General features: G+C 48.9%; 3 protein-coding genes across 6 annotated transcripts in view; 1 reads left to right on the top strand and 2 right to left on the bottom strand.

The window, feature by feature from the left end:
* Positions 1 to 36,114, bottom strand: part of ZCCHC14 (zinc finger CCHC-type containing 14) — a 50,511-nt gene extending 14,397 nt beyond the window's left edge. For both annotated transcript variants that reach the window (XM_083870102.1, XM_083870103.1), the window contains exons 1-5: positions 35,532 to 36,114; positions 23,013 to 23,136; positions 2,891 to 2,964; positions 216 to 287; position 1 (exon numbers count right to left, since the gene is read on the bottom strand). The exon at position 1 is cut by the window's left edge and continues 109 nt beyond it. In XM_083870102.1, the coding sequence (XP_083726228.1) occupies position 1; positions 216 to 287; positions 2,891 to 2,964; positions 23,013 to 23,136; positions 35,532 to 36,095 (835 nt within the window). In that variant the 5' untranslated portion in view covers positions 36,096 to 36,114. The remainder of the gene's footprint in view (positions 2 to 215; positions 288 to 2,890; positions 2,965 to 23,012; positions 23,137 to 35,531) is intronic.
* Positions 36,115 to 59,877: 23,763 nt separating this feature from the next.
* Positions 59,878 to 116,427, top strand: JPH3 (junctophilin 3). The gene is made up of 5 exons (XM_083870451.1): positions 59,878 to 61,264; positions 75,971 to 76,748; positions 98,783 to 98,907; positions 102,935 to 103,854; positions 114,943 to 116,427. Exons 1-5 carry the CDS (start codon positions 60,883 to 60,885, stop codon positions 115,021 to 115,023), a joined length of 2,286 nt encoding a protein of 761 aa, XP_083726577.1. The 5' UTR covers positions 59,878 to 60,882; the 3' UTR covers positions 115,024 to 116,427.
* A 3,258-nt stretch (positions 116,428 to 119,685) lies between these two features.
* On the bottom strand, positions 119,686 to 139,380 carry KLHDC4 (kelch domain containing 4). Of its 3 annotated transcripts, XM_083870010.1 has the most exons (12): positions 138,870 to 139,380; positions 137,775 to 137,866; positions 136,929 to 137,007; positions 136,028 to 136,126; positions 133,730 to 133,866; positions 128,849 to 128,941; positions 128,323 to 128,482; positions 123,877 to 123,958; positions 122,471 to 122,679; positions 120,958 to 121,378; positions 120,414 to 120,536; positions 119,686 to 120,191 (listed from the first exon to the last, which is right to left on the bottom strand). In XM_083870010.1, the coding sequence occupies exons 1-12, from the start codon at positions 138,966 to 138,968 to the stop codon at positions 120,007 to 120,009; spliced, it is 1,779 nt and encodes a 592-aa protein (XP_083726136.1). In that variant the 5' UTR covers positions 138,969 to 139,380; the 3' UTR covers positions 119,686 to 120,006. The 3 variants fall into 3 exon arrangements, with proteins under 3 accessions (XP_083726136.1, XP_083726137.1, XP_083726138.1); XM_083870011.1 differs by lacking the exons at positions 136,028 to 136,126; positions 136,929 to 137,007; positions 137,775 to 137,866; positions 138,870 to 139,380 and adding an exon at positions 135,341 to 135,441; XM_083870012.1 differs by lacking the exons at positions 133,730 to 133,866; positions 136,028 to 136,126; positions 136,929 to 137,007; positions 137,775 to 137,866; positions 138,870 to 139,380 and adding an exon at positions 132,460 to 132,554.
* Positions 139,381 to 141,590: the final 2,210 nt, after the last annotated feature.

The following is a 141,590-nucleotide window of genomic DNA, read 5'->3' as shown; positions in this document are numbered from 1 at the left end:
GCTGAAGGGGGAGGATATGACAAATTAAAAGTGAAAAGGAATCTTGTTATTTCTATGAGATTCAAGCCACTGCCAGTTACAAAAATAAATATTTTACGAAATTCAATCTGAATTACCTTGGCACATTTTGAAAAGTATCATTGGAACAAAATTAAGAGAGAAGGACAAAATATATTTTTATTTTATTTTTAAAGTGTTTTTCTTATTGTCTTTACCTTTGCAATAAATTCAGTCACTTCAGCAGAAGATTTGGTTACCAACGTCACCGAAGAATCAGACCACAGGACCTTGGGGAGGAGCAAGAAGGATTTGCTTTAGTAATTAATTTAATTTAGTTCCTCAAAATCCAGTAATTGGTATCAACTGCCCCTCACAGATGTTGTGATGGGTGACATCAATAAGGAAACACTTTTTTTATTTATTTTTTTGTGCACAAGGACAAAACTGCTGCCCAGTTCTTGCTGTTTTTACATTTAACAACTCCTCTGGATGCTTGGAAAAGCCCCTCAGAGTTTACACACTGCAGACATCCAGAGTTAAGCAACCAACCATGGACTAATGGAATTTTTTTTCCCCTCATTATTGTTAAAGAAAACAGCTGGTTTGTGGGATCTGCTTTCCAACAAGAACTGCTCCCCTCACACAAGGCTGCCTATTGCTAATTAATCAACTCCATATGCCACGAGAAATTCGGGATGGCAGCAAAAAAACCCCAAAAAAACAGGCAAAACCTTCCCAATGAAACCTGCAGCTCCTGCTCCAGACTCCATCTTATCCATGCCCTAAAAAAAACAGGAGAATATTCAACATCTCTTCCCACACAAACAAGTCACAACATCCTTGGATATTGAGGCATTTATTGCTGGGGAGATGAAGTTTAACCGAGCCAAAAAAAATCAGGATTTCTTGGCTTGAGGAGAATCACCACGAGACAGGACAGGGATGATGAATCCCTGTGGATCCAAAATATTCATTGGAGGAGTCTGGAGGCATCTGGATCTGTAGGGGAAGGAGTTGGGTGGATGTTTCGGGATCACAGAGCAGCCTCTCGCATGACATTAGTTCCAATGACAACTCCAAACACACACAAAGTTTTTCCAGCCATCCCAAAGCTGCCAAAAAGAGTGGGGAGAGGATTTCAAAATATATTACATAAGGGAGGAATTTCCTCTCAGCAGAGCTGTTACACAAAAAAAAAAAAAAAAAAAAAAAGGGGGGGGGAAGGAAAGAAGACAGAAAAACTTGAGCTGTTTTACCAAGTTTTGGGTTGCTTTTGGGTTTTTTTTTAAAGTTTGTGGTAAATAAGTATTTTTTAAAATTCACAAGGAATTTCAGAAAGCACAGGAAATACTCTCTTTTTTTTCTAGTTCTGTAATAACCCAGCAATTGTCATGACTTCTGTTTTAACTTGAATTTTCAATACTTATAAAACAATAATGTGAACTGTAAATGGGGGGAAAAATAGCACTGCAAACACTAAACTGCTCCATCCATTGACCTGCTATTCCCAAGCTCCTGAACAGAACAAAACCATGCCATAATTGGGTTTTTAACCCAGCAAACAGCAATTTATCAGCTCAGCTGAAGTCTCTGCTCTTCCTTCAGTTCAAGCTGTTGAGGCAAACACTGGGTACAGTAATTTCTGTTATTTATAGAAAAATTTGTAATAGGAAAAGAAGTTTCACGAGATCTTAATTGGAGTGGAGACAACTGCAGGCTTCATACAGAGTTTGAAAAGCCCTTGGAAAAATCCTGTCTGTGATTGATGACATTTGGAACAATTGGGGATTCAGGAAATTTGGGACATTCTCCATGAATCCGATCCTGCCGAGGTTAACGCTGCCAACAATCCCAACAGATGCTGAGCTGATGCTCTGCCTTGGCTGGGAGTTTTAAGGAATAACTTGGTGAAATTGTGGATAATTTGGATTCTCCCACCTGGTTCCTTCTGGGTTCTCCTTTTCCCACCCCCTACTTTGGCTCATTAAACAACCCAAAGATGATTTTTGGGCTGCGCGTCCCGAACTTCGCAATCCTTCATTACAGCTGGGAGAAAAGCAGTTTGTTTTACTCCTCAGCAGCACCCAGCTCCATCCCTGCCCTCCACCAGAGGTTTCATGGGATGAACTCATCCCTGCAGAGGAATTGGGAGCAGCCCCAGGCCCCAGAGGCTGCGCCAGGCCGGGGGGAAGGCGTGCGGTGAACCGCGCTCATTCCACAGCTCTGCTCTCACTTCCACTCCCAGTCAGGCTGCTCCAGTTCACAGACAGCAGTTCCTGCTCTGCCCTTCCTGCTGGATTAACAACCCCCCCTTTGCTGGGAAGGATTTTTATTCCTTTTTAGATCATTGTGAAAATCCCCTTCCAGTCAATTCCCCCTCAGCTCTTGCTCCACTGAGTTTTCCTCAATCCCTGAAGAATTTCCCAAGTTTTTCTGTATTCTCCAAACTTTTGGAGCCACATCCCACCACAGGCTCCCTCTCCCTGTCCCTGCCTCTTTCCAGCAGCTGTGCCCTCAGAGCCCACACTGTTCTTTGTCCAGATTAAGACTTAAATTCTCTCTGGTTTCTGCATTCCAGCAGAAGAATGGATATTGGATATAGATATGGATAACCATCCTCTAAAGTGTGGCATCATATTTCCCCCTAAATAAACACTGCCAAAATTTCCTGCAGTAAAATGACTTTTTTATTTTCTTTGCCAATCCCAACCTCTGCATCGTCCACAGCCATTTCTGACTTTCAAATCATTGATTCAAAATTATCAGTCCCAAAGGAGCTCTGCTTTCCACAAAGGATTTTTGGGATCCAACAATAAAGTCTGAAAATTTCCTTAATTCCTCCTTAAGTGTTATCCTCCCTTCTTTCATAGGAAAGGAAACCCAAACTTACCTCAAAGGAATACTCAACATTTCTTTCATTCTTCTTGTGTGCCAGCCCCTTTAATTCCACTTTTTCAACACTCACTATGGAAAAAAACAAAGAGAGAAGAGAGAATGAGGAGGATATTCCTAAATACGGGCAGAAGTGATGACTTTGGGAAGTGCCAGGCCTTGCTCTGAGAGCATCCCACGACCTGTGGAGGTGTTCCAGGTGCCCAGTTCCAACTTCCTTCCTCCCTGCTTCATGTTATTTTCACTGCCAGCCTTGGGAAAGCTTCATTCAAAGCACTTTTAACCCAAATAATCCACTCTCATCACCCCACTCATCGCTGTAAATAACACACTACACACAAATGGGATTATCTTAATAACATCAAGGAATAAATAAACTATCCCTCTCAGGGAAACTGTGATGAGGAAAAGATCTCCATGGTTTTACAAGTTCAGTGTGGTTTCATGGCTCTGTTAACATCTTGACTCCTCCTTTCCTGCATTTTCACAGAAAATTTCAGCCTCCATCAGAGTAAGGTGTAAGTAAAATCAGGATTTGAGTGTGGAAAGGATGGAATGCCAGGACAGGTCACTGCCCCTAAAACCACTATCTCACATATCAGATATTTGATGTGCTGAGTTCTTGGAGACTCCCACTTCCCAAGACACCCAGATCAAGAATTCACCATGAAAAATCTTTATTTCTTTGACTTTTTATTCTCTCATAAATTCTTCCTGCCTTCTGACTGCCCTCATGGGGATACACGCATGGATTTTTTCTTACAAAAAGCCAATTTACACTAGCTTTAAACTACAAAAGCACAATTATCCCAACCCAGAGTCACTGAAATTTTCCCTGTGAGTGACAGGTGCCTGAAGGGACACGTGCTGTGTGTCCCTGAGCAGTCCCAAAAAGCAAAGCCCAGAATTTTGTCACTTTATTTCCACAGAATCACCACATTCAAGTTGTTTACCTGCTTTCAGGACTATTTATTATTAACTTTTTGTTATCAGTAAGACTCAAACCAATATTTATCACATGGAACTTCCTCCTAAGTGTCCAACAAAACACTGCAATGAAGTCAGAGAGTGACAGCAGCAGTGACCTGGCCTGTGTCACCTCCCGTGTCCCTGTCCCAAGGGAGGCTCCACCCAAGGCCACCCTCTTGCCCATCTGGAGCTTGAGTTCTCTCCTTTTCCCAACAGTTTGTGGCCTGAAGGTTTTGTTGTGGCCTTTTCAGAGTTTTATTGTGGGAAAAATCCTGTCTGTGGGATCCTCAGAGAATCCCACAATGGTTTGGGTGGGGAAAGGACCTTAAAGCCCATCCAGTTCCAACCCCAACACCTTCCACCATCCCAGGCTGCTCCAAGCCCTGTCCAGCCTGGTCTTGGACATTCCAGGGATCCAGGAGCAGCCACAGCTTCTCTGGGCACCTGTGCCAGGACCTCCTACCCTCAGAGGGAATAATCTCTGCTCAAAATCCCATCTAAATCCACTCTCTGGCAGTGGGAAGCCATCCCCTGTGTCCTGTCCCTCCATCCCTTGTCCCCAGTCCCTCTCCAGCTCTCCTGGAGCTCCTTTAGGCTCTGGAAGGGGCTCTGAGCTCTCCTTGGAGCTTCTCCTCTCCTTGTGAACACCTCCAGCTCTCCCAGCCTGGCTCCAGCCCTTGGAGCAGCTCCGTGGCCTCCTCTGGACTCATTCCAGCAATTTCTCCCACTGGGAATCCCAGAGTTGGATGCAGCTCTGCAGCTCTCAGGGGAGCACAGCAGGTCCTGCTCATTTATAAATGTTGTCACCTGGCTCTTGGCTGCTTAAAAATCTCTTATTTGACTCATATTTGCAGTGAAAATTTGAAGAGCCCCCAAATTCAGCTCTACAGATGTTTGTGCCTGTCTCCACATGGAGAAAATGAACATTCCTGTTGTGATCCTCACAACTGTTCCTCCTCCATGTAATTCCCAATTACAATCACATCAATCCCTGAGCTTTATGAATAATGTCGATTCATTAGTTACTGCTTTCTCCTGCACATTCTGCTTTTTGGAGAGGTTTGTTCCTTTCAAAAGATTTCACTGGGTTTCTCTCACGCTTCTGAAACGATTTTTGTGCCACATGCTGAGCACCACAGGGATCAATCTGCTCACCAGACATGGCTGAGCCATCCAGACAATATTCAGTGCAATGAAGGTTTGAACATGAAGATTTGAACATGCAGAAGGTTAATTTTTTTAAAAAAATCTACTTCAGAACATTTATTTAAGAGAATTCAGAGCCCCCTGAGTTGTGATCACAGCTAAAATAAACTGAATATTGATTGGAACTGTGAGTACTACAGGATTGTAATGTGTAAAATGGGTATTGAGAGGGGAGAATGTGGTGAAGTAGCTGAAGGATGAGCAAATAAGTTGCAGAAATCCTGGTGTCAACTGCTGCAACATCTGGTTTTGAAAAACACAGCCAGTGTTACGCAACGTTTGTTGTTTATAGCGAACCCAGCATCGCTTTTCTGCAACTCTTCTTATCGTTTGGCATTTCTAAAGGATTCAAATCTCATCTCTCCCAGTCATTCATTTTTCATCTCCAGCAATTCCAGCAGAATTGGATTACCCAGAGACATAAAATCGAGCCATTTTTGTCTCGCTCTGTGGGTTAATAACAAACCTTAAATCACCCCTGGATTTTGTGGTGCTGACAGTGCCACAACCTTTTCCTGCTCAACGTCTGGGCTGAACTTGCCCAGTGAATAAAACCCCTGCAGTGAATTTAACCATGGAAAAAGACTGTAATTAGAAAAATAGACCTTTAGGTAAAGGTTTTTTGCACTGATTTTGTAAGATTAGGTCTGTTCTAGAGCAGGAAATGCAGTTTAGTGTCCTGCAGGACAAACTTTAGGAACAACCAACTGGATTAATTCCTGATATTACACAAAGAGCTCCAGGAATTTTCTCCCAGCCAGCTAAAATACCATGAAAAATATCACCTGCCTGAAGAAATCTTGTTTAATTTATCAAGTTGTATGTTTGTGTTCTGTGGCCTCTCACCTACTCTGTGTGTTGTTTAACTTCTGGTTGGTTTTATTAAAAGAACCTTCCTAAACCTACCCTGAAGCTTAACTTTATTCAATCAGTGATACAGAACTCCAGAAGAAAAGGTGACATCCAGCAAGTACAAAGAGAAAAAAAAAAAAAAAAAAAAAAAAAAAAAAAAAAAGGGATTTTTTTATTTACAGCTTTTACTCTCAAAAGCTCAAAGAGCTGACTCTACTCAGTACCTCAATAAATGAGTCCAGGAGCAGAAAAACCTTTGTACAGAATTAAGGAAACATGATACTGATGGCTTTTCAGGATGCTGAATTCAGCAAAACTCCCAACTTCCCAACCCAGGGGATACCAAAAAGTTAAAGTTTCTAATTCAGGACATTCCCAGAGTATATTTGCACTGGCAAAGGGGCACAGAAGGCTTTTTGCTGCGGAGATTTATCCATAAATAGCTGGGAAATTCCAGCAGGTGAGTGGAACAGCTGGATGAGATCCCCAGAAAGGGGGAGAGGAAAACAAAGGGGGTTGGAGAAGCTCAGGGCTGTAGGAGAAGCTCCCAGTACCTTCTGGCATCATCCCTTCAGGAATTTTTTTTATTTTAATTATTATTTGCTGCTTTCTTTAAACACAAGAGCAGCATTTTCCATGTAGTTTTGAAGTATATTTCACTGTATCCAGCATGGAATAGTCCAGCACTGAGGCACAGCCAGGAATCACAGCCAGGACAGGAGCGACGTCATCTCAGCTGCTTTTCCAAGGCTGCCTCCCACCCCCTGCCCCAACATCCAGGGAAAACACAAGCCAGGGAGCTTGAAGACATTTTATTCAGGTCTGTTTTCCTATTCCAGCTGGGGATTTTCACCCCAGAGCATTTCTCATCCGCTCAGTTTGGTGCTTCTGTTAAAGGACAACACAATTCCCTCCCTCTGCTCACGACCAGGTGTTAAATCCTCTGCATTTCTGGCTTCCTCCTCCTCTAAAAAAGCAGAAGCTTGGATCTCCTCCTTTTCCCAAAATGGCAGCAGCTACACAAAGGAAAAGGCCAATTCCAACCCCTCAGGATCTGCCATTCCTGACTGGTCAAGGTCAGGGTAAAACCTGCACAGGATGTGGCCAAGGGCAGAAGAGATTTTGGGAAGCCACTTCAATATCCCAACAGATATCGATGTTTTTATAATTCCCTCTTTACAACTTCTGGATACACCCTAATAAAAGGATTAGATGGATCAGTGCCTCAATCCAAACTGAGAATTTTGTGCTGCTTTTACTGAACAAGTAAAGTAATTCAAGATAAATCAGGAGTGTTGATTGTGGCTCGGCCCTTTTCCATCAAATCCAGTATTTCACCACTCCATAACTGGTGGATTTCCTTTGATTAAATCCCTGGATGCAGGATCAGTTTGTGTGGGATGTAGCATGGAAATGCCACTCTCCAGGTGGCAAAATCTGAGTCTCCTAAAAACTGGGTTGAACATCTTGGTTTGTGGTACTTGATCAAAAACAGGAGAAAGGCTGCAAGTTATTTTTAAGCTGGAAAAAAACCCCTAAGTAAAATCCTTTCTATAGGAGGCCATAAATGAGGCCTCCGGACTAAAAGATTTATTACATTTTCATTCATGGAAAGAGGCATCAAACCCCATGAACAAGCAACTGAGTTTGTGCTGAAAAAGTAGAACAAAAGGGAACTCATAAAACCCTTTCCACATCCCTGTTTACACAGAAGGGGAGAAATGCAGCAGCACCACTTTCACACGGCGTCTCCTCTTTGTGATCAAAAAATGCTTCCAAAGCAGCATTACCCAATTCCTGCTGCCCTTCAAATGCCAAAATCTGGGAATAAAATCCCACAGAGGCTCCCCACAACCCCACCAGGATTTTTATTCCTCATATATACAGGCGGGAGGGAAGGAAAACAGAGAAAAGAGTTTATTTGCTACGGGCAAAGCACATTCATGGCAACAAAACATCAGAAATTAAAGGGGTTTGTGGGGTTTTTGTTTGGGTTTTTTGACTGTTTGTAAGTTTCAGATTAAAAGAGAGGGGTTTTTGGCTCTTTTTTTCCCCAGAAAACTTCCTGCTTTCACTTTTTAAATCTAATATTTTTATCCAGGCTATGATAGGGAAAGAAAAAATTCAGGATATCCTCTTGTTCCCAGCACACACACTGATCCTCTTCTGCACAAACACACAAGGGCTACATTTTCTCATCACTAAATTTCATTTCCCTGTCTCCTACTTCTCAAAACTCAAATTATTCTTTTACTGCAATAATGGAGGCCTGATGAAAACCTGCAGAATTAAGTATTAAGGGTCTGAGTCAGTAGGATGAGAACTGAGATCTGAATATGATCAGCATTTTTAGGGTGCCAAGAATTTGGTGTTGGTGCTATCCCGGAATCATTTTGGCTGGAAAAGAGCTCCAAGGTCATCAAATCCAACCTGTGACCAGCCCAGAGTGACACCTCCAGGGATGGGGACCGTGTCCCAGGAGCTCAGATCAGGTCACACTCATGTTTATTTACTACAACTCTGTTAACAAATCACAGAATGACAAAATTATCTTCCAAAAGCTCTGCCACTAAAGCCAAGAAAGAGCTGGCACTGCTGAGATGATTCCAGAGGAAGATTTCCCTGGAAGAGCATCACCTCAAACTTCCCACCTTGCACCCAGCAGGCTCTGAACCCTCCAAACCTGGAGAGAGGATGGCACTGCAACCCTTCAGCTTGAACTCTGCTCTACTCCACAGGCAGCAAAAACACACCTTGGCGTGTTCCATGACACATTAACTCCTGCACAAACCATTCTTTCCCCCAGAGAGATCTAATTTGCATCAGCTGATGGGCCAGAGTCCAGCTGCAGGGGAACAGGAGGTGCTCTTTCAGCACCTACAGAAATTGCAAAAAAGCCCATCAAATACACCCTTAAGTGTAACTGCAGCAAATAATTAAAAGGTATAATTAACTTAATTGACGAGCCATGAGCTTGTCTGTAGAGATACCAGAGGGGAAAATGCTCCCACTCAACAGCACCCAGAAGTGTTTCAAATATTCTCTTAAAAGAGAGGGAAAACAGGCAAAGAAACAAATGGGGGTTTTTTGAAAATCACCTTATTTAGCAAAATAAGAATCTTTGCTTCTAGAAAAGTCAAATGTAGGAATAGATGGAGCAATTCTCTCTGCAGGTCGTTGCATTGAGTTGCCATGTGAAAATGACCTTTTGTTGTTATATTAGTGAGAAGTGACATCTCAGACCTCTCCAGAAGGATAATTTATAAAGATTATAAAGATATTAACCTGTTTTCACATCTTGCAGGGGTTATGGGTGGAGAAAACACCGTGTGAAGAAGCTTAATTTGGACACTGAAGTGATCCCAGATACTTCCTGCAAATATAAAGCTGCTGCTGGCCAAGAAATGCTTAAATTGAATGTTTAGATTGAAAAAAAATATATTTAAAACTAAAATTATTGAAATTCTACAGACAAAGGAAGATGCAATTTGAGTTGGACTCATCTGGATTCTGCTCAGCCTCATAACAACATCCACCATCCAGTTTTCTGCTGGTGTCCCTTAAAACTAAGAGTGGATGAGCAGACAACAGTTTTTCCATGGAAAAGGAAAGTGCAGCTGGGGAAAAAACCTGTAAGCAAACAGAACAGTTTTACCAGTTAGCAAGAAACTCTTCTGGCTGGCTGCTCCTCAACAGGAAAACCCTGGAAATTAAAGTTTCACGGATATAATGAAAAAAAATAAAAAAAGCTCTCAGATCTGGCATTTTCCTGGGTGAAAAATGAGGGTTCTTCCAACATACAGAGTATTTAAGATCCAAACCAACACAACCCTCCACCAGGAGTTCAGGTGTCAAATCAATCCTGCTTTAATTGAAGAGCAAGGCTGGAGCCTATGAAGTGCAATATTCCACAGGAAATAATTAAAGAGCTTTTTCTTAAAAAAACCAAGGCCATGAGCTGAGTTTTGGCAGCCCAGAGGAAGCAATAACACACTGGGATTGTATCATTCACCCCAATCAAACCTGGACTTTTCATGTCCCTGCTATTTCCTCACTTTTGGCTGATTTAAGCTGCCAACTAAGTGACCTTCTTATGTTTCTCCAAAACAGATATTAAAAGGAAATAAAAAAATGCCTGTACAGCTCAGCTTTTAACTGAATTCATGCATTTTTGGATTAATCCTGAATGATCCTGTCAGCACTTCAGCCAACCACAAAAGTCAATCAAACCTAAAGATGGGTTGTGCAACTTCCCTGGATTCAAAAGCTTCCTTAAACCCCAAAGTGCCTGTGCTGGAGGCTGGAGAAAACTCCCATCTGGACAGGAAAATGTAAAACCCTGAAGAACCACTCAGCTGCTCTGAAAAAAAAAAAAATCAAGATATGGCTTCAAACAGTGTTTTGAAGGGTTTTCTTCTCAAATCCTTGAGACCAGGAGCACTTTGCATCTCTGCTCCCTCCTGCCACGGCCACTAAGCACACAACTGCCTGATGAATTGCCTTTTTTTCTTTTTATTTCTCTTTTCTGAGGCCAGAAAAAGCTTTCTGCGGAATAAAATACCCAGAAAGGGCTGGTGGATTGGCTGGATTTGTGAAAACAGCTCCTAAATTCGAGCACCACCACATGGCACTGGGCAGGTGCTGGGCCTGGGAACATCCTCCAGCAGGATCTGCTGCTGAAATGTGGAATGGTGCTCTGGGTGGAAGATTTTGTGGTACAGAGCCAGGAAAGGCTGCAAGAGTCTGACATCAGGGACATCCCAGCAATATATTCCTTAATTCCAACAGCTCTAACCAAGCACAGATGCAGCTCTTTGGAGGATCAGGGAAAAAAGAAATCCTGAAGGATGGGGTTTGATACCACGGCATTTTCAGGAATGATTTTAGGTAAATATGTGCAGCACTGAATGTTTAAACGTTTATCCTGCAACAAATTCAGAGATCTCAGTCACAGTGAGGTCCAGCAGTGCTCGGGTTTTGTGCCTTGTGGGCTGAATTTTAAAGGACTCCAGAATTCCATTTGCACACTGTATTTTCTACTCAGAACTGCTGCTAATCAACCATTAGCACACAAGTGAGAAGTGTTCAATTCTGAATGCAGCTCTGGACCTCATTTGCTCAGTGACTCATTTTTCCTTCTCGCAGTTAGCTCAGAAACATGGAAAAGAATTCCTGCAAAAGTGACCAAACCCCCAAACTCTGGGGTGAAGGGCAGCTTCAGTAACCATTAACATCCAGCCTTGTACAGGCAATTTAAATAAGCAAGCTGCCTGTGTTGAATTTATCTAACAAAAACATCTCCAAAATCAAGAGAAATGTTCGACTTTAGATATAAATAATTTTACTTTCTGGGTAAGCAAGATGTGGTTGTATATTTAGTCTGGTTTTATCTGATGGAGTGCTTATTTTATTTACTATTCTTAGAGCACTTTTAAACAAAACGTTGGCTTTGTTTCTCATTCTTAAGAAGAGCTTTGCTCATGATAGAGAAATCTCCTCCTTCTCCCCAGAAAGGATTTTCTCTGGCACATAAAATTCCCTGAGCCTCCTCAAACCCAAGGTGAGCCTCATGATTAATTCTGATCTGAAAGTCGCATTCACTTATAAAATTACACATGCAAAGTCAGTTTACCATGGAAAACTTGAGGTTTTTTTGCTGAAGTGCAGCAAAGCCCAGAAACCCAGACTTCCCTAAATCCCAGATATCACTGAGGAAACCGACCCAGTTCAGCTGAAGGCTTTGAAGTCTGAGGTCTGCACAGAGCGGCCGCTTGCCCTGAGCTCAGAGAGAGGATTCAAACCTCAGAAAGGAAAAAGTGACACATTCAGGTGGTCACCACAGCTGGGGACTTGAGCTGGGTTTGCTTTGAAGTTTGGAGCAGTGTCCTAAATACCAATGGACAAATCAAGTCTCATGGCAACTACCAGTGAAATAATGCACCAAAGCACCTTTGGGTGCAGCCTGAATTAACCACAAACCACCTTTGCTGGAGGTGAGGAAATAAAGCTGCTACTGCCCATCAGTTTTCCTTCATCATCCAATCTTTTATTCACTTAATGACTGAATAAATCTGCTTTAAGACCACTCAGCTCATCACAACCCACTGCTGCTCCATTAAAACACCCCAGCCCTCACTGCACAAACTCAATCCCGACCGCACTCGACGAGGATTTGCCCGGCGCGATTTAAACTTTAGAGCTGAGTGCTCCATATATAAATATACATTTCTCCCAGCACTGGGGGGTGTTTGTTTTGCAGCCTGAGGGTGCAGTTTGTAACTGAACTGGGTTTGCTTTGAAGTTTGGAGCAGTGTCCTAAATACCAATGGACAAATCAAGTCTCATGGCAACACCCAGTGAAATAATGCACCAAAGCACCTTTGGGTGCAGCCTGAATTAACTACAAACCGCCTTTGATGGAGGTGAGGAAATAAAGCTGCTACTGCCCATCAGTTTTCCCTTCATCATCCAAGATTTTATTCACTTAATGACTGAATAAATCTGCTTTAAGACCACTCAGCTCATCACAACCCACTGCTGCTCCATTAAAACACCCCAGCCCTCACTGCACAAACTCAATCCCGACCGCACTCGACGAGGATTTGCCCGGCGCGATTTAAACTTTAGAGCTGAGTGCTCCATATATAAATATACATTTCTCCCAGCACCGGGGGGTGTTTGTTTTGCAGCCTGAGGGTGCAGTTTGTAACCATATATCGGCATGGCTGCAGCCCAGAGGGAGGAGATGAGGCTGCAGCTGCTCAGCCAACGTGCCCCGGCTCCAAGGGCAGCTGGTGTTAAAACACCAGGATCAGATGGCTCCAAGGATTCCTGCCCCTACCCAAAAGGAGTTAAAGAGGTTTTAACTGCAGAGAAAAATGCAGCATTTCAGTCTCCAAAAGCAGATGAAGAGAGCAGCTTGCCTGGTTTGGAAGGGCTGCTCCAGGCCAGCAGGGTTTAATGCTCCTGGAAATAAGCACGTGCTGTTTGCGGCATTTTTGAGATCAGGCTCAGCACTGGAAACTCATGACTAAGGCTGCAATAACAGGCAGGAGCAGCAAGGACAAAGTCGTTTTATAGCGGCTTCAATTTTTTATTTTCTAAGGAATTATAGCCTTGTTAACAACAACAACAAAATTCTCTTAGCACGCTATGTAAAAACACCAGACGAAGGGACTCATGTGGAATAGAAAAATCCTTGAGTACAGACAGTCTTGCCAAGAGCCACAAATGCATTCAAGGGCTCAGTTCAGTGAGGAACAAACATCCCTGCACAGCCACTTCTGTGAGGTTTTCCCCTTTTGTGGCAATTTTCGTGTCTCTGTTCTCAGGCTTTAATATTCTTGTTCCCTTTTCTACTTCTGTACAACTCATTGTTCCTTCTTTCTGGAGCCCAGACAAGATTTGACCAGTGATTCATAAAGAGACAGAAGAGAAGTTCTAATTCAGCAGTTAAACTGATCTGGAGACACTGCACAACCTCAGGACAACTGTAACACATCTATGAAGCAAACACAGGAGGGGAAAAGCCCAAAGTGGATTTTATGAATATTTGCCAGGGCAATGAGAATGCCCAGAAATTCAGCTAAAAAGAATGGAAAAAACACCAGACCCCATCCACTAAAAATCTCCAAACTCTGAATCTCCATTCTCACCAGCAGATCCTTTAGCAGGGCCTAGAGAATGAAACAAATCCCACTTCTAGCAAAAATAAATGTTTAAAGCTCTGGGTCCCCACCTTTTCTTGCGAGAGTTGGATATCCAGCAAATCCCTGAACTCTTTAATGACAGGGACAGGAAGGAATACAAACTAGGAGCTCTCCAAGCCTCTCAGAGCTATTTCATACCTGCTGTTTTTGCAGACAAATTCACTTATTACACTTTTCCTCGGGCATGTTCACAAGGAGCTGACTGTAAACAACTCTGTTGGAATGATACACCTGGAATAAATTCACCCCCAGGAGTGGAAAACACAATAGGGAGAAACTCCAAAAGCCCTGTTGTGTTTTCTGCCATTTCCTTTCAGCTGGGGATATTAATGATGTAATTTTAGCAGGGCTGCCCCTCTGAGTGATGGTTAAAAATAGCACCCACACCCTCCACTGATGAAATGCATCCACTCCATGCAGGGAAGTCGTGCAGCACAGCAAGTCCTCTCCTTCTTTTTTCCAGGGAGAGATAAAAGAACAAGCCAGAAAGCAAATGAAACATTTAACCTTTTAGCTTAGCATTTCTGTGCGCCCAAGAAAGAAAATTTTCTTTAATCAAAAGCATTGTCTTGCATAATTACAGCCTGCGACTCCCCAGCTTAAAAGAACAAGAGAAAATGAAATTAGAAATGAAAATTCAAAGCACCTAAACAATGCCAAAGTTGACTATTTGTCTCCTCTGCTTGTGTGGCACAAAGGAACAGATCAAGCCTATGGATCAGATCCACAATTCCATGGAAAGCTGCAGGGAAGGACAAAGGACCACGTTCATACAGGTTTAGGGCAGAATCACTCCTCAAACTTCTCCCAGTTCCCACTGTCTGCAATCCTCAAATGGGATTTTAGTCTCAATTTACTCCCTAAAACCAATCCAAGAACAGCTCCAGATGCTTCCCTTCCCCAACAGCTTTCCAATCTCTCCAGCCAGGTCCCAGGATCAGGCTCTGCCCTGGCATTTTCCAACAGACACCATTTATCAAAACTACATTAAGCTGTCATTAAACACGAGAACACAACTTCCTTTAAACAACCCCAAAATAACTGAATTAATGGACAGAATTCCACTGCTTTGACTCTTCTCAGATTTTTTTTTTCTTCCGTATGATGGAATCATGGAATGGTTTGTGTGGGAAAGGATCTTAAAGCACATCCAGGGCCAGCCCTGCCATGGGTGCTCCACCTTTCACTGTCCCAGGGTGCTCCAAGCTCCATCCAACCTGGCCTTGGATATTCCAGGGATCCAGGGGCAGCCACAGCTTCTCTGGGCACCTGTGCCAGGGTCTCACCACCCTCACAGCCAAGAATTCCTCCCTAATATCCATTCCAAACCAACTCTCCCTTCAGTTTGAAGCCATTCCTCCTTTTCCCATCACTCCAGTTCCTCATGAAGAGCTCCTTCCCATCTTCATTTCAGCCTGAACAGCCCCAATTTCATTTATTTATTATTTCCAATTCCCAAGATCATCCATTTCTCCAGTCTTATTCTATTTGGTAGCTTTTTTCCCTGCTGAGGTCTGATTCTTTCCAAAATCACAGCCTCCCATGTCTACAGAGACAAGCCCCCAGTGAGAATTCTAATGCTGACATCAAAGGGAAACAAGAAAACCTCAGATTTATTTTAAATACCCAGAAATTTGCAGGTCTGGACCCAAAAAATCTCTGAGAGATGATACCATTTTTCACTTGTATATTCAAATACCTCTAAAAACTCCAGCTACCTATTGAGAAAATTATTATACTTTAAGCCTATTATCCTCAGCTTTTGGAGGCAAGAATTCATCTAAATGGAAAGGTAGATGGAAATGAAAAATGTGCTTTGGAAAATGGGGGGGATTTAGGAATAAACTGTTAAGGGAAGGAACATATACCAAGCTAACAACTGGTAGAATGTTGTATAAAGCTGTAAAAGCTTCCTGAGCATGACATGCACCAGAAAATTGTCATTTAGTCATTAGTAGAGTGGTGACAGTATTTAAAATGGACAGGGATGGGCTGGATTTCTAGGAATACACGTGAATCACTCCTATTTTCTCTTCTCTAAAGTGCCAATTTTTTAAAATCCAATTTCATTTAAGGGCTATGTGGGCCTAGATAGGGATAAGCAAGCCATTTATTTTAAATTCTTTCCTAAATTCTTGCATGCCCCTGTTTAAGATGGCAGCAAAATGGGCTATTTCAGAAATTCCCAGATGTTCCAGGGGGCTGAATTCTGCAGGCACGAGGAACAGCTGAGCATTTCTGCACATTTCTCACATCCCCCTCTCTGGACACAGGAATGTCCAGCCCCACTGAGCCATTCCCCTTCAGGTTGCAGCAGGAATTTGCCAGGAGGCAAAAATTAGCAGTTAAAATGCACCTTCTTGGGATTTTTTTTTCAGTCTTAAATTACATACTTGTTACCCTTCAGTAATTTCTTAAATTTCAAATTTCATCTCCTTGCCTTTTAATTAAGGATTTTCAGTAAAAATGCAGGTTTTAAGCATTAGTTCCACCACAGGAAAAGCTCTCCCAACACCTTTTTTCTGCCTCAGAAGATGAGGCTGTATGAAGCCATTACCATTAAGATCTGAGGAAAAAACAGTTTTTCACCATTTAATGCGATTTTAATTAAAAGCTGAAGTTGCTTTGTTGTTTTCATTACGGGGAGAAGGTCATGCTGCTGCTTCCAGAGCTGTTGAGGTAATGACCATTAATTTCACCTTCATTAACAACTCCTGTGCCACTGGAGGCACCTCCAGGACTCCAAAGACATGGAAATGGGAGAATCCTTCTAGGAATGCACATCTTATGTGGGGCCTCCTGAGAGAGCCACAAAAAAAGGCAAATAATATAAAATATGAGCTGAAATCTCACAGTAGATATTGAAGTCTACACTGTCCTTATGCAAAATCAGGAATGTGCCTGAGGATTGCATTTATAGAGAGGTAAAAAATCCTTGGCACAGCTGGATTTACCAGCATCCTATTCTTAGAATTTCAGATTTTCTGAGTAGCTTGAATAAATTAATTTTAAACAAAAGTGTCATCCTAACTCCCACTGAAGCCAAACTGAATGGACTACTCCAAATTAAGTGTTCTTTGTCAAATCCTATTGTAGCAGAAAACTGCTCATTTCCTAATGTTTAATCAGGAAATTGTATTGCCCAGCACACAAATCTTTATTTAACACAAGGATAAATAAAAGCAAGATGAATGATGGGGCTCTGGGCTAGTGGAAGGTGGTAAAAGGAGAATGAGATGAGCTTTAAGGTCTCCTCCAACCCAAATTCTGGGATTTTATGGATCACCAAGGAGCAAAACAAAGCCTTATTTCCCAGAGATCCAGGCTGTACCTCAGCTGTTCTCACTTCTCCTGGAGGAAACATGAATGAGTCTCTTCTGTGCACACACCACTGTAAATAAAATCTCTAAACAGCTTTGTCAAATTTGAATGAAGTTAATCAACAGGCTCAGCAGAGTTAATTAGGCAGAGACCAAGCAAAGTGATTCCACCTCCTCACTGAGGAAAAACAGGCAGGAAATCCAAACAAGACCAAAGTTAGGGAATCACTCAGCAGCTCCAGGATAAGGCCCTCAGGTTAAATGCTTGATATCCATCATTTTAGGGGAAGATGGGATCAAGGCAGATGGTGCAGACACAACCAAAACTGCTCAGAGGAAATCAAAGAATGCTCTGTGGTAAGAATTCAAAACCAGCATCACTTTCCACTGCAGCTCCTGGCCAAGGGGTGACCTGGGAGTCCTCCCTGAGGAGCACAAAGGGAAGGAAAGGGAGCCACGGATTCCAAACCTCAGCCAGGAGCATTTTCAGATTTGCACAAAAGGTTGTGACAGTCGTTGCAGGAGCCACCTTCCCATCCAGTCAGGAGTGTCCCTGCCCTCTCCCCTCCCTTTCTATCCTACCAGAGCCATCCCAGATCTCTCCTGACAAGGCTCATTACAAGGAAATGAGGGTGATAAAGAAATTCTGATTCCAACCTAGAGAGAAGATAAAAGTTAACTTATTAACAGCTGACAACATCAATTTGTCCCAGCAGAGAGGAGCTCCACTGCCAGCTCTACAACAACCAACTCACCCTGGCTTTGGAGACTGTAAGCAGAGGACAAATGAATTACCAATAAAAACTTGAGGTGAAATGCAACGTTTCTGACGTTTTTGTAAACTCTAAACTTGAGTATTGCTTTTATTGCAAAATCAAACCTCCAGCCTCAACTGAACTCCCAACTCCAGATTGAGCAACATGATTTATGCATCATCAAAAAATTCCTTAACATACAATAATCTCCTAGCACAGGGAGGGGGGAAATAAACAACATCAAAACACATTTCTTTTGGAGCACACTAATCCTCGGGTTTGACTTCTAGAATTCACTCTAAATACTTGATACTCCTCAAAGAACTCGTGTGGCAGAGACAGAAGGTCAGGAACGCAGTGCCTGCTGTGTGATCTCAACCTACATTGCTCAAGTTTAGAAGCAGAGCTCTCCCTTGCAGAGGGGAAAATGAACAAGGACATACACAAACAGCTGAAAAATTATATACAGTTGGGAGAGAGAGATTTTTCCTGCAGGATTATCATAGCCTAAATATTTCTTTAAGCCCTACCACCCTACCAGTAGCTGACCCAATATTGGTGGAGATGATGCAGTTACTTAAAAATAGAATAATCCAGCTGCACAACTGATGCAGAACAAGGCAGTCTCAAGTCTGGACCTGAACAAAATAGATTTTTTTTTCCTGCCTTCATCAGACTGGTGTCAAACATTGCAAGAGGAAAAGGAAAAGAGGAAAATGTTGATGGTCATTAAACTGGGAGAGCTCCTGCAGCCTGGTTTCTTATGGAAAAAGAAGGAGTCAAGGAAGTGGGAGAGAGAGAAAAAAAAAAAAGGTGCAAGACCGTAGAAACACATTTTGCCAAGGAAAACAGAGCGGCAAAAATAGTGGCGAGAAGTTCTGGGAGGTGACATCACACATTGCTGCTCACCATTGTCATGAAATAATTCAGATACCAACGTTTGCTGCACAGGACAACCACCAAAACCCACCTCCAACCCATCCCACCTGGAAAACTGGGGACAGATTTACATCCTAATATTGATTGAAAACTAAAGCAATGTATTTCTGAGGTGCATTTAGAGCTTGTTTTCCTTCACATCCATAGATTTTTACCCAGCCAGCCATGTGCTGTTCCATGTGTTTATCCAAGTCTGGGACACATCAAGGCTTTGCAGGACTTTGTGTGTGGACTCAGAGAATCCCCCTCAATTAGAAAATTGGTTTTTCCTGTGCTCAGCAGAGCTAAATGGAGAGGAGATTGTAGAATAAAGGCTCCTGCCCCCATTTTCCATCTCCAAGCTTTACTCCTCGCTCTCCAGAAGCAGTTTGTGCCTATCCTTAGATCTTGTGTTGCAAGAATTATGATTCAGCTTCACTCTAGAAGGATCAGATTTCAACAGTTGCCTCATTTGAAATCAGGCTGGCGTGGAGACAATTTGGAGGGTTTTGTGTGGCGACAGAGGAAAGGCAAGATAAATACACAGGAAACACAAAAATAGGGAGAGTTTCTGTCACTTTGCAGAAAATGAGACTTGTTCAGTTGAGGAAATCATAGTCCAGGCTGCCCTGGGGAGGGACAGGGGAAGTGGCACCTGAAAAAGGTCAGAGCAGGGATGAGCAACTTCTAAACCTCCAGAGCAGAGAACTTCACCCTGAGGCCGTGACAAATCAGGATTTTACTCAGCACTCAGGATTAAACCTGCACAGTCTCTGTCCTGGGATGTTTGTAACTTATCTTGTCTTTATAATAAAGATGCTTTTGTTCTGCGCTTCCAACATCTGGTCTAATGCACTTCATTCCCCTGTGCTTTTGGAAAATATGTTGTGGTCACTGAGCATTTTTAATACATTGCTAAAATATGTCACATGCAGAGAGAGCAGGGCTGGCCTCCACTGCTATCCACCTCATGGCCAAATCCTCGCAATCTTACAGTAAAACAGTAATTAACAACATCTCTGGAGCATGGAAAATTCCTGTTGCTTTTTTTTTATTTTTAACAAATAAAAATAAGCTGATTTTTTTTCAGTCAGCTGTGATAACCAATAACTACTCTCTTTTGGGAATTACCCCAACTCTACATCCAGAGGCTTGTTAAAAATTAGCTTTGTGCACGGGGCTTCCCATGGGTCACACACAGCTCCTTCTGAACTTTGGAATAAAAATGGAATTTCCTGAGTTTCCCTTTGCTACCAGCAGAGGATTGCCTGCAAAACAAAACAGCGAAAAGCAATTTTAACTCGTGACTTTTTTTATCCACCTTCCTACTGGGAAAGGCTCAAAGGAGACAAAAAAATGCCCAACTTTTATTTGAATTTGTTTTGTTCTAATGGTGTTAAAACCATGATTAAAACCTGACTACATTCTAGGAACAGTGGGAAGAAGGACAGAAAGTAACACATCCCTCTTGGAATTTTAATTGTATGTAACCCAAGAATCTCTGTGTTTATCTCTGTTCTGCTTGAGCAGTGAGATCTGTCAGTGCCTCAATACCTGTGAACAAGCCCTGAGAGCAGCTTCCAGCACAACAACAGCCACATCCTGAGAGCAGGGAAAGCCTCCACTTCCCAAAGTCACCTCCAGTTAAAACAATCCCACATCTGTGGAAACAGCTTGTAACAGCCCTAAATCACTGGTTAAAATAGGAATAAAAAAGCACAATTCACAGGGCATGTTACAGTTGCTGGATTTCACAAGAGCTCCACATCTTGCTGTCAGAACCAATCTGTATTTTTTTTTTTCTTAACTTGCACAGGGCAGATTTTTAAACTTTATTTTATAAAAGAAAAGCCCAGATAGAGCACAGATCCCCAAAATATTTATATCAGCAGGCACAGAACTTCTCAGTGCCTCAACTTTCACTTTGAAGCAACGTCCACCTGGTTTATCCCATTTTACCACTGATACGTACACAGGGACAAAGGGAAAAATGGCAGGAAAAAATGGAGGAATTTTGACAAAAACCAAGAGTTTGCTGGTCATTTGGGTATTGTAGCATGGATCCAGCACCTGGGCTAGTGGAAGGTGTCCCTCCTCATGGAATTAAACAATCTTTAAAGTCCTTTCCAATCCAAATCATTCCATAATTTATGATTTAATGCCTGACAGTGCTCCCACAGCGAGCTGGGCCTCTGAGGTAAAAGCAAAGGTCTGTGCACTGCTCAGGCTGACAACTCCTGCTATAAATTCATTTCCTGAGGCAGCACAATCCTGCTGAAATTATTCCCAGGTATCTGACAAGTCTCTGCATGAAGCTGTAGGAAGATTCCCAGCCACCACTTCCAAGAGCACACAGACGGTGCCACTGAGAGCATCCAGCAAAATAAAATGCTCCTCTCTTCCCGCCTCCTTCCCGTGGAGAAACTCAAATATTTGATGCCAAAAAGTGGTGGATTAAGGAAAACACAGTCACTGAGAGCTTTCAGGTCCAAGCTACTACAACCCCAGTCGCTGTTCAGCTGTGGAGAGTAAATTAAATTACTGACATTTCTCCAAATCGGGATTAAAACATTCCCCGGGTTAATACAAACTGTGTCTAATCCAGCTCAGCACAACAAATACAGCACCTTTCTCATTTTTCTTCTCTTTCTCATGTTTCAGCTCCAGCCTTTTTAGCTGAGACACTTCCAGCTCCAGGGCTTTGCCAGGAGAGGAATGATGACCTTGGGCAGCTCATTGCTTCTGGGGAGAAAATCCTGTCCTGTCTGAAACCAGGCTCACTAAAAAAATAACAACATGAAAATCAAGGATCTCGTGCTTTTCATGACAATTTTAGTGCTCCAGGTTCAAAAGTTGGTGGGTCCTGCTAAATTAAGAGCTGTGTTTGCTATGAAAATGAGGAATGTAAGTCAGGAACAGGTGGCAAATAATCCTAAATTGCACTCCAAGATGAAGAACCAGAACCTCAAGACTGATCATCAAATATCAAGGAGAATTCAACACTGCTGGTGAAGCAGAAAGCAGATTATCATTATTTCTTCCACACCCCCTTTTTCCCAACCATCACTGAGGCAGCCTGTAAATTAAACTGAACACGAGGCAGGTATTCTATAAGAGAAAAACAGATCAGAGCAAAACCTAATTAATTTTCACAGCGTACCATGACTAATCTTAGCATATATGGTACTGGAATAGCAATCACTGAGTACAAATGAAAACAGTGTTTGAACCCTGTCCTATTTTTAATCAGATGAAAGCCACAAACCCAGCCATGCTTCTGCTTAGTGCTGCTGTTTTCTCCTACCCTGATGGTTTTTACAGCTGGAGAAATGGCTACTTCCAGCATTACTGTGCTGTAAAAAATGACTGCTCCTTACACTTCTGGGATTACAGTGGAGTGTGTCACTGGAAAGGAGGGCTGGTGGAGGCAAGGCAACGTTTCTTGGGATATTTAAACCTTTCCTGAGTTGTATCAGATCCTCTCAGTGAAGATGTGCTTGGAAATTCTTGAATTTCTCTGGTATCAAACTGTATTTGCAAAGTTCTGTAGGAAGCCGGTGGCAGGGAAGAAAACAGAATAAATTCCAAATTAAAACGATTTAGATGGTGCCTCACAATATTTTTATTATTTGAAGGCAAAATATGAGGAGAGGTATTTCCCCTGATTAATTTTGCCCTACAGGGCTCAAAAAAGCTGTTCTGTACAAAGAGCAGCTCTCAGTTCAAAGACTTTCCTCATTTACCAGTGGGTGTTTTTTTTTTTTTAATGCATTAAATAAAAACACTGTTAGTCATATTTTAACCTGGACATTTTCATATTTGCAATGAGAGTCTGGAGTGTGGAAATGGAATAATTTACCCTGATTTGCTAAGCCCAGTTTTTAGCCAGGTCAGCATGCAATACAGCATTACAAAAACCAGATTTATTTTGTAACAGAGAAAGGTGCAAGATCTCTCTCCTATCTTCCACTTCTTTTCACTCAGTTTCCCACTTGGGAAAGCAAGAAAAAGGTGGAAGTGGCAGTCAAAGCATTTAAATGCCTTTTCCCTTTCAGAAATACTCAACACCATATGCTTTATCCAAGAAATAACCTGCTGAGAGGTGCAATGCCCAAGATACCCACTCTTGGAGAATATTTCTTGAGAGCAGAGCTGGTATTTTAAAAGAAGGTTATCTCAAAGCACCTTCTTGCTTATTTCCTAATGAAAAAAAATCAGGATACTCCTCTCTTCCTGGCCACACTTCCTACAAAACCCTCTTTGCCCAAGCCAAACCAGAAGTAAAGCAGCAAAACTCCATCCTCCAAAGAAAATAAAGCTGAGCAGCACCAAGGATCCCAGTTGGCTCCCCACTGGAATCAGGCACGAGGAGAAGGAGGAGAAGGACACACCTTTGGAGTGTTTCCCTGAAGGCCTCTTGGGTATTGACTCCTCCATGGAATGTGTGGATGTGTGGAGCACGTTTTCCAAACTGTTACTGACACTGTTGATGGGAGTCTCCGACCTTGGAGTGACCTGGAATGAAAAAATACAAAAATCCATTAAAATAAAGAAATGATGGGAACACACACACAAACCATCACACCTTCTCTGAGTGAGGGATCCCCTGGGAAGAAACTCAGGAGAAGTTGGTTTCTCTTAAAACTGAAGGTGTTACTCTTGATACTCCCCAAGTAACAGTTCAGGGAAGTGGTTTCAGTCAGCAGCTATTCAAAAACTGAGATTATCTTGGCTAATCTAAAAAGCTACTTACAGCATAATTCTTTTTTGAAACAATAGTCACCCAGCAGTCAATTGGAGAGAGATTGCAAGACCTTTAACCTCTGCACACCACAGATTTTTTAACTTTTCCACAAGAAAACTGGGGAAAAGGGCTCTTGGATGGAAAAAATGTCATTTTTATGTTATGTCACTGTGCTGGTTTTTGGGGTGGGGTAGAGTTAATTTTCTTCACAGTAGCTGGTGTGAGGCTGGTTTGGATTTGTGCTGGGAGCTGTGGATAACTTAGGGATGTTTTGGAAACTGCTGAGCAGGGCTGACATCTTTTTGGGTGCTCATTCCACCCCATCAGCACAGGGGATGGGGGGCAACAGGGATTTGGGGCTGGGACACTGAGATTTTTGGACACCAGGGTTTGGGATGGCACAACAGGACTTGGGACTGAGACACCAGGATTTTGGGACACCAGGGTTTGGGATGGGACACAGGCAGCAGGCTGATCCAAGGGATATTATTCCAGGCCTGTGGTATCATGCTCAGTATGGAAAACTGAGGGAAGAAGGAAGCAGGGGACGTTCAGTGACCCCAAAAGTCTTCTCCAGTCACTACAATCCACGAGGTTCCCTGGGATGGTCAAACTCTGCCCATCCATGGGAAAAGGGGAATTGATTCCTTTGCTCTGACTGCATGTGTGGCTTTTGTTTTCCCTGTTAAAGTGTCTTGATCCTAAGCCAGGAGTTCCCTGTGTTTCACTCTTCCCACTCTCTCCCCAATCCAAGCAGGAAGTGGCTCCATGGGGCTCCATTACCTCTCCAGGGATGACACTCAAGGCATTCCCAAGCATTTCCACAACACTCTGCAATGAAAAATTCTTAGCAAAACCCTGATTTTCTTGTCTTTGCCATTTAATAACCTGTCACGATCATATTTCAATAGAAACTTCTAAACTAGCAATGCCCAAGCAGAAAACTGAAGCATCAAAACAAAAAAAAAAGGGTTTAAGAAGAGGAAAAGATGCTTTAAAGAGGGAGTTCAGACCAACAAAAAGACTCCCAGTAACTACTCAGAGTAACTGTGTGACTTGAAATTCAATTGTTACATCTGAAATCAACCTGAACTGCTGGTAAGGAGAGCTGTAATTAGAATTCCACATGGATTTCAGCCTGGCACAAATCGCAGGAGAAAAACGTGTATCTTGCCATAACAAAATTAGTTCTCCTTCACTCAGGGAAACTGAAAACCAGGGAAAAGGCTCCCTCAGACCCTGCTAACCTGACACAGTGCCCTGAGCTGGGACAATTTCTGCTGAAAACAATACTTTGCACACCCTCCCATTCCACGTTGCCGTCAGTCAGTGCACACACAATGCGAGTCAGAAATAGCACAGCCCCACTCCATACAATTACCTATTGTAAGCTCCATTTTAAGACTGACATTTATGGATTTATACACACTTTAAGGCAGCAGAACAAGTGAAAGGCTCTGTATACTTGACATCCATAAAAAAAAAAAAAAAAAAAAGCTTCTATGTGTAAAGAAATCAATCCAGAATGGCAGATGGGTGTCAGGAAAAAAAAAAAAAAAAGAGGATTACAGGTAGCTGCTTTTCTTTACAGCACTATTTCTTGACAAAAAAAAAAAAAAAAAAAAAAAAAAAAAAAGAAGAAGGTTATTAGTTTATTTTATATATATAAATGCAAAAGAATTCTATTTATCTAATTATACACTATTTCCTCAGCACAGCTTCCCACCAACAACAAAACTTAACACCAAGCTTTCCCTTAAACTCCCAGCTTGGCGCGAAGGTGGGGAAGAGCTGAAATTTCCTTTGCCAAAGTCGGTTTTTAGCTGAGCTTATCTCACACAGCCTCTCTCCTGGAGCTCATTAAACTCTCCCTCCAGCCCAGGGCTGCTGGGAGGAAGTTCCAGAGGGCTGAGCACCATCCTCCTGGCAAAGGGACAGAGCAGAGGAGCGAGATGGGAAAGGAGCTCCGGCAGGGCCGCGTTATCCCCGACAACCAGGTCCCAAATATTCGGAATAATCAGAAATATAAACACTCAGAATGATTGAAGCTGAGTAAAGAGCAGCCTCACAGCTCCAGAAAAACCTCTGAACAAGCAGTTTGTTACAATTTATTGCCTCTTATCTTGTATTCCCTCCTCTCCACTCTCCTTACAACGAGCATCGCGTGCAGCTTATAATTTGCATTTTGTTTATACATAACCTCCATTTTTTTTTTCCATAAAGATTTAATTTTCCTCGACTTGCTAAGGATTAATTTAGCCCATATGTCTTGTCTGCCTGAGCTCATACTATCTGATCCCGTCGCACATCAAAGCGGTTCCAAATTGGCCTAGAAAAATCACAAAGCTCTGATTAGTTCCAAATGGAGCACTTTGTTAGAGAGCTGAATGGTGTTAGAACCACTGAATCCCACTGCTTGAAGCTCCCAGTCCAAATTTTGAAATAATTTTTTCCACTGACTTAAACATCACGATACAGCAACGGCTTGGATTTGTTTAGGGAAAGTGAAATGATGAAAAGCCGTTTGCAAATCAAAGTTTTAGTTCCAAAATAGTAACAACATTTTTTTTTTATCCTTTTTTTTTTTTTAAACTTGATTCAAAGCCAAACGGAGGAACAATAACCCATCAGCTCAGAACTGCAGGAGATCTTGTCCTGGGAGAAACACTGGGAAAAGCTTTGCAGGAAGGACCTGTCCGAATTCAGCTGCAGAAATTCAGCATCAAGTAAATTCAGGAAGGAGAATTTTCCTGAAATCCCTGGTTTGAGCTCAGCACAAACAGCTGCTCAGGAGAAACTGGATTTGGAATAAAGAGCAAAGCATTCCAAGGAGATAAAGGTTTGGAGGAGCAGAGAGCAAATTGTTTTGGACCTTTTAGGAGCTGTAACATCTCTGAGAAAGCCAAGGTGCCATTAAGGAATAAACATCTGCAGCTCCAGAACTGGGCAAGGCTTGTTTTCTGAGGCAGTAACAGCCCACAGTGAAGATGGATAAGTTGGCAGCACAGGAACCAGGAATGTTGAGGCCATAGATCATAACAAACCACAGGAGTGACATTTTATAAAGGCAGGAAAAAAATCCCATGAATCATTCAAGGTCCAAGAAAAAAACAGCAATAGACCTTTGAATAAAAGACTGGATTTTTCTACAGAAATTACTCGAGAACATCAGCAGAAACAGTCCATAAAGGGCAATCAAAACTAGCAGCAGAGTTAAATATTCTGCCTGATTTTACCCTCAGCACAGCATTTCCTGGAAGGAGAAGGAAAACCCTCTGATGCACCTCTCCATAGTCCCACTGCATTGTTCAGGAATTCCTTCCACACCACAGTGGCCTGAAGGCTCTTCAGTGCCTCTAAAACCTGCAAGTGGGTGGAGGAAAGATCCTTAAAACTATTTTTACTCCATTTTAATGTTTCATCTTTGATTGGAGCAAGCTGGTCTAGAGGAAGGTGTTCCTGCCCAGGGCAGGGGGTTGGAATGAGATGAGTTTTAAGGTCTCTCCCAACCTTGGTGATCCTGGGATCCTTTGATGTGCTCCCTGCACAGCAAAGCATCTGGCTCACAGATGGACTTGTGATTTTCCAGATGCAAACCCTGCTGCCTCCTGCATTTCAGCTTAAAGCCAGAATGGAAAGTAACAAAGAAAATTGATCGGTGCTTAGTGACTGAGGCTCAGAGAGAATTCTTCTCTGCCTCGTTCTCCATTGTAACGATGACAGGATCAAAACTGGGATCAGCTACTGGAAAGTGGATCCTTCCCAACACAGATTATTCAGAAGGATCACTGAATGCTGCCCTTGGCTCCTCCACCCCCAGGAGTTACCAGGAAAAGAAACAATTGCTTTGACCCAGGGGTTGATGGCAAATGTGCCAAAGGAACAGAATTCATTGCTAGAATTTTGCCATTATCACGTTTTTCCCATTTTCACCTGTCAGCATCCAAACCCAACCTTTTTTTCCCTGCAGAGTTCAGGGATAGGTTGGCATTGATGGTTAATTCTAGTTAATTCTGTGATTTCCTTCCCAGCACCAGAGAGCTCCTAACAGGCTCAGATCTCCTTGGGACAGCAAAAGCAGCTCTAGAAACTCCTCCTAAACTCTCAATCAAATAAAGAGCACCCAGGAAAATAAACACAAGCACTTCCCAAAGGTGGTGCTGCTCTTTCAGCCGCTGCTGCCTGATGTGGCTCTGTCCCAGCCAGTGGGAGTCTCTATGGAAAATGGGAAATCTGGGAAACTGGGTAACTGTTAGCTTTGCTAACACTGAACACAGCAAAGCCTTTCATAAAAAATAACAGGACTGATAGGAGTCAAACTTAATGTGGTCAGAGTTTTACCAAAACAGTAATTATCTGTTCCTTTGAAAAATAAACAGAGCATAGAAAATACATGGTTTAATAGCAAAGTATTTGCTGACTTAGTTTGAAGTGGAGCCAAAAATACTGAAAAAAATAAATAAAAAAAAAAAATCAACACAGCCACCATGGACACATGGAACAATGATCTGAGGATCTGAAGGAGCAAAATATGGATTTCTGTACCTGGTTAGGTAAGAAATTTAGGTCATGTTTTACACAGGAAAAGCAAACAATATAGAGGAGCAATGAGTGAATTAAGTGAGGTCCTGGAGCTCCAAACCACACAAACACATTCTCTCATTGACCACACAGGAAAACTCTTCCATGTTTTCAACAATGGCCGATGATAAATTGAGAGTCCCACAGAGAAATGTTTCTGTCCATCCTGGCTTTGAATTCTCCTTTAAAATAGATGTTTTCAGACATAAACTGCCCTCCAGGAGCAGGTAACATGTATGAGTGAGCTCAGGAATTGCAACTCCAGAGGGTAAAAAAACCACTCAACTCCTGTCCTGCCAGGTTCATATTACTGAGTATTAACAGCAGCTTCTTTGAGGTTAACACCAAGGTCTTTAACATGGTGCTATGCTGTTGGCAACAATGCTCCAGGAGAATTTTCATGGCCCCTGCAAGCTCAGGCTGATTCCCACCAAAGGGGCAAACTCAGGTTTTGAAATCATTTGAATAAAAATGCATTGCTAACACTCAGCCTGACACCACAGGATTGTTCATCAGCCTAAATCCAAGTCAGAGACAAGAGAAATTAATGCAAGGATGTGGAATTCCAAATCCACTGAGACAAGCCCAGGAGGGGCAGGACTGAGCAAACACCTTCCTCTTGGTAGTAACAATCTTGTGAAACCTCTGCCTCGGGCATCAGTTCTGCATTTCCTCATCTATCCAAACACCTCATTGTTCTCCCAGCAGAAGAAGAAAATTCCAGGATTCAGGCTCTTCCATGGGGATGGAAAACACCCCACACACACTTTCCCCATACCCAGTGAAGTGCTCACCACTTAAATTTACACATATTTATTTGCTTTGTTGGACTGGGATGTGGATGCAGCTGGAAGTGTTTGGTTTGTGTTAAAATTCAGTGGGTTCCAACAGTCAAAAAGGCTGTAAGAGCCAGGTGCCTTCTATGTTTCAACAGCTACAAAAAAATCCACCTTTTCTCCTAGAGGAGGAACACAAAGGGTGAAGAGGCAATTCACAGGGAAATGGGATAATGGATAATAGATCAGATGGTTCTGTCCTGGGAGACTCTCTGGAATGAAATGAGGCGTGTGGTACTTAAACACTGCGGGACAATCACGCACCTGCTCCGGGGCTCCTCATGAATTCAGGAGAACAGATGGACCAAAATGAGGGGCTGGATTTTATAGACTCATTCCCACTAAAAGCCCTTTGCTTAAAGAATTGTGAGCACTGTTAATAATAGGAACATCAATCTATCATAGAGGTGCTGGACTCATCAAATCTGAATTTTACAAAGCAATCATTCAAACCACCTCAAAATCCAAACACAGACACTGCTGCTCTACTCCCCAGCACTGATGTACAAACGTGACCCTGTTTCTTCACCTGATGCCACCAAAAGCCAACCACTCCTGTCTCTTCTGAAAAAAATCACAGAGAAATGATCTCACAGGTCACAAATCCACTGAATTCTATTTCTCCCTCCTTCCCCTCCTCAATATTCACTCAGGTAATGGTTTCAGTGTAATAAAACTGCTCAGAATCGTGGAATCCCAGAGCCATTAAGGTTGGAAAGGACCTCTGAGACACCAAGTCCAACCATCATCACCATTAACCACATCCCCAAGTGCCACATTCACACGTTTTTTGAGCACTTCCTCAGATGGTGATTCCACCACTTCCCTGGGCAGCCCCTTCCAATGCCTCAACACCCTTTCAGTGAATTAAATTTTCCTAATATCCAGCCTAAACCTCTCCAGGAGCAGCTTGAGGTTGTTCCCTCTCCTCCTGTCCCTGTTCCCTGGGAGCAAAGCCCGACCCCCCTGGCTGTCCCCTCCTGTCAGGGAGTTGTGCAGAGCCAGGAGGTCCCTCCTGAGCCTCCTTTTCTCCAGGCTCAGCCCCTTCCCAGCTCCCTCAGGATTCTCCAGCCCCTTTCCAGTTCCCTCAGGATTCTCCAGCCCTTTCCCAGCTCCCTCAGCCTCTCCTGGTGCTCCAGACCCTTCCCCAGCTCCATTCCTTTCCCTGGACACCCTCCAGTCTCTCAATGTCCTTCTTTCTTCCACTTATGGTGATAAAAGAAGACAACATTGCAGAAGAATTCATAATACACCTGAAAAGTGTTCACTTTCACTATTTATCATCAGGATTTGGCAGGTCTGTAATTAAAATTAAGATCTTGCTCTTAAGTAACTGATCTGATTATTTCTGGATCACTTCAGGTATTCACAAAATCTCTGAAACTCTGTATTAGCCCGAGCACCTGTTAAAATGTTTATTCCTCCCAATGCTGATTATTGGATAATTATCCCAATGGAATCAATGGAAAAATTCTAGTTCAGCATGAGGCAAGAGCAAGGAATTCAGAAGTTTGTGCATTACAAACCCCACGCAAAGAAACACAGACCTGAACCACACCAACATCCTTTTGCTTGAATTAATACCCATTTCAAACCTCAGGAGGGAACAGCTTTGATTCAGCCGGCTCCAAGACTGAACTCAAATTCAAGTGGAAGTGTGACAAAGGTTCTTGTCTCCACAGAAAAAATTAGATCCAGCAATTCTATAATAAAATTCCATCAGGAATCTTCACCCCACAGGAACAAGGTTCACTTCAGTGCTGCTTCACTGATAATAATGAGGTAATTAGTAGAAAAAAAAGAGTAAATTTAAAAAGTGAGGAGGAATGCACTCTTTAAAACAAATACTTCATTCAGCCCGTGCAAAAATAAATGGGAAAACAGTTCATGGAAAAAATATCATCATTATAAGCTCAACACACATTTTTTTTGGCTGCTCTGTCCCTGATGTTTGGGTGCATTTCCGAAGCAAACTCATTTAGGTTCTTAAATTCAACTTCATCATGTAACATATGATCAGGCAAAGTGAATTTGGTGCTAATTAATCTTGTTCCTACCCAAGACCATTGTTTTCCAAGGATTCCATTGTATGTAAAGCTCGTTTCTGAAAATATTACAGGTTTGAGAATGAACCATTTTATCACATTTGAAACCATGAGTAAGAAAAGAGCCAGAAGGGGAAGCCTCACATTTTTTAAGTGGAATATCAAGAGGTGTGTGCAATCCAAGTTGCCTGCAGTACCCAAAAATTCTCAAAGGATGTGGAAAAGACACACAGGGCTTGGCAATGCCACCAGCTGGAAGCTACAAGACTTGTCCCCCAAGCTCCTGAGGTTGGATTCGTGTGGTTTGGAAAGTGAGATCATTCTGAGATAGCAATTCCTGACACAGTGAGTAAACACCTCTAATCCCAGCCAGCAACTGCTCTCAACGTGGTCATCTGCTGAATCCACCAAATACCCTCAAAGAGGCTAAAAATTAAGTTTGTCATGATTTACTCTACCCTTACAAAGCTCAAAAAAAAAAGCCCTAAAGGCAGCTGACATAGATCATTTAATAGCTGCATTGCTGTCTCTGTGAGGGCTTGACAACTCAGTCTCAACCCAGCAAGTAAGTGATGGTTTTTTATAACTCATCACTCCATTGGTGAAATAAAAATATCGGGATATTTCTCAATGGAGTTATGTCCATTCATGCTCCCGAGGCAAAGAGTGCAGACAGGTGAAGGTGTTTGAAATGGATCCCTCAGAGCAACTCCCAATATACAGCCCTGAGTTCTTGGGAAGTTTTGGAGGGGCCTGTGGAATTAACATGAGTGAAAAATAGCACCTTACGCTATAAACCTGAAATAGCCATTGGTGCAGGATTTGGAAGCTGACTGGGTAAGGACCCTCCTTCCCATTCACAAGATTCCAGCCCAAAACAGCCACATAACCGGGGTGTCACTGCCCTGATTTCCCTTCAGCTGCAAACAACAAACTGCACTCAGGGTGATTATTTCTGACCCTGGCCCTGCAGCTGAGCCCACAGACAGATCAGAGTCACCATCACAGGACCATGGAATGGTTTAGGTGGAAAAGGACCTTATTATCTCATTCCAGCCCCTGCCATGGGTGCTCCAAGCCCTGTCCAACCTGGGTTTGGACATTCCAGGGAACCAGGGGCAGCCACAGCTTCCCTGTGCCAAAGCCTCCTCACCCTCACAGCCAAGAATTCCTTCCTAATATCTGAATTAAACCTACAGCTCATCACCCTGGCTGCACTGAAGAGCTCTTGTCACAGCAGAGCAGGTGCTGACTCCCAAAGCATTCTCTCATTTCCCTGGTTTTACAGCACCATCTCAGTGAGGAGATGAAACAACTCCAGGAAACGGAGTGACAGATTCATGAATAACTTCCCCAGCTCTGAGGTTCTGTCCTTAGAGTTACTGCCAGCAGAGCTCTTGAGAGGGAAAGTCCATGCAGAGATTCATGTTATGATGAATCCATGTAGGTCACAGAATCCAAGTTCAGATTTGTGTTTCCATCTGCCACCCACTCCAGCAGGGAATCACACAATCACTGAGGCTGGAAAAGACCTCCAAGGTCATTGAGTCCAACCTGTGACCCATCTCCACCTTGTCCCCAGCCAAGAGCCCAGGAATTCCTGGGACACCTCCAGGGATGGGGATCCAAACCTCTCTGGGCAGTTCTAATTCCTGGGCACCTTTTCCATGGGGAAATTCCTGCTGTGCCCACCCTGAGCCCAGCCTGAGGCCATTCCCTCTCCTCCTTCCCTGGGAGCAGAGCCCAAAGGCCCAGGGGATTCCTGGGCAGGACCAGGAGCTGCACTCAATGATCTTTGTGTGTCCCTTCCACCTCAGGATATTCCATGATTCCATCCTCACAGAGTCCAAGGCAATGTAGAGAGGGCAGCATTTTCCCTCCTTTTCAGAAAATGTTCATTTTATACCATCAGGTAGAAACCATCAATCTAATAATTACTGACCTACTGAAAGGCAGCCACAGCCACCTCTTCCTGCAAAGTTAAGATGCAGGTAAGACAAGAAGCATCTGAAAAAGCACTAAAAAAATACATGGGCAGCTGTTTTAAGCCTCCTCATAGTCAGCAACTGTAGGCAGTAAAAGGAAACAGCAAAAAGCAATTTGCATCACTGACCACCTTCAGCTGTGTTCATCTACCCCAAAACAACTTGAGGAATCATGAAATATTTCCAGTAAATTTGTATCAACTGCTTAGTCTCTTCACTGTTAAACACAAATTGAATTTGAGATATTTCACTGTTAGATGTGAAAGAGAAGATGGAAAAAAAGGATTGCTAGGTCAAATCCTCTGGAAAAAAGTTATAGCCAATATCAGGTTGGGACATATTTTAATTTAAGCAGAAGCAGCACATTCCCATTTGGTTCTGCAAGGAGAACAAAGAGCACTGCCCAGACTCCTGTCGCATCTCCCGGCTAAACAAGTTAACCATAACTCAGAAATTGTAACAGTAGGGCAGGTACAGTTACACCAGAGTTACACCCCATTCCCACTCTCCCCAGGGAAAAGCTGGAGGATAACTCAGCCAGCTCCTATCCCATCTCACATCCACACCATCCCAGCTCCCCAAAGTTTTTCAGGACCTCAAACGCTGAGCATTTCTCCAGTTCTTTAAGGAGCTCAGAGAGGAGCAGAATTCCCCCATTTAACACTCACTTCCAGCACCAGCTCACGCTGGAGTAAAAGCAACAGGAGCCATGAGAAAGTGTTGGCACCAGGGAGGGAATTCTCCTCCAGCTCCAAGGGGGAAGAGCAGCAGCCCAGGGCACTGACTTTCCCTCCACATCCACATTGTTTCTTTTCTAGGTGATGTTACAGCACAAGGATTGTCACAACATCGCTTGGTAACACCACGAGGACTCGGTGCTGGAATTTATTTGTGCATATTTAATCGGGGCTGAATGGAGAAAGACATTGTTTTTTCCACTTGCTTCATCCAACTCCTGGTTTCAGCCAACTACTCTAAAAGTAGCAGAATTACCCAGTTAAGAACAACAACAAAAACAAAAAACCTTAAGGAAATTTGCATCACTTCAGACAAAATGCACATTCAGAGACTGTGAAGGCAAAGTCACCTTTGTGTCCCCTCTCACTACTCTGTACTTAGCAACCGAGATTCTTCAAGGCAGATTTCTGTAAAAATGTGCTTTTTTAAAGAGACGAGCCTTCAGTGAGCTCAGAAGAAAAGAAAAAAAATCAGACGATCCTGGCTGCCTCATTCCTGGCAGGAAAAATGGCAGGATGGATCCTCCGTCCATCTTAGATTGACATAAATAGTGCCGGAGTTTCTCAGCTCCATAAATCCTGCAGCTCAGAAGGAACACTCTCAAAAACCTTCCTGTCTGCCTGATTTTATCTCCTTTTTTTTTTTTGCTTGTCTTATTTCGGGGGGAACTTGGATATGATTTACAGTGTTTCCTTTCCAACCCATCGTTAGAATAACGGAAGCTGCAAGAAGTTAAGTATCTGAAAAGAAGCTTTTATTTTTTTTTCCTGATTTTAATTATACCCTTCTACATCCTGTGTGCAATATTCTCTCCAGCTATATTTTATCCACATGGAGGTTCCAGCTGAATGAAGAGGCTCTTCCCATACCTTGTTCTATTCCCTTACTAAAGGAGGTTATGAACAGGCACAAGACAGGAAGGGAAGAATAAGAAAAAATACCAAGTTGAACACATCTCAATTTGACAAAGCAGAGGTGTTTAAATTAAACATGACATTGGAAGGGAATTTGTATTCAGGGGAAGGCTGTGCCCAGATTTCTGTCTCAGGCTGGAATTCAACGCTCAACTTAAGAGTGAAATCTCTACTGAGCCCTCAGAAACAGCTTTTTTCAGGCTATGACTCCAATCCTGGGGTTTTCACGGCTTTTAGGTATTCCCCACCTTTCCCGAGAGCAGGATAACACATCATCCACTCATCCCCAAAGGCTGCAGCCTGGTAACTTCTCACAAGCACCCTCTAAGCCGGTGCTCAGACTGAACTTTCAGGCGGGTTAAAATCAGGCAGAAAGACACTTGGACTCGCTAATTTGCAGCGGGCTGAGAGCAATCGAGCAGTCACAAATCCAATGACTTAAATGACACCTTTAAACGCTCCTGTCTGGCCTAACTGCTGACAACTGAATGAAAGAACAGCAAGTTAATGACGGTGAACCCAACCAACCTCCAGGACCGACACCCGAGGGATGCAGAGTGACAGAAAACGACAACATTTCTTTCAGCTTAAACACCAGCAGCTCCAAATGTTTGCCATCACATCCGTCTAAACAAAAACCAGCCGCACAAAAGATGCTCTGCCACTGGACAGCTACTCCTCCTCTCCAACTTTTTTTTTTTTTCCAAGGGGAACTTTCAAACAGATGATTTTATCTAGAGATGCGTTTATTTCCCTCCCTAAATCACCGGTTTTCTGTGCAGCTGGCAGGATTGTTCCTCCTTGAGAAGCAATCAGGGCAGGCTTACATCGCTGCTGTCGTGAAGCCCTTCTCATTTAAATGTCACAACCTCGTAAAAAAAACTCCATCCATCCTCTCTCCCTGTGCCCTCAGCTGACCAACCCCATCATCAAAAAAAAAATGAAAAAAAAAAAAAAGCTGCCATTTACCGCACGATTTAAAACGACCGGTGCCATTCCAGCGTTGCCAAAAATAATAATAATAATAATAATAATAATAATAATAATAATAATCAAGGATAACCCACCTTATGGCAGCCAGGATAGGTTGCCATGGTGTTGAGGGTAGAGGTGCTGGGATTCTTTCCTGTGCTGGCCATGAGACTCTGGATCTGGGTGAGCTCCTGCCTCAGCACCTGCTTCTGGTGGAAGCTGAACGCCGGGTGGTTGGATGCCATGGTGAAGAGCAACAGGAACTCATCCCCCGTGCGGCCCTCGTTGAGCTGCAGCCCGTAGTTGTTGATGACCGAGTCGATGTGAGTGAGGGTGCGGAACAGGACCCCGGCGGCCTCGCGGTGGGCAGAGCCCAGCAGGGCCAGGGACACCAGGAGTTTGCTGCGCACCACCTCGTCCGTCAGGTTGGTGAGGCTGCCCAGGTCGGCGGGGTTGTTGGCCTTGATCTCGGAGTCGCGCAGGGAGTGATAATCCTTGCGGGCCAGGTCCTCCAGGCAGGCGCCCAGGAAGCGCAGCTCCAGCGGGATGCACAGGTCCAGGAGGCCGCAGAGGAACTCCACGCGCTGCGGGGAGGGCAGCTCGGAGAACCAGCGGTACACGCCGTCCCGCTGCAGCCGCGGGCACCGCTTCTCCACCATGGTGCCCCGCGCCGAGCACGCCCCGGCCGGGGCTCGCACACCCGGCCTGGGACAACCCCGGGCGGGCAGGGCCGGGCCGGGCCCCGCTGAGGGCGGCGCAGGCCCGAGCGCTGAGGCGCGGCCTGGCCGCGGGGTCCCCGCCCGCCGGCGGCCCCGAGGAGGCCGCTGCGCTCCCGTTCCTCCCTCACGGGGCGGCTCCTCCGTCCCTCCGGCGGGCGCCCGGTGCCTCCATCCCCCGGCCCCGCCGGGGCCGCCCCGCCGCCGCGACCGCGGGAAATAATCCCTCCCGGGCGGAGGGGCACGGAGCCGAGCGCGCACCCCGCCGGCCGCTGCGCGCAGGCGGAGGGATCCCGCGGTGAGCAGGCTCGGCCGCGAGCGGAGCGGGAGGAACAGGGAGCGACGGGCGCCTTCGCTCCCGGCCTGACCCCGCGGCGGGACACGCCCCCCCGCCGCGCTGATTGGTCGAAACGCCCGTTTACCCGCGGCGATTGGCTGCGGCCGCGCTTTTCCCCGCCCTCTCCCGCGCTCCCGGGAGCGGGGTCTGGGGGGCTTGTCAATCCTCCAGGTTGAGCCCCGCCCTTGGCGCTGATTGGTGGAGGAGTCCTTAAATAGGAGAGGGGCGGGAAGAGGCGCCTTTTGTGTGTGGCCGCCCGCGGGTGCGGAGGGGTCTTGGCCGCGGCCGGCGCTGCCCTGGGGGGCTCTGAGGGGCGAAGACCCCCTTCAGGGCACAGCTGTGCCTTGCCCTGCTCCTCCTGACCCCTCAGAGCTGACAGCTTCCATCTGCGGCTCCTCTCCTCCCCTGCAGGCTGGAGAGGAGCCTCAGGGAGCATCTTTACATCCCAAACCGTGTGTGAGCACCTTCTGTCCTTCATGGCCGGTGCATTTTAAGTCTGCCGCCGGCTCAGAGTGCTGCATGTGCTCTTTGCTGCTTCCAGCGTGGGCAGTAAGTGCCTTTTCCCTGCCTTTTCAGTCAAAACGCCTCATTCCAGCCACGAGGAGTAGAAGAGGGAATGGCTACGATGCTCTTGTTCCTCAGGCGCTGTTTTAGGATGACAAAGAGCCTGAGGGATGCAGCCTGAGCTGCTGGTGATGCCAAAACCCCAATAAAGCTTTTGGCTCGCCCGAGCCGCCACCAGGCCCAACCCGCAGCCAGTTTGGCACCCGACTCCAAATCATCTTTAAATACAGTGTGGAAACAAAAGACACACCAAAGGCCTCTCAAATTGATCATTTTTTTCGGCCCTCACGTTCCCGCTCTCCATTCCAAACTGCAGTTCTGGCTGACAGAGCTGTAGCAATGCAATTTTCCAGCAGGGCTGCAGATTCGCATGGGCAGCCAAGAGAGAGACACAATTTCTGTTTTTTGTGGTGTTTTTCCATGGGACTCGGCTGTTTGGCTGCGGTGGCCCAGTAGCCAGACTGCCCATCAGCTGGGTAAATGACACGGGTGAAGATCTTTAACTGGGACAAGCCAGGAATAACAATTTTAAATGCAGCCTCGGGCAGGCAGCGGATGAACACGGGTTTGGTTTTTATAGGATGGTGATCTTGGAAGATGGACCGTTGTTACTCCTGCCCTTAGAGGGGTAACAAGTTCTAATGTGGATGTGGACCCTCACAGAGGACAGCAGCAGCAGCAGGGGTCAAACATGGAAAGCTCTTTATTATCTGACTCCAATTTACTTATATACATTTTGTACAGAGGGCCCAGATTGGCCCAAGGAGGTTACAACCTCCTGACTCCATTGGTGACTATGACCATCAGTCAAATTCTTTTTCCGAGAATAACTATGCAAAACATACTGATAAATTCTAAGAATACACATTGTTTACATGAAGCAGCGTGAGAATCAGGCTGCAAAGGTTCAAACGCTCGAAAGCAAGAAAGTCAGGAGTGACAGACCGTGTGTTTTATTCTCACAAGTGCAACATTGCTGCTCCACAGATAAACAAAAGGCCCAACATTGATGTTTTTAAAGGCAAAATCGCATTTTGTCTCCAGTTGATGTTTATGGGATGTGCAAATGTGGGCTCTCACATGAGTTGTGTGACCACTTGTGCTGGTATCGCAGAAGAGAAAGAGGCTCATTCCTCTGGGTGATGGTTTATTGGAAATCTCATTATGCACCTTGCTAAGATGAACTTGCTGCCCCACAAACATCCCAAATGCTGGTAGTTTATCCTTTTTTATTTCCCTGTGGAACACTGCGGGCCATCGACTGCCTTTATTGGAGCCCCACTGAAATGCAGGAGTCAGCAGGCAGAGGACTCTGGCTGGGGCTGCATAATGTCAGATATTGTAAAGACACACAACCCTGCCTCTGTTGCAGACTCCTGCTGTGAGAGGGTCCTTGACAGCCCCACAGCCTCTCTGTGTCCTTTCCTTGCAGAGATCTGTCGTGGAGTGCAAACCATATGTGCTTCCTTTTCCTGCCGTGCCCGGCATTGTCCGTGAGAGGAAAGGATGTGTGGAAAACAGAGGAAGTGCTCTCAGTCCCTTAGGAAAGCTCTGCATTGAGTTCTAGCCTGGGCCAGGCTGTTGGCATGGGCATGATGAGCTCTTTGGTGGCCTTTCTGCTTATATTGATGTCTTTATCCATCCTCAAAGCACGTCCTTTATCCCCTAATCCATCCTGAAAGCACCACGCTGTGCTCAAAGTCAGGTTTCTGTAGCAAGGTGAAGAAAGTTGAAACTTTCTGCTTGGGAACGAGGTCTAAAACTGAGTCTAAATAAATGTTTGAATGAGAATTTTGTTGCAAAAGAGTGATTCTGGGGTTTACAGCCAGAAATTTTTTTGTCTTTGATGCCAGACAGCAAAACAAACCCTAATCCGAAGTGTAATAGATGAACTGGGAGCCTTTTCTCTGATTAAAAGTGACTTTGGGTGAAGCTTGAGGAAACCAAAGGGGGTGTGACGCATAATTCTGTCACCAAGAATTCCTGGCTGTCCAGGGGCAGAGCCAGGAGCCGCTTTCAGGGAGATAAATCAACTGAGTCAGAGCTCATGTTACCACTTGTCCAGGCAGTGGGTTGGGAGTGAAGGTCATTCTGGAGTGCCTGTTCCTCCTACCAGCACAGGACACCAAACTGGCTCCTCATTTCATTCCCAGATCATCCCATCTCCTGCCTGAAAATTCTCTTTGTGCGTGCTTGACACAACTGGGGAAGATTCCTTGCTGGAGTAATCAGTAAGCAATAACTAATTTTCCTTATTTTTGTATTTTCAGAGCTTGCAGAGGCTGTTGTTGGATGTTGCAGTTGGCTGAGGACTGAGAGAAGGTCCAGTCCTTCAACACCTCAGTTTTAGCAGCTGTTATAAGGGTCTGAATTCTCCTGTTTGGATTTCCTCAGCCCTGTTAAACCAAGGAGCTTGGCTGAAGTGCTTCTTTCCCTTCAAGCAGCACCTCAGAGCCATTGTAGCCAAATCCTTCATCACAGGATTGATTTATCCTAATTATTTGTCCTGATTGAATATCCTAATTATCACAGATAATTCCTTCCTGTGAGTTTGACTCCATGCAGCACGGAATGGCCAAAAGCCTATAAAAATTAAGTGAAATAACTCAGTGACCGAGTCCAGTGTGAAAGGAGGTTGTTCACTTGTGTCTCCATCCACAGAGACAATGGAAATGAGAATCTCTGCCACGGAAAAGGAGGAGATTTATTTGGGAGGCTGCTGGATAAAAGACCAGTTGAGTTACCCAGATCCATCAAGTGGCCAGTGCTCCCAGCCCACAGAACTCCACAGGGACCTTCTCAGAGCTTTTCCCCATCACATTTAGGAGCCTTTAGGAGGCTGATCAACGCTTGCAAAATCTTCTGCCCATTTAATGACAGGGTTGACATTCCAAACCTCCTAAATGTGGGTTAAATCTTAGCACTTCTGCCAGAAATCCAGCCTGGAAATCCCAAACTTTTACCAAAATGACTGGCAAAGGCAGAGATGAACTCACTATCATCCTGGGTATGAGTCACTGTGATGGGCAGCCTTCCCTCGGGTGGGTTCTGTGCCAAAACAGCTTTCCCTCTTTTTGGGATTGATTGATCTGAAAGCCCACGGGTGAATATAAAACCCGACAGACCAACTGGGTGTTTAAAGTGGGATTTCTGTGCTTTTTTCACCCCAGAGCTGCCGCCTCCTTTGGAGATACTCCTCTCTCTCTCTCTCCCCTCTCCTGGATTTCCCGATGCTGCTCATCCCCTGCCTCTCCCCTCATCCCTTCCTGCCTGCCTTGTTCCCAAACCTTCCTCCTCATCTCCGTCCTGCCCAGCTCTCCCCAATCCCCACCGAAATCCTGCGGCTCCACCCTGTCCTTTCCTGCCGGGATGCGGTGAGTGAGTGGCAGGAGCTTTGCGTGTCTCCTCCACTCCCATCGCACGGAAGGGAAAGATAAATATTGCCTTTGCTTGTTCTCTCAACTACTTCTGAGCACACGGGGCTCTATTTCCTGCCGCCTTTCGCGCAGATGCTGCAATTGGAGCTCTCGGGCTTGAAAAAACAAACCAAGCCTAGCTTTGAAGCGCGCAGGAAAATATCCAAAGCTGGGCTTTGGGAAGAGGGAAAAAAAAAAAAAAAAAAAAAAAAAAAAAAAGGCAATACAACCCAAACCAAAAAGCGGCCAGATGTCGAGTCTGCAGCATCCCTTGCAGTTTGATTTTCAAGGATTAAAGCGGGGTGGGTTTGGGCAGGGTGGGGAAGGTGTCCTTGCTGTGACAGCAGCAGGAGCGGGATGGATTTATGGATTGAAGGCTCCAGGGATGAGCCTGTGCTTGCGAGTGTCACTGCCCTCTGCCGATAGACTCCGGCACGCTCTCAAGTGTCGCTAAATACGCATTTTCCAGGAGTTTTTTCCAGCTGGAGCCATAAGAGAGAGGCTCACCTCTCCCTCAGTGAAGATTCCCCTTCAATCAAGCTCTGGTTCATCTGTCACCTTTCAAAATTCCAAGCGAGAGCAGCCCTGGACATCCCTTGGCCCGTGTGTCCCATGTGTCCCTTTCCAGCAGTGCTGGCACATCCCTCCTTGGCCCCAGGTTCCTTCTGGTTCCCTGTGGGACTTATTTCAGAGCGAAAATCCACAGTGCCTGGCTGCCAAAAACACTGCCCAGCTCCCTCCCCTTGCTCCTTGCATCCATCTCGGGAATTGCTGCAAAAAAAAGTTGATTTCTTGCGTTTTTTCTGTTTTTCCCTGCCTGTCCAGGTTGTAGGGACAGGGATGTCTCAGCCTGGCCTCCTGCCCCATCACTGCCAGCCATTCCCTTTGCACTCCTGTTTGGAATATTCCCTTTGCTCCAATCTTGCCCCGCCAAAGTCACATTTTGGGTGACTTGACCAAATTAGGGCTGTGCAGCAGCCCAGCCTGGAGTTGTCCTCTGTGATCCACAGGCTGATTCCAGCCCCCATCCATTACACAATGTTAATTTAGTCCTTGCTGAAGCCAAAACACTTCAGAGCTGGAAAGGAAAATCTGGAAGTATTTACTTGATTATTCCAGTGAAATTCCTTGGGGTGTTTTCACATCATATCCCTCCTCTCGCTGCCTTGGGTCAGTATTCCAATAACCAGTTTAAAGTGCTGGAGGAGAAAGGACGAGGAGGAAAAGGAAAGTGCCCAAGTATGTGCTGAATGTGGGTGTAAAGTTCAGTGTTTCTTTGCAACATTTGAAAGTCTTGCTGCAGTTGGTGATAGAAAATCAGCTTGGGCAAAAATTAAACTGTGGTTTGGGTTGGAAGGGACCTTAAAATTCATTCCATTCCACCCCCTGCCATGGGCAGAGACACCTTCCACTAGCCCAGGGTGCTCCAACCTGCCCTTGGACACTTCCAGGGATCCAGGGGCAGCCACAGCTGCTCTGGGCACCCTCACAGGAAGAATTCCTTCCCAATATCCCACCCAACCCTGCCCTCTGGCAGTGGGAAGCCATTCCCCCATTCCATGTCCCCATCCAAAATCCCTCCTGGACTTTCTGCTCCTCCTGGAGCCCCTTTGGCACTGGAAGGGGCTCTGAGCTCTCCCTGGATCCTTTTCCTCTCCTGGCTGAGCAGCACCAGCTCTCCCAGCCCACCTTTAGAGAGCTGATGTCACCTGTCCCACCTGCAGGTCCCACAATTCAACCCTTCTGTGCAAATTCCCAATATTTACACATTGGGATGCACGCTGGAATCACACACTGGGGATGATTTCCTGAAGAAACCCACAAATAGCTTCTGAATGATGACCAAAATGAGAAAATATGGGATTGGTTCACGGGCAAGTCATGAATAGAAAAGGAGATGAAATTAGCTGAATGAACTGTTCATTATGCATTATTCAGCCAGCTGTACTAATTAGTGCCTTAAGGACTGTTCCTGTTCCCACTGCAGCCAACTCTAAAACTCCTTTTGATTTCAGTGGGAGCAGGACAGAGCCCTCAGAGAATGGGCCTGGTGCCTGCTCCCTCTGCAATGCCTCATGTTTTCTTTTCCTTTTACTATTTCTTACTGATTCCAAGCTTTTGTGTCTCCTATTAAAAAAGCTTCTGAAATGTCCTGCGTGGTGATCAGTTAATCACAGGGACAGAAATGTTCCCTCAGTCCCACAGTGTGTCCTGTGCCTGATGTGTTCTCTGAAGGGAAAGGTGTTTCATGTCTCCTCTTGCTTTGCTTTTATCCAGAGGAGGAGAGAGGCTTGAAAACCTTTTAGAGAACACAATCCATCCAGAAATGTCACTGGGCCAGGAGGTGCTGAATTAAATGTTTGCACTCTGAGCTCAGAAATTGCAGTTGGACATTTAATTTTTTTTTTTTATTTTTTTTTTTTATTTTTTTTTTTTTTTCTGTATATGGATAACATTTGTGCTGGCTTTTTCCCACCAAAAATTCCTACAGTTCCCAGTGTGTCAATGTTAGGAAAAGACACCAAACTGGTGCCTGTGTCACCTCAACAGCAGATCTCCACCAGACCACTTGCTGGGAGCCAGAATAACGTGGTTTATATCTCACTTTTCTCCCCACGGATGAACCAACACCTTCAGGAGAAACAAACCCTGATTTTGGTGTGGCTCATGGGAGACTCCAGTGTCATTCTGCTCCCTCCTTTATCCTGGGCTGCAAAACCAATTCCTTTGCAGAGGCACCTCTGCAGATCTTCATCCACAGGATTTTTCCAGCTGGTGGTGAGGGCAGAGAGGACCCTGATGGATGCTCAGAGCCCAGCTTGGACTTGAAAAGATCACATTTAAATGAATTATTCCCCTCTTGTTGCACAGTCCTCAGTCTCCCCAGCCCAAAGCAAAGATGTCTCCACTCAGGGCTGTGTAGGGAATGTCTGGCCAGAGAAGAGTTTCCCATTTTCCCTGTCCATGTTGTACCAGCCACCTTTTTCCTCCCAGTTTTGGGGGTCCCCTGGGAAGGAGCAGCAGCAATGCAGTGGGATATTGGGAATGAGATATTGGGAATCCCACGGTGCTGCTGGTGGGTTCCTGCCCCAGCCTGCCCTGAGCTGGAGCTGCTGTGGGATTCCTTCCCAGCAATTCCCTAAAATTCCCTCCTGGAGAGAGAGAGCAGCAGCTCAGCCTGGAGGAATCTCCACAACCCCACTCTTCAGGCTCCTCTCCACAAACTGCCTAAAATGGGTATAAAGGAGCCTCGGCGTGGAATTTATTTTCTTCCTCAGACCCATCCTTAAAATAACAAACAGCAGCAAACTGGTGACACGCGGGTGCATCTGCTTGAATAACACGGACCTTCTGTTTGTAAGAGAGGAAACTCCAAATAACTCTTTGATTTGTGTTTCCTTTCTTCTCCTTCCTCATCTCCTCCTCCTCCTCACTACTGTATATACAAATCTGTTCTGCCAGCTCCAAGCCACCGGTTCCCCCCCTCCCTCCTCCTCTGACGAGCCGGTTTTTACGCCCATGCGATGGTTATTTAATTTCCTCTTTTGCCTTCCAATATTTCTCTTCTCCCCCATGGGATGGTGCCTTTGTTTACACGCTGATGTCAAGGGGGAAGGCGAGCACTTCCACTGAATTCCTGCCCTCTGACTGCATCCCGAGGAATAGCAGCTTCCCTCCCGGAGCAGGGGAGCAATCAGGATTAAAGGATGTGTTTAAAGTTAGTACTTTTTAAAGGAGACATCCTTTCCCCAAAGAGGGATGATGGAGTGGCTGCTGTGGCAGGCAGGGCTTGGGCTGTGCTAAAACCTGGCTCAGTGTCACCTTCTAATCGAGCGAGGCTGGGAAAGCAACACCTAATTGACTTTTTTTTTTTCCTTCTTTTTTAAAGATAGCGCAGCGTTTTGTCACAGGTAAAAGGCAGATTGTAAAGCAGCACTCCCAAAAATCCGACTGAAATCAATCTGGCTCTCAGAAAAAGCAGGATCTGACCAGGAGCAGCTTTTTCTTTGTTCAAAACTGTGCCCTAAACCGAGTCAGGAACCATCTTTTCCTCATTAAATTTGTTTCCTTTCAGCGCTGAGCCTTTCCCTTCATTACCACATGCAATTTTTTTAAATTTTTTTTTTAAACCCTCATAGCTAATATCACAACTATAGATCTTGGGGTTATTTATAGCCCTAAACTCCGCAGAGAGCTGTGTGTCTTGTTGCTGTGGAAACTGGGATTCTAAAAGTAAAAGGGTTTTGAAGGGATTTGAGAGGAGACCTGCTGAATTTCGGGATTGGCTTTCACATCCAGAGGTCTGTGTTCAACCATGCCTTAAACTCACAGGTAAAATTCACCTGAGGGGCTCAGGTAACTCTCAGGGGATAGTGGGGAATACTTCTCCTCTGGTTTTTATGGTCTGGCACGTCACAGCCTGGTTTTTTTGCTCTCTGTTGTGAGACAAAAGATGCACTGGTAGCTGTGGGAGTGTCAAACTCTTGGTGCCACCAATGGCACATTTGTCAGGCTCTGGGCAGTTTGGTTTTTTTTCTTTAGATTTGTTGGGATTTGGCAGCTTTTTCCTTAAGGGTGATGCCACCTGATGTGCTGGAACCTCCTGCCCATTGCAGCCAATCCTTGAATCATGGAATGGTTTGAGTGAGAAAGGACCTTGAAATTCATCTCATCCCACCCCTGCCACGAGCAGGGACACCTTCCACCATCCCAGGTTACTCCAAGCCCTGTCCAGCCTGGCCTTGGACATTTCCAGGGATCCAGGGGCAGCCACAGCTGCTCTGGGCACCTGTGCCAAGGCCTCAACACCCTCACAGGCAGGAATTTCTTCCCAATATCCCATCCATCTCTGCCCTCTCTCATTTTGAAGCCATTCCCTTGTCCTGTCACTGCAGCTCCTGATGAAGAGCCCCTCTCTGAGGACTCAGCTTTTCTCCACAGCTTTGAGACTGGCATAGAGCAGCACTGGCTGGAAAATGGATTTTCCTGTATTAAACTGTTATTTAAATGATTTTATTTGTCTCTGGATGTAGAGTGTGATGGATGAGGGTGAGATTGATGGGTCCTGCTTCCTACCCCGCTCCTCCTCTGGCAGCTCAGCAAGGGGCAGACTCTCACTTGGAAGAATTTCCATGTTTTACCTGGGGCAGGGATCTCACTGAGCCACCTATGGAAAAGCCAATTCTTTCCCCAGACTGGATCCCAGCTCCTGATAGAAGCCAAAAGCTGCAGTTTCCTTCCTTCTTTAACCATGGGATGCTTGAGGCTGACAAGAACCTTTTCCTTGCCACCACCCGGCTTTTTTTGTGTCCCTAAATGCCACATATCCCCCCCCAGCTGGGGACAAATCCTTGGAGAGTTTCCCTGGCTATGGGTGTCCCTTTCTAGCTTTAAAAATACGTTATAATCCAACCAGGAATTCTGTTTACAGACAGCTCCAGAGCCAAGTCCGACCTGAGATTTGAGCAACTTCCAGGACACCAAACTTGGAAAAATATCCCAAAAAATTCCACCCTATCAACGCAACCGAGGGGAGAGCAGGGGAAAAGGGAAAGGACAGGCAATGTACCATGATTAGCCCTTTGTCCTGGGTTGCAGTGTAGGATGTGCACAATTTATTCTCTCCCCATCCCCATGAGCTGTTGGAACCAGGTGGGGCAGTGTTTTCCCAGGCCCCTCCTTTGGGCTCTTCTGCTCATGGCCCATCAATGCCTTGCCCAGGACTCACAGGGAACTCCCTCCAGGAGCTCTCTCTGTTTAATGGGCCATCAAGGAGCCACTGCACGACTCCTCATCCCATTGGGAGATGCTCCCAATGCCCAGGGGGAGGAGCCAAGCATTCCCACCTGGAGAGAATCTGGGATTTGGGACAGGACAAGCAGCCCTGAGCCACTGGATTCCCAGAGGAGCAGAGCTCCCAGACCTTTCTGTGGGATCACTGCTTCAGGAAGAGCCCCTCACCTGGACTGCTCCCCCCACCCTGCTCAGGGTGTGTTCTGACTCTGGCAGTGCTCCTTTGTGTTATTGCATTCATTTTATTTCATTTTTACCTTTTTACCTTTCTTCTTATTAAATTATATCTCTGACTTGGAGCCTCTCACTCGTTTTGCTTTCAAACCACAACACCCTTAAATTCACAAACAAGGCCCAAATGTCAGCGCTGATGAGTTTTTCCCGTGCATTTCCATAAGTAAAGCAGCAATCCCTGGGTGTGCTGGATTCCAGGAGCCTCTCCTTCCCCGAGAGCAGCTCTGACATTTGTTCAGCACATTCTCCAGGTCCTTCCTTGGCACGCCACGTATCGTGCCTGGCCCGGAGTTATTCCTGTGATATATTGGATTAAAAATAGGAAAAGCAAGAGCCAAGGCTCGGGACGGTGATTTCACTGACGGAGCTTTTCCATTAGAGGGTGCCAGGAACTCACTGTTGCTACAGAGCCCAAGGAATCGTGGAAAACACAACTTTTGTACCGTTCATTTCGGGGCTGGGCAAATCCATCCCCATTTTTGGACCCAATTCTTGCCCTGCCCGTTCTAAAGTAGAACCGTGGAATGACAGAATGCTCTGAGTTGGGAGGGACACAAAAGGATCAGCAAGTCCAAGCCTTGGATTTGCACAGGGCATTTCCAAAAATTCCCATCATGTGCTTGAGAGCATTGTCTGAACTGCACTGGGGGTTATTTTTGCAGGCAGAGATGTGTTTTCAAGAGGTGGATGTGGAGAGCAGGAGATCTCAACATTCCCAGAGAGGTCTGGGCACTGTTTGGATGTGAATGAACAGGAAATCCTAATTAAAAAAGAAACACGTATTATCCACACACACAAAAAAAGTGGTAGTTCTGGTGGAAAACAATAGTTTGTTTTGCTCGAGGTGTAGTGGTGAGGACAATAAAGAATGGGCCCCATCTTCTACTCCAAACCTGCCAAAAATCACCCAACATCAGGTAACAGCCCAGTTATCAAATGGATTTTCTTCTCCATCCCAGAGAATGTCAGCAGCAGAATATCTTCAGGTCTGGGCTGCTTGCAGGCACAGCAGATTTAAAGTGTCTTGCTTGGTTTTGAAGCTTTGGAGAAACAAAGTTCTGTAATTTTGTGGAAGGGTTGATGAAATTATTTGGATGAGTCATAGAATCACAGACAGGTTTGGGTTGGAAGGGACTTTAAACTCATCTCATTTCACCCCTGCCAGGGACAGGGACACCTTCCACTGTCCCAGGGTGTTCCAAGCCCTGTCCAACCTGCCCTTGGACATTTCCAGGGATCCAGGAGCAGCCACAGCTTCTCTGGGCACCCTGTGCCAGAGCCTCCCCACCTTCACAGGGAGGAATTCCTTCCCAAAATCCCATCCATCCCTCCCCCCTGGCAGTGGGAAGCCCTTCCCTGTGTCCTGGCACTCCCAGCAGTGTGGGGACCAATTCCTCTGTGGTGCAGCTGCAGGGGGACACTGCTGCTGACACATGGAAAGAATAAGATGAATCCTTGGATCAGGAGATACCTTTGTCCCTGTCCTGCCTCTGCAGATCCCGGGCACATCCATCCCTGTGCATCACTTTCCCCACCTGCCTGTCCAACATGGGATTTTCTGGTTAATGAGGGGGTAGAACCTTCCTGGGATGAGTGTCTGGAAAGCTACAAGTGATGGCAGTGAGGGAGGGGAAGGAAATGTGTCTAGATCCCAAATCCCAGTGCTGCCTGACTCTGCAGCACATCCTGACAGCTTTTCCTGTGGATTCCAGCCAACGTGGCTCAGGTTTGGAGCCGTCTGCTCCTGTCCCAGGTCACAGTGGGTGATCCAGAGCAGATGGGATGAAGCGCTGACCCTGAGCCACACCAGCAGGGCTGATCCTCGCTCTCCTGGCTGGGAATTGAGGACAAAGCAGGAGCAGCAGTGTCCTGACCAGGTGGGTGAGGGCTGTGTCAGCAGCCGCCTCTTTCCCTGGTTTTTGGAGGAATCTGGTGCTTCTGAACCCCAAAATCAGCATCGTGCATTGGCAATAATTTCTGGCTGACAGGCAGAAAACCAGGGATGGTAAAGGAGCAAGAGACTCATCTGAGACAGTTTTCCAATAAAACCATGCCTGGCTGAGTGCTGGTGTTGGGCTGTGGCCCCACTTTTGGTCCTGGTGGCTTCCCTGGTGTCACAAGGATGGATTTAGTGGATCACATTTGGAGTTTGGACAAACCAGAGGCTGTTTCCTTGCTGCTGTGCCCAAGGGACAAGAAAAAAAACATGTCCCCAAATCTGGGGTCCCAGATCCCTGTGAGCAGCCTGATTTCCCAGGATGGGAATGGCAGGATCCAGGGCTGCAGCCACATCCTCATGGGAACAGTCACTGGTGGATGGTCTCATCTTGCATTGCTGGAGAGGCTTTCTTCCCAAAATGATCCCAAAGCGTTCTGAGGAATAAATATAACCCAGAGGTGTCTGGGGAGGAGGATGGGGCGGGATTCAGAGCTCGGAGTGGCACAGCTGAGCAGTTTGGGATGGGAAGGGAAGCCAGGACGTGTGAGGACACAGGAGGGAGCACAGGCCAGCAGAGTGCACAGAGCAGCAACTGGCAAAGCTGGGGCTGGGCCAAGAAAATAAACATAGGAAGTGCTTGAGACTGATGAGAACCATGGGCAGCCTGCTCTTGTTTAAGGAGGTTTTTTTGGGACACTGGAGCAGGCGCCTGTTGCAGACAGAGCGAGACCTCAGCCCTGCTCAAACTTTGATTGACTTCAGCTGGGCCAGGGTTTCATTTCAGATGGTTCTGCTTTTCCCCAGGATGTGATTTCCCCTTTTTGGGATGTATCCTTCCACCACCCACTGCCCCGCAGGAATTTTGGAGACTCGTGCAGAGATTTAGGGATGGATGGTGTCAGGGCTGGGTGCTGCCAGCGTGTCAGGAGGAGCAGAGGCTGCTCTGCAGCACTCCAGAGCTTTGTGTGAGCACTCAGGATCGATAAATCCAGAGCTGAAGGCCAAATCTGAGTGCTCAGCAGCTCTGCTAATCAGCTGGGTGCCTGCATGCAGATTGAAAGCCAGTTCCTTCCAGATTTTCTCTTCCAACAAATAACCTGGAGGCTTTTCACTCCAAGGTTTGACTTGGGTCCCTGACTTTAGAATTTCAGCCCCCTGTGTGCTCCTGTCCCCTGATGAAGATGGGGCATTCAAGGTAAGTGACAAATTGGAGCAGGTTTTCATCTGGCACCAGCTTTCACCCTAAAATCCCCAGAATTAACCATCCAAAATTCACAGGGTCATGAAAAAAATCCTGTCAATCATGAGGGAAGTTTGAAAGGAAGGCTCAAGCCATGCTGGGGAATATGAGCAGAGGGTAAAAGAGGAGCTTGGGGTGGTTGTGAGAAGGGGTTCTCTAGGAGGTGGAAGATTGTATTCCTGGCTGGAAATGAAGCTGGGTATGAAGGGAATGAGGACAGGGAATGCAGCCTCCAGCTCTGCTCCTTTTGGGGAGCTCCGTCCATCCCATCACATCTGGGATCCAAATCCAAAAGTTCCCTCACTTCAGAACAGTTTCCCCTGGGATTTATCAGCACCTGGGCAGTTTTGTTCCAGCAGGAGCAAGGTGTGCATCTCATCCCAGGGAAAAACCCAAACATCCTCCTCCTCCCCATCCCTGCTGCTCCTGCTCTGTGCCCGTGCTGGTGCCTGACACTGAGAGCCGAGTTAATCTGGTTTAGAATTCTCGTGGCTGCGTTTCTGAAGGTCTCACTGTTGTAGGGTGACGTTCCCTTTATCCCTTCCCTTTTCTTTTCCTCCTGGATTATCCCATGTTAATAGTACCATGTAATGCAGCCTGTTATTAACTGCTCCTGAATCCTGCTCGCTGATTCCTTAAGCAGATCTCGAAACTCCCGTGAATCTGCATCTGCCTTGGAGTTTTCTGAGGGTTTGTTTTGTGCTTTTTTTCTTTTTCTTTTTCTTTTTCTTTTTCTTTTTCTTTTTCTTTTTCCTCTTCTTTTTCTTTTTCCTCTTCTTGTTTTTTTCTTTTTTTTTTCTTCCTCTTTTTCTTTTTTTCTTTTTTTTTTTCTCCTTTAAACCCAGTGCAGGATAAAATGTGCAGGATGACTTTCTGCTCTGCCTTTTCAGCAGCAAAGGAATTTCTCATGTTTGGATAGCCCCAGATATGATATTCCAGACCGAAGTGTGCATCTGTTTAAATCCCTACAAAACTGGCTCCAAGAAGGAAACTTCATTTGAAAACCTACATCAAACATGGAATAAATCCTTCCATAGGTATTCATCTGCTCAGAAAGAAGATCCTTGACCACCCCAGTGTGACAGCATTTCATAAGAAAAGAATATGAACAACATCAGCTTTTTTACATGGCTGTGTCTTCTTGGTTCTCTGAGAGACATTTCTTCTTTGTTATGAATTATAAATCCCTATTGCTACGGTCCAAACAATTCTGGGAACTTCTGCCACTGGCTTCCAGAGCCCAGGGAAGTCACAGTGTCCTTCGCATTTACAGTGCTCAAAGCATTTCCAAACATTCATTATTCACACAGGAATTCGTCCATCAGCAGCTCCATTAAACTGAGAGTGGGAGCTCTGCTTTCTCATCAGGTGCCAAAAAAACTGAGGCTGAGGTTTATTTCTTCCTCTGAGAGCAGATTCTAATCCCGAAGGTCAGAGCAGCACCTTTTGCAAAGGGTTAGACCAGAGGAGTGAGTGTCTCCTTGGTCCCTGCCTCAGTTTCCCCATCCCTGATGTCTCATTTGAGGATTCGGCCCACTGGGAGCTTGAGGAAATAATAATAATAGTAATAATAATAATAATAATAATAATAATAACTGAAAATCCATTTGGCCAATACTGTAAATCCCAGCTCCCACAGTCCAGGAGTTCTTGAGGATCACAGAATCTTGGAACAGTTTGTGTTTGGAGGGACCTTAAAGATCCCATTCCACCCCCTGCCATGGGCACCACACCTCCCACTAGCCCAGGTAGCTCCCAGCCCTGTCCTTGGACACTTCCAGGGATGAGGCAGCCACAACCTCGACATCTCTGGACCATAAAAATTCTCACAATTTAAGAAAACCCAACTTCCTGTATCCATTAAACCAGACAAAACCCCAAGCTCTTGGTAGGAAATACCCCAAGCACCCTCAAAGCAAAACCAAAATACCCTCCAAGTCATTTATTTTTTAACCTCACTCAGCTTAAACCCCATTCTCAAGGCTGAGTAGGGACAGAGGGGAGCAGAAATGTCCTTTTTTTCCTCCAGATTTGGCAAAGCTTTGGGATGAACCCCAGAGCAGCTCCTCCAGCCCTTCCCAACATCGTGCAGGAGCAGCCTTTGCTGGGAGCTGGGAGCCAAGCCCTGCTCCAAAGCAGGTTTCTTCTCCTCACATTATGTCAGCATTTCCTGACAATCCCAGCGGGAACACACGGGTGACAGATGTCCCTTAATTATCGGCAGCCTTCCCTCTCTTCGGGCTCAGACTGAAAACCCTGAGCCTTGAAATGAAGGCTTTGGTTTAGTTAAGCCTGGCTACCTCAGGTTTATTCACAGGCGTCTTTCAGCTGTGGAAAATCCCTCACCTTGGGGATTTCTGCCCTGCCAAGGGGTGTCCCAGAGCTCCAGGCGGGTGAGGAGGGTGGAAAATACAGGGAGGGGAAGAAAAAAATGGGATTTTCCAGCTGGGATGAGAAGGGCCACTCCCTGTGGCAGGCTGTGTCCTCCTGGAGATGCAGCTGGGGTTTATCATGGGCAAACAGCTCAACACTCATTTTTTGTCGGGTGATCCAGTAAAGTAAAATGGCAAATAAAGTATGTTGGGGGGAAACCTCATTGTTTTCCCTTGGTTTTATTTTTCACCTTCCAAGATCACAAAAAATCTACCTCTCTCCCTCAGTAACCATGAGAGAAGGATGGAGGGAAGGAGGATGGGATCCCACCACCTGCAAAGTCACATCCTGATCCTCTTCTCCTTGGTTGATGCCTCCTTCATAGGCCCTTACATGGGATAGCAGCTTGATTTTATTGAACACAACTGCTGGGTGTGTTCCAGGGCACACAAGAACTCAAATCTGGTCATCCATCCATCCATCCATCCATCCATCCATCCATCCATCCATCCATCCCCCCATCCCTCCATCCATCCATCCATCCATCCATCCATCCATCCATCCATCCATCATCCATCCATCCATCCATCCATCCATCCATCCATCCATCCCCCCATCCCTCCATCCATCCCCCCATCCCTCCATCCATCCATCCATCCATCCATCCATCCATCCATCCATCCATCCATCCCTCCATCCATCCATCCATCCATCCATCCATCCATCCATCCATCCATCCATCCCCCCATCCATCCATCCATCCCCCCATCCCTCCATCCATCCCTCCATCCATCCATCCATCCATCCATCCATCCCTCCATCCATCCATCCATCCCTCCATCCATCCATCCATCCATCTATCCATCCACCCATCCATCCATCATCATGGAATGGCTTTTAGCTGACAGAGAGCAGGTTTAGATCAGATTTTAGGAAATAATTCTGTGAGGGTGGTGAGACCAGAGCAGCTGTGGCTGCCCCTGGATACCTGGAAGTGTCCAAGGCCAGGTTGGATGGGGTTTGGAGCAGCCTGGGAAGGTGTCCCTGCCCATAGCAGGGGGTGGGATGAGTTTTAAGGTCCCTTCCCACCCAAACCATTCCAGGATTCTATTCCATGCATCATCCTCCCCTCATGCATCCCTGCCAGCTGATTCCAGCCCCATTCCTTCTCTCCTGACAGCACGTGGAACATCCATCAGAGGAGCTCCCAGCCTGCCTGTGATTCCCACACTCCCCAGCTCCTTCTTTCAGGCTGCCTGATGGATGCTGGGGAAAAAATCCAACCCTTGAGGGGGGTGTAAAAAATCCACCTGCCCACAAGGAAAAAAACCATCCCAACCCATTTCCTGCGAGCCTTCCCCTTCCCATGATCAGCTGGGCTGATCAGGATCAGCTTCTTTGCTGCTGTTTTTGTGCCTCTTGATTTCCACACGGAAACTGGCTCTATTTTTACCCGGGCCAAGCTGATTAGATTGGCAGTAATTGGCAGGATAAACAGACACGTCCTGTGTGCAGCAGGTTAATGCGATACAGGCGCTGACCAGGGGATGCACTCAGCCCATGCTCAGCATGGCAAAGACAAGAAGAGGTAATTTATTGTCCACATGCCTGCAACATGCCCATTATCCAGCCCCATCCTTCCTCTGCCTGCAGACCCATTTCCCCTGGCAGGGTTTGCTGCACAATGCCAAACGTTTCATCCTTTTCTCCTCAGCTCTTCACAGAAAAAAAACCCCAAGGACGTGCAGGAGTGGTTTTTTTTCCTTTCTGCTTAACCCAGGGCTTGGCTTTTCCTGACCTGTGAGATTATTAGCATTGAAGCAGTCACATATTAAAAAAAGAAAAAAAAAAAAAAATGCTGCTTACAACTCCAAGGCTGACCTCGTCCAAGTAATGTAATTTCCCACCATTTCAATCACTTCCATAAGTTCCAATCTTCCCGGAGATTAGCAGCAGTTCTGCTGGCTGCAATATCATTCTGGGCTTTAATTGGGTTTTGGGGGGTAATTTAGCCAGAGACCAAGTGGAGAAAAGAAAATTTAGGGGCAACATCAGGTGATGCTACACTCCTGGAATTCAATTCACTGGGGGAGGGATGGAGCAAGGAGCAAAAATGAAAATCATTCCACTTTCCAAAGCTACACATTTTAATCTAATGCTGGGAGATCTTGGGAATATTTTGGCTCTTGTGCTTGGTGGTGCCTGTCCCACCTGTTTAATCCCAGGAGAGGAGTGGAAGGTGAGCAATCCTCACAAGGCAGGGAGGGAGGTGTTTATTCAAAAAAACTTCTGTACCTGTATCAAGTTTGGTCCCATCTCAGAGGGTTTCTCATCCCTCCAGCTGCTGCAGGATTCCACCACTGACTCCTCCTGTGCTGCCAGAGAAGTGTTTTTTGGGGAGGTAGGGAATGAACCCCTCCTTTTTATTCCTGCCTGCTCTGAGCCCCAGCCTTTGCCTCCATGCAGGTGGTACAGGCAGGATATTCAGGATATTCAGTCCCAGAGTGATGGAATTGTTTGGGTTAGAAGGGATAATAAAATAATCCAGTCCCACCCCCTGCCATGAGCAAGGACAACTTCCACTCCTCTTTGCCACTCATTACACCACCCTCTCTAATTACCAATTTTTGCCATTTTACTGCCCTCTTTTAATTACCCAGTTCAGAGTTTGTTGTTCCAGTAATTAAACCCCTTTATTTTCCCTTCCCAGCCTTAAACCCTCAAGCCCTGGGTGTCCTATTCCCCCCTTGGAGCATGGGCATGGTGCTGGATTTTTCCCAGTCCTCTGGGACTTCCAGTGGCTCTTCCAAGACCTCCTGGAAATCACCATTAACTGTCCAGACAGTTCCTTGGCCACCTCCTTCACAACCCTCTCAAATTTTTTTGGATGTGCTGGTTTAAAACCACTGAGCTCCATCAGCTGGATGCTCCTGGGCACTCCTGGGAAGTGTTCCCTTAGAATGTTGTCTTTTATTCCCACCAAATATCAGGATAAATCCCTCCCTGAGCATTCCTGCCTTTTTTTTAGTCATTGATTAACCTCCTTTTTCCATGCAGGATCACTCCACTGCTCAAAACTCCTGGAAAATATCCTTCTGTCTTTCATTTCCTCACCTTCTGAGGTCTATTAATTACAACCAGTTTCCCTTTTCTTCCTTTTGTGTGTTTATATTTTGTGTGTCAGTCTTGGCAGCTCTTTCCCAAGTGGTGTTGGTTATTTTAACAAAGATCCCTGCCTGCGTTGCTGCTTTTTGGGTAAAATATTCCTAAAGATTTCTCCCTTTTCAACACATTTTTCACTTAAAAGTCCTTCTCTGTATTGATCAGACTTGTAATTATTTTCTGATTTGGGAAACAGGTACTTTAAAAGTGGCAAGTAAATATATAGATTTATATCTATTACTGCTTTAAGCTTTATTTCATTTGCACATAACAGAAATAATCAAGCCATGGAGGCCTGTGCCTGGTACAGTGAGAAATCCACCCTCACCTCCTGGAGGAGGATAAATTGGAGACAATTTTTGGGTTTGTTTTTTTTCCATTAGGATATTATCTTTCCCCCTGCCCCTCCAAATTTTCAAGGATATTTTTAATATTGGCAGCTCAGGACCTCCAGCATTGCTCAGCCAGAATTCCCCAGGGATCCCAAGGTTTTTATTGGATATTATGGATGTGGCTGCTTGAAGAAGCAGAATGTGTCGAGTCCCTGCTGCAGACCCCTCTTTGCCTCGTGCTTTATTTCCCGGGATATTGATCCAGCAGCACTCTGGATCATTTATTTCCTTGTTGCTAATGACTCAGAACTTGATGGTGCTTGGGAGAGGATCATCTGCTCCCAGGACTGGCAGGTCAAGACCTCCAAGCACGAGTGGAAATCAAATGCAGAGGGTGGTTATAACACAGAGCTGCAGCATTCCAGGCAGGAAAAAAAAAATCCCTGTCATCCTGAGGCTCTGGGAGCAGGGTTAAGGAGTGGATTTAATGGTTGGGCTCAGAGGAGGTGGAGAGGGAGTTTGTACAAGAGCATGGAGTGACAGGACAGGGGAGGAATGGCTCCAGAGTGAAAGAGGGGAGGTTTGGGTGGGATGTTGGGAAGGAATTCTTAATTAGGATGGGAGACTAAGAAGGTGAGGCCCTGGCACAGGTGCCCAGAGAAGCTGTGGATGCCCCTGGATCCCTGGAAGTGCCCAAGGCCAGGCTGGACAGGGCTTGGAGCAGCCTGGGATGGTGGAAGGTGTCCCTGCCCATGGCAGGGGTGGGTTAGGATGAGCTTTAAGGTCCCTGCCAGCCCAAACCAGTCTGGGATCCCAGGATTCTATTCAGCAATTCCACCTGGTTCCACTGTTTTCCTGAAGTTGTATTTCTTTGGATTCTGTCCTTTCCAAATTAGTTGGTTTTTTTTGTTGTTGTTGTTTTTTGGGGGTTTTTTGTTTGCGTGTTTGGTTGGGGTTTTTGTTTGTTTGGTTGGTTGGTTGGTTGTTGTTGTTGTTGTTGTTGTTGTTGTTGTTGTTGTTGTTGGGTTTTTTTGGAGTGTGGGCTGGTTGCATCATTCTCCTTTCCATCACCATCCTGATGTGCCCTTGGCTTGGCTGCCAAGGATACCCCCAGGAGCTTTTCCCTTTTTTCCCTTTAGAGCTCTGCATTCCCACCATGGATGGAAAACACCCATTTGCTCCCACTGCCCAATCCTACTTTTTCTTCCCCCATCCACGCTCAGTGCTTTATTAGAGGCTGATTTGCCTTTTATTGCATTTTTTCATCATTATTTTTTTATCCCAAACTTCATCTCACTCATCCACACATGCACCAGGTGTTTAAAGAAAGAACCTGTCAGCCCTAACACCACCTGTATCCTGTGGTGGAAAAATCCCTGGGATTAGTCAAATCTCCTGGAGAAATGCAGCTTTCCAGACCTGGCATGGCAGGAGCACCTTCCAGAGGGGAAAAACCCGCTGGCATTCAGGGCTGCTGTGAAATCCAATCTGGAATTTCCTCCAGCACCATCAGCAGCACTGAGGAAACATGAACTGGGCTGGAGAGGATTCCCAGGGCAGGTCACTGGGGCAGGAGTTTTTATTTTAAACTTTGGAGAAAGTCTGGCAAAAGAAGGTTTATTTGGGAATAAGCTCAGGGCCAGCAGTGTCAGGGTTGGCCACCACACCCCAATTACCCTGTAAGGTTAATTAAGGGTTCATCCAGCCCCTTCACCTGGCGTTCCCGCAGTCATGGAATCATGGAATGCTTTGCGTTGGAAAGGATCTTACAGCTCAGCTCATTCCACCCTGTCCTGGGTTGCAGTGCAGGATGTACACACAGTGTTTATTCCATCCCCATCCCCATGAGCTGTTGGAACCAGGTGGGGCAGTGTTTTCCCAGGCCCCTCCTTTGGGCTCTTCTGCTCATGGCCCATCAATGCCTTGCCCAGGACTCACAGGGAACTCCCTCCAGGAGCTCTCTCTGTTTAATGGGCCATCAAGGAGCCACTGCACGACTCCTCATCCCATTGGGAGATGCTCCCAATGCCCGGGGGAGGAGCCAAGCATTCCCACCTGGAGAGAATCTGGGATTTGGGACAGGACAAGCAGCCCTGAGCCACTGGATTCCCAGAGGAGCAGAGCTCCCAGACCTTTCTGTGGGATCACTGCTTCAGGAAGAGCCCCTCACCTGGACTGCTCCCACCACCCTGCTCAGGGTGTGTTCTGACTCTGTCAGTGCTCCTTTGTGTTATTGCATTCATTTTATTTTATTTTTACCTTTTTACCTTTCTTCTTATTAAATTATATCTCTGACTTGGAGCCTCTCACTCGTTTTGCTTTCAAACCACGACACACCCCTTAAGCACTTCCACTCTCCCAGGCTGCTCCAAGCCCCATCCAGCCTGGCCTTGGACATTTCCAATCCCATTTATTTGCCTTCCAACGTGGCTTTGGGAAATTTTTTGGAGCCTCGTGGAACTCGCCTTAAACCCTTTAATAACCAGAACGTCCCTTTCTGCCCAAACCCTGACGGGGCACCAAGACAGGCTGGGGACACCCCAGGGAACCTAAATCAGCTCAAGACCAGAAGATTTGCTCACAGCTGCATTTTTAGAGTGGAACCTGCCCATTCCTCAGCTACAAAGGTGCTGTTCCCAAAAATAACCTTCTTTTCAAAGCCACACACCATCCTAAGAGTAAATCCCAATCTCTTCTCTTCCTTCAGCAGGTTTTTGGGAATTTCTTTTCCACCAGTGAAATTTGCTGTTATTTTAAGGACCTGCTTTATGAGAAGCAACATCCCACCTTGGTCAGAGGGGTGTCCCACCTTGGAACCTGCCTCAGATCCCATCAAATCCCCCCCTAAAGGAATAGCTGGCCAATAATTAATTGGCTAATTAACATGTAAAGCTACTGTAGCTGTCTTAAAACTACTGAGAAAGCAACAGAAGGGGACTGGAATTTCTTTTGTTCCCTGCCAAAATTTTTATAGGCATTTAAGCAACTTCAGTTCTGGTGTTTTTCTTGGAAAGTTTGGGGGTTTCCACCCAAATTCTCCTTCTGTGGAAAAAAAAATTTAAAAAAAAAAGGGAGTTTGGGGTTGCCAAAAAATGCAGCACCTGGAGTGTGGGATTTTTAGGGAAGGAAACAATAAAGCCCCTCAATGTATGACATTGCATTTAAAAGGGCTCAGCGTAGTTTGAAAAGACATTTTCTACTGGAAAAAAAAAAATACTTCAGTGGGAAAATTTCCACCCACTCCAGTTGCATCTCTTCCCTCCAGCTCTGAGAGAGAGAGAGAGAGAGGTTTTCTTCCAGAGGAAGGTGGTGATGTGTTTCCATGGATGGACAAGAAAATGCATCGAGAGAGAGAGAGAGAGGAAAAAAAAAACAAAACCAAAACAACTGAGTGGGAAGGCAGAGCCTGAAAGTTGCCGGTGGGTGGGCAGGGAGCAGGTCCTGAGCCTTTCCAGAGGGGATGCACAGCCTCAGTCCTGCTGTTCCCATCACAAAATTTACTTTTTTCCCTTATGGAGTCCTGGCCAGGCTGTGTCTGACCCCAAACCACCACTCCAGTAACGCTGGGGGTGATCCAGGGATGGCAAATCCCAGCTGGAGATTTTTTTGGGGAAAAACTTGAATTTTTTTCCCTCCATCTCCCAGATTTTGCTTTACGAGCATCTTTTCAATTATCCTCCAGCAGAGCCCTCCCTTTAACACTGGTGAACCCCTGGGTATCGCCACAAACAAATCGATATTTGAGGACCCGCAGAGACAGAAAAGACCCAGCACATTCCCATCCATCCATCCAGGGGGATGCACTGGACCCACAACGCCTGGGGAGGAAGATTCCAACACCTCCAGCAACCCTGGGGAGAAAAAAACCCACCCAAAATCCGGGAGAAAAAAAAACAAAACCCACCCCAAAATGTGCAGAGCGCAGCTTGAGGGCCTCCCGATGGATTGATGGGGAGGACCGGGATGGAGGGAAGGAGGGGAGGGGATAGAGGGACCCAGCCGTAAATCCCCAGCTCTGCCATCCAGCCCCGGAGAGAAGCGACACAGCGCGGCCTTTTCATGAATAAATAAATAATCCGTGTTGCAGCTGCAGTCTGCCCGGAGACTCGGCCCGTTCCCGGTGTCCTCCCGCCCCTCGCAGGGGAAAACCGGCCCGGGAGGGATAAATAAAACCACAGGAGCATCCCCAGGGGCTGCGGGGGGCTGCGGCCCTGCGAGGAGAAGGCGACGCAGTTCCTGTCGCTTTAAATCCACGCCGGGAGCCGAGGCAGAGCTCGGGATCGCTGCTCGGGAACCAGCGGGGTTTATTTATCCCCGCAGGGAGCCCGGCCGGGATAACCAGGGTGGGGGGGGAAAAGCGGAGAGGCGAGTGCAGGTCCCCCCGATCTCAGAGCATCCCCCGCATCCTCCGGCTCGCTGTGAGCATCCCCGCTCGGGGTGATGCGGGCAGGGCCGGGCGCGGCCGGCGCCTTCCCCCGGCTCTGAGCTTTGCGGTAGGAGGGAGGAGGGAGGAGGAGGAGGAGGAGGAGGAGGGGGCGCGGTGCGGGAGCGGCCCCGGGAGCCGTGCGGGCGGGAGGGCGGCGGAGGAAGGAGGCACCGCATTGCTGCTGCTGCTGCTGCTGCTGGAGAGGGAGAGAGAGAGAGAGAGAGAGAGAGGGAGAGCCCCGCGATGCCGCCGCGCCCGCCGCTGCCCCCGGCCCTGCGCCCCAGCCAGCCCGGCCGGCGGCGGGGGGCTCCTCTGCGGGGGCTCTGAGCATCCTCCTTCCTCCCCCCCCCACCACTCACTTTTCTTTTTTTTTCCTTTTTTTTTTTTTAATTTTTTTTTTATTATTATTATTTTTCGTTCCCTTCTCTTGGCATTTGGCCTCTTTTTTTTTTTTTTTTTTTTTTTTTTTTTTTTTTTTTTCCTCCCTTTTCCCCCACCCCCGTTCCCTGCCTTGGATGGTTTTTTAGGTGGAGTCGTTTGCACCAAAACCCAATAGCTGCTGCTGTTCTTGCTGCTATTTTTTTTTTTTTTTTTTTTTTTTTAATGATCCTGTTTCCACAGCAGGGGAAGAGAGAACTGATCCTCAACATACTCCCAGAGAATGAATAATCACAAGAAACTGGCTTAAGCAGCTCCCTGGATCTGGTGCATAATTTCGATTGAGTTCAATTCGATTTAATTATTTCTATTTTTATTTATTTCTTTTTTTTTTTTTTTTCCCCAAGTCATCCTTCGCATTTTATTTCCTGCATTTCTTCCTATTCTTCTTTTATTTTCTTTTTTTTTTTCTTTTTTTTTTTTTTTTTTTTTTTTTTTTTTCACCTTTTGGGAGATTTGCAAACCGAATTACATGCATGTCCAGTGGGGGAAGGTTTAATTTTGACGATGGAGGGTCGTACTGTGGAGGCTGGGAGGACGGAAAGGCTCATGGCCATGGAATCTGTACCGGCCCGAAGGGTCAAGGTGAATATTCGGGCTCCTGGAGTCACGGCTTTGAGGTGCTGGGGGTCTACACTTGGCCCAGTGGCAACACTTACCAGGGCACCTGGGCGCAGGGCAAGCGCCATGGCATTGGCTTGGAGAGCAAAGGGAAGTGGGTGTACAAAGGAGAGTGGACCCACGGATTTAAGGGACGGTACGGGGTCCGGGAATGCACTGGAAACGGGGCCAAGTACGAAGGCACCTGGAGCAATGGATTACAGGATGGCTACGGGACAGAGACCTACTCGGATGGAGGTAGGTGATGCATTGATCCCTTCCTGCCTGGGGCTGGTGGGATGGAGGGTGGTGGGGAGAGCCTCCCAACCAGCCAACGGGGTTTGCGTTGGAGTCTGGGAGTTTGCAACCTGCTGCCTTGGATGGAGGGATGCTCCCACCCTGCAGGAGGGAAGGAGCCAGCCCAGCGTGGCACCAGCCCAGCTCTTTGCCACAGGTAGCCCCATATGTTCCATGGGGTCTCTGTGCGCTGGGTCCTCCCTCCTCCTTCCTCTCCTCCAGCAGGTTTTTGGGATGTGGAAGGGGCTGTGCTGGTTGGGGGGACGCCCAGCTCTGGCCCTGGGTGGGCCAGGCCTTGGGGACACAACCCAAGTTGCACATGGGATTGGCAGTTGTGACTGCACCACTGGAACCTGTAGGATTTGCATGGGAACAACGCGGGGCAGGATGGAGGCGACTGTGTGTTTGTGTGTGTGGGGTGGTGGTTCTGGGGAGGATGTGGCAGCTCCCAGCCAGGGATGGGGGGCTCTGCACCTCCTCCAGCCCCTCCAAAGGCAGCCCCACGCTCAGTGATGCCAGGGGAAAGACTTTAATTCAGACAAGAGTCTTACATTCCTAGTTTACGGCTTAATGCTTTAGCGTAGGGGCTCAGAGGGATCACCAGAGCTCTTCTCTGCCGTCAACACGGCTTAACGAGATGCTGAGTGGAAACTGGGATTAGAGGGAAAACAAGAAAACCCAATTGGAGCCATCAAACCCACCCCCCCTCAAAAAAAAATATAAATTGCTGGGCTAACGAGCTTTAGGGCTGAACTGGGAGAAAACAGCTGGTGCTGTGCTGTAAGTGGCTGTATCATCCTCTCTCCTGGGTTGTGGCTACTTCCACAATCAGAATTGCCACCATAATCCGAGGCAGGCCTACCTGCTGGCAGCCAGGGGCACTGGGGCTCTGCTGGCCCCTTGTTTTCCTGGGAATCGTGGCCTCCTCAAGCAGCCTCACAGGTTATTTTTAGGATGTGATGGTTTTCCATACGGCCCCGGTGAGAAAATTGCAGCTCCATTGCTCCTTCCCAAAAAGGTGCTGCAAGACCTTGATGTGGAAAACCCAGTTTGCTGCTTTGTGGTTGCACAGGGAAAGGGAGGTTAAACCTCACCTGCAGCTGCTTTTTTTTTTTTGGGAGAGGCAGAACCACCTCAGGATTTTTAATGATAATTCCGTGCTGGTGTTTTTTTTCTCCCAGAGAAAAAAAAAAAAAAAAAAAGAGAGCTGCAACCTTTTGTTTCAGCTGCCTGGAAGGATGCTGGGGGCTGAGCTGGGGTGTGCTGGGTGTGTGTTTGGAAGCCATGGATAAATCCCAGCAGTCCTTCAGTGGAGAATAAAGATTGGGCAGGGAAGCATCGCCGTCTCCCACGTCCAAGGCGGTCAGGAGGGGCTGTGGAGGGGGGTTTCTGCTTGCTCCCAACGTGGGTGCTGGCTCCTCCTGGCACCCAGCCCCTGCCTGGGAGGTTTGAGGGAGGACAGACACAAGTCTGGACTAACTACAGGTCTCTGAGGGTTGGGTGTTGCAGGGCTGGCCCTGGCCCTGTCCCCGGCCACGCACGTTTCCCCACCTCGGCACATCCCCATCCTCTGCAGCGCAGTGGTTTTTTAGGGAAACCTGGGCAGCATCCCCACGCTGGGCTGGCTTTAGCAGCAGTTTCAGCATTTGCTGAGAAGCTACGAGAAGCAAAGAGCTTTTCCTTCCATCTTGTCAGGCCAGCCCGGCTTCCCTGGCACTCAGGGACTCGAAAGCGACGTCGCACGCTTGCGATTTGGGGGGGAGGGAAGAGGAGCAGTGCTGGGAAAGGGCAGGGTCTGTGGCAAAATGGTCCCTCCAGGGCTCTGCAAACCTCCCCAGGGGGAAAGAATGCTGTGCTGGGGAAATGCAGAGCACTGGCAACTGTGGCTGCTCCTCCACACCAGCTTCCCCCACCTCAGCAGGGCCAGAACCACCTCCAAGGCCACTTTCACCAACTCAGCTCCCAGCAGGCAGAGGCCACGTCCCTTTTCCCAGTTGCCTGGCTCCGTTCTGGGTGGAAACCACCAAATCTGGGCACCTGCAGCCTTCTGGACACCAAGCCTCGCTGAACTTTGTGTGTTTGGGTCCCAGAGGCCGCTGCGTGTGGGAGCGGCGGCACCGGGGAGGCAACTGTAGGGGAAGGATGTTTCTCATTAATCTATTCCAGTTATTACCTCCAGCAAACTGAAGTATCCAAGAATCCTCGCCCCAGCATCTGTCACTTGCCACCCACAGATAAATATTCGTCCCTTGCACATCTTTTTTTTTTTTTTTTTTTTTCTTTTTTAGCTCCCCAGCCCCGGCTTGGGGATGGGGCCCTAAATGCGCAGCGAGGCTTGGGGAGCTCCCGGATTTGCTCCAGTTTTCCCATTCCCTGGCACAACAGCAAGGAAGGGCACACCCCTGGTTGCCCCAGCGCGGTGCTGGGAGGGATGTTGGTGTGGTTTTGGGGTGTGTTGGGTGGCACAGGGCGGCCCGGGGGGCTCCCACAGCCAGCGCAGGCAGCGCTGCCCCCACGCACAGCTTGCCGAGCTTGCACCTCCCACGCCGCACACGCCGCGCGCCCCACGCCTGTCCCCCCACGCCCCCCACGCCCTTCCCACGCTCTCCCTGACCCTTCTAGGGGAGCAAATCCTGCTCCCCCAGCCCGGGGGATTGGTGTCCATCAAGGCAAGAGCCCAGCTCAGCCAAGGGAGCCGTGCTGCTCTCCCAGGAGCCCACGCGTCGCCGATGTCGCGGCTGGACGCGGCCTCTGCGCTGTCCTGTTGTCCCCATGGCCTCACCCCCTCAGACATCCCCAGCACTGCTGATATAGCCTCATCTTCCTGCCAAAAAAACCCCTCCTGCCCCTCTCCAGAGCGCCTTGATATTACATAAACCAGCTTCCCAAGGATTGCTTGGAGAGTTGAAGCGCTTGTGTGGTTCCCCCCAGCTCTGGAGTGGGAGCAGGAATTGTTCCTCTGCTCCAGGGAGAAGGGGCTGAAAACACCTGGATCAGCACTGATGGGAGCCTGGGGCTGCTGCCTGGGGAGCTGAGGGCACCTGGGCCACAGGGTTGGAGACCCTCTTCTGATCAAGTCTGGAGATCAGGAGACATCACAGCTGCTTCCTGCCTCTTTGGGGAGACTTTGGGGATGCTCAGTGATTTCACCCCTCCAGCCTTCCCATGGGAATCCTCTGCGTTGGGTTTGGCTTGAGCTGCTGAAACCATGGCTGTGGGGGTGGAGGAGATGGGGTGGCTGAAGGAAGCCCCAAATCTGTTTTTGCCCTTTCCATCCCCAGCAATGCTGTTTTCCTCCTCCTTCCAGCTGAACAACTGGGATCCTAAAGCAGACAGGGGCTCTGGGATGGGCCCAGCCCACTGCCCAGCATCCCTGAGGGAATGGGACAGGCTGGAGAACCAGGCTCATCCTCTCCCCATCCTGAACATCCCATGAGTGTCCCTAAATCCTCATTTCTCAGAAGGGCTACCCCGAAAGGGCCGGGCGGTGGCACGGTGGTGTTCATCTTGTGTAATCTCCGTGCCCACTCACCTAAAATGAATCATCCTTTGATAGGTGAGGGAAATATAATTAGTGTTTGCATTGTTAGCACTGGCTGAGTAGGCAAGTGGGTTTTCTTGGCCCGGGCTGGGAAATCTTCCTGCCATGGGGAGAGGGAAGCGCTGGGAGCTGCCGGGGTGGGGCTGTGCCAGCCTGTCCTGCTCCATGTCCCACTTTCCCACCCCTGCACTGGTGGCACTGGTGACACCTCTGTTAGCAGGTGTGCCTGGAGCTACCGACCAAATGGCTTGGGAGGGGAAAAGGAATGGAATATTTCCTAAAATCCAGCATAAAGGGCCGCTCTGGGGGGATGGAGCGGGAATGGTGATTGGGACATGCCTGGCTGGGGAAAGGGGGAAAAGGAATGGAATATTTCCCAAAATCCAGCATAAAGGGCCGCTCCTGGAGGATGGGGTGGGAATGGTGAGTGGGACATGCCTGGCTGGGGAAAGGGGCTGAGCAGAGCTCTGGTTTGGGATGAATTACCACCAGCCAGGAGGGTTGGAACGAGACATCTTTAAGGTCCCTTCCAACCCAAATCATCCCCAGGTTCCACAATGGCACAGCCTGGGGCCTGTCCCCACCCCAGCCATCCCCTGAGCTCCTGCACAGGGAACCCACAGGGAGCCAGGGCACATTTCCATCAGGATCTATTCATAGCACGGATGTCAGAATTACCTTAAAAGTACCAGCTCTTCCCCTTGTTTTGCTGCCGGGAAGGAATTGTTGATGCACTTTAAACAGTGGGCGGAAACAAGCAAATACAAGAGCGCCCTGATCCTCAATCTTCTCATTCCTGCAGCACCCAGACACAGCCAGGGCTGGTCCTAACAACCCCTCAGGAGCTGAGAATTCATTTTTAAAAAGGCAAGATTTAGGTGATGGAGCACCTCAGTGTCCGGGCTGGGTCTGGAAGCTGCTGGCAGTGGTTCCAGGAGACGTCGGGAGCTGCCGAGAGCAGAAAAAAAAAATGAATCAAAATACTAAATGAAGATTCTGACCAGCCTCATTAAAAATGAATGCTATGAACTCATGGTAATTACTTCTCTCACTGGAACACGCTGCTTAGTTTCAGGTACAGCTCAGGACAGAGGAAGAAGGATTTTTGACCTCGGAGAAAAAAGAACATGAGACAGAAATGAGCCAGACAGGCCTCAGACCCTTCACTCCATCTTCCCAAGCCTTTTATCCAGGGAATTCTCCAGGGAATTGTGCAGGACCCCGAGTTTGGGGAGCCCATCAACCCCCTCTCCCCAACCCACTCCAGCCCTGAAGCACAATGTTAATGTCACCTCACCAGGGTGGGTTTCTCATGGCTTTGAATGCAAATCTCAGGATATTTGCATGTGATTTGATATCCCATGGGGCTCCTCGTGGTTGGGTGACATCTGCTCCTGGAGCTGAACATTTTTTTTATTTTTTTTTATTTTTTTTTCCCCTTTAGAAGCTCCAGCTTGTGGAATCATGTGATTTTTTTTTTTTTTTTAATTTTTTTTTTTTTTTTTTGCAAGATTTTCGGTTTGGAAAGCAAGGTTTCCTTCCACCCAGGCTATTGCAGAGAAGTCATTCTTCCAGGCTTGGGGAAGCAGCAGACGAGAGCTAAAAATGCCTTCTGCTTAAAAAAAAAAAAAAAAAAAAAAAAAGCCTGGATTTTAAAATGAACCTGATGAATTTTGAATGCTTTGAGTCAGGTAACGCTGACGTAGATGAATGAGCTGTATTAATGTGGGCAGGACTTGGAGCTGGAGGAGCTGGGCAGGGTGAGCTTTTAGGGGATGGTCTTTTAGGGGAGAACACTGGGCTTTAACATCTGCCTTGTGAGGGTTTTTTGTCTCTTTGGGTCTGGTTTTGGCATTGATTGAAGTCCTGAGCGAAAGAAGATTTTTTTTTGCAGGAGTTTGCAGTAGTTACAGGAGAGTCAACTGTTTAACTCAAAATTAAAGTATTTTTAACAAAAGCAATCGGGAACTTGCAGAACACAAAACTTGAGAGGCAGATATTTATATTTTGAGCCTTGATATTGGCTCTTCAAAGACAGATTCTGGCCTTTGCATCAAAAAATCCTGAAAAATTCCAATGGCTGCATGAGCATTCCCTAAGAACAGCCACTGCTTTCCCAACATTATTCCCTGAAGAGGTTCCACTCACTCCCAGCACACAGCAGAGCATCATGAATTTTCATGAATGAGTGAACAGCCAGAGCAAGGCCCCTCATTTTGCTGATTTCCACAAGAAGATGATCACTCCAGAGGGATTATTTCCAGCTCAGGGTGTCACTTGGGGTCTGCAAGGTGTTTCCCTGGAATGAATAAAAGTCTGGAAGTGTCCAAGGCCAGGCTGGAGGGAGCTGGAGTTATTTGGGATGGTGGAAGGTGTCCCTGCCCAGGGGACAGGGATGGAATGAGATGAGCTTTAAGGTCTCTTCTGACTCTGTGATTCTGTGATTTATCTCACAGGGAATAAATAAACCCTGCAGCAGCCTCCTCCCCCTGATCCAAGGGGAGCTCAGCCTCATCCCACCCCTCTGAGCACCTCCCACACCTCGGGGTGGGGGATGCAGCCCCCAAAACCCCACACAGTTTGGGAGAAGCTGGGAATCAACACTTGCTCCTGGATCTCTGCTGAGGAATGGGAGAGATCCCAGAGTTTGTGGCAGGATTAGAGCACAGAGGGGATTAAGGGGAATCAGCATTAGCCCAATTTCCCTCTGCTTTGTGAGAGGAGCACATTGGCCTTAATAAAGGTGCTGAGCAATATCCCAAAGTGGTTTTGCATCCCTGGGGATAAAACCTCATCCTGCTTTTGACCCCAGCCAGAGGATGAATCTGCAGGGCTTCAGCTGCCCTGGGAAAACCGTGGCCCCATTTCACCAGGGGGTGATGATGGTGATGATTCCTTGACTTTCCCTGTGTCTGACAAACCCAGCCCTTCCCACTCCCAGGACAGACAACAAGAAATGTCTTCCTTTGGTTGTTTCCTTTTAAAAGTTGTGTTTCCCCTGACTGCAGGACCTGGAGCTTTGAGAGGAGTCACAACTGGCCTGAGAGGCACCACCAGGATCAGTGAAGCCAAGATTTGATTGTCTTTATTGTGATTTTTTTTTAAGCCTTTCCTTGAATTCTGGCTGGAAAAGGCACTTCCCAACATATTTGAGGAAGGAGGAGATGCAGAAGCAATGAGAAGAGGGAGGGGTTGCTCAGGACAGGCTTGGTTTTTCATGAAGAATCTTTCCCCTTGAAGCAAACAGGGGAAACGCCTTGGAAAACATTAATTTCCATACAATATATATATATATTTGTGTTTCTCAGTGAGGGAGGAGCTTTCACCCTGCTGCTTGCAGAGTTTCCTTGGGACAGGCAATGAGGACATAAATGTGTTTGGGATGGGACTCATACCCCTCAGAGGAACATTCCTGCCACCTGTGATTTCCCAGTGATTTTCCCCAAGGAGAACAGCTCAGCAATCCCTGCTCCATGGTAGTTCAGCCAGAAATACTTTTGTTGTTATTTGCATCCAGAGGAGGAGGAGGAGGAGGAGGAGGAGGAGGAGGAGGCAGATTCCCTGGCTGAGGCGTGAGGCTGTAGAAATCCATCTCCTCCCTGCAGATCCCAGCTCCTGCTCCTGCAGAGGTTCTGGCTGTTCCAAAACCCATCCCTGCTCCCATCCCTACCCCTTCCAAACCCATCCCTGCTCCCATCCCTACCCCTTCCAAACCTCATCCAAACCCAGCCCCTCCACTGCCTGATTCCTTTAGATGGATCCTCCCTGCTTTTAGACATCCAAGCCGATCACGCTGACACCATCTGTAATTCTTTATTATTTATTGACCCCCCCAACAAAACCAGCTTTAATTCTGTACCCAGCAGCCCCTGACATGTCTCATCCTCTCCCCATCCCCTCAATACCTCCCTGGCTGCCCATCCCTGGCTGTGCCCACCATGTCTGGATGTGGCTGCACCCAGCATTAGCACTATGACTAACACCCATCACGTGTCCGTGCCTGCAGATTAGATTTGCATACTCAAAAATCCATATACTTTATTCCTTCCCCCTGTGTAAGCAGTTACCAGAGCATATTTTTGGCAAAATTAGCAGCCACAGCAGAAGCATCTGACTGTGTTTTTAGCGTGGCTTGGTGATGGAAAGAGCCTTGGCAGGGCTGGAGGGGGGATAATTTGCTGTGGATTCTGTATCCAATGTCATGTTGGACATGGGCAGAGTTGCTGATTCCCAGATTCTGAGGTGGGCAGTGCAGGTGGCATCTCCAGGCCAGCCTGTGTGGGATTTAGGGGAGGGTTTGTGGGGTGGGAGCAGCAGCTGGGCACAGGGCAGGGCATGGAAATCACCCAGCTGGACACGGTGTCCATGTCATGGACATGACACGTCCATGGCAGCAGGGATGGTGCAGGAGGGCTGAAAATGTGTCCCCGCATCCATGCAGTGACCAGGGGGTTCAGGGATGGAATTATCCCCCTCTGAAATCCCACCTACAGTGCTTTTCCAGCTCTGGAGCTTCTCAATGTGAGAAGGATGTGGAGCTGCTGGAGCAATTCCAGAGGAGGCCACGGAGCTGCTCCAAAAGCTGGAGACCCTCTGCTCTGGAGTCAGGCTGGGAGAGCTGGGGGATTCACTGGAGAAGGGAAGGATCCAGGGAAACCTCAGAGCCCTTTCCAGGGTCTAAAGGGGCTCCAGGAGAACTGGAAAAGGACTGGAGACAAGGATGGAGGGACAGGACACAGGGAATGGCTCCCACTGCCAGAGGGCAGGAATGGATGGGATATTGGGAAGGAATTCCTCCTCACCCTGTGAGGGTGGGGAAGTCCTGGCACAGGGTGTTTGGAGAAGCTGTGGCTGCTCCTGGATTCCTGGAAGCATCCAAGGCCAGGCTGGATGGGATTTGGAGCACTCTGGAATAGTGGAAGGTGTCTCTGCCCATGGCAGGGAGTGGGAAAAACATGAACTTTAAGGTCCCTTCCCACCCAAACCATTGTGGGATCCTGTGCTCAGGAGGCCCCACAGAGTCAGGTAGGACATTTGGGGCCACATTTTTCCCAGTGAATCCCCAGGATGGCCAGCGAGGACATCCCCACTGTCACAGCCTCTGTCCCAACCTCTGAGGCTGGATGAGCACCCTCCAACCCTCTCTTTTCTCCCAGACTTCTTCCCTTTGGGATGAGCATTCCTGAGATGATTCTGTGTGTGAATCCTCCTGGGATCTGTGATATCGAGCAGCTGGGAGAGGATATCTGTTAAAACTCCCTCCTCCAGTCAGAATTCAAGAGCCCGGCCTAATTATTGCCATTGGACATCTTTAATTAATATGCTGCAGAGGCCAGAGATAAGAGGGGGGTTGAGCACACCAGGAAGGATCCTCTGCGAGATAAATCAGCAATTTGTAAAACCTAATTACTTTGGCTTGGAAAAGTGGAGGGGGCACTTTGGACCATTTTCCCCTCCTTGCTGGGATTCTGCTGAGTGGGGAAGGAGGGCTGGGAGATTGGGAATGCTGGACAGTCACTGGGCCAGGATCTCAAGGATGGGACAAAGCTCCTTTTCCTTGGAACCTGCTGCTCCTATTTTCCAGACAAACCTGGGAATCTGCATCCCTGTTACTGATTATTTTATCTGAACTGGAAATATTGACCCAGCATGGTGAGTGTGCCTGGGTTTTTAGCTCAGTCTAAGGGATGGAGAAGGAATTTTTTCCAAACTTTTGTCTCTTTCTGAGGTCAGGTTGTGATAACCTGGTGCCCTCAAAGTGCTTCACAACATCCCAAATTCCTGCTTGGATGTCTCCATAGGAGGAGCTGGAAGAGGGCAGGTCTGTGCAAACCTCCCATGGGCTTTATCCGTGTGTTTTTCAAAGGATTCATCCTGCAGGACACGGAACAGGCCGTGTGGGGTTGGGAAAAGCCTTAAAGCTTCTCCTTAATGGTGTTCCTGGAGTGGGGCCAGAGGGCTCGGTGACTACAAAATGCCAAATCTTGGGTATGGACAGAGGGGGGAAAGCAAACACAGTCATTCCAACCCAAAAAATCCTTATTTTTATCTCCTTCCAACATCATGGACCAGGTTTATACCCAAGTGCAGGATCCTACCTTAGGCCAGAGGAAGCCCCTGACCACCCTCCTCCCTTTGGCTCCCTCCTGTGTTGTTCAAACTCCAGCTGGTCCTGAGGGAGCTCCTTGGGATGTTTGTTTGTTATAAAGCCAGATTTCCCTGGGCATCACCGTGGGACTTCACCATCTCTACATAAGCAGGAAAGGACTCCAGGAAGTTCCTCAGTTTGGGACAGAAAGCCATGACTTGGTTGTCCCTTCTCAGCCATGGAGAAGACTTTGTCAGTGAGAGGGAGCAGTGCCTGGATCCCAGAGGGATGAGCTGAAGATCCTTCTTCCCCTCCCCAGCAAAATCCCCAAAATCTCTTTGGCAAAGGAACTGAAATGCACGGAAAGATGTCGCTCTTCCTGCAAATGCCTCCCTTCCTCATGGAGAGCTTTGCAAAAAAGATCTTCATTAGGGTTCCCAAAGCCAGCTGAACTGCTGGAATGCTGCTGCCTCATCCCTGTTCCCTGCAGGGGATGTGGAGGTGCAGGGTCCTGCTCATTCCCCACTTTGCTGCAAAGTGCAAACCCAGACCAGCCCTGATTTGGGGGATTTTGGCCTTATGGGGCCACCAGGAGCTGCCCTGCAGACTCTCAGCTCCTTTCCCAGGATGGATTTGAGCCAAATGCTGAGGAAGAGCTGCTCCCTGTCACTGCTGGACAATCAGGGATGATGCTGCCCAGAGCAGAGATTTCCCTCTCTCTGCTCTCAGCCCCTCAGCCAAGGATGGGGCTCTGCAGCTCCTCAAGGCAATGGCAATTCCTGCAGGAGCTCTGGAAATAAAGCCAGCCCTGCTCCAGGGGGAGTGAGCCAAAAAAACCCAAATTCAGGATTAGGAACACCAGTGAATGCATCCAACAGCACTGCCTCTTTTCTTCTCTCTGTGCTTCCATCAATCCCTGTCTTCCCCATGAGCCCATTTCCTTTCTTACACTTCCATAGGAATTCCTGAAATAGGAATATTCTCTCCAATCCATCTTTTGGGATGACTCCAGTTGTTTTCTCCTATCCTTAGGCTGTGCCCTCTCCTCAGCTCTGCTTGGCCTGGACGTGGCCACTTCCTCACCCTTGGTGGCATCACCTTTATCTTGACTTTCCATGTCCAAGACTTTCTTCTCTCTCCTTGTCCTCTTTTGCCCCGTGCAAAAGGGCCACTCAGAAGTGGGAGGGGGATCTGTGGCATCTTGGAGGCATCCATAGAGTGTCCTGCATGGCTGGGGGAAGAGCTTGGGACATTTTCCTCCCCAGGGATTCTCCTCCATCACGGTGACTTTGGCTCTTCTCTGGTTTGGGCAATACCATGGATTTGTGGCCAGGATTGCTCCCTGCTTCCCATCCCAAGGGAAGCACATTCCCCTCATGCATCCCGACCCTGTGAGGTGCTCAGAACCAAAATCCTCCACTCAGCACCTCAGCAGATCATTCTGTCCCACCAGGAGTGCTCATTCCACCCTTCCCAGCCCATTCCTGCTGCAGCTGCAGCCTCTCCACGCCTGGCACGTGAAGGGGACTGTGGTGAAATCCTCGGAAATCCTGTTTCCTCTGCAGGGAGAAGGAGTCTCCGGGCTCCTTGTGAGATCAAGCTTTGTGCACATATCTGCAAATGTTTGGGGCAGAGGTTAAGCCGAGCCGGGCTCGGGGAGGAGGTGGCAGCGTTTAGCAATGCAGATCAGATGGCTCCAGAGCCTCCTGCCATCCATGGCCAAATCCCGGGATATCCAGGGCTTTAAAGCATAATGAAGTCAGGAGAAGGAAGGAAGGAGCTCTGCTGGCTGAGGGAGGACTGAGCTCCCTGACAGGAAGCTCTTTGATCTGCTGGTGGCTGCGATGTCTTGGTGGCCACCGAGGCAATCCCTGGGGATAATCCTTGCTCCTGCCTCCTGCAGGGAAGCAACGACACCCATGAAAACAGAGCTGGGGGTTCAGAGTTGCTCCCTGGGAGGGGACAGGCAGGATGGAGCAGAGTGGCTGGAAAATCCACTTTGCCGAGGAGATGCTGAGGAGATGCCTCCTGTGCCATCCCAGGAGCAGGATGGAAGGCCAGGCAGGGTTGGTGGCATCTTGGACACCTCAGCCTGGCTGGGGACAGGCCCTGACCTGCTGTGACCCTTTTGCTCCAGGCAGCCAGGCTCCAGCCCGTGGTGCTTTGTGCTGCTCCCCGCCAGTCCCTTGGGTTTTCAGCCTCATCCCTCACACTGCTCCAGATTAACCCAGGGAGCTTTTTCAGCTCCATGTTTTCCAGGAGATGAGGAGGCCGAGGGACCTTTGTGGGGTTAGGGCTCGAATTGAGGGATTCAGCCAAGGGAAAGGGAGATGGGGACTTGGGCAGAGTTGGGATCTGGTGGATCCTGCAGGACCTGTTCTCCCTGTGCCCTTGACCCCACTGGCATCTTTCCCTGAGACCCATTGGATCCATCTCTAGGGAAGGAGGAGCACGGTGTGAGGACATCCCAAGCCACCCTGAGGGCTCCATAGCGGGGGAATTTGGGGTGCTGGGTGAGGGGAATCTCTCCCCCATCTCTCCCCTGAGATTCCTGCTGAGACACTCTGGGATGGAGCCAGAAAGGGAAGAGAGGTGCTGCCAGGTCCCCAGGGAATGCAGGGACACCTTGGCAGGCTGTTCCCTGTCACAGCCACCATCCCAGGCATGGGGAGAGCCATGGGTGCACAGCACTGGCTGTTCCCCATTTTTGGGGACACCACAGACAGGCTGGCTGCTCAAACCCCCTCGGAGGACATGTCTGCTGTGTCCCCTGAGCTGCACCCCGCAGGTTGTCCCCCATCCTTCTCCCTGTCACCACCTCCTCGCCCTGCCCTGCCAGTGCCTGCCCTAATCCTGGTGCTAATCCTATAAACCCTCAGTAAATCCTGCCTGCCCCTGCCTCTCCACGTCCCTTCTCCAGGGCAGGCTCTGTGGGGTGCCCAGCTTGGGCCTGTTGGGTTTTTTGGGGTGCACAAAGCTGCCACCCCAATAATGTAATGCCATTATTGGCGAAGGATGCCCAAATCCTGGGGGATTTGTGCAAAGCACTGGCAGCTAAAAGACAGCTGAAACACCCCAAAATACACCCCAAAATGTGGCCAGGTGCCGGTTTCACACTCTCAGGAAGCAGTTCCTGTGCTCAGCATGAGCTGATCCAGCCCAGATCCTTTTTCCAGAGCCATTGCTGAGCCCCAGGACCGGGCAGGGGAATTCCTCAGGGAGTCCTGGGGTAGGACTGGCCCGATTCATGCAGGGTTCACTATTTCAGCAGCTCTATTTTAAGACTCCCTGGGCGTGTGAGAGCAGGGCTAGCACAAAGGGAGGTCCCACTGCTGCCAGGTGCTGCCTGTGCCCATCCCAGGGCTGGGACTGCTCACAGCATCCCAGCAGCTCCAGGGCCTGGTGAGGAGCCATCCTCAGGCTCCTGGATCTGCCCCAGGAAGGCTTAGGAGAGCAGTGGATCACTATATCTCGAGCTGGTCCGGAGGAGATTAAACCAACCTAAGAATAAAAACAAGCCCTGCAGTTCAACCTGGCTGGGATAAGGCCTGGAATTGTGCCAAGCTCCAAGCTCCAGGAGGGGATGGGATGGGATTAGGGAGCAGATTACTACCCACCCCGCATTTCGGTGCACAGGGAGGGTGCTGAGGTCCAGCTGTGCCCCCCGGGCTGGGTGGGTTCCTTGTCCCCCCCATGCCCAGCCCTGTGTGTGCTTCGTGCCACCAACAATTGGTTAAGAAACTCCAGGAAGTGCCCATGGAAATGTAGGAGCTCCAACGGGGGCACAGTTCCAAGGGGAATATCCAAATGGATCTCTCCTGGTGAGGCCTTTATTTCCATGGAGCTGCTTCCTTCCCCAGCACACCGGATGAAGGCACTGTGTGTATAAATAAATGTGTTGTTATCCATTATCCATCCACTGTGAGATGCCATCACTGCCAGGACTGGAGTGTGCTCCTGGATAACAATTCCCCCATTCCACACCCCTGCTCCCTTCCCTTTCCCATCAGGGATTGATCCAAGGGGCAGTTCCTTGGTGCCTTGGCTGGTTTCTAACACTCCCATGCAAGCCTGCAATCCAACTGATTTTTCCCTCTACAACCTGACATTGCAATCCTCATCCTGGAGATGGGACTGGGATTCCAGAGCTCTGAAAAGCTGTGGAATCAATCAACCAATCAACCAATGTTTAGGGATCAGTAGTGTTGTAGAATTCTTTTGTTAGAGGATGGTTTAAGGGAAATACGGGGTTCAATCGAATGTTGTGCTTATGCTTTTTTTGCTTGCTTGCTTTTAGTAACTTGCTTGCTTTTAGTAGTGCAAATTTGCCGATTAGACGACCCAAAATAAATGTCTGGGTGGCATTAGCCAATGCATCAGGTTTAGATACCATTTTTTTGTCCAGTACAACCCCAGAAAAGCCCTCTTCCACCTGTCTAGGTGGTGTGTCAGTGGGTGCTTGGCCCATTCCAGAAGGAATTCAAGGAATTGAGCCATTCAAGGGACACTCGCAGGGTCCTCCTCATGGGATCGTCGATGGGGCTGGTGGGTTCCTCAAATTCCCAAGGCATCTTTTGAACTCAAATAATTAGACATCCTTAATCCTTAATTCTTCTAATCAGACATCTGTTACTTGGATTTTTTTCAGTTTTTTGCTGTTTGCATTTTTGTAGCAGAGTTTCTTACAGACTGTTATATGAACAAAAGTGATGTTTTAGAAACTGGTGTTTTTTGTTTATTATTCTCTGGAGGAGAGACAATCGATGGATTTTTAGTTTGACTAGTGGGGTCGGAGAGGTGGCAACATCATTCTCTAATCTGTGGTCTGGAATTGTCTAGAATTTATATAAATTGAGGTGGAGAAATAAACTTTTTTTGTTGTTGTTGCCTTGGCGACTGACCGCGTGTGCGTTTTTTATTTGGTGTCCTCTACCAACAGACATCCTTAATTCTATGAGCATTACCTTTTGACCAAACCTCCCAGAAGAGTTTGATGCCATCACCCACCTTCCATTTCCTCTTTGTCTCCTCTCCTCAGGCACATACCAGGGCCAGTGGGTCGGAGGGATGCGCCAGGGTTACGGCGTCCGGCAGAGCGTTCCCTACGGCATGGCTGCGGTCATCAGGTCACCCCTGAGGACGTCCATCAACTCCCTGCGCAGCGAGCACACCAACGGCACGGCGCTGCACCCCGACGCCTCGCCCGCCGTGGCCGGCAGCCCGGCCGTGTCCCGCGGCGGCTTCGTCCTCATGGCCCACAGCGACGCCGAGATCCTCAAGAGCAAGAAGAAAGGGATCTTCCGGCGCTCGCTGCTGAGCGGGCTCAAGCTCCGCAAGTCCGAGTCCAAGAGCTCCTTGGCCAGCCAGCGGAGCAAGCAGAGCTCGTTCCGGAGCGAGGCCGGCATGAGCACGGTCAGCTCCACGGCCAGCGACATCAACTCCACCATCAGCCTGGGCGAGGGCGAGGCCGAGCTCTCGGTCATCGAGGACGACATCGACGCCACCACCACCGAGATCTACGTGGGCGAGTGGAAGAACGACAAGCGCTCGGGCTCGGGCGTGAGCCAGCGCTCGGACGGGCTCAAGTACGAGGGCGAGTGGGCCAACAACAAGCGCCACGGCTACGGCTGCATGACCTTCCCTGATGGCACCAAGGAGGAGGGCAAGTACAAGCAGAACATCCTGGTCAGCGGCAAGAGGAAGAACCTCATCCCGCTGCGCGCCAGCAAGATCCGGGAGAAGGTGGATCGGGCGGTGGAGGCGGCTGAGAGGGCGGCCACCATCGCCAAGCAGAAGGCGGAGATCGCGGCGTCCAGGTAAAAGGGAGGGTTCCTGCCCATCCCGGTGTGTCTGGGCTGGGGTGCAGTCCTGGGGGTTTGGGATAAGTGGGAGAAGGGGTTTTGTTGTGGTAGAGGAGCTGCTGGAGGAAAGGAAATCGCGGTGGGGATCTGAAGGTTGGTGCAATGTGGAGCTCACGGCAGCTTTGGGCTTGCCCAAGCCTTGGGGTGATGCTAAGAAGAAGGTGAATCCAAGCCCAGTTGTCCCTAATCCTAAATATCTGACCCTAATCCCGCCTTGTGCTGCCCAAGGGGCTCCTGCTGATGATGGAGAGGGAGGAGGAGGAGGGGTGGGGGTTAAGGGCCCCAAAATGGTTTTGTGTGTCCCTTCCTGGGGTCAGGACAGCAGGGACAAACAAAGCCAGCACGGGGCAGAGCTGAACCGGCTGCAGGGATGGGGCTGAGCTAATGCTCATGTGGGGCAGGGGGTCCCACCAGCCCCTCTCTGGGCAGCTTGGAGTCCAGGCAGGATTCCTGTGCCTGTGGCCCTTTGGAGAAGTGCTGCTGTTCCCTGCTGGCAGCTAGCTGGGATTTGCAGGAGTGACCTCAGCCCAGGAGTGGTGGGAGAAGAGTTTTTGTTGTGATAGAGGCACTGCTGGAGGGAAGGAACTCATGGTGGGGATCTGCAGGCTGGTGCTACACGGAACAGCTTTGGGCTTTCCCAGGCCTTGGGGTGATGTTCAGAACAAGGTGGATCCAAGCCCAGTTGTCCCTCTGGTAATTCCCAGTGGGCTGGGGATGCACAACCTCCCCCAGTGAGGCAGGGAGGCCACACAGGGTGTCCTGAGGTGACACAGGGTCACCAGAGCAGGGCAGCCTGGCAGGAGTTGGTGGCACCTTGGTGGCTGTCACAGGCTGAGAGATGTCACTTAGCGGGTACTGGGTTATTTATCCCATTTTTCCCTCTCCTCTTGGATAAACAGCTCCTGAGATGCTGTTTGCCCATATCCTCTGCCTGACTCCAAGAGGAACAATCCCAGGGCTGGCCTGTGCTGTATAAATTCCCAGCTATTTCCATTCCCAAAAGGGAATGGGTTCCCAGGGTTTGCCCTGGATGAGGCTCTGTTGGAAAACAGATCTGGGTGCCCAGTAATGCCCCTTCTCCCTGTGCAGCCCTCATGGAACTGCCCAGAGATCCAGAGCTGGGATATGATCCGGCTGAAAACCAACAGGAGGGAAAGGGGAAATGAACCATTTAAACTTCTCTATTTAATTTAAATTGAAATAAAGTCCCAGCTCAAAGCAGGGCCAGCTCAAGCACCTTGTAACAGGCTCCAAAAGGCACCTGGAGCTCTGTGCCTTGCAGGAAGCTCCAGGACCAGGAAAAGCTCCTCTGGAGAATTCAGGGGTCTTTGTATCACATTTTGGGGTGGTTTATTAGAGCATGTCATTCCTTTCTGTTTTCTGAGCAGGAGCTATATTTAGCAGGCAGGCTGGGAAAAAAGGGCTGGGGTTAGGGGAAAATCCCAGGTACCTCCTGAGCCTCCTGTGCCGGATTAATTGTCGGGTCTGGGATATTTGTATGCAGAGTCACACTTGAAATCTTTATCAGCACGTCTGCCAAGGGCTTATCTGCAATATGAATGAGCCTCCCGGGCCTGCTTTGGGAGCACATTTGGGCTTGATGATGTTTTCGAGCTGCTGGCCGGGAAAAAAAAATAATAAAAAAAAAATTCCCACTAGAAATGCCAGGTAAGAAGCAGGATGCAGAGGAGTGGGAAGGCCAGATCTTTCTCTGTGATCTGGAGATGAATGGGAATGCCTGGAAAGGCTGGAATCCTGGGAATGTGGGGTTCTTAGTGTGCTGTGGGATGGATCCTGGGGATGTGGAGCTCCATTCTGCCATGGGATGCTGGGTCTGAGGACCTGAGCATCCTCTGTCCCCAGTGGTGATGATCCTGGGATCTCACCTGAGAGTGGGATTGGGAGAGATGCTTAATAAGCTCTTGACATGTAAAGTTCCACCTGTAATTATGGGAGAAAAGGGGAAAAAATCAAGTCAGGAATGCCAGGTGTGAGTACCTCCCTGCCCTGCCCTGACTGGGAGATCCAGGAGCTGGAGATGGATGGGATTAGGTGGGTCCAGGGGAGGATTCCTCCCCAATATCCCACGTAAATCTCTGCTCTTTTGCCTTAAACCGCTTTGTCTGAAACCTCCAATCCCTCAGCTCGAGCTCTCCCCCCTCGCCAGGGTTTTGGCAGAGTCCCTGAGCCTGCAGAACCAGAGCACAGCCAGGTTTTACATACTGAGATCCAGCTAGAAAAGCTCTCTTATTAATCTTAGTCCGATTAATTTTAAAGCTTCCTAATGAAGGAGCCCTCCCCTCTCAGTGCCCACACTGAGCTGCCTCATCCAAATGCCACAAAACACAACTGGGGGAGAATTCCTGGTGCTCATTCCCGAGGTTTTGGGGCTCAGAGGTGGAATATCCCCCCTCTAATGCCAACATAAATTCTGATTTTCCACCACCTGGGATAGCTGTGCATGTATCTCTGTGTATTCTTTTCTTTCTGATCATATCGAGTTCACTCTGCAGCCTTTCCTTTGGTGGGGGAAAAAAAAAATAAATAATAAAATAAAATATGTGCCCACCCACGGCTTTCATTAAATTTGTAAGAATTCAGTATTTTTGAAAAACTCTGCCGCTCTGTCAGATTTGGTTGGAATTGGCCAACACGTTCAAAAGTTATTAGTGTGGGAGTGATGGCATATAGATATATAAACAGCACAATCACAGGAGTGAGCCCCGTTTCCTGAGGAAAGTAGGCTAAAAAACACACTGTGCTGGAGACAAGCAAATTGCTTTTCCTAAAGTTCTTGGAGTCTGAGTAGAGCACAGTGATATCTGTACATTTAAGGGATTTCTTTTAGGGTCAAGAGGAGGATTTCCTAATTTCTCTTTGCTGTAATTGAAATGGGAGGAGGCACAATTTCCCTCTGGAATTGTTCAGGTGAAGTGAAGGGGGCAGAAGGGATGTGAATGAGGGATGAGGAGCTCCTGTTGGGAGCAGCTGGAAGTGCTCAAGGCCAGGAGAAAGTCTGGAGCACCCTGGGATAGTGGAAGAGGCAGGGATGGAACTGGGTGAACTTTCAGGTCTCTCCCAACCCAAATCTTTCCACGATTCCATGACCACAGGGAGACGAGGAGGGAGCTCTTTGCCAGCCTGGTTAAAAGGAATGTTCAGAGTGTTCTGAGAGTGCTCTGGGAGATCTCCGTCCCCTCTCAGATCAGCCCAGAGCCAGCTCTCCTTCTCCTGCCACCCTGGACACCCCAAGTCCTACCTCATTAGTGCTAATTGATACCTCGGGCAAATTAGCGTGTCATCACCCACTAAAATAAAATATCCAGGCAACAAAGGTGGGGCAGAGAGCTCATCCCAGCCCTGGTTTTTGTCACAGCCACATCCTGGGGAGGATTGCATGCACAGGGGCAGATCAGGGCTGGCTCCAGCCCTCCAGGATGGATGATGGTGGTTCTAAAGCAAAGCAGGCAGACCCTGCATCTCTCTAGTTCAAGGGTTTGTAATCAGTGGCTGGGCTGGTTTTGAGAGGAGGGACCATCACTGGGGCCAGGAATGAGTCTCAGGGATGGGCAAACTCTCCTCCAGCACAAACTGCATGGGGGATCTGCTGTCCAGCACCTTCAATAAGAATTCCTGGGAGCAGCCAGACTCCCAGAGGGAATGCTGCTCCCAGGTCAGTCCTAAGTAATGCTCTTCCTGGCATAATTATAGCCCAGCCTTGCACCAACCAGGAGAAAAATATAATTAAAGCTCCACAGTCTCAGGGGGAGCTGGGCAGCAAATTAGCACGGTGTCATTTCATTTCGGGAAGGGAAAGTGGAGGAAAAGAGGGGAAAGGAAGGAAATAAAGACAAGCTGGCAGTGAGGAGGGGAGAATTTGGGTGCTGGAGTGAGGGTGAAACACCAGCCCTGGCTGATGTTGGGCAGGCAGGAAAACACCCCAGAGCTGAGCAGTGAAGTGCAGGAGGTTCTTAGAGCCAAACAGGTATTTTCTTGAGAAAAATGGAGGGAAAAAAAAGAAAAAAGAAAAAAGAAAAAAAAAAAAAAAAAAAAAAAAAAAAAAAAAAAAAGCCCAGAGAAAAGCAAAGCTGCTGCAGCCGTGCTCTGTGAGTGGTGATAATGTCCCCACCGGCTCTCCCCGGCCCCGGTGATGTCCCCACCGGCCCCGGTAATGTCCCCACCGGCTCTCCCCGGTAATGCTGCTGCTGCTGCTTAATGCTCTGCCATTGTCTGGGCTGCCTTTGATTTCGGGTTGTTGATGCTTTTTGAGTTCCTGGCGGGGCTGGCTGCTGACCCTAATCCCGCCTTGTGCTGCCCGAGGGGCTCCTGCTGCCCGTGGAGAGGGAGGAGGAGGAGGAAGAGTCCCAAAATGTTTTTTGTGTGTCCCTTCCTGGGGTCAGGACAGCAGGGACAAACAAAGCCAGCACGGGGCAGAGCTGAACCGGCTGCAGGGATGGGGCTGAGCTGATGCCCAGGTGGGGCAGGGGGTCCCACCAGCCCCTCTCTGGGCAGCTTGGAGTCCAGGCAGGATTCCTGTGCCTGTGGCCCTTTGGAGAAGTGCTGCTGTTCCCTGCTGAGGCCCTGGCAGCCAGCTGGGATTTGCAGGAGTGACCTCAGGCCAGGAGTGGTGGGAGAAGAGTTTTTGTTGTGGTCGGGGCACTGCTGGAGGAAAGGAACTCATGGTGGGGATCTGCAGGTTGGTGTAACATGGAGCTCAGAGCAGCCCTGGGCTTTCCCAAGCCTCGGAGTGATGTTCAGAACAAGGTGGATCCAAGCCCAGTTGTCCCTCTGGTAACTCTGATGTCCCTCTGTCCCTCTGGCCACTGATGGGGTCACTGAGAGAATCACCTGGAACCCAGCAGGTCTCGGGTGGGGTGAACGTGCTCCCTCCATCCCCACCCTCTATCCATCCTTTCCTTGAGGGATATGAAGAGTCAGGGAGGGAAACACAGAGGGAGTGGATGGATGGATGGATGGATGGATGGATGGAGGGATGGATGGATGATGGATGGAGGGATGGATGGAGGGATGGAGGGACGGAGGGATGGATGGATGGATGGATGGATGGATGGATGGATGGATGGAGGGATGGAGGATGATGGATGGATGGACGGAGGGATGGATGGATGGATGATGGATGGAGGGATGGATGGATGGAGGGATGGATGGATGGATGGATGGAGGATGATGGATGGATGGATGGATGGATGGAGGGATGGATGGAGGATGATGGATGGATGGATGGATGGATGGATGGAGGATGATGGATGGATGGATGGATGGATGGATGGATGGATGGAGGGATGGATGGAGGGATGGATGGATGGATGGATGGATGGATGATGGATGGATGGAGGGATGGATGGCTGAGAGCAGCTGGAGCAGGAGGTGATTCTCTTCACGGCACCTTTTCCTTGTTCCCCCCAGCCCTCTGCTCCCCAAACCTTCCCTGTTCAGTCCAAGAGGAGCCAAGCCTGGCCTGGCAGCCTCCCACAGTCCCTGCTGCTGCTGGAACTGAGCATTCCCTCCTTCCCTGCCACTTCCCTGTCCCCTCCCTCCCTGCTCCTGCCCGTGCTGACAGGGGTCAGGGGATAAGATTAGGATCAGCTGTTATTCCTTCTGCTGGTGTGTCCCTGTCAGCTGGGATGACAAGAATACATCAGCAGGCACATCTCCACCTCCAGTCCAGGCCATCCCAGAGTGTTCCATCCCTCCCTGCCCACGGCTGCAGCGGGGTGTGATGTGAGCTCTGTGACTGTTCACGTTCTCCTGCCGTGCCCATTTGATCACTTCCTGCTCAGACAGGATTTGCAGCCTTTAAGCCCTTTTGTGGCCGTGTCAAAAGTCAGGAGCAGCCTCTGGTGTGTCCCCACCACGGGCAGGGACAGGCTGCACGATGAAATGCCTTTTGTAGGGATGAAGCTTTGCCAGGTAATCCAGCTGGGAAAACCTCAGCAGGGTCGTTTGGAGCTTCTGGCAGAGCAGCTCAGTGGGGATTTGGGTTTTCATTGCCCTCTCATCCCTCACCCAACCACCACTGATCCCAGTTTGGCCATTCCAACTCCTTTCCCTCTCCAGTGAGCTAAATATGAGCCAAAACATCCCATATCCATGGTCTGGGTGTGTGACAAATATTCCCAAAAACATTCCCAACTTTGCTGGGCTGTGCTGAAACGGGACAGGAGGAGCAGAGATTCCCAACCCCTTGGATTCTCCCTGGTCCCACCTGGCTCTGTCCTGCTCCTCATCCTCACCAGGAAAGATCTTCTAAATCCTCGTGCTTTGTGTTGTGACAGCAAATGGGAGGAGGGATGGTTTTGCCAGGTAATGGAGCAGGGAAGGGGATTTGGGATGCAGAGAGGGGATTTGGGGTGCAGAGAGGGGATTTGGGATGCAGGAGATGGGATTTGGGATGCAGGAGATGGGATTTGGGGTGCAGAGAGGGAAATTGGGATGCAGATAGGGGATTTGGGATGCAGGAGATGAGATTTAGGGTGCAGAGAGGGGATTTGGGATGCAGGAGATGGGATTTGGGATGCAGGAGATGGGATTTGGGGTGCAGAGAGGGAAATTGGGATGCAGATAGGGGATTTGGGATGCAGGAGATGGGACTTGGGGTGCAGGAGAGGGGATTTGGGATGCAGGAGAGGGAATTTGGGATGCAGAGAGGGTATTTAGGGTGCAGAGAGGGCATTTGGGATGCAGAGAGGGGATTTGGGATGCAGGAGGAAACACCCGGGGCAGGTCCGGGCTGGGGGAGCGGTGCCAGCAGCCCACAGGAACCTCCTGCCCGCCCAGCACAAAGTGATGAAGCCTCTTCTTGTTCCTTTTGGGTGGAGCAGCCCTTCATCGCACAGGGGGAAAAGCAAAATACAGCAAAAAACCCACCACAAACCCAGCCCCTGCTTTTTTCCTTTCTGCTGCTTTTCCTGCCCAACCAGCAGAAACTGCCGCGCTGCTTTTCCCAGGGATTTTGGGCAGGGAAGGAGAGATCCCACCCTCTCCATCCTCATCCTCACCCTCCCAGGGGTGCAGAGAAGCCTCTGGGATGCCCAGGGCCACAGGGGGATGTGGCAGCCCCTCCCTGCCTTGTTCCACCTCCCCAAACCCACCCCGAGGATGCTGCATCCCAAAGTTTGAGGGTGGGGAAGAACCAAAGGGAAGGGTTGGGGTCTCTCTGGTTCTTTCCCATCTTGTGAGGTCTCTGTGCTTTTTGCTTCTCCCAGTTCCCATTTTTGGGTTTCCTGGTTGCTCCCACCCTCTTCCCTTCAGTGACATCCCCAAAACCCCACCCTTGTCCCTCCCCAAACCCTTTTCTCCCCAGGGAGAGGCAAAATTAATGTCAGGAGCACAACCAAGAGGAAAACACAGATCTCAGATAAATTATGGAGTATTTTCCTTGCTGGTTTTCCTTCCCTCCCGAGTTTGGGATGCTGGGGGAGCACAGGGAATGGGCTGGGGTATTCCAGGCTCTTGCAGTTGGTTTGGAAAGCCCCAAATAAAGAATGAGGTTTCTGTCACCTCCTCCCCACAGAACAAATGACGAGCTGTCCTGACTTCCTAATCCAGGAAATTAAAGGATTTGCCCGTAGACCCTGCTAAGCAAATTTCCCCCCTGGAAATCCCAGGGGGATTTAACCCATGGATCTGACTGATTATCCCTTTAAAGTTGTGACTAAGAAAGTCCCAATTCTTCAGGGTGCTGAGCACCCTAAAATCCCACTGTGGTCATGTCTGGTGCCCAGCCCAGCACTTGGTGGGACCCACTTTTCAATTTTAGCCCATCTCCAACCTCCTTTTTCTATGGTGGGCAGCTTCCCTTTACTGCAGCAGCTCACTTCCACACCCCAAATCCTCCCAATCCCTTCCCATCCCTTCCCATCCCATCCCTTCTCATCCCTTCTCATCCCATCCCATCCCATCCCATCCCATCCCATCCCATCCCATCCCATCCCATCCCATCCCTTCTCTTCCCATCCCATCCCACCCTATCCCATCCCATCCATCCCACCCCATCCCTGAGATGAGAATTTGCTCAATTTTGGGTGTGTTTTTTGTGCTGTTTGCTCAGAAACCAGGGTGGGTTTTGCTGTTGGGTTAAAACAGAGGAAGTTCATGGATTTTCCCTCTGCAGCACCAGGGGAAAGGGAGAGACAACATTTCCCTGCCTCTTTCAGGCTTTTGTGCCTCCAACAGCAGGGGGAAAAAACATTGCCTGGAAAGTTCAGTTTCCAAAAGTCTGTTTTGCTTGAGGTGACCAAAACTTGAGAAGCTGCCAAAGAGTTTCGGCCAAAACCTGAAGGAGGTGAAGGGTCAGAAAAGGAAAAAAATACTTTTCCCTGTGGTTCTGGTGTGGTTTGTTCTTGAATTTGGGTTAACTCCTTCTTTTTAGGCACCCAAATTATAACTGAAATTAAACCAGCTCAGCTTTGCTTTTCTGTCAGCACCTCCCTCACCTGGAGTTTTTTTTGCCTGAACTCCCCAAATTATCTTCTTCTGAGCCCTTTTCCTTTGGCTGTAGGAAAAAAAATAAATTTGAAAAGCCTCTAATGATTCCCAAGGGACCAGGGTGTGCTGGTGGCTCCTCAGAGGGATTTGAGGCATTCCCTGGAGGAAGAGCAGAGGCTCCCTCAGCTCCCTTTGCCTGGATGAGCTTCTCCTCCTGTGCTGCATTTGGCACCTTTGGCTTTGAGATTTCCACCCCTTCTCCCCCCTGTGGGGGCATCAGCCCAGCCACAGGAGGATTGGGAGGTTTTGGGAGCATCCTGGTGATGGATGGGATGTTGGGGGTCCATTGGATCCTCCACCTTTTGTCCCTCAGCCTGGGGCAGGAGGAAGTGCCCAAACACCTGGACCCAGGTGTTTTCTGACAGCTCCATCCATCCATCCATCCATCCCTCCATCCATCCCTCCATCCATCCATCCCTCCATCCATCCCTCCATCCATCCATCCATCCATCCATCCCATCCATCCATCCATTCATCCATCCATCCATCCATCCCTCCATCCATCCCTCCATCCCTCCATCCATCCCTCCATCCATCCATCCATCCATCCATCCATCCATCCATCCATCCATCCATCCCTCCCTCCCTCCATCCATCCATTCTGCCACCTTGGTCCCTTTGCTTGCTTTTCCTTGGATTTTTGCAGCTTTTATTTGTCTTTAGTTTGGGTTTGTTTTTCCAAGGGTTGGTAGGAGTCTCTTCCCACCTGTTTTGCCTCCCTCCTGGAAGAGGCAGGTTTGGAATGTGCTGCTTCTGCCCAGGGTTAGAGGAATGTTTGCTGTGCCTTTGGGATGGGATGGAGGGTGGGGTACAGCCCTTCCCATTTCTGTTGTGTGCATTTCCCATGATGAACGTGACAATTATCCAGCAAAAATCATGGAAACCTGCCCTATATCCAAAGCACCACAGCTGGAGAGCAGGAACATCCCCCCTGCTCACTCCTTTCCCTTCCCTGAGTCAGCTCTTCCCAAATCCTGCTCCGAGTGGCTTCCCACAGGTTTTGCAGCCCTTTCCAGAAGGTAACAACGCTCAGAGCAGCTCTGCAGTTGTCTCCTGCCTTCCCCTGTTTAGAGGGAAAAGGGAAAAATCCATCCCTGGAGCATCAGTTTGCTCTTTCCTCCATGTCTGATTTGGGAAAGGGAATTTCTCAGAGCTTGGGCTGCCCTGGGAGCGACTCCCTGTCCCAGCCCTGCCCATTTTGAGGGCACAGTGACCACTCTGGAGAGAGGCCAAAGCTCAGGTGGGACAGTGGCCTCAAAGCCTCCCCTTCCCAAAGCAAATCTGGTGTTTTCACTCACCTGCCTCCTGCAGAGCTCCGTTCCAAGTGACAGATGGGCAGGGATGAGGCTCCCTCTCCAGATGTTGATTTTCTGGCCAGCTGTTAATAACACCCAGGGCAGCATCTCCCTGCAAAGCCCATCAGCTCTGTCCTTGCTGCGGGGCACAAAGTTAAAAGGAAGTCAAATTACTGGGAGGGGAGGGCAGGAATCTGCCTGGCCCTGCCTATTCCACGTGTTCCTTGGCCAGGGAGAAGCTGGGAGCCACCTGGTGCCAGATGTACCAGCTCCACCTTTAAAAGCCAACGGAGATGGATTTTCTTGGCATTTTTTTGTTTAGGAAAAACATGGATAAAATAAAGAAATCTTTTTTTGGGGTGGTGGGAATGAGATGAGCTGGAGATGATCCTGGTGTTTGATGTTCTCCTCTTTCTCCCCTGGGAATGACCCAGCTCAGGGATGTGGTTTGAGCTGTTCCTCCCAGAATTTTGGGGACATGGCCCATCCCTGCCCCATCCCTGTCCCCCAAATCACCAAAACTTTACAGTTTTCCATGTTGTGAATTCAGTTCTCCAGCAAAACTCCTTTTGGTCACTCCAAGGCAAAGCACAGGACACAAGGACACAGCCTGGGATATTTATTTCTCCCCCTTACTCGGATCAAAAAATGAAATTTCAGTATAAAATGGCAAAAGATTCCTTGGTGAATTCGCTCCCCTTTTGTAACTCCAAAAATATAAAGGTAGGGAAGGCTCTGGCACAGGTGCCTGGAGTAATGAGCTAAACAAGAACTGGCTCCAGGCAATTCCAAATTCTCCATGAATTTGGGAGACCTGGAGCCTTCCATGTCCCGGCTGTCCAGGAGCTCTCCCAGCTGCCTTGGGAGTGATTTTCCTCCCCTTAATGTGACATTTCCCACTGTAAAACTACAGAGAAACTCAGATTTGGCCTTTTGACCACAACATTTTCCGTGTTTCTGTGTCATTTGCTTTCTTGGGCAACAACAAACACATCAAGGATTTTGGTTATTTGGGTTTGTTTTTTTTTTTTTTTGGGGGGGGGGGGTTGGGGAGTTTTGAGGGTGTTTTTTTGGAAGTTGTCGGGGGGGGTTGTTGTTTGTTTGTTTGTTTGTTTGGGGTTTTGGGGGTTTTTGTTTGTTTGTTTTGTGGTTTTTTGTGGTTTTTTGGTTTGGTTTGATTTGGGTTTTTTTTTTCCGAGGATTAAAGTGTTTGACTATTTATTTTCCCTTAAATTCTCTTGAAATGCAACATTCAGATCCATTTTTTCAGAGCGTGCCATCACCATCCCATCCTTCTCCTGCCATCCCATCCTTTCCCAACCTTCCCTCCCACTGCTGGGATCATTCCTGCTCCTCCTCAGAGTCTGGACAGGGACGATCCATCCCAAAAATCTCCATCCATCCCAAAAATCTCCATCCATCCCAAAAATCTCCATCCACCCCAAAAATCTCCATCCACCCCAAAAATCTCCATCTATCCCAAGAATCTCCATCCACCCCAAAAATCTCCATCTATCCCAATAATCTCCATCTATCCCAAAAATCTCCATCCATCCCAAAAATCTCCATCCATCCACCCCAAAAATCTCCATCCATCCCAAAAATCTCCATCCATCCCAAAAATCTCCACCCACCCCAAAAATCTCCATCCATCCCAAAAATCTCCATCTATCCCAAAAATCTCCATCCACCCCAAAAATCTCCATCTATCCCAAGAATCTCCATCCACCCCAAAAATCTCCATCTATCCCAATAATCTCCATCTATCCCAAGAATCTCCATCCACCCCAAAAATCTCCATCCACCCCAAAAATCTCCATCCATCCTAAAAATCTCCATCCATCCCAAAAATCTCCACCCACCCCAAAAATCTCCATCCATCCCAAAAATCTCCATCCACCCCAAAAATCTCCATCCATCCCAAAAATCTCCATCTATCCCAAAAATCTCCATCCATCCCAAAAATCTTCATCTATCCCAAAAATCTCCATCTGGAGCTGGCGGCTCTGGCTGTGTCTTTGCTATGCACAGCACCTGCTCCTTGTCTGGCTGCAAAGAGCCCGAGCAGACCTTGGGGGCTGCATTACGTCATGTCAGAGGTCACATTAAGCATCTTTTTTTTTCACCTTAATTAAGAATTCCAGCGATGCGGGAGGGGGGAAAAAAACAAGAGGGAAAAGCAGACTAGAAGGGGAAAAATGCCTGCGCCGAGCAGGTAAAAATGGGAATTTATCCACAGCCAGCTAATTGGTGTGTCTAATATTCCACCCCCTGAGGACCAGCGCGGTGTTTGCTGCCTGCACAAATCACTCCTGGTGCAATAACAGCCAAGCTGGGAGAGCTGCGGGAAGAGCCAAGCTGGAATTAGGGAGCGGCTTTTATCGGGGCAATAAACGCCGGATAAAGGGGGGAAATAACAAACAGGTTGTTAATTGCTGCCATCTCCCCGTTCCCTTGGGGTTGTGTCTAGACAGAGCCTGGCTCCGGGCTCTGCTCATCCCCAGCCTCTGGAGAGGGCTGGATGAAGGGATGCTGTGCCCCTGGAATGGGAGAGGGAAGCTGGATGGGCACTGCAGCTGTGCCCTAAATCAGAGAGGCTCCCGCAGAAGTGGAAAACCAGACAGTCTGCAGTGGTTATTAATAATTCAGTCCCAATTTGTCCCATCTAGGAGAGCGCCAAGCCCAGCCAAGCCTCCCCTCCTGGCTGCCCAGGGCAGGGTAGAGCCTCCCGGGGGTTGTCACAGCCATCGATCCCCACTCTGGCTTTGGGATTTGGGATCTGGGATCATCTCTCCCACCACCGTATCCCAAAGAGATCCCATATCCTTGGGAGAGCAGTGCACCATCATCATCATCATCATCATCATCATTCATTGGGGAAGATGAATCAGGGAAACCTTATAAATATGATTGCTTAGCAAAAGATTCTGAAAATACGAAACCTATAATTGAAATAGAAATAAAAGTTGGCTTTGAGTTGTAGGATACCGAGCCTTAGTCACTCTATAACCTGAAGACAACAGCCTGGGCAGCTGGAGGAGAATCCCTTTGGATTGAACAATCCCCTTCTGCTGCCTGAGGGATCCAAAGGTCAATGGAGCAAAACAGAAAAGTCTAAAGAGGAGTTTTTAGAGTTTAAAATATAACACATGGTAATGTAGTAGTTCCTATAGGCTGTGTGGAGATTCTATAGGATTTTGTGTCTTGTGTTGGTTGGTCACTGTAAATTAGAATATTCATCACAAAAGGAGATAGAATGGATTGGAACAAGGACCTTGGTCTCTTTTCCCTGTTCTTCCCCCTGCACTCTGACCCTGCCCCTTGCTCTCTCTCTCCCCTCTCCTCAGCCCAAACCCTCTTGTTCTCTCTCCCTCTCTCTCTTTGGGGTTCCCTCCAGCCCAGGCTGGTGGCTGAAGGCAAAGCCCTTTTACCCACCACCCTTGAATAAAACCACATATTCCAGAATATCCCAGGTCAGCAGAGTTCCTTGTCCCTGTAAGTCACAGATGCTCCTACAGTCACCATCTCCCTCCCCAGGGCTGGGGGGTTGGTGATCACCAACCTGACTTTGTGCCCCTTGGTGGGTCCAGCCAGGGCTGGATCCTCCTGCCTCCTGTGCCAGAGGGTTGGGAAAAACAACCCCTGTGGAGTCTGAGGGATTCCCACTGGGGAGGCTGGGCTGGAAATCTGCATTTCCTCACCTCCCTTCCCAGCCTGGGTTTTCCACATGGGGAAACTGCACTAAAAAAAAAAAAAAAAAAAAAAAAAAAAAAATCTCCTTTTTCTCCTCCATCCAGCCATCCCTTCCCAGGACAAGGTGCATCCCAAGGCTTTCCTGACCCCGGGATGAGCGACTCTTAAAATGCCCTGCAAAATGCTCTCTCTGAATTTTTTCCTCAAGTATTTCCCTTGCAGCTGGCCGTGGGGTTTTTAATTGAATTTTTGCCATTTGAAAAATACATGAAGCTCTGTAATGGAGGGAGAGAAAAACATTCCCTCCTATAGGAAGATAAAGATGCATTTAAAGAGGAAAAAAAAAATTTAAAAAATCAGCCTCAAAGCTGCCTGATGAAGTATTGACCTGGAGACAAAGTGGATCAGATGGAGCCAACCTGGCCCCTTAGGAAAACTTGAGGCTGTTCATTAAGGGATGAGCTCACTGCCAGCTTAACTCCATCCTCACCACTCCGTGTGGTAAACCTGCCAATTTCCAGGTTTTCCATGAAAATAGGGACTATGGGGTAATCCTCTTTTTATGGGGTGGAAAGGGTTTGGGAGTTGTTGCAGCCTTGTGGTGCTCCTTTTGGATTTGGGATAATGGGAGAGCTCTGGGTGTGGGATGGAGGAGGGCTGAGCATCAGGATTCCAAAAGTAAAGCAGGAATTTCATGCTTCTCTCAGAATTTTGGGAATCAGACCTTCTTTCCCAGAAATCTTACCCAGAGGATGCTTTTTAACATTATGGATAATGTGGATTTCTCCCTGTGCTCAGCACAGAGCTCCCTTTGACCCTGAGCATGAGTTTGCTCAGTATCTGCTGCCTAGTTTTTATTGGAATATATTTTCCCTACAAAAATGCTGGAAAAATGGGAATAAGGGCGGTAAATCCTTCCCCTGGCTGGATTCAAACAATGGATGGAGAAGGACTCAGCAGTGATCCAGGTTTCTCCTGGCTCCAGGTGCCATCCAGGCAATTCCAGGTGTCACATTTCCAGCTCGGGAACCTTCCTGGGCTCCTGTAAACTCGCTCTAATTTCCAGCCTAATTCTAAAGCACTTTGTCCCACTTGTTCTCCTGCCAAAGCATTCCTGGAACCAAAACACCTCTCGAGCCTCACCTGGTTTGAATTTTGCTTCCTTCCTTCCTGAATCCCTGAGGATTTTTGCTGGGAGTTCACCCTTTTTTTGGGTTAAACCAGCCCCCAGCCCTGGGTTTGCAGCAGAACCTTTGGATCCTCTCCTTGCTCACTCCAAGCCAGCCCAGAGTCACTGATGGAATTCCTAAAAAGCCTCAAGTTCTTCCTTGCAGATCAGTTGATTCCAGCTCCTTATAGATGAGCTGGAGCTGATAAACTTGGCATTAGGGAGCAGGCCCAGGTATTCTCCCTTCCCCTCTCAGCTCTGGCCAAATCACAGGAGATCTGCAAGGATTCCTGGGAATGTGGTTGGTTGGGATTTTTTTTTTTCCTTCTCTCCTGCCAGCTCCCCTTGCCAGTTTGACCACTTGCCCGCTCATCCTCTGAGAAGAGTGAGTCAGCTTGGCAAAAAAATTAATAAATAAAATATCCCAGCTGGGATTCTCTGCCCTGAGACCCAAAACTGGGGGCTCAAAAGACACAAACCATCCCAGCCTTCCCCTCCTCTGGCTCTTCCCAATCCCAATCTTTGCCTAAACACCCTCCTCCAGCTCAGCTGGGATAGAAAAGTGCAGTAAAATCCTGGAATTGTGGAATGGTTTGGTTGGAAGGACCTTAAAGCCCATCCCAGCCATGGGCAGGGACACCTTCCACCATCCCAGGCTCCTGGATTCATCCCAGCTGGAGGAGGAGGCTGGGGATGCTCAGAGGTGGGAGGAATTAAACAGCTCCTCTTGCATCACTCTTCCCTCCATCCCCTCATGAGCCCACAGGAACAGGATGATCTTTAAGGCCCCTTTCCAACCCAAACCATCCCATAATTCTGTTTTATTGGGAAAGCCCCCCCCAAGCCTTACTTTCACCGTGGTCTCCAATTTGGCATCTTCATCCCAAAAAATAATTGATGGCAGCACTTAGGGGAGGAGGAGCAGAGTGATGAGATCAGACCTTGTCCATGTGTCAGGGAGGAGAAAAAAAAAAACAAAAACCCAAAACACTTTTCCAGGGAAATAAACTCCAGGCAATTAAGTGGGAATTAAGATTTAGCGCACGCCACGAGCAGCAGGCGTGGAGAAAGGAGACAGCTGGTAAATTTAGGATGTGACAAAGTCATGAGAGCACTAACTGGATTACTGGCATTTATTTGGGAATACTTATGGATTTTTTTTATTATGCAACGTATGGATCTCCATAATTCTGCTTTTCACTCCTCCCAGCGTCTCAGGGAGCTTTACAAACAATTAATTCAGGGAGCTCCAGGGGAATCCAGAGCATCCCATCTGCTCCAGGGAATCCACTGCCTTCCACCCCTCCCCGAGTGTGTTTTGGATCAGAGGTGGTTTCACTGATGTGATGGATTTTTTAACCTTTTCTGAACCAAAGACCCAAGTTTTTGGGTTTTTTAATTCCTGGGCCAGTCCTGGGAGTCTGAGGGGATGAGCAGAACCAGAAGTCTGGGGAGTGAGTTTTCCAGGGTTGGAAATGCATCCAGGGATGGGGATGTTATTCTATTTAGGTTGGATATCAAGAGGAATTTCTTCCTGGAAAGGGTGGTCAGGCATTGGAAGTGCCCCGGGAGGGTTGGATCCCCATCCCTGGAGGTGTCCCAGGAATTCCTGGAGGTGGCACTCAGTGCTCCAGGCTGGGGACAAGGTGGGGATCAGTCACAGCTTGGATTTGGTGATCCTGGAGCTCGTTTCCACCCTCCAGGACCCTGTGATTCCAACAAGGGGGTTTTGAGTGCTGCAGAGAGGAGCAGAATTTGGACAATCCCAGAACCTGGGGTGGTGGCTCCATATGGGTTCCTCCAGTGTCACCTCCTGCTCTGCCACCACCCCCGTGTGCAGAGTGATCCTGGGCTGGGAGCAGAGTGATCCTGGGCTGGGAGCAGAGGGATCCTGGGCTGGGAGCAGAGTGTGATCCTGGGCTGGGAGCAGAGTGATCCTGGGCTGGGAGCAGAGTGTGATCCTGGGCTGGGAGCAGAGTGTGATCCTGGGCTGGGAGCAGTGAGTGATCCTGGGCTGGGAGCAGAGGGATCCTGGGCTGGGAGCAGTGAGTGATCCTGGGCTGGGAGCAGAGTGTGATCCTGGGCTGGGAGCAGTGACTGATCCTGGGCTGGGAGCAGAGTGTGATCCTGGGCTGGGAGCAGAGGGATCCTGGGCTGGGAGCAGAGTGATCCTGGGCTGGGAGCAGAGGGATCCTGGGCTGGGAGCAGTGAGTGATCCTGGGCTGGGAGCAGAGGGATCCTGGGCTGGGAGCAGAGTGTGATCCTGGGCTGGGAGCAGTGAGTGATCCTGGGCTGGGAGCAGAGGGATCCTGGGCTGGGAGCAGAGGGATCCTGGGCTGGGAGCAGAGGGATCCTGGGCTGGGAGCAGTGAGTGATCCTGGGCTGGGAGCAGTGAGTGATCCTGGGCTGGGAGCAGAGGGATCCTGGGCTGGGAGCAGTGAGTGATCCTGGGCTGGGAGCAGAGAGTGATCCTGGGCTGGGAGCAGAGTGTGATCCTGGGCTGGGAGCAGAGTGATCCTGGGCTGGGAGCAGAGTGTGATCCTGGGCTGGGAGCAGAGTGATCCTGGGCTGGGAGCAGAGTGTGATCCTGGGCTGGGAGCAGTGAGTGATCCTGGGCTGGGAGCAGTGAGTGATCCTGGGCTGGGAGCAGAGTGATCCTGGGCTGGGAGCAGAGTGTGATCCTGGGCTGGGAGCAGAGAGATCCTGGGCTGGGAGCAGAGTGTGATCCTGGGCTGGGAGCAGTGACTGATCCTGGGCTGGGAGCAGAGTGTGATCCTGGGCTGGGAGCAGTGACTGATCCTGGGCTGGGAGCAGTGAGTGATCCTGGGCTGGGAGCAGTGAGTGATCCTGGGCTGGGAGCAGAGTGTGATCCTGGGCTGGGAGCAGTGAGTGATCCTGGGCTGGGAGCAGAGTGTGATCCTGGGCTGGGAGCAGAGTGTGATCCTGGGCTGGGAGCAGAGTGATCCTGGGCTGGGAGCAGAGTGATCCTGGGCTGGGAGCAGAGTGATCCTGGGCTGGGAGCAGAGGGATCCTGGGCTGGGAGCAGAGTGATCCTGGGCTGGGAGCAGAGTGTGATCCTGGGCTGGGAGCAGAGTGATCCTGGGCCGGGAGCAGAGGGATCCTGGGCTGGGAGCAGAGTGTGATCCTGGGCTGGGAGCAGTGAGTGATCCTGGGCTGGGAGCAGAGTGTGATCCTGGGCTGGGAGCAGAGTGATCCTGGGCTGGGAGCAGAGGGATCCTGGGCTGGGAGCAGAGTGTGATCCTGGGCTGGGAGCAGAGGGATCCTGGGCTGGGAGCAGAGTGTGATCCTGGGCTGGGAGCAGAGTGATCCTGGGCTGGGAGCAGAGTGTGATCCTGGGCTGGGAGCAGAGTGTGATCCTGGGCTGGGAGCAGAGGGATCCTGGGCTGGGAGCAGAGTGATCCTGGGCTGGGAGCAGAGTGTGATCCTGGGCTGGGAGCAGAGGGATCCTGGGCTGGGAGCAGAGGGATCCTGGGCTGGGAGCAGAGTGATCCTGGGCTGGGAGCAGAGTGTGATCCTGGGCTGGGAGCAGTGACTGATCCTGGGCTGGGAGCAGAGTGTGATCCTGGGCTGGGAGCAGAGGGATCCTGGGCTGGGAGCAGTGACTGATCCTGGGCTGGGAGCAGAGTGTGATCCTGGGCTGGGAGCAGAGGGATCCTGGGCTGGGAGCAGAGGGATCCTGGGCCGGGAGCAGTGACTGATCCTGGGCTGGGAGCAGAGTGTGATCCTGGGCTGGGAGCAGAGTGTGATCCTGGGCTGGGAGCAGTGACTGATCCTGGGCTGGGAGCAGAGTGATCCTGGGCTGGGAGCAGTGACTGATCCTGGGCTGGGAGCAGAGTGATCCTGGGGTGGGAGCAGAGTGATGCTGGGCTGGGAGCAGTGAGTGATCCTGGGCTGGGAGCAGTGAGTGATCCTGGGCTGGGAGCAGTGAGTGATCCTGGGCTGGGAGCAGAGTGATCCTGGGCTGGGAGCAGAGTGATCCTGGGCTGGGAGCAGAGTGATCCTGGGCTGGGAGCAGAGTGTGATCCTGGGCTGGGAGCAGAGTGTGATCCTGGGCTGGGAGCAGTGAGTGATCCTGGGCTGGGAGCAGAGTGTGATCCTGGGCTGGGAGCAGAGGGATCCTGGGCTGGGAGCAGAGTGTGATCCTGGGCTGGGAGCAGAGGGATCCTGGGCTGGGAGCAGTGAGTGATCCTGGGCTGGGAGCAGAGGGATCCTGGGCTGGGAGCAGAGGGATCCTGGGCTGGGAGCAGAGGGATCCTGGGCTGGGAGCAGAGTGTGATCCTGGGCTGGGAGCAGAGGGATCCTGGGCTGGGAGCAGAGTGTGATCCTGGGCTGGGAGCAGAGTGATCCTGGGCTGGGAGCAGAGTGTGATCCTGGGCTGGGAGCAGAGGGATCCTGGGCTGGGAGCAGAGTGTGATCCTGGGCTGGGAGCAGAGGGATCCTGGGCTGGGAGCAGAGTGTGATCCTGGGCTGGGAGCAGAGGGATCCTGGGCTGGGAGCAGAGGGATCCTGGGCTGGGAGCAGAGTGATCCTGGGCTGGGAGCAGTGACTGATCCTGGGCTGGGAGCAGAGGGATCCTGGGCTGGGAGCAGTGACTGATCCTGGGCTGGGAGCAGAGGGATCCTGGGCTGGGAGCAGAGGGATCCTGGGCTGGGAACAGAGGGATCCTGGGCTGGGAGCAGAGTGTGATCCTGGGCTGGGAGCAGAGGGATCCTGGGCTGGGAGCAGAGGGATCCTGGGCTGGGAGCAGAGTGTGATCCTGGGCTGGGAGCAGTGAGTGATCCTGGGCTGGGAGCACAGGCCAGATTTTCACAGACCTCATTAATCCTGGGCTGGGGTCAGCAGGGATCTGGGGAAGTGCTTTATAATACTTCATATATTTATTTATTATTACATTACTTAATTAATATTTATATAAATAAAATAGAATACTCTTTATAATACTTTATATATCATGATATCTAATCATACTAATTAATTATTCTTATTAAAATTATAATACTTATAATATATATTATATATTATATATAATAATATATAATATATATGATATAGTATATTTTATAATATACTATATAATATATATATTTATAATATATAATATATATTATATAGTATAATTATATATAAGCATTATATATAATACTTATACAATACTTATATATTAATAATATATTAATAATATTAATTATGTATATTATTAATAGATATGTATTTTTATATAAGTATGTTAATTATTATGTAGTTAATTATATATAATTAATAGATATACTTATATAATTTATATTATATATTATTATATATTATACTATAATAATATATATTATATAGTATATTTTATATTATATTATATTATATCATATCATATCATATCATATCATATCCTATCATATTATATTTATTCTATATTATATAATACTAATTATAATACTTATAATGCTTCATATACAATGATATATAATAATAATGCTAATTAATTAATTTTTATATATTCTTTTGTATAAATTTAATATAATACCCTTTATTACACTTCTAATACTTTATAATACTCATTAAATACTTCATAACACTCACTATACTTTGTATATAATAATATATAATGTATCTTAATTCATTATTTATTTTTAAATATATATTATTATACATAAGTAAAATAAAGTAGTCTTTATAATACCCATAATATGTTATATATAATAATGTATAATAATATATCGTAATTAATTAATTACATATTTTTATGTAATTGTATTTTATATTATATAAATATATATATAATATTTTATATATATATATATATATATAATACAATGTAATATAATATATATATAATACAATATTTTATAAATATCAATCCCAGAGAACCCTCAGGACCTGCACCAGCATCTCCACCATCTCCACCAACTCTGGGAAACAACTCAAATTCACTTCCAGGGCTACTCCAAATCAGGAAACAAATCATTTATTAGAGACAGAGACTCGAGGAGTGTCAGAACCAGCCCTCGGTGACAGCACAGCCACACTCCCCCCCTGGTCCCCAACCCCAGAGATGCCTCCGAGCAGAGCAGGCACATCCCCGGCCCTGTTTGCCATTTTTAGGAGCCTGTCAGAAATGGCACTCCCTTCTCCACGCAGATGTCGAGAAATTAGAGGGAATTCAGAGAAGAGGCAGAAAAAAATAATAAAAAAAATGATTAAAGGAGATGGAGGGCCTGATTTTGGAGGGAAAAGAAATCAGTGGAGTTATTTATAACCCTGCCTGCACAGGGGTGGGAGCAGGAATTTTGGAAAGTGCCTGGAGAGCTGGGAATGGGAGGGGAAAAAAGGGGCAAAGCAACCTCCGGAGGATGCTCTGGGAGAAGCTGTAAATCCTCAGTGATGGGATGAGATTCCATCCAAAATAAAAGCCTTTTTTGAGGAATCATCGGCAGCTGCAGGGGACAGTTGTTGATCCAGAGGGGAAGAAAAGGCCCTGAGCAAAATGTGTGCCCCCTGCTCCTACCTCTGCTCCCAGGGTTTATTTACATCCAGCATTTTACACAGAACCTGGGGGTGGGCATGGAAATGTTCTTTTCTATTTCCTTCTTTTTTCTTTTTTCTTTTTTTTCCTTTTTTTTTTTTTGTTTTTTTGGTTTTGGTTTTGGTTTTGGTTTTTTGCGGGGTTTTCAGAGGTTTTGGTGGGGGGAGTTGATGGGGTTTTTTGGAGTTTTTTTGGTTTTGGGGTTTTTTTCATCCCCAAAGCAAAGGGGTTTGGTTATAAAAAAAACAAACCACAAAAAACAACAACCAAACCAGCTTTAAAATCAACCCTGGACGCTCATGGGAGATGCACGGAGAAGCTGCTGGGATGGGAAATGGGATGGAGGAACCTTGAGGGAACAAATCCTGCTCCTGATTCCCAATTTCCTGGGTGATTTCCAGGCTGAGGAGCAGCTCAGGAAAATCCCCCATTCCTCAACCAGCCCCAGGCTCTGCTGTGAGGTTGGCTGAAGAGTTCTGGAGGGATCAATGGGGGTGAATTTGGGGTTTTCTTTGGTAGGGTCTGCAGGGAGGAGCTGCTGGGATGGGAAATGGGATGGAGGAACCTTGGGGGAACAAATCCTGCTCCTCATTCCCAATTTCCAGGCTGAGGAGCAGCTCAGGGAAGTGTCAAAAAATCCCCCATTTCCCCAACCAGCCCCAAACTCTGCTGTCAGCTCGTCTGAAGAGTTTTGGAGAGATCAATGGGGATGAATTTGGGGTTTTCCCTGGTTGGGATGTGCAGGGAGGAGGTCCCTAACGGGGTGCTGCTGTGTGCTGTTGCCTTGCAGGACCTCTCACTCCAGGGCCAAGGCGGAGGCGGCCGTGACGGCGGCGCAGAAAGCTCAGGAGGAAGCGCGGATCGCCAGGATCACTGCCAAAGAGTTCTCGCCTTCCTTCCAGCACAGGGAGAACGGTCAGTCCTGCGCCCAGCCCTGCCCCTCACACCCCAAAAACCCCCCAAAAATCCCCTGGGTGGAGGTTCAGCCTGTGCCCACAGCTCACCATCCCCACCGGAGCTCTGGGAGTGGGAAAGATCCAGGGAATATCAAGTTTTGGGAGATTTAGGGCAGGGTTGTCAATATCCAACAACTCCACCTTCTTCAGTGTTTTTTTCCTGGTGTTTCTTCTTTTTCCCCAATTTTTTAGTTCATAGCCCTTGGTGGTTGGACAGAAAGAGCCCATCAAGGGTTCTGGGTGCAAACACAGATGGTCCCAGAGGTCACCACTGGCTTTACACCCATGGTTTGTGCAGCTCCTGATTTCTTTGGGAAGTTTGGACCCAGTGGGACCTGACCCTTCCTTCCCTCCTTCCCTCCTTCCCTCCTTCCCTCCCTCCTTCCATAATTTTCAGCATTTTTTGTTGTTTTGTCACATTTTTGCTCAGCAAAGCCTCAGGGAGGACAGAGCCAAAGCCAAGCCAGGCTCAGACCAGGGTCTGCAGAGTAGGAGTGGGAAGCTCCAAGTGTCCCCCAGCAATAATTAACATCCTAATTAATGTGTGGCTGGGTTTATTGAGAAGTTTTCCAGCGCCGAGCCCTCCTCGGGGCTGTCATTATTCTCCCCGTTCCCGGCTCTAAGCAGGGATTACTCACAGGCTGTAATTGCTCCAGGGGCTGCTGCCAGTGACTCAGGGCTGCCCCCGAGTTTGGGGACAAGGGACCGTGGGCTCTGCTGCTCCAGCCCGGCCCGGTGCTCACCTCACTCAGATGGGGCAGCCGAGGTCATCCCATGGCTCAGCCTCAGCACCAGGGGCTGTGGGGGCTGCTGCAGCCTGAGCCAGGGCACAGCCCCAGCCTGGGGCATTCGGAGATGGCCGAGCATCCCCTGCACCCCCTGGCATCTCCTGCCTGCTGGAGGAGGCTCAGCCTTGTTCCAAACCTATCCCACCCCACCGTATTCCCATCCCATCCATCCCACCCCATCCCATCCATCCATCCATCCCATCCCATCCCACCCCATCCCATCCCATCCATCCCACCCTATCCCCATCCCATCCCATCCCATCCCATCTATCCCACCCTATCCCCATCCCATCCCATCCCATCCCATCTATCCCATCCCATCCATCCCACCCCATCCCCATCCCATCCCATCCCATCCCATCCCATCCCATCCCATCCATCCCACCCCATCCCCATCCCACCCCATCCCATGCTGGATTTTTCTCTCTTCCACAGGATTATGGGTGCTCTAAATGCTCTTCCTTGCATGAGATCCTGGGTGCAGGATGTGCCCCCTTTATTCAGGATTGTGGGTGCTGGATGTGTCCACCTTGCACAAGATCCTGGGTGCTGGATGTGTTCCCCTCATACAGAATTGTGGGTGCAGGATGTGCCCCCTTTATTCAGAATTGTCAGTGTTGGATGAGCTCCCTTTCACAGAATTGTAGGTGCTGGATGTGCCCCCTTTATTCAGAATTGTCAGTGTTGGATGAGCTCCCTTTCACAGAATTGTAGGTGCTGGATGTGCCTCCCTTTCATGAGATTGTGGGTGCTGGATGTGCCCCCCAATATTCAGAACTGTGGGTGCTTGATGTGCCCTCCTATCACAGGATCCTGGGTGCTGGATGAGCCCTCCTCATTCAGGATTGTGGGTGCTGGATGTGCCTCCTTTCCATGAGATTGTGGGTGCAGGATGTGTCCCCGTTATTCAGAATTGTGGGTAATGGATGAGCCCTCCTATCACAGGATTGTGGGTGCTGGATTTGTCTCCCTTTGCCAGGATTTTGGGTGTTCTAAATGCTCTTCCTTGCATGGGATCCTGGGTGCAGGATGTGCCCCCTTATACAGGATTGTGGGTGCTTGATGTGTCCCCTTTCACAGGATCCTGGGTGCTGGATGAGCCCTCCTCATTCAGGATTGTGGGTGCTGGATTTGTCACCCTTGTACAGGATTGTGGGTGCTGGATGTGCCTCCCGTATTCAGAATCGTGGGTGCTGGATGAGCTCCCTTTCACAGGATTGTGGGTGCTGGATTTATCTCCCTTCCACAGGATTATGGGTGCTCTAAATGCTCTTCCTTGCACGGGATCCTGGGTGCAGGATGTGCCCCCTTTATTCAGATTTGTGGGTGCAGGATGTGCCCCCCATATTCAGAACTGTGGCTGCTGGATGAGTCCCCCTTTCACAGGATTGTGGGTGCTGGATGCGCCCTCCTCATCCAGGCTCCTGGGTGCTGCAGGTCCCCAGTGCCACCCACGGGTGCTGAGTGCCACCCACCCCTGGGTGCTGGCAGTGCTCCCTTTCCAGGGGATCCTGGGTGCTGGATGAGTTCCTGGCAGGGTGGTGGGTGTGGGTACCACCCACCCAGCACAGCAAGTGCCAGGGGTGCTGGGTGGGGTTTGTGGGTGCTGTGGGGCACCACAGGGGGATCCATCCACCTTTCCCCTTCTCAGCAATTTCCCACCAAAACCAGGGCTGCTCAGGGGCCCTGGAGAAATCCCTGGAGATTCATCCTCCTACAGACAAACAGGGGAAAAAATGAAGGCTGGACTATGTGAGCATCGTCCCAAAAAACTCGAGTCATTAGGAGCCCATTTCCCATAAATTGCTTGGGTGCATTTCCAAGCAGTTTTTCACTCTTTCCCTCCCTTGCCAGTGCTCCAATGGGGATTCCAGCATTCCCTGAGTGTATCCCAACCTTGGCAGGGGTGAGGCCACATCCCAGCAGCTCCCCAAAAAATATTCAAGAGAGAAAAATCACCCAGCAGAAGAGGAGAGACCCGACCAGGCACTCCCAAGCATTTATTTTTGAACGATGCTGTGAAAATCGAGCTCTCCCTTTCCAAGCCTCGTTCCTGGTCTCGCCATAGCAATCGCAATTAGATGCATTTCAGGGGCATTAGGCACTTAATATATTTATCAAATTATTCACCTAATTTAGCATGGCTTTAGCTGGGAACGACTGCAGAGGGGAAAAGGAGAATTAACCACCATTAGCTCGCTTGAAATCGTTCTGTGTTTTCATCAGTGACGAACACGTTGGAGGTTTTTGCTGCTCCTCCAGCAGCAGGAGAGATTCAGCCCTTCCTGGAGTGCCCAGGACCAGTCTGGGAAGTCTCTGAGTTGAAGGAATGAGGAGCCCCCAGTGGGATGAGGAGGATGAGGAGGGTGCTGGCCTCAGGTGGCCCTGGAGGGGCCAGAACCAGCCCTGTCCTTCCATCCCGTTCTGGGGCTGAGCAGGGAAATCTCCACGTCCTGCTGGGCTGTGTAGGGCAGGGAAGCTCTGGGATATGAGGTTTGTGGGGTTTTTTCTTGCACACCTGCCCAGATGTGGTTGTTCCCCTCCTGCACCTGGCAGGTGAAAACTGAGGTGGTTCCAGCCAGGAGGGGGGTGAGGGTGACCCCAGTGACACCCAGAGTGATCCCAGTGTCACCCAGCAGACCCAGGGTGATCCCAGTGACACCCAGAACACCCAGAGTGATTGCGGTGACATCCAGGGTGGTCCCAATGTCAACCAGGGTGGTCCCAGTGTCAACCAGGGTGATCCCAGTGTCACCCAGAACACCCAGGATGATTCTGGTGACAGCCAGGGTGGTCCCAGTGTCACCCAGGGGGATCCCAGTGTCACCCAGCACACACAAACACAGAGCACAGGGTGTGCCACCAACCACATCACAGATTTCCCTTCCTGTGCTGGAAGTGATAGGAAAAGTGGTCAGATGGATCCCAAAAACCCATCAAAACCTGCTCCCACCAGCTCTACATCGTTAGTGGCTTCTCCACATCTCTGGGGCTGGAAAACCACCCCTGTGCTGGCTGTGGCTGCGCAGGGCTCAGGGCAGGGCTGGTGTCACACCAGCTGTGACACCGCTGTCCCAACCCCACCACCCAACCCTCTGCTCCCTGCCCCATTCCCTCAGGAGGGAACATCCCTAAACCAGAAATAATCCTCCTGCCTTCCTCTCTCCCCTTCTTTTCCTCTCCTCCACCCCCCCGAAGGGCTGGAATGCCAACGGCCGAAGCGGCAGAACTCGAGCGACGACATCGAGGTGCTGTCCACGGGCACCCCCCTGCAGCAGGAGAGCCCCGAGCTGTACCGCAAAGGGACCACCCCGTCCGACCTGACCCCCGACGACAGCCCTCTGCAGAGCTTCCCCGCCAGCCCCTGCTCCACGCCACCCCTGGGCCCATCCTGCAGGAACAAGAGCGCCCACTTCTCCAGGCAGGTGTCGGTGGACGAAGAACGGGGTGGTGAGATCCAGATGTTGCTGGAAGGGCGTGGTGGGGATTACCTGCGCCCCAACAGCTGGAGCGAAGAGAAGGTGAGCGGGAGCCGCGCCGGGAGGAGCGGGACGATGCGCAGTGGGCAGCTGGGCTCCACCACTGGCCACGAAGATTACAGAGGTCGGAGTGGGGGGCACAAACATTCGGCCTCCAACCACAAGCCGAGAGAGAGGTGGACAGATTCCCCAGCCGCGGTTTCATGGACTTCCCACCACAGGTCCCACAACCACAGCTCAGGGAGCTCCAAGCTGCTTGAGCTGGACGAGGAGAAGATGAGCAATTACGAGATGGAGATGAAGCCCCTCATGAGGATGGATTCTTATATGCAAGAGGTTCACACCCAAAAAAGACACTACAGCAAAGGGGGAGGCTGCAGGAGCGGGGCCGACGAGCACCGCGGGGAAGAGCGGGGCTTTGGGGTCCAGAGACTGAGGTCTAAGTCCCAGAACAAAGAGAATTTCAGGCCAGCTTCCTCTGCCGAGCCCACGGTGCAGAAACTGGAAAACCTGAGATTCGGGGACAAAGCTGAACCTCGGCTACTGAGGTGGGACTTAACCTTCTCCCCGCCACAGAAATCTTTACCTGTTGCACTAGAATCTGAAGAGGACAGTGGGGATGCGCTCAAATCCAGTACGGTGAGTGAAGGGGATTGTTGTGGGGTTATTCTGCCTGGGGATCTTGTGGGATGGGAGGGAAGTTTGGGGAATGTGAATTCTTGTTGGTTTGTGCCTTGAATCTGCTCTCGTCTGTTACTGGATGGACACAAAAAACTACACTCAGATCGTGAAGCGAGAAAAGGAAGAGGCAGTTTATTTGGGTTTAGGGTTTAAATAGGGTTTAGACTTTGAGTAGTGATTGGGGAATGAGGTTGACACATCCCCGACCCCACTGGTCAAACCAGAAGTCCATCAATTTGTTCTTCCCCCTGGAAAGGAATGGATTATTTACAAGACATCACTCTTTGTTTTATGTTACAAACTAAAAACTCCAGTACAGAAATGTAGAAACACCCAAAGGCTGAAAAATCAGAGCAACACTCCTCCCTTCTCTCACCCTGGTGTGGGGTGTTCCCTGCAGCAGGATTTTCCCTGGAGGGTGTGAGCAGCAAGCTGGAGATTTGCAGCCCAGCAATAAAAATCCCAAATTATTGCTGGGAATTTGGAGGGAAAGCTGCAGGAGCAGGCAAGGCATTGGTGGTGCTTCCTTGGGTTATGGTTATGGAGCTTCCTGCTGGTCCAGGACAAGCCCTTGGCTCCTCATTTTGGGGGAGACAAGGATGATTTGGGCATGAAGTTACTGCTGGGAAGGGCTGGAGCTGTTCAGGAGAGAAGACAGAGTGGTCTTAAAAGCTGCTGCAAAGTGGAAGGGAATGATCTGTTCTCCACGAACAGAATTGATGGGTTTGGCGTCAAGGAGGGTGAGCCATTAACCATCCCTAATGAGGTGAGGGCTGTAATGAATTGTCTGGAGAGGCTGTGGGGGCTGGGGCAGGAGGGGGGTCCAAGGTTGGACATCACCAGCTCAGACAGGACCTGGACAGAGCTGAACCTCCTCGGGAAAGGCTGAGCTGGGCAGGGTTTGGGGTATTTTGCAGCTTTGTTTTTTGAGGATTCCTGGATTTCCCATTAGAAGATTCCTGACTTGTTGTCCCCGTTGGTTTGGCAGTGACAGGAGAGGTGGTGGGGTCTGCTGGGAGCACTGGGGAAGCCACCACTGCCCCAAATGTCCCTGGTCAGTGACAAACACATGGCAGGGCTGCAGGTGTCCCATGAGGATGCCCCAGACCTACCCAGGAGAAAAGAAAAACCTATCACGCTCAGGAGGTGACATTTCAGCAGAAAGGAGCTAAACCTCCCTGCCAGGGGAGCCCAGGATGGTGCCTGGTCACGAAACTGAAATGAATTTGTCGGTCAGGCTGAAAATCCAGGCGAGAGGCATCGAGGTGTGAGAGGTGTGGTGACATTTGCCGTGGCTGCAGCATCTCTGCTCCTCCAGCACCTGCCAGCAGAGCCGGGGTGGAGAGAGAGGAGGGAGCAGCCTGGGGTGCAGGAAGGATTTGCCCCAACTTCCCTGCTGATAAATCTCTCCCAGAGCAGCCTGAGGTGCAGGAAGGATGGATCTGCCCCAGCTGTGGATAAATCCTCCCTAGAGCAGCCAGGGGAGCAGGAAGGATTTGCCCCAGGTGTGGATAAATTCCCCCAGAGCAGCCTGAGGTGCAGGAAGGATGGATCTGCCCCAGCTGTGGACAAATCCCACCCAGAGCAGCCTGGGGTGCAGGAAGGATTTGCCCCAACTTCCCTGTGGATAAATCCCTCTCAGAGCAGCCTGAGGTGCAGGAAGGATCTGCCCCAGCCTCTCTGCTGATAAATCCCTCCCAGAGCACCCTGGGGTGCAGGAAGGATTTGCCCCAACTTCCCTGCTGATAAATCTCTCCCCAGAGCAGCCTAGGGTGCAGGAAGGATCTGCTCCAGCCTCCCCGCTGATAAATCCCCCCCAGAGCACCCTGGGGTGCAGAAAGGATCTGCCCCATCCTCCCCACTGATAACTCCCCCCAGCAGCCCTGGAGCCCTCTGCCTCCCTGCCCATGGGCTCAGGCTCAACAGTTCCCACCCAGCACTGAGAGGGAGCTGAGCAGGGGGGCTCCACAGGACACCTCCTGCAGCCCTGGGCAAACAGAGCCATGCAGGCTGTCCCTGCCTGCCTGGGAAGCCCTGGAGACATGACAGGCAGCATGAGGGGCCTGGCAGGCTCGCAGAGGGGAAGAGCAGCAATTGCACAGACACCAACCCTGGGAAGGCTGTGGGACACGCAGATGTTCCAGCACCTTTGACAACACAACCTGGGGGACACAGGAGGGATGGAATCAGTTTCTCCTCACTGGAAGCCATGAGATTTTGGGGAGACCACTGGCACAAACAGCCCTGGGCTGTCTCCCCACCAGCCCATCAGATTTGCTCCCATTTTGGAGCTGTCACAACAAATCTCCCTCCTCATGGCTGGAGGCAAAGTGCCACCAACACACCCCTGACCATTCCCAGGGAGCCCTGGGCACTGAGGAAAGGGCCCAGCCTGCCTGGAGAACTGCATGGAAAAGCCATTAGGATGCACATCCTACTTTGGAAGTGCTGGAGCTGTGGAGCAGCATGTTCAGTTTTCTCACATTCATAACCGAGGGTGGAACAGATGGCGAAGGTTTGGGAGGAAGCTAATGTAATACAGAGGAAGAGATAATATGTGGATTTAAATAACCCACAATGCCAGCAACAATTTGTTCTAGCAGGAATTGCACGGTGCTAGCAGGGTTTTGTTCCAGTGGCCTGGCAGGGATGGGGGTGGCTGGGCAGGAGCTGGGGAAGGTGAAAGGGGAGGTGCAGGGATCTGTGCTCCGACCTCCTGGACAAATCTGTGACCTCACCTGCACCTGCAGCAGAAGAGTTTCAGACCTCAGGGAGTGTGGTGAATCCCTGAGGAAGAGGAGGGGAAGGCTAAGGGAAAAGGATTTATCCCACAGGCCCCACATCCATCTCCCTGCACTCAGCAGCACAGGACAATCCCACACCCCACCCTGCAAACCCCTCCTGCATCCTGCTGGAGCTCCACATCCCCCCACAGCAAATCAAGGCTCCTCAATCCTCCCAAAAACCCAATTCCCCACTCTGGCTTGAAATCCCCCTTCGCTGTGGCCTGGCAGGGCAGGAGTGTGAGAGCCCACAGTGCTCCAGCCTGCTCACTGCCCCTTCCCTGCATCCCAAAAAGCTTCTCCCTCAAAAGGAGGGGCTCAAAGAGCAGCTCCCACCTCCCTCCAGCTGGGCTCCCTCAGAAAGGTGCTGCCAATGAGCAGCAGGGAAGTTGGGAGCTGAGCACAGCTATTTTTGCCCTACCTGAGGTATCCCTGAGCAGGAGCGAGGTCACCCTCACAGCTTAGCTAGTTTAAAAATAATCTGCCCTAAACCAGCTCTGCACAAACCATCCATGAGCCCCAGGGTTTGCTTCTGTGCTGCAGTGCCAGCACACCTCTGGTAGGGCTGGAACAGGCAAAAACACACTCTAAAAAAAAAATAAAAATAAAAATCCCTGCTCTTGATTCCTGTCTGGAAAAACAAGCTGGGAGCCATAGGGTGAGGATAAAAACAATCCAAGCTTTTCCAAAGTGTGCACAGGGAGGGATGTAGACTCTACAGAGGATTTGTAGGAGTTGTGGGTTGTTGTAGGGGCTGTGGGTTGTTGTAGGAGTTGGGGGTTGTTGTAGGAGTTGTGGGTTGTTGTAGGAGCTGTGGGTTGTTGTAGGAGTTGGAGGTTGTTGTAAGAGCTGTGGGTTGTTGTAGGAGTTGTGGGTTGTTGTAGGAGTTGTGGGTTGTTGTAGGAGTTGGAGGTTGTTGTAGGAGTTGTGGGTTGTTATAGGAGCTGTGGGTTGTTGTAGGAGTTGGAGGTTGTTGTAGGAGTTGGGGGTTGTTGTAGGAGTTGTGGGTTGTTGTAGGAGCTGTGGGTTGTTGTAGGAGTTGGAGGTTGCTGTTGGAGTTGTGGGTTGTTGTAGGAGTTGTGGGTTGTCGTAGGAGTTGTGAGTTGTTGTAGGAGTTGTGGGTTGCTGTAGGAGCTGTGGGTTGTTGTAGGAGTTGTGGGTTGTTGTAGGAGTTGTGGGTTGTTGTAGGAGTTGGAGGTTGTTGTAGGAGTTGTGGGTTGTTGTTGGAGCTGTGGGTTGTTGTAGGAGTTGTGGGTTGTTGTAGGAGTTGTGGGTTGCTGTAGGAGCTGTGGGTTGCTGTAGGAGCTGTAGGAACTTTGTTCTCCTCTGTCACTTTTCTTTTTAAAAGCAGCTCCCAGAACCAACCCCCCTTTGTTGGGGAACTGAAAACTCCTCTCACAAAGGTCATTTCTTGAGGCCACGGCTCAGTCACGTCGATGATGAAATCCAGCCCTGCTCGGTGCCGGCTCTCGGGGGATTTGGGGGTTTTGGGGTCACTGAGCCACACAAATGCTTTAAAATGACATTTAAGGGCAGCTGATGTCTCTGTGCCTCTGTGGGCACTGACCCCAGCACACACAGGACAAACTGCCAGCAATTGTTCAGCCTTGGGCCACAGGAGAAGGGGAGTGGTGCTGGTGTTGTGGGATTAAGGGATTTATAGGAACGTCACCGGTTCCTTCCCGGCCTTAAAAGCCCACAAGGCACAAAACCTGAGCCTGGAGGCTCCACACTCCCCACAGCCTTTGAGGGGGAACTAAAACAGGAGAAAAAAAAAAAAAATTAATTGTTGAGAGGCTGGAAAGGGAAAAAAAACCTTCTAAAATGCCTTTTATCCACAACCCAGAGCCCATGGAGGGCTGGGGAGGAAAGGAAAGGAACAGATTTCCTCTTCTGCAGGGGCTGCTCAGCTGCTGCTCCTCAAAGGGATGAGAAGCTCTTTAGGCACTTCAGGGCTGGGGGATTCATCCTCCTGGCCTCATTTATCCATCAGGGAGCCTTTCCAGGGGCTCGTTGTGGTCTCACTGGGGCTGTGAGGAGGATGGAGGTTCTCCCCTGTCCCATCGCAGCACCTCAAACCAGCCCGGCCACCGCATGGAGCAAATCCCAAATGCAAAAAATATTCCTGGGGAAAGAGCGGCAAGAGAGGCTTTAAAGGCATCTTTAAAGGGATCTCTGTGCCCGGCAGGGAGGGATCCCGGCAGCCTCTCCCTCCTTCCCTCCCTCCTCCGGCAGTGGAGGATTTGCCAGTGAGATGCTGCAGGTTCTGCTGTCGCTGGGGAAAGGCAGAACAGGCAGCCAATGTGCGGGCGGAGCAGGTGGATTCTCCCTTTGCCGGCTTATTCCTGAACGGATTCGTCTCCAGGTGGAGATGAATTTCCTTTCCTTTCCTTTCCTTTCCTTTCCTTTCCTTTCCTTTCCTTTCCTTTCCTTTCCTTTCCTTTCCTTTCCTTCCCTTCCCTTCCCTTCCCTTCCCTTCCCTTCCCTTCCCTTCCCTTCCCTTCCCTTCCCTTCCCTTCCCTTCCCTTCCCTTCCCTTCCCTTCCCTTCCCTTCCCTTCCCTTCCCTTCCCTTCCCTTCCCTTCCCTTCCCTTCCCTTCCCTTCCCTTCCCTTCCCTTCCCTTCCCTTCCCTTCCCTTCCCTTCCCTTCCCTTCCCTTCCCTTCCCTTCCCTTCCCTTCCCTTCCCTTCCCTTCCCTTCCCTTCCCTTCCCTTCCCTTCCCTTCCCTTCCCTTCCCTTCCCTTCCCTTCCCTTCCCTTCCCTTCCCTTCCCTTCCCTTCCTCACCTTTAGCCCTAAAGGTGGTAAAATGAGTGAAAAATTAAACCTGGGTGTTTTTCTCCACCCTGTTTGGGGTGTGAAGCTTCTCTCTGTGCATGGAGATGTTCCCATTTGGCTGTTTTGGGATGAGGCTGATGGGAAAGGGATCTGGGGACTTTTTTGGAATTAACCTCCCTGAGATTAAACCCCCCTGATTTATCCCTTCCAGTTTTAGGTTTTCCCATTTATTATTTTCCTCATCAGGAGCCATTCCCAGGTCTCCTAGTACAACCATCCCTGGGTTTTCTTTATTCTTCTCATCTCCACTGACCAGATTCCCCCCAATCCTGCGTGTCCAGACAAGCAGGAGCCATCATTTCATGGGAATGAGGAGGAAGAGGAGTCCTGGAACGAGGCAGGGCTGAGCATTGCCGCAGGCCTTGTCTCTTCTTAAGACAAATAATAATCACAAATTGTTCCTCCTCTAATCCCTGCCGTGTTCAGACAACCTGAGGTAAATAATCTTCAGAGAGAAATGGGATGTTGGGCTCGACAGGGTCCTTTTCAAAGCCTTTTCATCTCCAGGGCTTTTGATGTACCTGGGAGCACCTTCCTCCTCTCGTCTGGATGTGGGGGTTGAGCCCAGTTCCATCTCTCAGCTTGGAAAATTTGGGGCCAAACTCCAGCTTTTTTATTTTAAAACCAGCAAAATTTTACTGCTGGTTTTAAAATAAAAACCTTAAAATTAGAGCTCCAAACATACCTAAACAAACACACAGAGTCCCAGCACCTGGAGAGTGGGGATTGAACCAGGGGTGACAATCCAGTTCTTTAAGAGGCTGAAGGATCTCTAACAGGATAACTTCTCATTTTTTTCAGCCTTTTCCCCCCTCAGAAGCAATTTTTTCCATCCTACCCAACTCACTTTCACTCACAGGAGCACTTTTAGCATCTCCTGGGCCCCTTTCCTGGAGCTGCTGCAATCCTCTGGAGAGAAAGCCAAGGGACTCCCTGATGTTTCCTTTGCTAAATGCTCCTTAACCATTTCCCAGAGCCAGTTCCTGGCAACGATGTGACAATTCAGCACAAATGTCACCGAGCTGCTAAGTTTGCAGCCCTTTCTGCAGTGCTGAGGCTGGAAAATGGTGCATATCTATTTTTTATTTTTAATTTTTTTTTTTTTTTTTTTTTTTTTTTTTTTTTTGCTGATCCAAGTCCTTAGTAATTACACTTAATAGATCCCGGAGGGATTCCTAGGTAACCTGCACTCTGGTTTCCATGGCAGAGAGGCAGAGCTTGTACCCTGTGATAACAGATAATAATGGATTGCTAATGCTTAAATTAATTATGCCACAATTGCATTTGTAAACCAGCTGTCCGTCGTATTCCCAGGAAAACTCCAGAGTTGCTACACAACAGCTCCAGGACCAAAACAAACAAGGCAGAGGGGCAGGAATTACTCTGCAGCTCCAGTTGCTGTTGTTACTCCTGTGCCATAACCATGGTTTAGTCCTAGTTTAGTGTTTCCGTGGGTTTAAGGTCTAAGTTTCTGTTCTTTAAGCTTGGAAGCGAAGCTTAAAAATCCTTGGGACTTGTTGCTAGAGAAGGATCCTTCTGTCCAGCTGATATTGGTGCAGATTCCCATCCTTGGCTGATGTTTTTCTTCTCCTGTGAAGGACTCCAGGGATCTTATTGTAAAAAATATTAAATTAAATCTCCAGGAGACGCCTGCCTGGGTCAGAATGAGAGGATCCTTAAGGATCCCCAAGGAATTGGGGTTGGAAGGGACTTTAAGGATCCTCGCATTCCCATTTTGGATCCTCTCATCTCCTTATCTCATCTTTAGAATTCCTTGATTCCACAGGAGGCCAAAGATGAGATAAGGCCCCACCAAACTATGACAGCAACAGGCAAAGCTGCAGATCAGGGGCTGTGTCTCCTCTTTCCACGGGCTCCTGTTGGAGGTTGGAACACAGTGATAAGGATTTTAAAACCACTGGTTTTAGGGAGTTCAGTGCCCCCCAGCCAGGCTGGGCTCAGCAAAGCCTCTCTGCCAAAGCTCAGCTCCAGCACTGATCCATCTCAGGAATGATGCTCAGGGCTGTCACATCTCCCATGGGAGGGGAGAAGGGCAAACTCTGAGACACTGAGACCTCACAGGGCAGAAATCAGGCAGACACAAGCATTGAGGAGTGCAGCAGGGTCTGTAATTGGAGCTAAACCACAAGCTCTGGAGGGGCAAAGCTGTTTATCCACCCTGCCATTCCCACCTGCACAGCCCTGGCTGGAGCAGCACAGGCAGGAGGGGGTTAAAAAGGAGGCAGAATTTGGGAGGTGTCAGCTGGATTTGAGCTGTTTGGTTCCAGGAGCTCCCACCCCTCCCTGGTGATGCTGTTCCTGGGGTGCTGTGCCTGGGAAGTGTGGGAGATCCCTGCAGTGGCAAAGGAAGGATTTTCTCCCAGCCCTGCCCTGCTCAGGGGGTGCAGGATGCAAACAGGCCCAGCCTGAGCCAGGGGCTGGGCAGAACCTCTGTTCTGGGTGTTGGATCCCCCCATTTTTCCATCTTTGATGCCCTGTGTGAAATCACAGAACCACAGGATCGTTTGGGCTGGAAAATGCTCTGGAATTGAGTCCAACCATTCCCCCAGCACTGCCAAACCACCTCTGCTCCATGTCCCCAACGGCCCCAGGGATGGGGACCCCACCACTGCCCTGGGTGGAGAATTATCCCCAAATATCCAACCCTGGTCCAACTCAGGGCTTATTCCTCTTGTCCTGTTGTTTTTTTCTCTGAGAAAAGTGCCCAGTGAAGGCTGTGCTCCCTCCCTGGACACATCCCACCAAAGGGCTGCACTTCAGCTGCATCCCAAAGAGTGGGAACAGGGAATTGGAGGGATCAGCAGCGAGAGCTGTGCTGTTTTGGCAGGGAATTCCTGCACGGAGGAATTGGAACTGTGGCTGAGCCCTCCCTGGCCGCGGGGCCGGGGGCAGCAGGGGCCGTGCCAAGGCAAACAATGACACTGATAATCGCCCGCAATCTGTTATTATATTACCAGCAGCTCAAAAAGCCCAATAATCTTCTGAAATGCAGCTAATCCCTCCCAGCGCCAGCGAGGCCGGGCTTGGCACGGCCAGGGAAGGGAAGGGAAGGGAAGGGAAGGGAAGGGAAGGGAAGGGAAGGGAAGGGAAGGGAAGGGAAGGGAAGGGAAGGGAAGGGAAGGGAAGGGAAGGGAAGGGAAGGGAAGGGAAGGGAAGGGAAGGGAAGGGAAGGGAAGGGAAGGGAAGGGAAGGGAAGGGAAGGGAAGGGAAGGGAAGGGAAGGGAAGGGAAGGGAAGGGAAGGGAAGGGAAGGGAAGGGAAGGGAAGGGAAGGGAAGGGAAGGGAAGGGAAGGGAAGGGAAGGGAAGGGAAGGGAAGGGAAGGGAAGGGAAGGTGAGCAGGGGGTGCTCGCTGCCTCTGGAAGGTTTTTCACGGCGCAGAAGGAGAGGTTTGCCGGCACAGCCAGCCCTGGGTGGGTACCTGGCTGCTCTCCGCAATCCCTGCCTTGGCTTGGCTGCCTTTGACCCTGTTGCTAAGATACAAATACGCCTTTCCAGCAGGCTCCAGCATCCTCGCTTCCCACCCACTCCCAAACGCGAGCTGAATCAGGGCTGCTCGGAAAAGAAACGATCCGAGCCCAGCCGGGAGATGCTTTTTTTCCCCCGTTTCTTTTCCAGCAGCTCCGCAGAGGGAAAGCTCCCAGTTCTGTTTCACTCCATCCCAGCGATTTGGGGAGGGCTAAGAGGGGGAAAAGGAGCTTGGGGAAAAGCTTTTGGACCTTCCTAAGGCTTGGCTGCAGCGGGAATAGCTGAGAATCCAAATAACTCCCAAGAAATAGCAGCCACCCACCTGCTGCCAGCATCACTCACACCGGCACAGGGCAGGGATGTGCTGGGGATGGGGGCAAAACATCCCCTGAGAGCAGAGGGGAGGGCAAGGAGACCTCACAAGGCTGAAATCAGACACTGAGAAGGGCGGCAGGATCCGGAATGGGAGCTAAACCAGGAGCCGCAGGGATGAGGGACCAGGGATGGGTGAGGTGACAGGGATGGGTGAGGGACCAGGGATGGGTGAGGTGACAGGGATGGGTGAGGGACCAGGGATGGGTGAGGTGGCAGGGATGAGGGACCAGGGATGGGTGAGGGACCAGGGATGGGTGAGGGACCAGGGATGGGTGAGGGACCAGGGATGGGTGAGGGACCAGGGATGAGGTGACAGGGATGAAGTGCCAGGGATGGATTGAAGAGCCAGGGATGGATGAGGGACCAGGGATGGGTGAGATGGCAGGAATGAGGGACCAGGGATGGATTGAGGTGGCAGGGATGGCTGATGGGCCAGGGATGAGGTGGCAGGGATGGATGAAGGGCCAGGGATGGATTGAGGTGGCAGGAATGAGGTGCCAGGGATGGGTGAGATGGCAGGAATGAGGGGCCAGGGATGAAGCAGCAGGGATGGATGAAGGGCCAGGGATGAGATGAGGTGGAAGGAATGAGGGACCAGGGATGGATTGAGGTGGCAGGGATGGGTGAGGTGACAGGGATGGATTGAGGTGCCAGGGATGGATTGAGGTGACAGGGATGGGTGAAGTGGCAGCAATGAGGGGCCAGGGATGGATTGAGGTGACAGGGAGGGGTGAAGTGGCAGCAATGAGGGGCCAGGGATGGATTCAGGTGGAAGGAATGAGGTACCAGGGATGCTCTCCTGAGCAGTGTCCTGCAGAAGGATGTGTTGCAGTGCCCTGCCCGTCCCTGTGGATGCAGGGGATGATCCCAAAGGGATTGAGGCATTCCTGGGATGTTCAGCCCAGCTGGGGGGGGGTGTGGGCACTGCTGCACTGGGGTTCCTGCAGTGCTGGCCAGGTAAAATCACTCAATGCTGGAATGGTTTGGGTGGGAAGGGACCTTAAAGCTCATCCCATCCCAGCCGTGCCATGGCAGGGACACATTCCACTGTCCCAGGTTGCTCCAAACCCCATCCAGCCTGGCCTTGGACACTGCCAGGGAGTTCCCAGGAGCTTCATTTGGTCCATATAAACTCAGGAAAGGTTATCAGAGCATTCCCAAAATGTTGTCTGGCCATGGATCCCCATGTGCTGGCCTGATGTCCAAGACACCTGGAAAACAACTCTTAATTTGGAAATGTCTTGTGCACATTTCAAACCATCCCCAAACCACTCTAAGATCCTGTGTAATCTGCTTTTTTTTTTTTTTTTTTTTCTTTTTTTTTTTTCATTGACCACCTGATAAACAACCAATTTCAATTATTTTTTTAAAGCCAGAATTCCTACAGGAATGACATGGGATGATCCATCAGGGGCTGCAGCCAAGCATTTGTTTGGCAGCTTAAAAAAAAATCCTCCAAGGATTCCTGGGCACTTTGGGAAGTGTAAATTGGGATCTGCTCATGCCCAGAGCTCCCTGCAGAATTCCAAGGCTCCATCTAATTCCTGTCCTTCTGTTTCTCTTGCAGGGTTCAGCTCCCATCCTGGTAGTCATGGTGATCTTACTAAATATTGGAGTCGCCATTTTGTTTATTAACTTTTTCATCTAATTCAAGACTGTCTTGTTTGCAAAAATAACAGTTACATGTATGAATGGGGGAACAAAGAAAAACCCAACAAAAAAAAACAACAAAACAAAACAAACCAGAACCAAACAACAACAACAACAAAAAGAAAAAAAAAAAAAACAAAACAAAGGGAAAAAAAATCATAACTCGAACTGTCCTCTGACAATTTCCAAGTCTTTTCACAGAAGAACAACAAATGATCGAGTCTCACTCACAGTTTGCCTTTTTTTCCTGGGTAATGTTTTTTGGATTTTAGCCAAAATTCTTTGCTTGTATAACACTATGCTGTGTGGCATGGCAAAATGCTATCAACACTCTGCCCCCCCCAACACTGGGAAGGATGAGAAGGAATCCCAACAAAAGGAAAAAAAAAAAACAAACCTTGTTTCCCTTCCCCTCACAACCCCCCTCCAAAAAAACAAAAAAAAAATTGTCTTTGTAACGACAGCAATGAACCCCAAAATGGAGATGGGATGAGGGGACCATGGGGAGAGTTTGGGGGGAGTGGGGATGGGTTCTGGGATGCTCCAGGCTGAGTTTCCCAGGGAAATCCACAACAGCTTTAATGATAAATGGGAGAGAAAAGCGGAATCAGGCTTTTCACCCTTTGGAAATGTCGGGATGCTGCTGTGAGAAGGAGGAGAGGAGGAGCACAGGGAAGGAATGAACCCTGTCTGGATGGGAAAATGGGAGAACGGGCCTCATTCTGATCCTTGGTTTTAAAACAAAAAAAAATTGGCTTTTTGCAGAATTCCTGGGGGCAAGGGGGGGAATAGGGAACACGAGGTGTGAGCAGCAGCCCCAGCACCCTCCTGCCTTCACTCCTCCTCCCCAGGCTGCTCCTCACCCATGGCAAGGCTGGAAAACCACCCAGAGCTACTTTTAATTGACAGCGAATTTCTCCTGGCTAAAAATTCCCCCTCCCAGAAAAAAAACCAAAAAACTCTTGGAGGCACCTCCAGCAGCACAGATGGAGTGGCTGATGGTGCTGTGCTGGTGAGGAGCATCCAGCCCATCCCAAAAAACAGGCACAGGGATGCAGGGTGGGGAGGGACAGGGGACAGAGGGCTCAGTTCCAATCCACCGAGGATGGACAATTAAAACAAAACCAAGCAAAAATCCAACTGTTTCTCAAAAGGCACCTGGGGAGGAGCACCTGGAGCATGTCCCAGAGAGGAGGGAGAGGGTGGTGGGTTTGTCTCTTACATCTTGCTGTGGACTGTTTCAGACATCATGCTTGGGCTCTGAGCATGTAGTATTTTGCACTTTGTAATGCAGGATGTATATTCCAGCTTCCAACATGTCCCTGTATTAAAAAAAAAAAAAAAAAAAAAAAAAAGAAAAAAAAAAGAAGAAAAAAAAAAGAAAAAAAAAAAGAAAATCAAACCAAACATCATTGGCAATGGCAGCCTCTAAGGATGTATTTTCTTTCTTTTTTTTTTTTTTTCTCTTTTTTTTCTACGTCACTTAATTTGTTCGTTTCTACCATCTTTGTACTTTATGCCTGCCTTGATTTTTTGTCCCCTCCCTGTCCTCCCACCACGGATAACCTGCATTATACTCATTAAAGATGCCGTGTCCCTGTTCTGAGCTGTCCTGGTCCCCATCACACACAGAGTGCTCTCAGCTCCAGCCCCTGCCAGCAGCTTCCCCAAATCTCCCATTCCCTTCCACCACCACCAGCTCCTTTGGGATTTGGCAGGGCCAGGCACCAAATCCCAGCCTCAATCCCCCTCCCTCCAGCTCCAGAAGGGTGCAGGAGGGTGGCAGCACCCCAGGGTGGGGGTGAGAACCCTTCCCAGGAGATTTTGGGGTTGGGGAAGGAGGGAAAAGCCCCTCCTCGACATTCACGTCCAGAGTTGTTGGATCCAGCCCGGACTCGTGGACTCAGCTTTGCTTTGCTTCTGTTTTAGCTGTTTCTCTGCTACCTTTTCAGCAGATTTCTTATTACACTGCACTGGATTGCTATATTTTTAACCAGAAATAAACTAAGGATTAGAGCATGTGCCAGTTAAATTCAGTTCTTTTCCTTACATGGTCTGATTCCCTCCTGTCGCAGTTTTTTGCTTCCTCTTCTCCTTCCTTTCCCTTTCCAGGCACAGGGCTATGGGTGGACAGGGGAAAGGATAATTTTGAAATTCCATTTTCCACAGTAACTGTCCATCATCTTCCCACCTCTTCCTTTTTTTGTGTTGTTTTGGATTTTCCTTTTGGGTCCTTAGTCATCATATTTTTTTTTTTTTTCTCCCCTCTTCAACGCTTGCTGCACACTTGAAATGAACCAAAAAAAAAAAAAAAAACAACGACAAATTGGGATTGCAGCTTTGAGAATTCACCCCTGGGGTTTGGAATTATTCTGCTTTTCCTCTTTGGAAAGACTCTTGAGGACTTTTTTTTTTTTTTTTTTTTTTTTTTTTTTTTTTTTTTTTTTTTTTTTTTTTTGGTGCATTCGAGTGCAGGACACAAAGTTCCTGTCAGGAGCAGGTTAAACAGAGCCCTGCAGACACAGATATTTAGATATCTGTAAAACAGCACCAAAATGCCTCTTGTTATCCATCAAATAAAAACACTGGTGGTTTCCTGACTGGATTTTTCCCACTGGTGCCTGCCTAATTATTCCTGCTCTTGCCCCTGGACCAGCACAAATCCAACTTGGATTCTGCAGCTCTCTGTTCCACTCAGTCAAGCTGAGTTTTGCTCAGTAGGAAAGACAGCCACAGACTAATATTAATTGGCTCTCAACCCACACGGTCCAAAATAATGATTCCTTTCTTAATCCCGAGGAGTTGAGCAATTTGTCTCAGTCCTGGGCTTTCCACATTTGCCCAAGGCCAGAAATATTCCTGAGAAGTAGCCAGAGAGGGAGGTAATTCAGTGTATTTCCTTGTCTTATGAGCCTGGCTCCTGCAGATCTACCTAAGGCCCATTAAAATGCCCATCAAGGTGGGCCATAAATCCATGGGAATTATCCAGCCCTGCTGCTTTATGTCCAGCCTGGCTGCTGCACTTGGTCAGTTGAAGGTTTGGATCATTTTTTTTAGGCTGCACTGGGATTTTGATGTTCTGACAGCACGAGGAGGGGCTGGCACAGCAGAGACATTGGGAAAAGGGAATTTGGGAAGATTTGGATCCCACCTTGTGTGAGAGGGGTTAGCCCAGCACTGCACCCTCGGGAAAAGTGAGAAGGGAGGAAGACAAAGCCCCTGTGCCACATCAGCTTCTCCCCAGCCCAGCTGGTGTCTGGGTTGTTGGACCCAAAACCCAGATTCCAGCACTCTCCAGAGCCCCAGCTCACAGAGATCCCGAGCTGTGGCAACATCCCTGCCAGGAAAACACATCCAGACTGCATCACAAGGGGAGGAGCCACAGGAGAAACAGGGTGGGATCCACAGTGAAGGGCTTAATTGAGACCTAAGGACTAATTATACAAGTGGAGGGAGGATGGAGAGCAGGGATTTTTTGGAAGCTGTCACGGATGGGATCTCCTGAGCTGGGGGTGAGGGGTTTGCAAGGAACAGAATCCTGACAGTGGCAGCTTTTCCTGGTTTAGGGAACAGCTCAGCTCCTTGCACAGCTCCTGAATGATTGCAGCAGTGATGGGATCATGGAATCATGGAATGGCTTGGGTTGGAAGGGATTTTAAAGCTCATCCTATCCCACCCCTGCCATGGACACCTTCCACCATCCCAGGCTGCTCCAAACCCCATCCAACCTGGCCTTGGACACTTGCAGGGATCCAGGGCCTCCCCACCCTCCCAGGGAGTGGCAAATCCCCTAAAACTTTGCACAGAAATATGTGAACTTACCCAAGTGAGAGAACAGGGTGACTGAGCAAGCACGAGGGATTCCTTCCTGGATTAACAAGGAATGCTTTGTTTTCAAGGGATTCCTTCCTGGATTAACACGAGACCGGTTTGTTTTCACCTCTCCCAGATCATCAATAAATGTTTCGTTTTCTCCTCTCCCAGGTTATCAATAAATGGTTTGTTGTCACCTCTCACCTGTTATTTCCTGGGGAAGGTCCCTCCCTGTCAGACACGTTTTTATCTCACCAATTCAAGCTCCCTGTCAGCTCTATTTAATCTTCCTTCTGTCCTAATTAAGCCAGCAGATCCCAGCCCTGCTCTGGGGAGAGCTGCATCCCCGGGGATGGCCCTGCCACAGCAATACCCAGGGCACCTGGAATTCCCTGCACAAGGACAGCCAGCCCTGCTGGCACCTCCAGGCATCACTTGGTTGCTGCAGCTCACACTTGGATCCCATCTGTTGTCCCCAAGGACACAGCACTGCTCTGCTGGGAAGGAAGGGATGCCTTGAGGTGAGGGGCTGGAAAACCAAACCCTTGGATCAGCCCACTAATTCATTTTCACTTTCATGAAGAGGTCACTTGCAGGACAACTGGGCCAACAGGGGGAAAAACTGAACTGGGAGATTCCACATGGAGAAGGAAGAGGTTTCTGTGAGTGCTGTGTAAGGCAGGAAAGGATTCCCAGGTTTTTCCAGGCATCTCAGAGCTGCTGGTGCACTTAACACTGCCTGCAGGTCTCACAGCAGGAACTGCAATCTCTTTTCCACACCAGGAGGAAAACCAGAACAAAAGCTGGGATGGGATTTACTGAGCAAAACAAGATGATGTAACCAAGTCAGTTTATTGTAGGAATCCCTGGAGACACATCCTGGCCCAGTCAGGAACTGGGGACCAGTGAACCATTGCACAGTTTGTCTGGACAGACCCCAGACAACTCAGCAACAACAAAGTCAGTTTTGTACAGCCCAACCTCAGCAGAACAAGTGCTTGGACAGCAATCCTGTTCCTCAGGACCCTCCCACAGCATTCCCAGGAGTAACAGCAGATCCAGAGCATCCATCCAGGATGGGACAGGCTGGAGGCCAGGATGGACACTGGGCTGAGCTCAGCAGGGCTCACCACTGCTCCCAGCACGTTCCTTCACTCCTGGAGCAGCCTCAGGACGTGGGGATGGAATCTTCATGGAAAGTCTTGGCCATGGCATGAGCCACCTTGAGCACCTTCTTGTCCTTGGCCTCGGGGCCCATGTGGCTGCGGGCCAGCCTGAGCCAATACTGCTCTGTCCTGGCCAGGAACTGGGCCTGGGCTTCCCCAGGCTGCACTGCTGGGTGCTGCTGCTCCCCTGGCAGAGAGAGGGACACACAGAGGTCACACACGGCTCACCCGGGCCACGGGGGGCCTGAAAATCTACCAGCAACCAGGAGAATTTCTCTTTTATTTCAAGAGCAATGTGTTAGGGAAGGTGCTTCTGCTGGAAAGCTCACCTGGGTGCCAGGGACAGAACCAGGCACTGCACTGAACCCAACTTTAGATTAGTATGGAGACAACATTTATTAGGAATTACCTTCCTCATCTTCACTCTCCTCTTCAGAGCTCTCGTCTTCTTCCTCCCCTCCCTCTGCACCTTCCACATCATCATCCTCCTCCTCTTCATCTGACTCTGACTCCTCCAGCCACTCCTGGGTTTCTTGGATTAGGAAGGAAAGAGAATTGAGGCACAAAGAGAGAACTGAGGTACAAAGAGAGTTAAGGTTCAAAGAAATAACCCCAGGTAGTGCCCACATGCCCTGCAGGACCCTTCACTGCCCCGGGACAGTGGGGACAGGCAGGAACATCCCTGTTCCTTGGAGGAGGAGACAAGCCTGGCACAGCAGGATTCCCAGCATGGCTCATGCCACCACAACTCTGTTTACAGCTCTCACATTTCCAAGCTACACTGTAGGGGCAGAGCTGACTCTACAGTGACCACCCCAAAGCTCTGGGGCCACACAGGTAAGACACTGCATTATCAAACACCCCCAAGCTGTTTCCTATCCAGGGAAACCCTCCACTCAAAGGACTGGGATACTCCTTCCCCAGAGTTGCTCCCCTGAAGGCACAGAGCTTACTTGGGTCCATCTCCTGCAGCACCTTCCACTGGTCCATCCTGTGCAGGTCGATGCAGTGCAGGTCGCTGAGGGTCACCTGGCGGTCGCCCACCTCGAACATTCCCCCGTACACATAGAGCACCCCGTGTTTCACTGCCACCATGGCACTGGAGCGTGGGCACGGCTCCACAGCCTGCCCCAGGGCTCCACCTTCCTCCTCGTCCTCATCCTCATCCTCGTCCTCATCCTCTGAGCCAGACTTGTCTCCTGCAGCTCCAGGGATCGTCTGCTTGATGGTCATGACGGTGCCGTCCTCTGCCACCACCTCCCTGACGATCTCCAGGGGGCCCTGGGGAGGTGGTGGCTGCAGCTGCTCCTCTCCTGCAGCCTCTGCCTCAGCCTGTCTGCCACGTCTGCGCTTCCTCCTCTCTGATTTCGGGCCCTGGGAACAGCAGTTGAAGGAGATTTTGTGGGAATTGCCTGCACTCGACAGCAGTTTGTACAAACAGCGCGGATGCTGCTGGTGGGAAGGGACAAAATTCTTATTTTCCATCACAATTTAAAAGTCTCGAGTGATCAGTGCAATTCCTCCTACAGCATTTCTCCCAACCTAAAACAAGGAACAGTGAAGATCCTGGAGAATCCAGGGTGTGGAATTGCTTTATCTGTTAAGAAAAGAGCAGCTCTCCTGCTCCCAGGTGCCACCAACACACAGAGGCCACTGTTCTGTGACAAGGGAAAGTAACCCACCATTTCCTGAAATCACAATTGCTGGGTGCTAAATTACAGCCCATTACCAGGCAGCACTCCAGGTCTTGGAAGAACTCTATGAAAGGGCTGCAAAACAATCACTTTGGGAAGGCTGAAGCAACCAGCTGAGTGGCTGTTTGCCTGTTATTATGGGATTGACTTCTCCATTTGGAGAACAAAGCCAGGAAGGGGCCAGGGGGAAGGAGAAGTTGAACCAGGTTTGCACCTCCCTTGGCCTGTGAGAGTGGCTCAAACACAATCAAAGAGCTGAGCTGAGCTCTGAAGCTCTTGGAGCCAAGGTTAATATTTCATCTTTTCTGGTAGCTCATCAGCACTGGGGAGAAGAGGGAGGGTTTTGACCCCAAAATCTTTTCACGGCAGCTCTGAGTGAACTCCCCTCGTGTCAGACTCATCTGGTTTGGAGAGGGCTTTCAGCAAAACGCCAGAAATAACTTTTCAAGCTGCTTTGCTTCATTTGGCATTCCACAACAATGGGGCAGTCTGATTCCTGGAGGAGAGGGATTGCTCAGGTGCACCCTGAGCTACCAGAAATTCAGGATTCCTTCAAAAAGAGAGAAAAATCTTTGTTTTATCCCTGGAAAGTGTCCAAGGCCAGCTTGGAACAACCTGGACTCGTGGAAGGTGTCCCTGCCCATGGCAGGGGTGGAATCAGAGAACCTTTAGAGTCCTTTCCCATCCAAAAAAATCTGTGAAAATCCCCAAGAGGCCAAACCAGGCACCGAGGCTGCGCCAGATGATGAAACTATCACATTTAACCCCAGACCTTGAGCTGTGCAGGGAACCAGCGGTTCTTGCCCATGTCATAGAAATAAATATCATTGAAGAAGTCTCCTTCAAGGCTCTCCTCCTCCTCCTCATCGTGCACTCCCCCAAAGAGGAGGCAGCGGTTGTTGGGAGCAGCAGCCACGGAGAAGCCGGACCTGGGAGGGGGTTTCACCCCCGAGGGGCTGAGCCGGCTCCAGCTCCACCTGTCTGCAAAGGAGAGAACAAATGTCAGCTCAGCACAGGAGGATCCTGCTGGCTTTGTGCCTTCCAAAGCCTCCCAGGATTCCAGCAGGGAATTCCAGCCCCGGTTTGGATGTTCTCATGGTATCCTCAGGGTATTGTCAGAGCTGTATGGAACAAGGAGACTGTTGGAAGAGTTTGCATCTTTAGTGGAGGGTGGAGTTCAGGCAAGGCCTGATCAGATGCAGCCCTCAAGCACCAAAAAACGTCCCTCAGTTATCCCACGGAGCTCTCCCACCTTCCATCAGTTCTCTCCACCTCTCCTGCCACCCTGCACTGCTGCCTTACCCCCCAAAATAAACACAGATCATCCCCAAAAGCCCCAAGCAGGTTTTAACAAGAGGGCTCAGGAACAGGACAAGACTTGTGCTCTATCCCTCTGCTTTTCTCCAATCCCTTCTACTCTGACTTCAGAGCAAATCCCTGAAATGCAGGCTGGGAGAAGCAGCCTGTGCTTCTGAAGGAACTGCAACTCCAACCAGATAAAACTATAAATAGGAAAAATGCAAACAGGACCTGGAATCCAGACAGTGCTGGGGACCAACCCTCCTCCCCAAATCCCATCCCAGACAGTCAGCTTTGGAGAAATCAATCACAATTTTAACATTTTAGAAATTCAGCTCCAAGAAAATTGTCCTGTTGCCTGAGTCAAGGAGAAAATCTCCTCAGGAAAGTGATGGAATTCTTATTCCAACCCAAGATAACCAATGATCCACAATGGATCAATCTGCTCCAGGATTGTGCCCCATGGAATGGGCCAATGAGTAGGGAAAGAGCTGAGGGATCTCTCCCTGTCCTGATCTCAATCCATGAGTCTCCCATTGGATTTTCTCTCCCTTTTCCAGCTGAGGAGGGAGGGATGGAGCAGCTCTAGCAGGTACCAAGAATACCCCACCACAGGAGAATTCTGCAGTCCCAAAGATTTTCTGTTATAGAACAGGAAAGCACTGATCAAAATGTCCCAGAAACAGGAATTTGGAAATGTTTTAATTCCCTCTCACGTACAAACTGGGAAAAAAAATCACTAAAATCTCTTTTCCTGGATTTCTTCCTGATCCAACACTGGGGCACAGAGGTTATCACTGAGAGGGGAATTTGATTCCAGGTTTTTTGGTGTGTTGTTCCAAGGAAGGGAGAGGATTTTCCCAGCCCTGCAGTGCTCACCTTCCTCCTTGCCTGCCCCTTCAGCCTTCAGCAGGAACATATCTGTGTGCAGGGTGCCTTTGTCCACATCCTTCTTGATCCTCTGCAGGGAAAGGAAACACAGGGATGGCTCAGGGAAACAGCTCCAGGGGCCAAATCACAACTGGAAATGCAAACTCTGGGATGGGCAAGGAAAGGAGCATCAGGCAGCTCCAAACCTGGGATTCAAAGCAGGGAGAGTCCCTGGGATGTGCCAGAATTCCTGCCTGTGGCAGCAGGAAGGGCTCTCCAGGCTGCAGCACAAATTTCTGGGCATTTGTGGCTGGATAGAGACATGGGAATGCAGGAATTTCAGCACCCAGAGCAAAATAAATTGTCACAGGGGATTAAACCCAACTGGTTTGCAGAGGAAGGAAGGATGGGGAGCCAAGAGTCCTGCCTTTGACTCAGGACTGATTTAACTCCTGTGAAAGGAGCAGATTCCCACTCCCCACAGTGTGACATGACAACTTCCCAGGGCCTGCAATCCTCTGGGATTGTGCTCTGGATGTTGAGCAGAAGCTCTGCAATGACCAAAGGCCCCCTCTGTGAGCAGTCCCTGTCACCCACCTGAGCCAGCCCAAGACAGGCAGAGGTGACAGTTCTGTCCCCCACTTTGTCATTTGGGGTCCCACACAGCCCTGAGCAAAAGTTCATCCTCCTAAACACCAGCAGAAACCCCACTCCCATCTCTACAAAAGGCAACAGCAAGACAGCAGCCAAGGACAAGGTGAAAGCTCAGCAGAAGCAATTAAAGCTCAGCAGAAGCAATTAAATGCCTGAATTTGAGTGTGATTTCCCTGCTCCTCTCCCTGGAAGCCCCTGGATTTCAGTGCTCATGGCAACAGCAGCATTCCAAGGCAGCTCTGTGCCACACCACTGTAGGAGGTGTGTTAATAATGTTATTAATCCACCCAGCCTTCATGCACAGCTTGTAATTCCCTTTCTCCTGGGGCCAGGGCACTGCTGGGATGAGGAACTCTGCTCCCAGGATGTCACAGTGGATCCCAGGATGTCACAGTGGATCCCAGGGTCCAGCCCTCAGGAAGAGGAGCTGCATGGACATTACAGGATGCAGGAATTTTGGTACTCAGAGAAAATAAATAAATTGTCACAGGGGGTTAAAACCAACTGGATCCAACCCTCAGGGTGATAGTCCTGCTGCACACCTGTACCTGGCAGGTTTTGTTGTTGCTCCAGGCCCTGGTACCCAATTCCTGGGAATGGTGTTTAATTCTTAGGGATAAGAGAGGGAAATGTGCTCCAGGCACAGCACAACTCCACCCAGGTGAAGTGTGAGGAGCTCAGCACTGTGTGAGAGGCAGGAGAGCAAACACACAGAGAGAACAGCTGGCTCCACAACCACCCAAGCTGTGTGGAAAAACCACATTTCTTTCTCCTGAAAAGCTCCCTGCAGTAAACAGACATGACAAAGCTCCCTGGGCTCAGAAAACCCCGATGAGGTGGAGTGGGAGTCAGTTTTTGTTGTCACAGACACTTCCAGCTGCTGGAGAGATCCATCCCCTCCCAGCCAGGACAAGTCAGGCCTGAGCAAATCCTTCCATCACTCACAAGAGGTTCCTGCTCCTCCTCTGTCCTTTAAAATTCCAGGTGTTTGTTTTCCAGCACAAAACTGGCTGGGATATCCCCTGTGGGCAGCCTGTGGTTTGCACTGGGGAGTTTCACAGGTATCAGCTGAAAATTCCAACTCTGCTGACAGACTGCAAAGAAACCGAGGCACAGAGAGCTGGAGAATCAGGATTTTCCATCTGCTAAAATGGTCTGACATGAGATCAACAGCGTTCAAAACCATCCAAACAGCTGAAATGTTCAGCAGGCAAAGCTAAAGAGGGAACCAGTCCCAGCAGACTTTACAATTCAGACACTTCCACATCTCCCAGCACAATCCACTTCAGCTTTGTGGAAAAAAAAAAAAACAAAAAACAACAAAACAACAACAACAAGATCCCCACAGCCCAGCAATCTCTGGCATCCCAAAGCCCTCCCCCTGGCCCTGTAGGCTGCACCTGCAAGGTGGAGCAGCAGCAGCAGCTCCAGCCCCTCTGTTGCTTAGCAATGGAGATCACAGAGCCCAAAATGCAGCTCGCTGCAGCAAGCCCCATCCCCAGCACAGGAAAGGGCTGAGGACATCTTTAGCATCAGCAGGAGAGTAGCTCTGAGCTCCTCTGGCTGTTCTGAGGGATGTTCTAGGCAGGGCTGGCAGCACCCACAACATCCCCTTCCATAGGAGATCACAGAAATTGTCTTTATCATCTCCAGGCTGCTGAGGAGACAGGAACAGAGACACCACTGTGCTGAGAAATCCTGCTTTTTAAAAGATCAGGCACCAGCATCTCCAGGCAGTCGCACCCAGGCTTGGAAAGATGCTTTTTTCACCATTTGCAGCCTGGTTTGCTCAGGAAAATCCAGTGGCTGGCACAGCAAAGCCACATCTGGGGACCAAGGCTCTGCAGGTGAGTCCTGAGTGCCTCAGACAAGACACTTCATTTATTCTGCTTTTATTTCCCCAGCCAGGAAAGAGACTTTTTAATCCAGGCCCCATGAAGGGAATTTAGCCCTGGACTGATAGAGACTCTCCACAACACTTCTGCAAGTTCAGGAACTCAAAGCAGGCACCAAAACTGTGTTTCTGCCTTCCCAGCTCCCTGCCCATCACAGGACAGCAGCCCTGCCATGCCACCACCCTGCTCCAGCAATGTCACAGCCAAATTATGTCCCTATTCCAAAAGAATTCCTTCAAAATTTCTCATCACATGTGTGACTTAGTCCTGCCTCTCCTAAGAATATTCTGCATTTAAGGAATGGTGCTTTGCTTGGATATTTGCCTGGTTTCAGATGTAAAAATGTCTTCAGACTCCCCAAAATGCCTTCACAGCATCCCTGACTGGAGTATCTGCCCCTGGAACTGGAGATAAGGAAAAAGTCCTCTCCTGTAGCTGCCCAACTCCAATTAAATATTGTTTTCTCCTTGTCTACCTTCTCCCAAGAGTATCCCAGGCAAACACATTTTCTTCACTTCAAAGCAAACCCAGACACTCAGCTCCACAATCAGCTCTAAGTGAAGACACAATGAGAATTAAATAGCCACACATTAGCAGAATTGGGTCTCTCCTAGAGGGGCCATATCCTGCTGAATTTAATTTTCAGGAGCATGCTGAAGGCTGCAGAGAAAATTCTGTGCAGAGCTTTGGTCAGTTTGTGCTACAAAAGCAGAGCCTGGCAGGAATGGCCCAGCAGAGAGGAGCACACAGAGCTCTCCACATGACAAAGGAAGGAGATTTTTAATATCTGTTAAAAATGTCTTGTTTTAATGGAATGCCTGTTTTGGTTTAATGGAGTGTCTGTTCTAATGGAAAAGCTGTTTTCCAAGTTGCAGAGAACTTCCCCCAGCTCTCACCCTTACCCAAGGGTGAGGAAAGCTTTGCTTTCCCCCCATCCCTTCTCCTTCATTTTTACCAGCTCACACCAACCCAGAGCAGCAGGGGAACAGAACCAACTGCAAACACTGTGTGACTTTTCTATTTCCACGGGGCATTTGGAGCCCAGCTGCTTCCAGCAGAGCTCCACACCCAACAGAGCATCCAGGCTGCCTCCTCCCCACCCTCAGCAGTGAGGACACAGGACAGAGAAGGGAAGAGGACAAAGCCCTTTCAGGTGGAAAAGGCTCTGTGTTGTTACTGCTGTTGAATCCAAGGCACATCTGATGAGGCAGAGCCCCAAGCTCAGGCCCTGAGGAGGCACAAATGCTTCTAAATATACAGAAAGAGCAACTCCCTTCTCTCCCCTCTCCTGCTTCCCTCCTTTGTTCATTTATTCCCCTCAGAAGAACAAGGAGTTCTCCTCTCCTGCTGCCTTTCCACGGGAGCAGCAGGATCTGGGGCCTCTGCCTGCATTCCCAACATGAAAAGCTTTTGCAGGAGCCTTCTGCTCAATGAAACATTTCCTTCCTGCTGCCCAGCATGGACACAGGGATACCTGCTCAATGAGGAATGTGCTCCCTGGTATAAATTCCCAGGATTAACGGAGCAAGGAGTAGAGCTGGAGGAGCCTGGTCCTTGTCAAAAGTCTTTTTTGGCTTATTGAGTTTGCTCCCTCACCTCTGCCATGGATGGCACAAAATAAAAGTCTCCTGGCAACTGCTGCTTTTAACCTGCAAGTGCTGGAGCACAAAGGAATACCTGAGAATGCTTTAAGTTGCCAAAAAAATGTCATTTCTCCCAGCTGCTTATTCCTCCCTCAACGATATCAATTCCTTCTGTTGGATTAGAATAGCAGAGAAAATAGAGAAATCTTCTGAACCAAGATTAGCCCCTCAATCAGCAGAAAGTGCATGAAAAAAAAAGGCAGAATTAGAAGATGGTTGCCAGCCTGGGGACAACATCTGACTTAGCACAAAGTGTCCCTTACCTGTTTGGAGTAGCCTCCATAGATGATGATGTTGCCCTCAGGGGTGGGAGTCATTTGGCAGCCAGATCTTGGAGCAGGGCCCATCCCTGCAGGAGCCAGCTTGCTCCAGGTGAAGGAGTCCAGGTTGAAGGCATAGACATCGTTGTAGTAGATGAAATCTCTGCAGAGAGCACACGGGCACAGCACATTTTGTGATGGAGACACTCAGGACAGGACAAAACAGCACTTCAGAGCTCTGCTCGCAGCCCCCAGTGGAAAAGGTGTTTCTATAAGACAAGGATCTGACAAGATCCAGAGGCCAAAAGTGCTGGACTGAGCTTTGGCTACAAGGACGGGCAGCTGCTTCAGTGCTACAAGGATTGCTCCCACACCTGAACACTTTAAATCAAGATCCCTTGTCTTTCTAACACAAAAATCCATTTCAGTCCCAGCCCTGCTGAGGATAACCCTCCCATTAACACCCAGATTTCTCTTAGTGAAATTTTGTTGCCTTTTTTAAGGAGGACTCAAACTCCAAGCAACCCACCTTGCACTCTCATGGAAACCTCCAAAGATGATCAGCTGCCTTTTGCACGCCACCATCCGGTGTCCACTTCGTCCTGAGGGCCCTCCTGGTGCCCTGGAACACCAAGAAATTCCATTTATCAGCAAAATCACCTGTCCTGGCAGTGCATCAGGCCATTTTTATTGAAGTCAATAAAGCCTGAGCTCAGCCTCTCCTGGAAATGGGAACCATTGGGAATGTGGTTGTTCCAATCCCTGTCTGCTTTTCTCCAGAGCAGGACGGGTGCTCTTCCTGGAACTCTTGGGCAGTTCTATTCCTAGAGATAAACCACCCTAACAGCACCCAAAGTCTTCTCAGTGATGACTCAGGAGCTGATTCTTCAGGAGAGTTTAATGAACAGCACTTCACAACTGCAGGGAAGTCACTCCAAGCAGAGATGTTTTCTCCAAGCACCAGGAGACAAAGCCTGGCTGACATTCCCCCTCCCTCGGTGTCTCAGGAAATCACGTTCCCACAACACCTTCCCTCATCCACCTGCAGCTTGGCTGTGACACCAAACCAGGGAAAACACTTCATGAAACACCCAGATTTCCTCGAGAACAAAGGCACTGCACGCAGCAAAACAAGTCATCATTATCATCATTATCCTGCCAAAGGAGGGCAGGCACAGATGGGGTGTTGGGAAGGAATTTTTCCTGGTACTGGGTGTTGGGAAGGAATTTTTCCTGGTACAGGGTGTCCAGAGAGGCTGTGGCTGCCCCTGGATCCCTGGAAGTGTCCCAGGCCAGGCTGGACAGGGCTTGGAGCAACCTGGAATGGTGGAAGGTGTCCCTGTCCATGGAGGAGAAGGAATGGGATTTAGGATCCCTTCCAACCCAACCCATTCCATGACTCTGTGACTCACTCCGTGATCCTACACACTCAAAAGCAGCCACACATTCCTGTTCTGCTCCTCCAAGCTTTCCTGACCTTTCAGTTAAATGTGCTGCTTCCATTTCCAGGAACAAGCAACACCCCCTCCATCTGTCCCATCCTAAAGACTCCTGAGGAGCTGGGCAGCTGGACACCAACCCAACATGGATTCACCCTCCTTCTTCATGTTCATCCACATGAGAGACAACAAAAAAAAACTCCAAGGACTTCCAACAAAGACAACTTTAGGCCAAAGAGGGTTTGCTGTGTGTGTTCTCTGCCCCCATGGATGAATCCATCCCATTTTCCCTCACTGAGGAGTCTCCCAAAGTTCCCAGGTGTCACCACTAAGCCCAGCAAGATCCTCCAACAGGCAGCCTTGAGGTGTGGAAGTGATTGCACCATCAGGCCCCAAATAAACAAAGTTGAAACCAACAGCAAAACCTAAAGCCACGCTCAGAGTGGCAGCAGGGAGCTGGGAATGTGGTGATGGATTTCTGTGGAGAGAGAAAATGAGGGCCCTTATTCACCATGGAAAATGACAACCTCACCCCGGTGATAATGAGAAACTCCACCAGAACAGCAGCGTTTGGGGAAGACTGAATTAATATTGATTGCTTGGACTCTTTATTCTAACAGAGAGGAGGTTTTTCCAAGCATTTACTGGATCTTTAAGTATCACCCTGCAGAACAGCACCTCTGGTATTAATTTCATCAAGACCTGAAATCAGTATTTTCTCTGGCTGTAATAAAGCTCTTGTGTCATTACTCCAAAAGATGGCACTTTTAAAATATTTTTTTTTAAGGAGAGGATGAATTAAAACCCAACATGAGCACTAAAATCCTGTTCTCAGAGAATATCTCGTGCCTTGTTTCTCAAAGAGGTTTCCCCTTGAGTTCTAAATCAATAAAAGTTTATGCATTGATGTGTTTTAATCAAACTCCCACCAATGTAGATTTAACTCCAAGGCACAAATGGCACAGTCAGGCAGATCCTCATTCCCACTCCAGGAGAATCTTCCTGCTACTTGTTTCCCAAATGCAAACTCTTCCCTTTCACCTGTTTCAGTGCTCCTGGTCCCAAAGAAACATCTTGGAAATGGCTCCCCAGACTTTGTGATTAATGCTCCATTTCATGGGCTTGACACCAGAAAGCAGAGTGCTGGGAAGGAGCTGTAAATTCTCCAGACTTTTTTTAAAAACAGATTAAAAAGTCTGTCTCAGGACTGGCTCTATACATGTACAGCATGAGGCTGATCTGAGCTGCTCCATAAAGAATTTTCTTTTGCCCTGTGGAGTTACTCTGGGACTTGTGGTAACAAACCAGAGCTGAATTCAGCCCCCAGATTAATGAATTACTCGTCCCAGTGGCTGCAGGAGTTGCCTCTTCATCCAGAGGATGCTCAGGTGAAGCTTGGGAATGTTCAGTAATAATAAAAGTGGGGATATGAAGAGAACATCCCACCACAGGGGCACGTGAGGACAGAGCACTTTTATCCTGCAGAGAAATCTGCACTCAGGATTTGTGTTGTTTTACACCTTTCCCTGGGAATGTCCCAGTGTTGGGGCCAGTGGCACACACAGATCCTGTCCTCTCCTGTCTGGACACTCAGGTGGAAGCAGAAAAGGGAAAACACAACAGGCACAGGGCCCAAAAATCCTCAATCCCAGCCCTTTGCAAAGTCAATCCACAGCTGTACACCTGGATCCTGATCTACCAAAGAACAAACTCATTTCTGGGCTGACAATCTACTTGATTTACACCAGAACAGCCTTTTCTTTAAGCACCTTCTACCTGGTGTGGCAAGACCTGATTTTTCTGTCTGATCCATCAGACCCAACCCTGTGCTGGGCCACCCTCCACTGCAGGAACTGCTCCAGTTAAACAGACACTGGTCAAACTGGGAAATTTATAGCACCAGGTAGATATAGGGAATCACCAGCATTCCAGAATTTCAGTGAAGGAAGTTCCAAAAAAAAAAAGATGTGGCAATTCCCAAGCACAAACCCCAAGGATTGCTCCCTGTCTTTCCCTGAGGGAGTGCAAAGAGCTGAGTGGGAATGTTCTCTCTAGGAAGGAATGAGGCAATTAGGTTAAAATATTGCTGCTCCAAGGCAAGGTAACAAACAGTTCATGGACTGAGGAAACCTCGTGCATCACACACAAGATAAGGTGGCTGCACTAAGTCAAAGTCAGCTGCTGGCACGGCTTCTAACGGGCTGGGATTTGCTGTGTTTGGATCATCTTTGTGCATGCAAAATGCAAGGAAAACACAGCTAAATCTTGCTAAATTTAGCAACTTTTAACTCTGTCAGGCAGCCTGGCACCGCTGTGCTCTGTGCTAGGAGGAAATGGAGCTGCACTTCCCCGGCACAGGGAAGTTTTCACAGTTTAGTCAAGGTTTTCTTTTCCCAAGCTTTTCAGAATCGAGCCCCCTCATGGCATCATGATGGTTTGTGGCAGGAATTGCAGGCCAGGAAGGACAACATTATTGTCTGGAATCTGAATTGTGGGAATGGAATAACCAGACTTCCTAAAATCTCATGTTTAGATCCAAGCATCAAACTCACCTGGAATGTGGCACTCGTGTTCCTTCCCATGGGAACAGAAATGGAAACTTTGCCTCTCTTGCGCAGACATTTCTTCATGAATAATTAATTTTATTGCTTTATTATTTGCACTAAAATGATGTTTTCTAAACCCCACACCAGTCTGTCACCTGGCATTTATTCAGGTAGCACTGGCAGCACATTGGACACATGGAATTATTCCTTGGTCTGTGTGAAGGCTCTTGGTACCAGGGATGGTTCCCCACTATGATCCAAATAAATGGGAAATGCTGAAGGAAGTGAAGTGCAGCAGGTGTCATGATCAGAATTTTAAAAGAAGCAGGAAAAAATCCCTTGTAGAACACAACCATCACCTCAGCCCTTTCCTCTCCCCCTTTTCCAAGCAGCCTCCTGATCAAGATGCAGTATGGAAAAGCAAAGAGGCAGCAGAACCAGGATTTTTGTGCTCAGCCAGGTCAGCATTAAAACAAAGCCACTCCCTCCCTTTCCCTCATTAATGCAGCTCCAGGAGCAGCCCAAGGATGGGGAAGGGATGTGCTTTGTCTGACTGCAACACTGGGCAGGGATGTTCCCAAAATTCCAGCAAGGCTGAAGGACAGGGGGCCACCCAAACAGGGCAGGAAGCTCAAATGGAGTTTTTGTCCCATCCAAAGCTGTGTCCTGAGTACAAGACAATCCCAAAATCCAAAAGGAAGCCAATCCCAAACTCAAAGCCAATCTCCTGCCTCTCAGCCCACTGGATGTCACCAGAACTCTCCTCTCACACAAATACAAACATGAGCAGCCAAAGCAAGGAGCCAAAGGTTAAAGAAACATCAACAGAGGACTTTGGGCCAGATCCACTGAAAATATTTACACCTTCACTCCTGTCAAAAACTTTTGGCTCCTGTTTCCTTTGACAGGCGTGAATTATTGGCTTGTTTATCCCAAGGAACTTCACAGCAGCAAATGTCAGTTACCAGGAGTGAAGTTGGGTGGATACAAAGTGGCTTCTCCAGAGGGGTTAAAACTAGGAGATCTTTGCACTGGTCTTGTACAGCCCCCACTGGAGGAGCCCAGGAAAACAGAGAATCATTTTTGGACATCTGGAAACAGAGAGCTGCTCATGATACTTTTCCCTTCAGGTAAACAACACCAAGACACACCTCAAAAATCAGGGATGACATAAACAGGCTTTGGTCTCAACAGACTTGGAACACATCTCTCATTCCCATTTCTTTCTGGAGGTGTTTTCTCCACCTCTTTGAGCACAGGCATCTCTTATTTAAGGCAGAGCTGAGAAATCACAGCACAGGACCAGGAATCAAACTTGGACCTCCTCATGAAGCCAACACCAAAGAGCCACTGAACACCAGTGATCTCTGAGATCCAAATTTCTTGGGCAAAACTGTGGTCCAGACGTGAGGGGCCAGCACTTACTTGATCTGCTCCCAGGTCTTGGTGGCCAAATGCAGGACCCAGAGATCTTTGTAGTGGTAGAACTGCTCCCCGTTGGGAGAGGCAAACTCCCCTCCAAAGATCCAGAGCTGCCCCCCGGCCGTGGGCACCACAGCTGCCTGCAGGACAAGGGAGAGCTGGGTCAGAGCAGGATCCCAAACCAGGCACAGAACTCCCCTGGCCAAGCACAAGGCTCCAAACCCCAGGGAACAGCAGCAGCAGCTCTCAGGGGCTGAAGGAAGGAGAATTTGGATTAAAAGGTGCTCATGGTTTAGTACACCTTCCTCAGAGCAAAGGAAAGCTGGGCTCTCCCCACCTCCTGTGGGAAGTTCCAAGTGTGCTAGGAAACACCTTGGGATTAATGTAACAAAAATTGTTCCACTATCTCTGTTCAAAACCAAACAAAAGAAAGAAAACAAAACGAAAAACGAAACAGAGAAGGAAATGTGCAACATTTGGACAAGAGGAGAGGCTGTTACTGCTTTGATTGTGTCATAGCAGAGAGGGTTTTTTAAGGCTCTTATTGCTTTGATGGTGTCATAGCAGAGAGGGTTTTTTATATATTTTTTTGCACACAGCAGCACCAAAACACCTCTGGCATGCGAGATGCCAGTTAAAAGCAGGGAGAAGAGCAAGACACCAATAAAATTATCCGTGTTAGGACCAAGGAAGAAGGAAGAAATCCCAAGAATCCCACGAAATGCTGTGGCTGTGCAAATTCCAATCTGTGTTTTCTCCAGGGTTCCCATCCCAACTCAACTCTGGGATAATGATCTCTTTCCTCACCAGGCTTCATTCCCTGCCTGTCTCTCCCAGCAAAAAAAAAAAAAAAAAAAAAAAAAAAAGATTTTTAGCCCCACACAGGACCATTGCCCTGCCATAAACCAGCCCAAACATGAAACGATTAAATAAGAAAATCCAGGGTGTGTTTTCAGGCAGGATTTGTGGGAACATGAAGTTACCTACACAAAGGGGATGTGTGCCTGAATTCCATGGGCATCCAGTGCTTAAAAGCTTAAAGGGAAAGTTTATGCAACAGCCTGCTCATACTTGTGGGTGACCTTTCCAAAAACTGGTTTGAAATCCATGACAAAACCGAACCTTTTCCTTGAAGAAGTGCCAACACCTGCCCATAGCTCCTCTCACCTCAACTCCAGCAGTGGATTGTGTGTCAGAGCCCAGGGATGACAAATAAAACTGAAAACACGCAGCTGGCACCCACAGACACAATTCTGTTTAACCCTGAGCTATGCATTAAACAGAAAGCCACAAGGTAAGACAAACCAGTCAGCTCACGAGGCTGTGAAACCATAATTAATTTATCAGACAGAAAGCACTGCTGGAGCAGGACTGCTCAGCTTATTGTTGTTGCAATCCAGCTGCAGCTCCTGAGCTGCTCCCTTTGGATTGAGCTGCTCGACAGCCACCTGCTGGCTACTGGAATGTGGCCTCTGAAATCAAGTTCTGTTTTAAACAGCACAAAGGAGCCCAAAAATCGAGTCAGAATCTTTCAAATCAAGGATACACAGCTTGGAGCAAGACTGGGACTTAGTAACAAAGGGATGTGAACCTAATTGGGATGTTGGATCTTACCAGGGAGCTTTGGGATGGGTAGGAAAAGGACATTCACATCCTGTATGGCAGCTTTGGGAAGGCACCAGTCACCCACTGGCTGCAGCAGGTAAGAAAATCTATCAGCTGGTGAGAGCCAAAGACCTGCAAAAAATACAAGTCTTTGGTCCAGGTTCTACTGTGCAGGTGTTCACATGAAGTAAACAATCCCAAATGCTTCACAGCCTCGCTGGCAGGCAGTGACCTGGATTTGCAGAGAGGTGGAGAAGAGCCCAAGTGCTCCCTGCTGGCAGCAGTGGCAGTGGCTGGGATGTTCAGTGGCCATGAAGGGAGCAATGAATGGACTTTGGTCAAATTCCAGTTTGAAAATTCAGGGCCCCCTGGGATTACTGATTTGAGCTGGTCCTTGTACAATGCAGCAAAGAGAATTCAGATCTGAGGAAGAATCTCCTCCCTTGGCTCTGCTTGAGTTCTGCCAAACCAACAGACACAACCACAAATCTTCATTCCACACTGAGCACTGCCAGAGTGACCAGAGCACCTTGGACAGATCCAAGCAGAAAAGCTGAAATAACATCACTGTAACACCATTAAGAGGAGAAAAAAGACAAGCAAGAAACCCTCATGAGGTGGAAAAAAATCCAAACCCTCCTCCCAAATCATCTTTTAGAACAATCCCAGCTGCTGCTCTGGCAGCCAGAGCTTTACCTGGTGAGCACAACGCCTCGGGGGCGGGTTGGGGATGTCCAGCTTGGCCCAGCTGTTCTTCCTGATGTGGTAAATGTACAGGTCATTGTACAGGAAGGTCTGTGAGAGGAAACAGAAGCTCAGCTCAGCATTTGGGGTGAAGATTGCAAAGGAAAACCTCCTCAGCAGGCAGGGAAGGAGGACAACAAGCTCCTGCACTGCACTGGGGAGGCAGCAACTCTTCCACTGGGGCTGGAATGTTCTTTCCCAAACCCTTTTTGTGACAGCTTGAGACATGAGGATTTAAAAAGCTGGAGCTTAGCACAGAGGTTCAGGTTAAAGCTGCTCAATTCCACAGCAAAGAACAGCTCCAGGTGGTAAAAAAAAGCAGAATTAGTTCAGCTAACACTGGGTAACTCTGAGGTGGGCAAACATCACTGCCAGGTTGGAGTTTTCCAGAGCAGTTTGTCTCTAGGAGCACAACAACCACTTGCAGAAATTCAGGGGAAAAGACTATTCTTGAGTGAAATAATTTGCTGCTGCTCCCATCTCCAAGGCAGCCAGCAGCAAAGGTGCAGAAATATCTTGTTTTGAGAAGTGGAAGAGATCCTTCACTCGTTATCCCAAATGAGGGGCAGATATGGCTACAATTAAGTCTGGAGAAATTATGAAGCCCTGAAATATTGATGCTGAGACAATCACTCTGACTCCTTAATGGGTTCCAGCGTGTCTCCTTCCTGCCAACTGCTCAGCCATGAGACAGAGCCATGGCAGAATTAAAAGGCTATTTTGCTCTCATTCAGGGACAAATACATATTTTATGACTCTGCCTTGAATTTCCCTTCAAATGAGACCCGTGCAAATTACAGGAAAAGGAGGGAGGGGGGGGAGATAAAGAAGAAGAAAATGAAGTATACATTACTTTTTGGCCATTGAAATATTCACCTCCAAAAAGGATCAGCTCATCTCTCTCGGGGTGAGCACAAAGGGAGCAGTTCAGCCTGGAAGAATAAAGAAAATGGGGAAAAAAAAAAAAAAAAGATGTGAAAACCCTGAACTTTGGAGCCTTTAATTCAGTCACCAGCACCTCTGCCCTCCAGCCACAAAGGTCTCTCCATCATCTGCCAAATTACTCTGCTGTGATGTTCACCCCAGGGCTAAAAACTTCTCCCAAAGAAATTAATTTCTCCCCAAAACTTCCAGCAAGATGAATTGGGCACTGTCTGAGAGGCTCTCCTATTTCAGGAGCACACGTTACTCTGTGATTTAACTCCCCCCTTTGACGTGAGCTCCTGAATTTTAATGCTGGGGTGGCAGGAACAAAAATGACTTTTATGAGGGCACAGAACACAGGGCTGTCTCCTCTCCATTTATCTGTGTCATTATTCTGCACTTGCTGCTGGTCACTGCTCTCCTGAATACGCCAAGTTTGTGAACCCTACTTAAATAAAGTGGTTTTTACCTCATGACACATCCTTTTCCCTCTGAATTCCCTTCAGCCCTTTAGTCCAAATCCAAAATTTCCTTTTATTTGCCCTCAAAGCTCTGAAATCTATCCCTGCTTTGCCTCTCTTGTGCTGATGAGGTGGTTAAAAAGTGGAGTTTTGATGCCCAAAAAAAATGCTTTTGGTCTCTTTTTAACCATGAATTCAGTATTCCAGGTGTTCCATAACTCCAAATATCAGCTACACCTTCCACTCTTGGGAAATAACTTTAAATAAATGTCATTAAAAGCAAGTGGCAGCCAAAGCCTCACACCAGCTCTCACCTGGGTGAGGGGGGTGGGCAGGATGACTCAATGACTTGGGTCTTTTTAGCATCCAAACTCTGGAATTCTGCTATCAGGGCTTCAAGATCCTCCTGCAAAGAAAAAAAAAAAAAAAAAAAAAAAAAAAAAAAAAAAAAGCCAGATATGAGCAGCTTGATATGCACAGGAACAAACATAAAACCTGCACTCACTCCCACAATTTCCCCTTTTTTTATATTAAAAAATAAATTACTGCTTAAATATAACTCTTTTATATCCAGAGAAACCTCGTGCCTATTTATTCCCTTTCAATTTCACTCAGTTAAACCCAAAATTTCACTCAGTTAAACCCTCAAAACTTGCTGACAGACCAAGGATGCTGCAGGATTGCAGCAAGAGGGAGATTCTGAGTCTCTCCCACAACCCCAATGTTCATCTCCTCCCTCCAGGTCACTCTTATCGAGGTGTGGTCTGAGCAGAAAATTCCAAACTCTGGGAATTCTGCATGGAATCAGCTCTCCCTGAATCCAGAAGAGGTTTACAGGGGAACCTTCCATGCCTTTATGCTTTGAATTAGGCCATGAACACCATGTTTTTATCAGGGAAAAGTCACTGTTTTGAGGCTTAAATACAAGCAGCCCCTCTAGGAGTGCGAGAAACAAAAATTCTCATTTGCTTTTAAGACCAAAAGAAAAGGATGAAGGGGATGGAACACAAAAAAGGAGCTTTAAACTGTGTTTTCCTGTCCTTCTTTTACACCTGTTGTCACACACAAGGGATGGGAGGGGATTTAACCAAGATTCTGCATAGAATAAGAGAATGAGGGACTTTAAATCTCACGCAGTGCAATGGGCAGGGACACCTTCCACTATCCCAGCTTGCTCCAAGCCCTGTCCAGCCTGGCCTGGGACATTCCCAGGGATCCAGGAGCATCCCTGAAATCCAAGGAGGCTTGGAAAACCTCAGGAATACTCAGGTGGGATTTGTTGTGTCCTGGCAAGGCCGGGAGCTGCACTGGATGATCCATGTGGATCCCTTCAAACCCATTATATCCTGATGTTCCCTGATCCCAACCCTGCCCTCAACCTTCCCCCAGAGCTCCCTCAGGGCCGTCACCTCCTCCTTCTTGGCTCTGCGGGACACTTTCTTCTCCATCTTGGCCAGCGTCTTCTCGGCGCCTTTCCCCTTCTTGTCGCGCTTCCCCTTCTTCCCCATGGCGGCGGGGCCGGGACAGCCCGGGATCACAGCGGGATTCCAGCGGGATCACAGCGGGATGGGGCCGGGATACGCCGGGATTCCAGCGGGATGGGGCCGGGATACGCCGGGATCACACCGGGAGGAGACCGCAGCGGGCTGGGGCCGGGATACGCCGGGATTCCTGCGGGATTCCAACGGGATCACAGCGCGACGGGGCCGGGATATCCTAGGATCACAGAGGGATATCCCGGGATCACAGCGGAATATCCCGGGATCACAGCGGAATATCCCAGGATCACAGCGGGCCGGGATACCCTGAGATCATAGCGGGATATTCCAGGATCACAGAGGGCCAAGATACTCCGAGATCACAGCGGAATATCCCGGGATAACACCGGGATCACGCCGGTTCCACGCCGGCCCGGGATACCCCGGAAGGCCCCGCGCTGGAGCCGCTCATTGCACCGGGCGGTAGCGCCCCCTGTCGGCAGGGAGGACTGAGGGCGGCCCTGAGCGCTGAGGGAGCCCTAAGGGAGCGCTGAGGGAGCTCCGGGAGCCGCGGCCGCTCCGAGCCGGAGTCAGGATCCCCGCAGGGTCGGGATGAGGGGTTAAGGCAGCCCCTCACACCGGCCAGCACCGCCCCGGCACGGCTCGGACACGTTGAAGTTGATGCTCGCCCCGAGGAGAACGTGGAGCCCACAAAATGGCCCCCTCCCCTCACACAAAATGGCCCCCCCTCAGGGGAGGGTCGGGTTCTGTTCGGGGGGACACAGGGGCAGGACAAACAGCAATGGCCACAAAATAAACCACAAGTTTCAACTCAGTCTGAGGGTGGCAGAGCCCTGGCACAGCTGCCCGGGGAGGTGATGGAATCTCCCTCTGCGGAGCCATTCCAAACCCACCTGGACCCGTTCCTGTGTCACCTACTGTGGGTGGCCCTGCCTTGGGCTGGATGATTTCCAGAGGTCCTTTCCAACCCTAAATAATTTTGGTCCTTTCCAACTCCATGATTTTGTGATAAAGAGAGATTTCTTCACAGAAAGGGTGGTTAAACACTGGAAGGAGCTGCCCAGGGAGGTTTGGAGTCACTATCCAAGGCCTGGACACGACACTCAGTGACAAAGTGGGGATCACTTTGTTGGATTTGATGATCTTAGAGCTCTTTTCCAACCTCAGTAATCCTGGGATTCTCTAATTGCATCCCCTAAGAATTGAGCCAGGCCTGGGGGAGACCCTGTGAGGAAATAAAATTAAATTAAATAATTAAACCACGGGCAGAATTCCCCAGGGATTGGGGCACTGTGCGAGTGTTTTCATTTCCAGCTCCAGACCTTTGGGAGTGGGGTTTATCCAGGCCACTCTCCAAACCCTCAGTTGTTGGAGAGCCAAAAGAAGTACAAGCAATGCCAGGCAGCTGCTTTTTCCCCCAATAATGATGATTTACGTGGTATTTTCACACAGATGCTGAGCCCAGGGAAAAATTCCTGGGAAAACACCTACTTTGAACACCTAAGGGTGTAAAATAGGGGTTGAAATGCATCTTTTAGCTGCGAATCCATCCCAGCACACAACAAAATTGCCGCTGTGATTGTTTCTTGCGGAGCAGAAGGAATAAAATCATGATATTTTTTCACTGAGTTCCCACAAAACCCCTCATTTCCTGGAAACAGGAGGGTTTTCACCACCCCAAACCAGCGAGAATCTCCACTAAGGTGCAGTTCAACACCCACTGGGTTATCCCAAAAATCCAGCACGAGCAGGATGGATCCTTTGCTGTGAACATCCACCTACACTTGAACTTGGGATTGGGGAAAAACACAGCCCTGGAGCACGGAGGGAAAAGCTGGGGAAGTTATTTTGAGTTTGCAGACAATGCACACCACGAGCAGCACTTTTGTTTTTCTGTTTGTTCTGAAAACATTGTGGTTCCAGCTCAAGCTGCAGCGTGTCTGTGTTTATGTGCAGGAAGGGGAACAGAATGTATGGAGACACTGGGAATGGGACAATCGCAATTCCCAGATGTGGGAGCTCTGCTGAGTTCCTGGGCTCGGAAGTTTCCCTGCTGCTCCTTGGGTTTCAACCTCAACAGGACATCAGTGTGTGAAAACACGTCCCCTCCTGGTGTCTACAGGTCAACAATTCCCCTGGGTCCACATCTTCCAGCACTTTTTAGGGGAGGTTTTGAAATGAAAAAGCTGCATTTTTAGGAAATTAACCCTCAAAGTCTTCACCTGCTGAGGGAGCGAGAAGTTTTTCACCATTTTCTCCACTCACCCCTTTTTGGTGCTTCATCATTCGTGGTTATTTCCATAAGTTCAGAGATTCTCCGAGCTCAGATTGCTTTCTCACCCCTTTATTTTCCGTGTTTCTGGTGCAGTTTGGGATCATTCAGAGCTGGCTCCCAGTGGGGCAGGACAGTGCTGGTGTGAGTTCTCTGATCTCTTGAACTCCCCAGTCCAGCTTCTCACGGGGGATGTGGGAAAGGAGGATGGGGGCACAGCCAAAGCTCTGCGCTGCACTTTGAAAATGCAAAGCAGGACATGAGCACGAAACAGGGCAGGGATTCCTCAGGGGATTTCAGCCCTGCTCGTTATTGAGGAGTTGCTGTGTCCACATTGGTGACTTCAGGGATGAGTCTTC

This window comes from Zosterops lateralis, assembly GCF_965231275.1.
Source record: "Zosterops lateralis genome assembly, chromosome: 12".
Taxonomy (NCBI): domain Eukaryota; kingdom Metazoa; phylum Chordata; class Aves; order Passeriformes; family Zosteropidae; genus Zosterops; species Zosterops lateralis.
The sequence above is the reverse complement of the archived record's forward strand: the minus strand, read 5'-3'. Positions and strand labels throughout refer to the sequence as shown.

Bases quoted from the DNA above. Each gene is read 5' to 3' on its own strand.
- KLHDC4 (XM_083870010.1), bottom strand. From the start codon at position 138,968: ATGGGGAAGAAGGGGAAGCGCGACAAGAAGGGGAAAGGCGCCGAGAAG. The intron at 133,867-136,027 runs GTAAAGCTCTGG...CTTGTCCTGCAG, and splicing joins CGAGGCGTTGTGCTCACCAG to GCAGCTGTGGTGCCCACGGC. The intron at 123,959-128,322 runs GTAAGGGACACT...CTTTCCCTGCAG, and splicing joins ATGGAGGCTACTCCAAACAG to AGGATCAAGAAGGATGTGGA.
- JPH3 (XM_083870451.1), top strand. From the start codon at position 60,883: ATGTCCAGTGGGGGAAGGTTTAATTTTGACGATGGAGGGTCGTACTGT. The intron at 76,749-98,782 runs GTAAAAGGGAGG...GTTGCCTTGCAG, and splicing joins GCGGAGATCGCGGCGTCCAG to GACCTCTCACTCCAGGGCCA. The intron at 103,855-114,942 runs GTGAGTGAAGGG...TTTCTCTTGCAG, and splicing joins ATGCGCTCAAATCCAGTACG to GGTTCAGCTCCCATCCTGGT.